The following is a 115,280-nucleotide window of genomic DNA, read 5'->3' on the forward strand; positions in this document are numbered from 1 at the left end:
AACAAGAGATGCATACGTTGTATTACTTAAGAGTGTTGGATAAGCTAAATGGCGGGAGCCTTATTGACTGGAGCCCTTTTGTCGGGAGCCTATATAACGGGAGCCTTTATGACGGGGTACATATGTCGCTGGCCCTTTTGACCGGGTAAATTTGACGGGACTCTTATGTCGGGGCCGATTTGTTGGGGTCTTTTTGACGGGGCCGTTTTGTCATTGGCCGTTTTGACGCCGCACGACAGTGAACGCGTCCAGCGCTGGTGAACAGCTGATTCAGATTGTGTTTACGTCCGTTGTAAACCACCGTGGCGGCGGACGTAGGTATCACGTGATTTAGGTCACGTGTTTGCAAGGACTCTATTGTTTTCTTTTTGGATCTAGTTCCGGTATCGGATTATTTAAGCAAAGTAAACAACGATCCTAGCTGTTCGATTATTCAGCGGGATATCGTAGGTACGGCCAAGTTTAAAATGTCTGTACTTCCGCTTCGCCACTACGAGCTAATTGTAGTGGCCGTAGTGGCGAAACGGAAGACACTGCTGTTTAAAGTTACTTTCTGGCCTATATGTAAGTATATTATTTACTATTAGTAATATTTAGCCATTGATTTTGGCTTATTATTCAGTTATCTATAATATTTGACACAACGGTAATCTATCGTTTTAGGTACGCAAAATCGCCCGCGACTAGATCTAGTAATGTGAAAAACAGGTGACTCTAACTAAACTTTAAAAGTATTTTAATCATTAGGCCTATCATATTTTGAGGAGGATTTATCTTATGTTTTGAATAATACAAACTTTTTTCCTTTCTTTATTATATTTATGTACCTGTTTTTAAACATTGGAATTAAAACTTTTCAGTAATTAATGAAGACTAGCAATGTTTCCAACAGATGCAATCATGCTCATTTTAGTTTTACTATACTAATACTATAACTATAGCAGCCATCTTATTAAGTTTTTTTTGTAAACTTTTCTATTAAAGCCTGAACAATGAGGTAACTTTTTTGGACATTACTACCTGCGGGCGATTTTACGTACCTAAAACGATAGATTACCGACACAAATATATAACACAATAGTAATATACTTTTTATTAAAGCCTTAACAATGAGGCAACTTTTTCGCACATTACTAATACTTGTCTAGTCTCGGCTGATTTTACGTAGATCTACCTAATCTACCAATAATTTTATAATTTATATATTAGTATGTGCTAACGCAGGCAAACACAACTAACTGCATACACTATATAAAGCCCAAGCCTGCCGTAGGCTAGGCGGAGCAAATATTTATGCACAAGCATTCTTTATGTAGGACATTAAACTTTTCATCATAGTGAAAACTGTTTGCATGGTCGAAATGGTTGTGCATCAGGCAGATTGTTTTAATGGAATGGATTACAATATCAATAGCATAGGGTGTAGCATAGCCTTAAGTAGCTTAAGATATTAGAAAAAAAACTAAGATTTTAAACTTCATTATTGAATTTATTGTTCAAGACTTCAAGATGACTTAAACGATTAAAAACTACAATTATTTAGGCATACCTTTAATTTGATACCAATTTTATTTAGCCTATCAAATTTAATCTGTAGCCTAGAAAATGATTTGTGAAAAAAGCGCGTTTGTTTTTAAATGGCTACGATGATATGACTGATTTTCAGTGATACAGTGGGTTAGTATTTTTAAGGAGTGTTGTTGTGGTTTTTATAAGTTTTGTTTTTACCCTGCAATGTTTTTAAAACATTGATGACATAAGCTTAGTAGAAAGCAAGTCATAATTTTCTATAGTCAATGGCCTATAACTATATCAGACATGCCTACCGTCCTGCCAAAATCGGAACCGTCCCGCTTTTTCACCTAAAAAAGTAATTTGTTCCGTTATACCGATTTTGACTCAGTTTTTTCCAATTTTTTGAAAAAAAAATTAATAAAGAAAGGTAATAAAGTGAATTGAAAAAAGGGCAGGGAAAAGCGATTACCTCCCTTTGGCATATGTTTCTGTTTCCTAGTTTACTTACACTATTTACAAGTATCATCTAATTCTAGATCTAGCTAGTAGTATATCTACTACTACTAGATCTAGAATTGTAACTAGATCTACTAGTAGATACTGAAATAGTGAACACTGATCTATCTTCTAAGTTGTAACTTAAGTAGTAGGCACTATTATGAAGTAACTAGGTCTTTTACTAGGTAGATGAAAGGGTCTTTGCTCTTTACTTATTATATTACATAAGATGAAGCCTTCAGCATTTGTTATTCATATCGCCTAGAGCATAGCAAGGCATAACTAATCAAATCAATAATGTTATATCAAAGCTATGTTTTTTTTATGGGGGGGGGGGGGGGGGTGTGGCTCAGGCTACTGGTTAACTTTTTAAAAAATGTAAGCTGACATTAAGCAGTATTTAAATGTAGCCTAGAGACTAGTTATATATAACTAGAAGCCTACTAATGTCATTAGGGAAATTTTTATTTTTGACTTAGTAAAGTAGCGTCCGCGCGCATGTTCCTCTTTTTAGGCATGATTGTTCCTACTTTTGGCTGACAGGGGTAGGCATGTCTGCTATATGGTACATAACAAATTGATATGCAATACTTGTGTTGGAGGGAATACCTTCCAACATTAGAATTAAGAAAGAAGTATAAAAAATACTACATTAATAATGTTCACATTTCAGATTGAATCTTGACCCAGAATGGATACTAGTGGGAGTATTTGTGGTAAACTTAGCTTTTCAGAACTTCAGTCTACTGGACATAGAAGACTTCTTGAAGAAGATGAATTACCTGTTAAAAAAAAACTCAAGACAAGATTGGTTGATCTGTTTAACAGAGTTTCAATATGTATGGCATCAGGTGCTGAAGATCACATGAAGGTTTACTTGCGCATCAAACCATTGTGTAAAAATGAAGATGGTAATCAGGTAATCTCACATATTTTTATGGCCACTGAGTAAAAAAAAGCTTATTTTATCAAGCTTTAATTGAAAAAGACTAACCCATTTCGCTTGCCTTTATTTTTGGTTGCCCTTTAGTTCCATTAAAATAAATCCTGTTTTATTATCATAAACTATTATGTTGTTTGACATCACTAGGTTTAATACCTAGCATATTTTACTGTCTGTGTCATTTCACATATTTATAACCAGCTTGCTGGACATTCTTTGTTTACCAGGAGGGCTTTCCTTCATGCATACCATGCTTTTTTTTTTAATTAACTTAATCGCTTCATAATTGTAATGTTTTTTTTTTTTTTTTTTTAAATTTAGCAATGCTTTGAGGTGGTAGAAACTGAGAATACAATTGTTGCAACAGCACCAGAAATAAGTCATTCTTACAAGAGCATGAAAAGGGGAGTTGGAAAATCATCACATAAATTTACGTTTTCAAGAATATTTAATGAAGCCACCACACAGGGTGCTTTTTTTAATGAAACTATGCTTGACATGACAAAGGATTTTATTAGTGGACAGAACTCTCTTGTCTTTACTTATGGGGTTACATCCTCTGGTAAAACATACACTATTCAAGGTATTTATAAATTTGATATAATATTTGTTTCACCAAGTTATTTTTTAAGATTAAATAAATAATTATCAAAAAACATAGCTACAATAACTGATTGCATATGTATACAGTTTTGCTCAATTACATTTTTGTTTGAAGGTAAACCTCAAGATGCTGGCATTCTTCCCAGGTGTTTGGATGTCATATTTAATTCTATAAATGGAAAACAGATTCCTAGCTTGACATTGAAACCACAGATGTTTACAGATGTTGTACGTTTATCAGCTGAAGAGGTTTTGGTTGAAAAAAGAATAAAAGAAAAAACAATGAGAATGAGTGTTGATGATGTAAGCAAACAAATTTTATCACACTTTAAATTTGCTGTTACTAAGTTTGTACTAATGTCATGTCAACGGCTCAATCAGATATGAACATAACGAAATTTTGGTTTATAAATAAAATTCTTATAGGATCCAACAGTAATGACATTGCTTGGAGATGAAATGGAATCTGTCTTATCAGATAATGGCACAGCAAGTAAGTTGTCTAAAGTAATTAACTTTAAAAAATTCATGATTGTAAGAGTTAATTCATTTTTTTCTAGTTGGTTTTTATGAAAGGGGGGGGGGGGGGGGGGGAAATCAAAGAAGATGAGTTACCAGCTTTTTCACAAAGATGAAAGTTTTACACTTCAGTATTCCCGCTATCTTCATTCAATTACGTTTAATTACACAGATGACACTATAATATTGAGCAACTACTCCTCAGTAAACTAAATGATTTTCAAAACTTCGTCCAAGCTCAGGACTAGAAAAAAAGCACATAAAAATGTGCCATAATAATACATGTGATATAAAGTAAAAGGTTTTTAAGAAACTCACATTGTTACATTTGAAATTTTGTTAATGGGATATTCAAGAGCAGGGGTCTCCAAACTACGACCCGCGGGCCGGATGTGGCCCGCAGATCTTCTCATCCGGCCCGCGGAGATCTTTTTGTCAATGAAAAAAAAAGTTTGTTGGAGGTGGATGAAATGGCGTGACGTTTAAAAAAGGCGATGTTCACCTCCATTCCCTATTTTGCACAAAACCACCCCACTGAAATAATGTCATGGAGTTTAGTTCGAAACCCTCAAATCAAATTGAAAATGTGCCATTGGGTGCAAATGTAGCATTGCCATTCGTGTTGCAGACATTGGTGAAAACGTTGTGAATCAAATAGCGAAAAATGCAAGCAAGTTTCGCCATTTTTCAATTGCAACTGATGAGTCACTGGACAGCTGTTCCACCTCTCAACTGCTTGTGTTCATTAGAGGTGTGGATGAAAACAAGAACACAAGAGATGGTTTCCCTACATAACATGTATGGTACTGTTACCGGAGAGGATATATTCAATGAGTTAAAAATAAAACATTTGCTGATTATAACTTGAACTGGACTAACCTCAGTTACCTGACTGTTGATGGGGAAAAGTACTTGGTTGTATTCTTCACCAGCAAGCTTTGTGTACTAAATATGTGGACATTAGCAGTATACTAAATCCCTTGGTGAAGATGGTGAATTTAATAAGGTCACATGGGCTCATCCATAGATATTTCAGAGACATGTTGAAAGATACAAACAGAATCGCAAGAATTATCAGACTACCCAGCAGTAAGATGGCTAAGTTGTGTGAAAGTTTTGAGCAGAGTATTGAAATGTGTATATATATATATATATATATATATATATATAAAATATATATATAAAATATATATATAACATATATATAAAATATATATAAATATATATAAAATATATATAAAATTTTGTTGGGGGGGTAGACGGTAGAGGTTCTTCGGGGGGGGGGGGGGGGGGCGCCACCCCGAAAAGATGCCTAGATGAAACTCTGGCCCGCGAACTGATATTTGATAGTTAATGCTGCCCTCGGGCTGAAAAGTTTGGAGACCCCTGTTCAAGAGGCTAAGTGAACTTATTGCATCATCATCACTCCTTTGTGGCCCCTGGGGAGCAAAGGGCTGCAACCACACATCTCCAGCGGACTTGGTTTTGGGCTGCTCCTCTAATCTGTGCCCATGAGAGCCCAGCTGTTTTCGTCTCCTCCTCAACCGTTCTCTTCCATGTTTTCCTTGGCCGGCCCACCCTCCTTTTCTCCTGGGGATTCCAGTCCAATGCATGTTTTCTTAACATCCCCATTTACGGGCCTTAATATCTTTCTCTATCGGCTGTTGTTTTAAAATTTGCCACAGGTCTTTGTTTGATATTTTGTCTGGCCATCTTATTTTGAGTATATGTCGTAAGCATTTGTTTATGAACGCCTGTAGCCTATCAGTATTTGTCTTCGTAACCCTCCAGGTCTCCGAGCCATAGAGTAGCACTACCTTAACATTCATGTTGAAAATCCCAATTTTGCTCCGGAGTGACAGGGCCGTGGACCTCCACATAGGGCGCAGTGAGTTGAAGGCACATCTGGCCTTGTTGATACGGCATTTTATGTCCTCGTCTGCTCCCCCGTCCTTATTGATCACGCTTCCCAGATATGTGAATGTGTTTGTTTCTCGTAAATCTTCTCCATTTAGCTGTATGGGCAGGTCCTGGCTGTTATTGATTCTGATGACCTCTGTTTTGTTTTTATTGATTTTTAGTCCAATTTTGGAGGCTTCTTCAGACAGCCGATTCAGTTTGGCTTGCGTGTGTTGATGCTTATGAGATAGTAGGCAGATGTCATCGGCAAAATCAAGATCCTCCAATCTTTTTGTAAAACTCCACTGGATTCCTGTGTAATTTTTTGTGGCCCTCAGCATGATCCAGTCAATTACCATCAAGAATATCATTGGCGATAGCATACATCCCTGTCTTACTCCCGTGGTCACCGTGAATGGTTTTGTTAGCTTTCCCTTGTGTATTACCTGACTGGTGGAGTCTTCATATAGTTTCTGTGTAATAGATATAAATTTTTTTGGGTATTCCATAATGGCTCATTAACTTCCAGATAGCATCTCTATTCACACTGTCAAATGCCTTTTCAAAGTCGACAAAAGTCATGTATAACGGGGATTGCCACTCAAGGGACTGTTCGATAATGATGTGCAGCGTGGCAATGTGGTCAGTACATGACCTGTCCTGACGAAAACCAGCCTGTTATTGTCTCAGCTTTTTGTCCAAGGCATCTCTAAGTCTCTCTAGGATGATTCTTGTCAGAACCTTACTTGGAACTGAAAGAAGCATTATCCCTCTCCAGTTGTTGCATTGTGTCAGGTCTCCCTTCTTTGGCAGTTTATTCAGGTATCCCAGTTTCCAGTCAGATGGGATTATCTCTTCTTCCCAAATATGCTTAAGTAGAGGATGTAGTATGTCTGCTGATATGGCTGGGTCTGCCTTGAGTGCCTCTGGTGGGATGCCGTCCGGGCCAGCTGCTTTGCCATTTTTCATGTTTTTTATTGCTCTTATTGTTTCTAACTTTGTGGGTGGATCTGTAGGTGATTTGCAGGTGGTATATCAGGGATGTTTGATGAGAGAGGATGGTTTAAAATCTCATCAAAGTTCATCTCTCTGTTCTGTGTCACTTGTTAAGATATTTCCTACTTTATCCTTTACTGGTTTGTTGGGATTAATGTTCTTGCCTGATAGTGTCCTGGTTACTTCATAGGGCCTCTTCATTTTTCCTTGTCGTGCCACAGTTTCTGCCTCCTCTATCATCTCCTGTATGAACCGTCTTTTGTCTTCTTTTGCACTTTTCCTGACCATGCGATTTACTTCACAATAATGTGTTCTGAGGTTTATTATTCTTTTTCATTCTTACATTTATTAATCTTCTGCTTTATTTCTTTTCTATCTTCAATTTTGGCCCATGTCTCTTGTTGTGAACTATTCTTTTTGCTCATTTTTTCTTCTCCCCAATATGTCAGTGAATGTTGATTTCCATAATTCCTGTATTCCTTGCCATTTTTGCTCTACTGTTTCCTCTGCCAGGCTGGAGAGTGTTTCATACCTATTTTTTACTGCGCAGTTAAAGTCTTCCTTTATTTTTGGACACCTAAGATATGTTGTATTGAATTTAAAGTGTGTTTTATCAGCTCGATCCCTGTAGGATTTTAGTTTTAATTTTAGTATTGCAACCACGAGTTGGTGGTCTGAGGCTGCATCTGCACCTCGTTTCACCCTAACATCTATTAAACTTCTTCTCCACTTTCTGGAAAGTTGATGTGATCAATTTGGTTTTTTGTTTTGTCATCGGGTGACGTCCAGGTGGTCATATGTATATCTTTATGAGCGAAAATTGTCCCCCCCTATAATTAGATCATTAAATGCGCAGAAATCAGCAAAGAGTTCCCCGTTTTCATTTATTATGCCTATTCCATTTTTCCCCATTGTGAGCTCCCGTTCTTTATTTTCTGTTCCAACTTTGGCATTCATGTCTCCCATTACTATCTTTATATCTCTTTTTGGTGATTTGTCGATTTGAGCCTGCAGGGCGCTGTAGAAGTCCTCTTTCTCTTCATCTGTTGCAGCATTTGTGGGTGCATAGCACTGGATTAAAGTTGTTTTCCTTCCCTTGGCATTGAAATGAGCTGCTATGAGTCATGGCGAGACTGGTTCCCATGCAATCAAAGCAATTGTTGCTTCTGGAGACATCATTATGGCTACACCTTGCGTGTGTTCATGATCTTCGTCCTTGTGACCTGAGTAGATGACAGTCTCTCCCGATACCAACCTAGTTTGGCCACTGCCGTTCCATCGTGTCTCACTTAATCCTAGGACCTTTAATTTATACCTCCTCATTTCCTTGGCGACCTGGGCTGAGTGCTGCTTTCATATAGGGTTCTGATATTCCAGGTCCCCAATCTGGTTTTGGTCTTGGGCGTTAGGAGATTTGTCAGCAAACTAGCTTCCGTTAGGCTTTCACTAGTAGGCATCATGGGCTCTTCTAGAGAGGATCCCCTTGACCAAGTTGGTGCTGGATTTGTGTACTTGCAGTTTCTGTAGCGGTATATTTTTTTTACGAGATAAGGTTGTTAGCCTTATGTTTCAACCCCCAATCTGGAGGACCAGGGTGTTAGCTTTGGTCTGATCCCTACCCGCGCAGACCTTCCCAGCTTGGTTGAACCTACCAGGAGTTTACACTCCCGCTGGTATAGCTTTGGGGGTGGTCAAGGATACACAAGCTGCCAAGACACGACAAGGCTCTAACACCGGATGCCAGGAACTTATTGCATACCTATGTGCAATTATTATTATCCTTTTTACATTCAATTTTGTGTTTATGCCCATAGAACAAATCATTTTATTATTTAAAGCCATACATGTTTCATCTAATTTAGGTACTAGTGGTTGTGCAGAGGATTTATTAAATGAAGTTAAAGATAGAGCCCGTGAGGAACTCAAAGTTGATGTAGAAGACCAAGGAAAGATAAGGTTTGGTGTCTGGGTAAGCTTTGCTGAAATCTACAATGAACAAATCTTTGATCTCCTAGAGCCTATGCCTATTAAAAAAAATGCAAGACGCCCAGTGTTGAAGATATGTGATGATAGGAATGGAAATCCTTATGTAAAAGGTACTTAAAAGTTACTTTTAGATTTTGAATTCTTTAGTTTTCATAATTAACATTCCATTTTTAAAAATTGTTTGATGACTTTCAAGCATTTTATAATCCCTTGCTTGATACATTTGAATGAAACTGAAATTTTTATTATGAAATTGACAAGTACATTATTGTTGCATTTTTAATCAGGCTTGAAAGAAATACATGTAGAAACAGCTGATGAAGCTTATAAGCTGTTAACTATAGGTCAGCGAAATTTACAGACAGCTTGCACACGTTTGAACCACTGTTCCTCTCGCAGGTAATTTTACTGTTAAAAATTAGAAAATATCTACCTTAATTATTTTTCTAATTTATACTAATACTACTTTTGAAAAATGGGCTGTCAAATGTAGTTTTATTATAATCTTTATTATTTTTATGTAGCAAAATTTTGTACACACATGAACTGGAGATTTTAAATTTTAATTTCAGCCATTGCATATTTAACATTAAGATAGTCAGAGTTGCAGACAAAGATGACCCTCACATTGCACGAGTAAGCATGTAAGTATGTTATATAATTCTCATAAGTCTAAAGTCCACTGCTGGTTCTATTGTTGTTAAAAATAGCTTGTATTAAAATATTTGTTTTGCTTAGCTAAGAAATTATTTATGTTCAGCATAACAAAACCTTCACTTTAAATGTTTCATGTTTATGATGACAGGCTATCGTTATGTGACCTTGCTGGATCAGAAAGATACTCCAAAACACAAGCAACTGGTGATCGCCTGAAAGAAGCAGGTAACATCAATTCTTCTCTGATGACACTTGGACGATGCATTGAAACGTTGCGACATAACCAGCTTCACAAGTAAGTTCAATTTCTAGTCAGTACAACATTACCTAAAGTTTTTTTGTTTTATAATTCATTACAAGTAAAGTTAAAATGTTGAAGTACATGGTTTTGCTTTTAATTTTAAGTAAAAATAGTTAAACATGCACTATTTACGGAGTCTGCCCCTAAACCATTTGTATCTTGAATCTGTATAAACTATTTTTTTTTTGGCCTTGTCTTTTCCCAGAGATCAGCAAAAATTAGTCCCATTTCGTGACAGTAAACTGACTCGTCTTTTACAAAACTTCTTTAATGGCAGTGGGCGAGCAGCCATGATAGTTAATGTCAGTCAATGTGCTACAATGTTTGATGACACACTTCATGTTTTCAAGTTTTCTGCCATAGCTAAACAAGTAAAATATATAGAAAAACCTCCAGAAAAACCCAAAAAGACTTTGCCCCCAAGGGAATCAATTCAATGGGAGACACAAGGTATTGAAAGTGTTTAGGTGTTTGTTAAATATCATAAAGTGTTTGTTGAAAATGATACTTGTTTATTAAAATTATTCTATTACCTTGTCATATACTCATTTTAAAAAAAAAAGTAAATAGCAGAATCTTTAAAGATAGGATAAACAATTGGCATGATGCGTAGTTTAAAAAATATATAAAAATTTTAAAATATGCAGAAGCTGCCTTAAGAGCTGCACAAAATGATCCTCTTCCAGAGGATGATGATGAGGAAGATGAATTGAATGATGAGGAAGAGGAGAGCTCTGAAAATTTCAAGAACATGAAAGAAATTAGAGGATACATTAAAGTAAGTTATATTTTTCGTTCAGATTTATATTGTTTACTAATAATAATAATTTCTTGTTTAATTTTAGTTATAGTAATAAAAGACAGTTCCTGTAAAAATCAAGTGTATATCCTTTAGTAGTTCACAACAGATGTATGTTGTATCTCTGTATTGTACTTTTTAATGTTACAGAACCTTGAGAGGAGAAATGAAAAACTTGTGGAAATGTTGGAAGAAGAGATGAATGCTGCTAGCAGTAATGAAAATAGAGTTAAAAAGGAAGTTACGCAAGCTATGATGAAGCAAGTGATGAATATTGAAGAAACATATAGGTAAAAAGATTTTTAAAATTTGTTTTAAATTTAATTTTTTAAATCTATTCTTTAGAATATGGGTGATGCTGCCAAAAAAGGCTAAAAAGTAGCTTTATATTGACAAAATTAATGTGTATAAAATAAAATAGCTTGACATGTTTATGTGATGGTAGTAAAAAAGTAATAGTATAATCAGTCACTGTATTATAGAAGAAAAACTGTTATTTGAAATTGGAGATGTAAACATGTGCCAAATACAACAGAAGTCTAGAATTCACATCACTCAAGATAATGAAATAACACAAAATCCTTAATTTAGCTATCTGTGTTTTGAATTTGAATCTGTTCAGGTTTTTGATGTTTGAAAAAATCTAAATAAAGATGTTTTTTGACAAAATTAAATGCTTTTAGGTTTAAACCTTTAAAAAAAATATTATAAAACAGTCAACTTTTTTGTGTTTACAATGCTAATCTGCATTTAAAGGTTTAAGTTTTTTAATTTAGCTATAAATACGGTTTATTAATATTATTTACTACATGTATAGATTTCATTTTTTTAATTGTCACTAAAGCGCTTTGCTAAAAGAGACAAGGGAAGAAGGCCAGGAATTGGCAGATGAACGGGTTAAAGGAATAATGGAAGTCTATGAACAACGCCTTCAAAGAATTCAAAAGAAAGTTGATGAGGATGATGAATGGGTTTCCAGCTTATTATATCACCAAGAACAAGTTAAAGTTCAGGTATAGGTTACATACTTTAAAAAATTAACTTGTTCATAGTGTTAAATCCAGTATTTTTTCCCTTTTATTATGTTAAACAATTTTAGTGTGTATTTGGGAGATATTCAATAAACAAGTGAAGTTTATTTTATAGGAAAGAGATCTCCAGATTACTGAGCTTAAAAATTTGGTTGCACAGCTTAAATCTCAAGTAGAATCCAAAAAATTGGTAAGTATGTTGATTACTTTTTACATTTTAGTAAATTTATTCCTACAAATTTATAGTAGCTTCCCACAGATTTTCTAGTAATTTACTTTTCAGGAACATCTCTGATTTGAGCTTTAGATTTTCCCCCATTGTATGGCTTAAGTACTGGAAGATAACAAACATATCTAATATTTTTTACATTGTCTAAAAATTTTGTAGCTTTAGTTAGCAACCTTTAAGCATATTTTATTTTCTGATTTTTATGATGTTCATAGAGTGCAGATGATTCAGTGGATATTGGAAACTCTGCTGTTATTGAAACACTTACTCAAAAATTACAGTCAGTTTCAAATCTTTCTAAAGAAAAGGTAATCTATTAAGTTTAAAAATGTTGATTATTCTAAATACTCTTACTTATTTAAAAGCTTGTAAAAGAAAATTAAGCAAACGGAAGTTTTAATGTAATTATCCTTACCCCAGAGACAAATTTCAATAGTTGTAAATCAGCGGAAATCTGATATTTCCGCTGTTAGAGCTGCAACTTTTTTTTTATATTTTCATTTTCTCCTACTTTTTTTGGCTATTTTTTTGTTTTGCTGGTTTTTTTAATTTGGGGAACAAACAGAGATGACAACCGACATGCATTCCACACGATCCTATAAAAATTGGCCTACCAATACTAGACCTATATCAAGAATTTGTTAATTACTTTGTATACCATTTAAACGGACAATTGAATATGCAAATTTCTTTTCAATTTGGTGATAACGCTAGGTCTAACAGCAGGTCTACCCGATAAAACTAAATCTAGCTCAAGATTCAGCCCACGTAAAAAGAATTTTTACATTTTTTTTTAATTCACAAGGCTATTTTTAACTTTCAGAATAATTTATAATTTCTTTTCTAGGATGCAAAGATAGACGAGTTGGAATCCCTTTTAACTGAAGCTGGGGAAGTTTACAATAAGCATATGGTTGACATAAAAGAACTGAAAGAAACTATATGTCAACAGAATAAAAAGTTAGAAAACCAAGTACGTATTGTTTTTCTTTTGCAAAATATTAAACGTTGAGTCATTTTTATTTTATATATATATTAAACATATAGGAGTTATGTTTGGTTGATTCATAGCAGTTTAATAAAAAAAACATTTATCATTTGTTTTTCAAAAACATCGTTCTAACAGAAACATTTCTCTAATTATATCTACAGTTAACCTCTGTAGCGGAACTTAATAAAAAGCTGGTTGACATAACAGAACAAAAAGATTCTGAAATGAAGGCTTTGGAAGAAGACACCACAAAGAAACTAAAAAGTAAAGACAAAACTATATCAGCACTTGAAGAAGAGTGCAAGGAACTTCATGGTATTTATGCTACTTACTTATATTTATAACTTCTCATTAACCTCCCCTTAACTTTCCTTAGACTTTCCAAATACTTTTTAAAGAGGTAAATGAAGTTATTATTATAGGCTAATTTATTAAACTTCAGCCAACTGTTTTTATTAGTTTGATTGTCACCAACACCTTTATATCCAAACATTTATTTCAGATGAAATTGAAAGACTTCAAGATCAAATGAGTCAGTTAGATGAGCAGAGTAGATACAGAAATGAATTTGAAACTTCATCAGTACCAGAAAAACTGAATAACTCATCAAAAAGTGTTGATAAAATAGTTACTAGCATCACTAAGGGATTAGATGCTACTTATGTAGAAACAGATTCAAAAAACACATCATTGGAGGTCTCTCCAGCATTTAATCACAGCATAGGAAAGGAGTCTCTAGATTTAGCCAAGGGTGAAGATAGTATGATTATATCTTTGCAAATACAAAATGAACAGATGCAAGCAGACATCTCTGAATTAAAAGTTAAGTTAAATCAGTCCTTGGTTGAAATTGCAGAAGCAAATGAAATGATAAAGAATTTACAAAATGACAATGAAGAAATAAATGAAAAGTATAAAATTTCTGAAATGTCTGTGAAATCACTGCAAGAGGAAAATAAAGCTTTATCAGAAAAAGTGAACTCTTTGCATCAGGCTAATGAGGAATTACTTGTAAAAGTTAAACAACCAACAAATTCCTTTTCTGTGAGTATTACTGAAATGGTGAGGAAAATAGAGAACAATCTATCTGCCAGTGAGCACCATACTGAGGCAGAAGAAAAATCCGAAGATTTGAACATCAAAGATCAGTTGTCAGAAATGTCAGTGTATAAAGAACAATTTTCCAATATGGAACAAGCTTACAAGGAAACCAAAGAAAAATTGCAAGTGCTAGAAGAATTAAAAGTTAAGCTTGAAACAGAGTTAGCTGGCCTTAAAGTAACTCTGTCTACTAAAGAAGACAACCTGAAAAATGTATATGAAGAATACAACAAAAAGCTTGAGTCTCTTCAGGCAGAGTTCACCAGCGAAGAAGATGTTAAAACAGAAACCATTGCAGTGTTAAAAAAGCAGTTGGAAGATGTAAAACAGGAGTTGGATCTTAAAAAAAAAGAGGTAAGTTGTTTGTTAGTTGTGTACACTAAATAGATTGTTTGGATGGGATAGTCTAGTTTAAATTATTTTGCTTTGCAATACTAAGTTGCACTGGTAAACTTTAATTTCCTTTGTGTTCATTTACAGATATAAGGTGCCTGATTCTCAGATTATATCTAAAAATCTGTTTAAAATGATGAATAGATGAACCAAGAATAATTCTGTTGAATAACTGAGATAAACAATTGTAGATCTTAAATTGTTTCCGATATAACTTGTGTTAATAAATTAAGCTGAAGTATTTAATTTAATTTCCTATTTGTTGAATTAGTATGAGAAGCTTGAGTGTCAAAGACAAGAAGATGGTGCTGAAGTTTCACAAAAACTGTTGGTTTTGGAGCGGGAAAAGAAAGCAGCTGAAAGAAGGGCAATTGAGGCTAAAGAGAGAGAAGAAGAGTGGCAAATGAAATGTCAAGGGCTGGAAAAAATTAAACAGGTAGAGGAAAACATTTATATCCTATCAAAACCTCTAGCTTCAATTAACTTACTAGTAAGTTGCATTAGATACAAAAGCTATATCTCTTTATTAACATCTGGTAAATATTAAAAGGACATCTTTAATATTCTCCCAAGTAGGGCAAGGCTCAAACAATTTTATTATTTTTCATTTTAAACAATTCAGTGCTTTTTTGTATTGGTATGTTGTGGTCTAGAAGTAACCTTGGCTTAAACGTAATAATCATTACATATTGATACTAAATCTAAGCATAGATCTTACACTTAGGCATGGCATTAGACTCACATTTGACTTAAGTCCTGTAAATACTAAATTTAGACTCAGTTACTGCTCCACACAGATTTACTACACCTGGATGGTAAACTCAATCATACAGACCTTTTTTAGTCTCAACTGACAGTTTAGACCTCATGCCTAGACTGCTTACATATTTATATACCATGTCTAGCATTTAGTATGTAATTTTACAGAAAACATATGCAATTCATACAATCTGTGGTCATGTGTAGAAATACCTTGATTGGTATAGTCTTATTACAGGTCATGTTTAAACTGTCCATTTTAGAAAGATTTCTAGGAAAGATCTTTCAAAATGAAAGAAATATAACATCTTGCTAATTCTACACTACTGATTTCTGTTTTGGGTATTATTAGAAAAGTTAATAAGAACATATTTCACATAAGTTTCTTATATCTTTCATTGTGTACATAGCCTAGATTATCTTTAAATTGTTAATTTTGAAACATTTGAAAAGTGAGTAAAATAATTTGAGATTCATATATCAACCACTTAAAAAATTTGGAAAACCCCATTTAGCAATTGAATACTCTAAAATTTAATGCTGTCTCATTAGTTGCTTTTTACTATGAAAATATAGTGCTTTTTTTTTCTAATGCCATATTAACATAAAATAAAATGTTTATTCATATACATTTAGTCTACACCATACTTTATTATAAATATTTCCCACATTTATTTATGTTTGATGTACAGGATAATTTCTAAATGCATCATTATTTGGTGATTTGGCTTGGACTTTGAAAAACCAAATTTTAATACGAAGAAATAACTAGGTAGTTTTTATTTTCCTCCTGTGCTTTTAGCTAGAACAAAAGTTGCATGAGCAACTTAGGACTACAGTAAACACCTTGAGAAAACAGTCTGAGCAAATGAATGAGCAAAAAGAAGAATTATCTGCAAAACAAGAGGAGCTGAATCAACTTAATGAGAAGCTTGATTTTCTAAAATCATGTGTGAGATTATCTTTCTTTGCACATAGCTGAGCTATTGAGGAGTTAAATACTATAGTGGTTAAAGTGTCAGTTAGAAACCACTAGTTTACCATCAGCTGAAAGAAGCATTTAATTCACTTAAAATACTCTAAATCTAAATTAAAAATAGTTATAACAAAATGTAATTATTAGATTTATAATTTATTTAGTCTATTGTACCTATTTTGCGTTAGAGAATTTTGTGTGTATTTTTCGTTTTATAATTTTTGTCCATGTATATATCATAGTTTAATAGTTCCTTGCATAATTAACATTACTAAATGAAAAAACAAACATTATTTTAAAAATATGCAACATCAAATAACAAGATACCTCTCACAATTATAGTGAGATTTTTCTATTTTGAAATATTTTACTGCAATGTTGAAAAATAAACACCAAAAAATGAAAATGAAAAGTTGTTAGAATATTTTTATGCTGCTTTATGAGGTTTTATAAAAAAAATTACTTTATTTTCATTTATGTTACTAAATTATGAACATTTTTGTTTAGAAAGTTTCAATGCAAAAAAGAGTAGATGATCTGCAACAAGAAATAAATGCAGAAAAGGAAGAAAAGAAACGTCTAGAAAAGGGTATGCTTTAGATGTTTCCTAGATGTCAAATTTGTATTAGTTTATTGAATTCAAGGAGATCATAACTAATTAAATTTTAAAATTCTTTCTTTTGTTATGAACATCACTGGCTCAGTAGGCATCTCCCATTAGCCAGGCAGGCCTGATAAGGCAAACTCTGACTAACTGGCTTAGATATCTGTTTTATAACCGTGTATCGCCACTTGAGTCCTATACCCCTGAATGCAAGGTAAACTTGGAGCCCACCATCCAGTACCCTGCTCGAAAGTAGGGGTAGTTCATACCTAAAAAGTTTTGAACCAGAACTGCCTTCCACCTCAGGTACATTGTACCGCCTAGTAAAAATAAAAAAGGCAGTCAAGAAGGAGAAAGAATATTCTAAATGAACTAATTTTTCTTATTTTTTGTCACATTTTGAAACATTTCTTAGAAATTTCATGGTTTAAAAATAAATCTTATCTGCCTGATGAAAAAGTATTTCCTTGTATTAATTTCAGTGTTGGAAGAGTGAACAAAATAACAATTTGTGTCAATATTTTTACACAGATTTTCTGGAACAAACTGCTCAACTTGATCTTATAAAAAGTAGTTTTAAGGAAGCCGAAGAAATGATGGATCAGCAGGAAAAGATAATTAACAGACAAGATGATGATCTACTTCATATGAAAAATGGTATAATAAAATTATAATAAACCCTTTTTACGAATTTTTCCTTTTTATTCCGTTTCCTCACAATTTTCCATCAAACATGGGTAATGCTTACAATAAAAAGCTAAATATTTGATCTTTTAATCTCAGCACTGGGCAGAATGTTTTTTTTTTGCTACATGAACAATGAACCCTACTTTTGCTTTTTAAATAGGGGCTGTAATAAAACATGAATAATTTTTTTTTTCACAGAAATGAGAATGGTTGTAAAACAGAAAGAAGAATTAGATGCAATTGTGAGCTCAAATAATCTTGAAATTTGTAATTTAAATAATCAGGTAAATATAATATATCATAATCATTTTATTTCTCTCCTAGGATTTTAATTAAAATGGAAAATTTAAAAAGGCTGATAAAAATGAAATCTACTTGTCTGCCCCTATAAATTTATAATTCTTTTCAGATATCAAAACTTAAAGAAGAAGTTAGTAGACTTCAGATACTTGAAAACAGAGCAAAAGAAGTGGAGCAGAGAGAAAAAATTACTGAGAATCAAATGCAAAAAACTAGTTGTGAGAAAAAATCATTAGAAGACAAGCTGGAAAAGTTGGAGAAAGAAAAACTCTCCTACGAAGAAACAATAGAAAATTACCTAAAGATGAGCAAGGCGTTAAAAAAAGACTTAGGTGAATGTGAAGAAAAATTACATGATGCTGAAAAACAGAAACGAACATTAGAGAAAAATCTTTTAAAAATGACAGAAGAACAAAAGTCTCTAAAAGAAACAATTGACTTAGTCCACAAAGAAAAAAGTTTATTACAGGAACAGATTCATCACTTTGAGACACAAGTAAAAGATTTGACAGATGTAAGTATTTATATGCTTATGAAATCTTATCTGTATTTGTATTGTTTATAAATGTACTTGTACATAGAAAGCACTGGTCTTTATTTATCAATGGTAATCTATAGATAAATAAATAGAATTGGACATTTTTTATGTTCAAGCAAATTTCTTTATAATTACTTTAGTTTTTTCTTTTAATTTTACTTTAACTTATTTTTTTCAGTCCAAGATAGAAAATGAAAATTTCCATAAAAACAACCAAAATAAGATTTCTGAACAGTTGGAGCTTCATAATAAACAACTTCAACAGGAGATTGAATCACTGAAACTAGATATTCAAAGTAAGACATTGTTTTGTGCATATGTACCATGTATTTTATATATTACTCCTTTGAAAATTGGTTTACTGTACCTGTCTTAAGTAGCCTACTTAAAGAATACAAAGATAATGCAAATATAATTGCTTGTATTTGATGTGATATTTTAAAAGAAATTAATTTTAAATAGATCTGCTAGTTTTTTACTTTCTCCAACAGATATCTGCATTTAATAGCATTTAATAGTATGGAGGTAAAAAAATACTTTTCATAAACAAATTGTGTACATTGTTTCTTATCTACCTCTCCAGGCAAACAAAAACAGTTTGATGCCCTTCAGGAATCTTTAAATGAAACTGTAGAGAATAAAAAGGTTTGCAATTTAATAGGTCTTTTATATATTAATTTTATTAACAATTAATTTTAAATATGTTTTTATTAGTTTTTTTTTAAATTCTGTAATGTTTAACAAGGTAAGTGACCATAAACATTAAAAAACATTTCTTAAGATACAAAATTAAAGACAACAGTTGATTAATTAAAATATGTTTGTTTTAGACTGTTGAAAAGGAACTACAGAAACAAGAAAGTATAAATAAAAGAAACAGAGAAGAAATGGAGGTAAAACAAAATTATTCCTTAGTTTTTAACAATTAGCCCAACATTGGAAATGTAATATCAAAGTTTTAGGTTGTCATGCAGTACTATTTGTTTCCTGAATTCAGAACTGGAAGAAAGAAAAAGATACTTGTGTGAGACAGCTAGAGAACCTGATCAGCAAAAGACATGAAGAAAATAGTTTTCTTGCTCATGAGGTATTGTACAATATCACTACTATTACTTAAGCGATTGAAGGGGGACTTCTATATTCTGACTACTTGGTGCCGATCTGGAGCTTTTTCTTCATACCTGGACTATCAATAATAATTTTTTCATCTTTTAGTTAAGTCTAGCTTTTTGATCTATTCACTGTTACTCTGTTACTGAGCTACATAAGTTCACTCATAGGCGTTGTGAAAATTGCAAAATGTTCAGAAGAAAAATGTTTTTTTGCCAGTTCCATTAATGCTTAATTAAAGTAGGTAGTCCAAACTGAAATTAACTATTGATTGCAGACTTCTGGAGTGAGTATGTCATGAAAGAACTTTTAATTGTAAGCTCTATGCCACAAATTTTATAAAAATCTATATATATAATTCTCTTCTTCGAGCCGTTAGAAAACAAGCTGCAAACGCTCTCCCTACCTCCCCACCCCTACATGGTTTTAGTGAGCTGTGTTCACTCTAAATGTTTACAAGCAGAGCCAACGATTTTAAACGTAGGGGGGGGGGGGAGGAGGGGGGAAGGAAGGAAGGGGGGGGGGGTTATGGTCCTTAACGAGCTACTTATAGTGTTTTAAAGAAATATTTTCAGTGTCAGCGTTGGTACTGTCGAATTCACAAATTATGAATTATTGAAAATTAGAAACAACTAAATAGCGGCGTATGTTATGCCGCGGGCCGGCTCGTATCTTAATAAATAAAAAAGTTATGCGATTTTTAAAAAAGCAAAATTTGGTAAAAAACTGATTTTTAAAAAGTGCCATATTTGAGAACCCATATTTTCTAAACTAAATAACATAGAAGTGTAGAAATTGGTAAAGTTACTGCAAAGTTTGTAATATATATGCCCAATTTTTTTCAGTTATCTAAAATGAGTCTTTCTAAGGTAAAAAATAATTGAAAATGACAAAAATGCGTTTTGGTCACTTTTATTTTCATAATTTTTTTTTTTTTTTTGCTTTGGACATAGAATAACTCTAAAACTATTTTGTTGGTAACATTAACAGGAATAATGTGTTCATTATTTTAAAAAATCACATGAGTTAAAATATTATTTTTAAAAAGTGCCACAGTTATCTAGAGCATGAGAAACAGAATCCAAATTTAGTGGAGTAATGTAATCTAATCTAATAAAGACGTGATGCCTACAAGTAATGCAGCAGTTGCTGCTACATTCAAACCTATTGGGTTGATAACTGCTTTGGGGGAACAGTTTTTAAAACGATAACTCCACATCTTTGTATGTCTTGTTTCCCCCAACCTTGATCTTGTGGAGCATCAAGAGTAAGTGATATGTTTTGGGAACTGTAGTTGGGGGGGGGGGGGGGCTTGGCCTTCTTCCCTTCCCTTGTAAGGAAAGTTCTGGATAGGCCACCATAAATGTCTCCAGCTATGGAATAAATAATTGATTTAGTGATTAATAAAATATAATTAGATTTACTACTAGCCTATTGTGTAGGCCTACTATTTATCCTGTGACTGTAGCTGGAAACATGAAAAAGCCTGAAAACACCTTTTTGTTTAAAGAAATTTATACTTGATAGTATATTTTGAACATTAATGAAATATTCGTTGTTTGTGCCACAATGGTTGAGATATCCAATGATGAAGATGCCATACTGTGGTTCTCAACATCATATAGGACAACTTAACTGTCCTTCAGTGTTACTATATGCATATAAAATAAATAAATAATGAGAAATACTACTAGATTCTAGTACTACTTACACTTACAACTATTATAACACTAGATAAATGGCCCGTTGAGGAAGGGTACAACGGGCGCTAGGCTGATAGTGCTGTCTCTTTTCTCTAAACTAAAACCATCCCACCCCCCCCCACACACCCCCACCCCCCCCCACCCCACACACACCACCCCCACCCCCCACCCCCACACACACCTCCACCCCCCACACACCACCCACCCCCACCCCCACCCCCACCACCCCCCACCCCCCACACACCTCCCCCCACCCACCCCCACCCACCCACCCCCACCCCCCAAAAAAACATGTCTACCGTCCCATTCAACGAAATATAATTATATACTTTTTCCAGTGTCCGCCCCCTTCCCGAAAATTCTACCCCCGCCCCCGAAAACCTCAAGTACCCCCTGCCCCTCTCCGGGGAGGAAAAAGTCTGAAAGAAACACTGGTGTCGCGCTTAGCCACTACGCGAAGAATTGCATTAAAGAAATTGCGAGAAAACCACTTTTTAGATTAGACACATTAATTAGGTGGTAATTTTATTATAGAGTATCGATGAGGAAACCACCCCACCCCACCCCCCCCACACACACACCTCCACACACCACCCACCCCCACCCCCACACACACCACCCCCACCCCCACCCCCCACACACCACCCGCCACCCCCCCCCCCCACACACCACCCCCCACCCCCCCCCCCCACCTCCCCCCCCCCCCGCCACCCCCCACCTCCCACCCCCCACCCCCCACTCCCAAAAAAATCATGTCTACCGTCCCATTCAACGAAATATAATTATATACTTTTTCCAGTGTCCGCCCCCTCCCAGAAAATTCTACCCCCGCCCCCGAAAATTTCAAGTACCCCCACCCCTCTCCGGGGAGGAAAAAGTCTGAAAGAAACACTGAAACCAACCCACCCCCCACACACCACCCCCCACCACCCCCCCCACACACCACCCCCCACCCCCCCCCCCCACACACACCACCCCCCACCCCCCCCACCCCCCCACACACCACCACCCCCCCCCCCACCCCTCCACCACCCCCACCCCCAAAAAAAACATGTCTACCGTCCCATTCAACGAAATATAATTATATACTTTTTCCAGTGTCCGCCCCCTCCCAGAAAATTCTACCCCCGCCCCCGAAAATTTCAAGTACCCCCACCCCTCTCCGGGGAGGAAAAAGTCTGAAAGAAACACTGAAACCAACCCACCCCCCCACACACCACCCCCCCCCCCACCCCCACACACCACCCCCCCCCCCCCACACACACACACACCCCACCCCTCCACCCCCCCCCCCCCCCCCCAAAAAAAAACATGTCTACCGTCCCATTGCAAGAAAACCACTTTTTAGATTAGACACATTAATTAGGCGGTAATTTTATTATAGAGTATCGATGAAGAAATTTCTTTTGAGTTGGGGAGGGGGGGGGGGGGCTCAGACGTTCTTACGCGGGGGGTGGGGCTTCGCCCCTACCCGAAGAATTGTATGCAAGAAACTCTTCACGCAAACCATTTAGATTAGACAACATTTCCTTTTTTTCAATGTTTACGCGAGAATCAATGACGTCATTACATTACTGTGTGCACTCTCTGGTTTGAGATTATGTTCTACTCTACGCTAAATGTGTCGACGTCATATTTCGTTTTTCGAATTACTGTGCATGTTTTTAAATTGCTTGTGTTTTCTCTAGAGCGTTCTTGTCAGACAGAGCGTTCTTGTCAGATACACAGACAGCGAAACTATTATTATAGATTTAAAACTAAGTCACAACATGTACAATCTTATTAAATTGCACCACCGTCTAAAAATTGATCTGGTACATTTTATTAAGGAGACTGGCGCAGACCATTTCACATTATTCAGCAGGGGAATCAGAATCAAAGTGCACAACAGAAAAATAAAAATTAATCACATTAGTCCTTAAAATTTAGTGTCTTTTGTTTTAAATAAATTGTTAAAAATGTATAGTTATTACAATTATAAGTTTCTTTTGTGTTTCAATAATATTTTATAAGTATTTAACCTTCGTTCCCTGTAAATAATTGAGTTCGTCCACATAGTAACCAAGAATGTCTGGTGGCCATTTTGAATTTGTCGATTCATAATTTTGACGCGATAGTCCAGATAAGCTGTAGTAATACGACCCTATCATTAATCCCACTCGATAGATTTTAAAGAATTAGTAAACACTAGCATCTAATAGTTAAGTGCATCCATATTTTAAGTCCCTAGAATGTCCTGAATTAAATAGCTTCACGTTTAAACACACCATGTGTACAAGCGTAGTTCACGCGCTAAAACCGTGGACTAGTAGGGTTCAAATTTACATTAATAACGTGTGCTAATTAAACCAAACTGACATTCAAACTTAAAATTCATTTATTAAAATGGAAATGAAACTTTAAAAATGATACTTACAACTTGTTTGAAGGCTCTAGCAAGGGTAAAATCCGTTTAGCATCATCGGTCGTCAACCTTTAAAACCGTTCGGCGAGCAACTGACTCGGGGCTGAAAGTTGACTCGAGGGTTATATGCTTATTGAGGGTACGGCTTCGCGACCGTAAATCAGAAAGACTTGAATTTACAACACAAAGTAGTTATAAAAGTGAACTTTACATCGGTGTAAAGATTGAAACAGAATTAGTTTGTTTTCGTGTATATATCGTCATTTAAAGTTTAAAAACTGATTTTTTAAAATGAAATAAGCAAGTTATTTTTTCAATTTATACATCAAACGATGGACTAGAATTCGCTCTTTAAAATGACATTAAGATTATGCTTCTACGATGATTCGTCGCGAAGCCGCAACCAAATGAAACAGTGTGGGGTCGATCGGTACACGCAAAACGGTGAAATTTGTTGACGTAACTGATACTTTTCAAACAAATATAAAACACATTCAAACATGTGTTACAGATATAAAAATACCAGATTACGACAGATAAAGGCTTAAACTTTATTGACATATAATTTTTATTCTTATAGGACAACTAGAAGTATTGAAATTTTATTTTTGAAAACCGCAAAAACTGACCCTAAAACGCACTTTTTCGCCAGTTTGGACTACCTAATTAAAGTTAAATAGTCTTTTAAGTACAAATCGACAACTATAACTATAGACAAAACATTGCTACATCCTACTGTATTATTAACAGACTATAAATAATCGTTACTATTAAATCTGCAGTGATTAATACATCTATATATATACTTTGTATCTTTGGGGGGGGGGGGGTGACACCACAAAGTGCCGCACCATTGACACCCGACCTAGCGACGCCACTGTGTTCACTATTATACTTGAATAACTAAAGGAATTAGATTTAGGCAGGAAGAGAAGTTTGCTTTTCATAAAGACTTCAAAATATCAAGTATCTGCCACTTGTATTTCTGTAATATAGCATTTTATCAGTATTTATTTCTTGACATTCTTGTGTTTCACAGATTGAACAGTTGAAAAAAGACAATTCTGATTTAGCCAAAAATATGAATACAGCTATTAGCATGAAAGATTCATTGATAGCAGATTTGAAAAAAGCGAACAATACTCTTTCAATACAGTTGGCACATTCACAGGTAAGTGTCTGATGAGGCCGCCATTTTTACCTTCAAGGACGAGTAAAACTTCTTTGCTGTTTGTCTTAAGAAATTTTTATAGTGTTATTTTTTAATTTTTTGTGATTAATAAAAATTATTTAGTCGTATAAAGTACAGCATTTATTCCTAACACTTTAAAAATTGAACTCATCTTGTGGTCAATTTTCAGGGTACCTGTCCTCCTCCTAAAATGACATCCCCAGACAATTCTTATTTTAAAAATAATGAACTCATCGAGGATTTAGACACAACTGGTCATTTGGAGATTGATGCAACACCACCAACAGCTGCTAAGAAAGGGCGTAAGAAACAGTTGTTGAGTGAGGTTAGTACTGTATTTAAACTTGTTTTATCTTTTTATAATTTGCAGTTGATTAGGTTTTATTTTTCTGCTCCTTAATAAATATCACCTTAAATATGCCAGTTTCCACATGCTTTGATAAATCTACACTAAACTTTGTTTTGTCCATGTTTATCTTGTACATTGTGTATTGTACAGAGAGACATGACTTTTTTATGGTTAACATGGGTATTCAACTGTTGTTAGCAATAGTCTGTCACTGCTGATAATTATCACAAAGGAAAAAACATTTTCAGGTATTCCTCACACCTGTGTTCAAGTCACTTAAAACAATAGAGGCAAGTTATTTTCAAAAATATTTAAGTATTGATACTTAAACTGTTAATATTTTTTCATTTTGACTTTTTAATAAACAGTAATTCTCCAGATTCAAATTTTTTTTTTAGAAAAAAATAAAGTTAAAAAAACTTTATAAAATAATTAAATAATTCTTTACAACAGGAGCAAAATGAGAGTTCTCCAAGCAAATCAAGTTCCAGTAGAAGCAGTCAACATTCATCATCAGAACAAACAGCAGAGGCTTCCAGTATAACACCAATTACCAGATCTGGTATGTTGTTTGCTCATTTATCTAATCAGGCTATGTTCTTTGGTCCCTCTCAATTTTTATTGTAATTTTTTTAATATATATTTCCCAACTACTCCATAATATAACGCCAAGTCTATTTAAAGAGTACTGATAAAAAAAAACTAGTTAGCAAAAAAATAATTTATTAAATATATTACACATTTTTACTTAGTACACATTTTACCCCTAGTTATTTTAATCAATGAACTACATTCTTTAAAAATGAACATAGCTTCAAGAAAACATCCTAGTTTGTGTTAATTTTTTTTTCAGCAAAAAGACAAAAAGAAAACAAAAAGAAAAAAATGCAAGAGCCATTTAATTTGGCATCTTATGTTGTAAGTATAACATTTTGTTTTGATTTTGCACCAGATCTTTGTTTTAAATATATTTTCTATAATTTTTATTTATGTAAATGTAATTCATAATTTATTTGAATCAATATATCTTGCAGGCTGCGGATGAATCACAAAATGAAAATGTTAATCCATACAGCACCAGGAGGTCCTCAAGACTTAAAACAAAAAAATAAAAATAGTAAGCTGTGAAAAGTTGTATATAAAATACCCTCTTGTTTCCTTTGCCATTCAATTGTTGTACATAATTTAAGATGATCTTGTACCTTACATGCTGCTTTTTAACATGTAATTTTTATTTACTTGTATTAATAGGTAAATATTTTACTGTATATAGTGGATAGACTTGTTGATTTGATATTACATTATTTGATAAGATGCTGCTGTTCATCAATCTAGAATTTTCTTATTTAAGTTTATAACATGACAACCATTATGTACATTAGTTACAATTTGTATATATTGAAAAAAATGTGTGAAAAAGGTGATTATGTGTTGTATCAAATATTTTTATGAACATTTTTATGAAGTTTCAATATACAATATTTTAAAATGAAAGCTACCCTTGCTTCCTGACAAATAAAAAACACATCATTGCCTACATTTTAAAAAATGTCTTCACTGCACCATGATTCATTGTATTTGTCTAAATTGTGTTCTTTTGTTGAACATTTTTATAGATGAGGATAATATGCAATAATTTAAAATAAAAGTTATTGCCACAATAAAATTGATTCATATTGAAACTTGCCATAGTGTTTGTTTTGATTTGAAATGTACATTATTACAACCTAGGTACATATGTGGACATCCTGGTCATCTGTTTGGTTTACATCTTCATATGGCACTTGACATGTAGTGAGGTTGTGACTTGTAGCATACAAACTCAAGTCAAATATCCTGTTAAAAATACACGTCTTTTTTTAGTCTTAAATATTTTTATAAATTTATAGCTTTAATGAAGAGATACTATAGTCAATTAAATAGCATTGCATTCCCCTACCTGTATTCTATTGCAAATTGAGAAACTGATCCCTCGAATAATTCTTTTCCCTGAATATCTCCAATGGTTATAGTATGAGGCTTTTTTTCAGGTGTACTGAACCAACTATACCATTTTGTGTATGTTGTCTTCATTTCTTGATTCCATGCATTGACTATCACACTTAGAAAGAAGAATGTATGTATCACCTTTTTGTGCAACTAAATTTTAGTATAAGATAATTAGCATGTTTAGTTTGCACTAAAAATCCGTTAAAGATATTAATGGGTGGGAGAAGTGAAGTAAACAGATGAGCAACTGCGTTCCTTATATTTGGATTATATTCAGTGAATGTGACTACTATTGCTATTATTTATTTCCCTCTGCTTTTGAGTGTATGGGTAGTGACTTAAAACATAACATTCAATAGATTAATTTTGAAAGCAATATTCACCAGTCATTAATACATTTTTTTAGTAATTATCCTGTCAAAAGGCGAATAGATGAACACAAAAGAGTTTTTTTAAGAATTACCTTGAACCATCGTCAATTAAGGTGACGGTAGAAAACGGGGCCTTAAATTTTTCAGGATTCAGTATTACATTTTTGATGACATCTTCGCCCATAGAGCTCATCTCAATACTATCATTTTTTAAGACAATTATATTGTTGAATTCCTGAAAATTGTATTGGTAAAATCGAGTCTTTAGTATGTTAATTTAATAGTGCTTAAAGACGTGCATTACTATTTGAAAAAGAAGAGTTCTTTTCAAGAACTACTTGCCTCTTCCTTCGAATAGCTTAATACTAATCCATGGGCATTTCTTGACACAAGTATTGCTAGTCTGTTTGCATTGTCTAAGGTGCCTACAGTTAGTGGCTTACTGCCTGTTGTCCATTGCCAACATGAGAACCTCAGCTAGCAATAAACATTGAGAAATGCATTTCTTAAACACAAAAATATAGCAGAAGTTATATAATTTAAAATATAAACTTAAAAATATGCTTTAAGTGGATTCTAAAACAGTTAAAACTCACATTAACAAAGCCTGAATCTTGACAATAGCCATAGTAAGAATTGTAGACATCATTAGCTTCTGTGAGCTGAACCTCTTTGTTATTTATACTTAAGTTTTCAATACAGCCAATTAGTGGTCTGAAATCAGAAAACATTTACATTGAACTTTTATTTATGTCTTGATTTTTAAAAAAAATGTGTAGAGGATGTGTGTTTGCCAGTTGCAAAATATTTTATAGTTTCAACATGCTAATGTCAGTGTTAGCAAATCTTGAATTACATTTGAAAGCATTTAAAATTGGCTGAGCGTTAGAGCACACATCTATGAACCCGAAGACAAAAGTTAAAATTTAAACACAATTTTAAGAAAGTAAGAGTTGCTGGGCCTTAAGCTAAAGACACAATCTATGCCATGGACTAATAAACATGAACTCTACTTTATCTGTCCATGGAGTACCATCTTAAAAGTCAAATCTGTCCATGGAGTACCATCTTAAAAGTCAATCAAAAGGCAATAGAGAATGCCAGGTTCATTATTGATTGCACCTAGTTTAAATGAATTTAAAGACATACCTATATTGAGATCTGATAAAAACTTTTTGGGGTGATAATAAGGCTCCAAGTATTATTCCTTCATGTACTTGTAATTCTCTAAACATAGTTTGACTAGATTTTCCAGAAGTGAATACTTTATTATTTCCCTGTATCTCTGCATATATTCTTTTGTCCTTGAACTCAATCTGAAATAAATTTTTGTGTGAGTTTTAACAATTCTTTTAAACAATTTCTCTTTAAAATGGAGATAAATTTAAGGCAGTGGCGTAGCGAGGTCTGGTGTCACCCGGTGTGGCACTTAATGGTGTCACCCCCCCCCCTCAGATAAAAAATTATATATATATATATATATATATATATATATATATATATATATATATATATATATATATATATATATATATACCTATACTAGCATACTGCCTAGCTTCGCTTAGGTTTTCGAAAAAACTTTTGAGAATTAGAATGATTAACTAATTGGTGATTGGCTGTTATGTGGAGTGCTTAGGGCCTAAGTTTAAACAGTCAGAGTAATTTTATGTCATGCTAGCATTGGTAGAGTAGTCGCAAAGTTATTACTCGCAAGGTTATTAGAACTGCAAAGGCTTCCTTAAAAGTATAAATCAAAACAAATATTATATTAAATTCACTTTCGCAATTAATTTGTACAATTTCAGTACAATATATAAGATAATTTATAACGAAATATTTATTTAAACGAATGTTATACTTTGTGATTTTTGTTTTTCTTTTAAATAGTAAAAAAATGATCTAAAAACTATTACTTTAAACAGTTACCTCCCCTGTACATATACCAAGTGACATAGTCTTTGTATATTTTTTTTACAAACAATTGTTTATATAAGAAAATACTTCATCTGGACAAATGTAACAACTTTACATATAAGTAAGTATGTATTTCATTTTTTTACCCCCCCCCCCCCCCCCACATACATGAATCAACACATAAATTATTACGATTCTCAACCAAACTGTTTACCTCATGCATATTTTGCACCATTGAATTAATGTAAATTCCCCCCACATACTCACGCCCTCTCCCCACCCCCAAGACAATTGCTTTAAACTGTACTCAGATATAATACTAACGATTTTTTTTATCTATAGTCGGTTATAAATACAGCTTGATGTAGCATGTTTTCTCTATCATTATCAGGTTTACATCGTGGTGTCACCCCCCCCCCTCCACCGTTGTCAGGATTTGTCAAATTGGCTCTCAAAAGACTATTTAACTAATTAATCACTTAATTAAGTGGAATTATCATTTTTCTCTATATATTTTGCTATTTTTTGCCTTGGGGTCACCCCCCTAAATGGTGTCACCCGGTGGGGTCCACCCCCACCCCCCTCGTTACGCCACTTATTTATTAAGTCAGATTTTTATTAACAAAAAGTAACAGTATAGTTATAAAGAGTTGGTGTGATATTCAATTGTACTAAAAATATTTAAAAATTATTAGGGCCTATAAAACATGAACTTTAATTTGTTTTAAACTATAAAGTTAAGATTTATATACCAGGTTCAGAAACACTGATTCAAAACACATACCTTCAGGAAATGAAAATGCCCATTGTTAAATGAATTATTTACAGTTTGTAGCACAACAGTTTCTGAATCCCAATAATTTTCTATTTTCAAAAATCCATTTGTAAGTACCACACTCAAGGATATATTCTAGGATATGATATGCATAATTTATGTATGTATGTATGTATGTATATATATATATATATATATATATATATATATATATATATATATATATATATATACCTAAAACAACTTTAAAAAAAAATAAAAAAGTATAATACATAGTATTTGATAAAATAATATATATATACATATTTACTACCAACATTTGTTAAGATTTTGTTAAGCATTGTTCAGAAGATATTAATAAAAATACTGCTTACCATGCGTCTATCAACAACAGATAACAAAAAGGCATAAATTTGCCAAGTCTTAAATTTGATACTAATAGATTGAAAATTTTCTGGCACTACTCTGTAAATGTTGTAGCTATCTCCCCCAAAAACTGTAGAAATACTTTTATTATCTGCAATTCTAAAAAATACATTGGATAATTTTTTTTGTTATAAGAATAAAAGGCTAACAGACTTTTAAAAAATCTTTAAAAAAAAAACTATCAATACAAATTGATTGATTAACATAAAATTGCTGACAATTACTTGTACAGTTATTTCATACAAATCCTACCTTTGTTCAGTACAAGCACTTGGTAATTTACTATTAGCATCTTTTCTATACAAGTAAACTAGTTCTCCATCCACCAACAGATCGCCTAAGCATCCATGCCACATGTCAACATTCCACTAAGAATAAACAGTACACAAACAACAGTATATTAGCATATCTATAAATATCTCTCCATCCATATATATATATATATATATATATATATATATATATATATATATATATATATATATATATATATATATATATATATATATATATACATATATATATATATACACATATATATATATATATATATATATACATATATATATATATATATATATATATATATATATATATATATATATATATATATATATATATATATATATATATATATATATATATATATATATATATATATATATATATATATATATATAAACTTGTCAAACAAGGAAGTGTATTCTTAGTTAGGCTAATACATTTTTGTGGTCCCTGCATAAAAGGATTGTTTGTTCAGAACGACTATCAGTCCACTTTATTTGCTTAGAACTCCTCAAGTACTTATTGTATATTTGTTTTTTCAGTGATATGTAAACTCAACTAATGGAACCAAACTCAACCGTCCGACCAATTACTGTTGGCCCATGTGAACCTACCTTAAGTGTTGATGGCACTCCTCCAACATGAACTGCTGTAAGCTGGAAGGGATGGCTCATGCTAGAGAAGGAAGCTTGTTCATGTTTAGAAATACCATCTTGTCCAATTAAAGTTACGTTCACTGTTGCTCCTGTCCTTAATTATCATTTTACAATTGACATAAGTTAGTTGCTTTTACTTTTATTCTATAGAAATTTAAAAAATTAAACCCATCAATGCTCCTGATAAACTCAACCTGTTTTAATATCTGCTATTTTGCCAAACTTTAGTTGATTATTTTGAGATGCATTTGTACTAAATTATATCATAAATAATATTGTTTGTGTGTTGTAAGCTATTTTTTAAACTTGAATCGATTTTTTTTTAACTAGGATATTCTATTTTTTCAATTATTTAGAATGATCAAACAAAATAAATTAATCCAGAAGTAAAAAGACAACACATTTTAACATTAAACTTAGTAAAAAACTTACAGCTTAAATTTTATGGTATACCATTGATGTTTTGTCAAGGGTGGAAATCCAAAAACTTCACTTGAATACGAAGTAGTAATTTTTATTTTCCCATTATCCAGTGTAAGACCGTAGAACTCCTGTAATTAAATTGAAGTTTGTTAGACGATGAACTCAGAAGAGATAAAAAAAATATCATCAATATTAAAACAAACTTACTGAGTTATAACCTGATATTGTCACAACTGCACCATCTAAAGTTGTTGGTTTTATGCATATACTAATTGTTGTAACCAGAGAAGTTACATTTCTATTTCTTTGCTGTACAGGAACAGATATGTAGCTATTTTGTGTGTTTGAAATAAAAATCTGAAAGCAGATAATCATTTTTGTTACAATGTATTAAGTTTTCATAATCTGAAATAAATAAAAAAACAGAGAAAAAGCTTATGAACTAGATCTATTTTTAAAAAAAAAAAAGATTCTTTTGAAAAATTGTAATATACAAATAGCTTTTTTAACAATTTAAATTTTTTTTTTTTAAATTATTCAAGCTCATAATTTTAAAACCTAATTACCAAAATTATAACAAAATTCACAAAAAGTATTTGAAATTAAACTTACATAAAGTGTATTAAAGTACTACATACCCTGAGAGAAGTAAGCATGTGATTGGCTCTATTTAATTTTGAACGAAGCATTGTAATGTTTTTTCTCATGCTGTTTAAATTTAATCCAAGTTCCCTAATCTTTTCACAAGTTTCTAAACTTTTCGACTTCAGTAAAATTATGTCATCTTTAATGGAACCTTGTTATATTTTTTAAAAAGGAAAACATGGATTTAAAATCAATTAAATAAAATTCTTGACTAGATTCTAGTTAATGGCTAAATTATATGTTTTTAATCGTTCTATAATATTTGTTCATTAAAAAAATGTGAAAAGCCAGAAACAAAACAAAAATTTTAAAAGTATAATTAATGATGATGAAGTGAAATAACTGGAATTATCCTGTCTTAATTTTCAGAAGTTTGTACTTTAAATATATCAGGTGTCATTAATATCGCCCAAATAATGTTAAATAAAAAATAAAGTATTGAGCTATGAATGAAATTAGTAAATGCCACTAACCTCTACTGCCATCATCTAAATAGCAAAGTTGAACTTGTTATTTACCATTAATCTGAAAACCAGACTGTTCTTCTTGTACCACTTCAATCTTTTTTTCAGTATTAGAACTATTTTCACTTATATCCTTCTTAGCTAATCTGAGTTTGGTCTTTGCATGTTCCAAAATGTCACTGTAGTTATACTTGGTTATGTTTATAATTTTGTTTGATACCTTTAAAATTTAAAGATCAGATATTTTGCATTTTGTCTATAAAATAATGATAATTAATAATTACTTAAATATAGTTTGGTCTTAAATTGACAATGAATAAATTTACCAGTTTAATTCTTTTATGAATTTCATCTATTTCTTTGACTTGCTCTGTAGTATGTTTCAAGAAGTTTTCTTGCAGTGCTGTATGTTTCACTATAGAGATGATTTTTTGCTTGCTCACAGTTAAATTTTGGTGTAGTACTTTATGGAAAAAACAATGTCATTTTGTTAAAACTCTAACATAGACTACTAGACAATACTAAAAATGTATTTAGTTTTTTGTTTGCAATCTATGTAGTAAATATGAAACTATATTTTGAATTTTTTTTTTATTCAATATAGAAAAACTTAAGCTGACTAAATGTGCTCAGAATTTTCTAAATGAACCACAAATTTTGTGCCATAATTAAATTTACAAAACTGTAATATAAATACATTCATAAATCAGTGCTTAGGATTTTTTTTTCTCAAAAAATATTTCATTTCAAGTGATTAATGAAATCTCACCAGCAGTTAATCTCAATAAATATTCTCCACTGTTATTTATTCTTTCATTTTCTTTGGAAAACTTAGGAATATATTCAAGAAGATCATTTTGTAGTAGTTGTATTTGGCTCACATTAACAACTTTTTTATAATCCGGTAAATCACCAAAGGTAAAATCTTCATTGACCTGACCCAAATCTGGTTTTTGAGAGCCCTCATGTGTGTCATAGCTACTACTTTCCTGGGTACATTCATCTTCTTCATCTGATTCATCCAGTCCAGATCCTTCATAAATTATTAGGCATTTCCTGTCTGTTTTTCTTTTAATAGTTGCTCTGATTAAGTCCAGAAATGAATCAATGTCCTAATTTATTTAAAAAAAAAAAGAATCAAATTAAAGTAAAGTTTTTAAATTTTTGTACTAGGCTTATAAGGTTTAATTATGTAAAGGTTCATTAAGGTTTAATTATGTAAATTTATAAATAGTTTTGAATAAAAAACAATGGCATCAGTTAATTAATTAAATAGACAGCAATTATTTTAAAACTACAACTAACATTTAAAAAGGAATGTAGGACAAAATGAATAATTTTTTCATAGCAAACCTTTATTACTCTTTTAAGATCCATGACATAAGAGCTCATGACAAATGTTGAGTCTTTTTTGTTCAAAGTTGCCAATCTGTTATTTGCATGCTGAATTGGACCAGCCAAAGAGCTGAAAAACGGCAAAAGAAACCCAAGCTAACTTAACACTACCTGTGTCCGTTTTTTTTAAAAATTATTAAATGTTGATTTTTATTAATAAAATTCTAACATTAAACACTGAATAATTGGAGAAGTGGTAGAAAAAGGTAGAAATCAATATTTTCTTACAGTGGTGTATTTTGATTGTATTTTAATCAATTATTTAGAATTTTGTGACTACAAAAAAATTAAACATTTAGTGTGAAACAAATAATATAGCAATAGCTTGTACCACATGTTTGCCATCATATGAAATATTGCAGAAAAGAAAGCCATTAACAACATTAACATTAGATAAACTTGAATATAGTTTTAATCATTTAACATTTTGTTCTCCGACTGATCTATTTTAAATACTGGCAAGCATCTTGAAATATTCAAAATGCAATACTGAAATTAAATTAACAAGTGGGTTACTTTAGTCAAAAAAGGAACTAAGTTTACTTTTGCAATTTATTTGAATCCTCATTTAAGTGAGAGACATGTGATTTAACTTGTTTTGTGAGGGTTGTTTCTGTTCTTGGTAAATTTCCAGATTTCTTCTCTTTCTTCCAATTGTTTTCAGTTTCCTGTTATTGAAATACGAGGAAAGTTATTTTAATCTTAGCTGTATATTAGAACCATTATACTTTATTATAAAGCCTTAATGACTGAATGAACACACTATTGAAACCATTTCACTTTATTATAAAGCCTTAATGACTAAATGAATATACTATTGGAACCATTTCACTTTATTATAAAGCCTTAATTACTGAATGAAAATTCACAGTAGGAATGAATTATATTTTTTTAACATTTCTGTGAGTAATGTTGATATTATTATTAGAAACAACCCTGTGCTAAATGATCAGGTGGTAGCTTGTGATCTCTGTTGGGAAATCAGAGAACTCCAAAATGTAGATAGAAACTATGTAATTCAGTTTAACAATTTTCAATGATTCAAAAACCCTTAAAATAAAAGATCCCTCCTAACTTATCAAGTGACTACTATTGCAGATAATCTATAAAACTTACTAGCAACTCCAATTATTTAATTTTAGAAAGTTAGATCTAACATACATGAGGGTACAAATAAACTTCATTGCCCCAACTTGTCATTAATTTTGTTTTATTAACTATCTAAATTGTGCCTGGCAGGAGAATTTTGTCATAGTTTCAATGCACAATTATGTTAGTAGGTGCATGACTTACCAGAAACAACTTCTGGCCATTGTCAATTATTTCTAGAGAGTTCTTTAAACTAGTTTTGGCCTCGTGAAGAAGAGCTCTAGTGTGGTTTAAATACCTCTGTAGAATAAAAAAAACTATATTACACGTTGAATGAACAAAAATTCTGTTTTAACTTTTAACTTATATAATTTATTTTATGGCAAAACTGAATAAAAATAAGGGTAAGTTTGTTTGTTCAAATGAAATTGGTTCTATAAAAATAGAGACATGTTTAGGTGTAGTTGTTCCTGTAACATCAATAATAATTAAGGAGTTTAATCATTATAAAAATCAAATGCTTTGTTAGATAAAAAACACCATTTTACCTGTTTTAAGTGTAGAAGTTTAATAGTGGGTGATCTCCTACGAAGTTTGTTTATAGTAAATATTGCAGAGTTAAGATTGTTGTAAAAATCCTTAATGATTTCTGCGTCATGGGTATTCTTGAATAACTGATTAACTTGTTTGTAACGAGCTTCTCCATTTTTGACATTCCTGCAAAAAAGATCAGTATTTGTGGAGCTATTTAAACTGTGTTAAACTATTTTCCTTCTTTAATCTTAGAGCCTGTTCCCTTTTTTCCCTAATTATTCAAGTAACATGACTGTACCACACTGATTAATTAAATAAATAAACATCATCACAAAGAGATTAGCATAAAAATTTTAAAAAAATAATTTAAAATATATTCTAGATCTACATAGATAGTCAATTAAAAAAATTCTAATTGGAAAGAAAACTTATTTTTAAATACTCACGTTTTCTTGGTAAGTATAACAGTCAATTTTAACAAAAATTCATATTAAAAAGAAAGCAAAACATATTAGACTACTAATCACTCACGTTTTCATGGCAAGTATGACTTTCATGTTTTCTTGTACTTTGTTCTGTTCCTGATGAACAAGCTCAATGTTCCCTGAAAATTCTCTCCCTTTAGCAGCATCCAACACAGTTGATGGTTTTGATGTCTGTTTTGTGTGAGCTCTAATGTAAAGATTCCGACTAAAATTTGCAGTCTTTAAAACTGTATCTGCAGAAACAATACAGCAAATTCTTCTCTCAATTAACAATGGCTCTTCAAATTCTTTTTTTCAACAGTTATTTATTATATAGGCTGAAAGTGAAATAATTAAAACTTGCTTATTAACAACTACAAATTATGTAACTAATATGTACTTACTATAACCAATATTACTTGCTTGATTAAGTTTTATGATTGAATCTCTTAGTTTAGAATACTGCCTAGACCAGATTCCACGTGATTCTCTGTAGATGTGATCCATCTGTTGATGACATTAATTACATATTTATTTAAATAATCTTGTGTGTATTTTATAACATGGGTAGAGAGAGGTATAGAGGAACGTCATGTAAGCTAATACTGCTTTTGTTTATCTTAAATCTTATTTTCAAAAGTTGGATGAATTAGTTGACACAGCTGGCTTAGTTTTTAAAACAAAAATGTGTGTATAATCATGAACTCGATTGCCTCCTTGTAATTTTTTATCTGCTACATCAACATAGTCTAATATATAAAATACAAAATATTCAAAATAAGGCCATGCAAGTTGAATGGGTTTGTTTTGGTTAATTATAGATAATAATTTAATGAATAAGGGATTTGTTACTACTGATTGTAAATTTGTAAATATTCATGAAGACATTTTTTTTTCAAACAATTCATTTACTCAACATTTTTTTAAGTGAAGCAGTGTGCCTCTAGTTTTTATGTAATTTGAATATATATATATATATATATATATATATATATATATATATATATATATATATATATATATATATATATATATATATATATATATAAAATTTACAAAATCCCATTCAAAAACGTCAGGTCAAAAGTTGATAAGTAAACGGATTGACTATGTGAAACTTTAAGCCATTCTGGCAAATTGGAAAGAATTGTTCAGGGGAGGTAATCCCAAGTTAAAACAAAACAGTAATATCAATAAAAAAATGATTAGGTGAATTGAATCCTACGCTGGCTGGATAATGTCATTTCCAAAAACTAGACTTTTATTAAATGAAATAAGAAATATCCCGCGTTTAGTTGTATGTTTTTTTAAGAGTGCGCGTTTTGTTAAGGAAATGGATTAAAAAAAAAGCATAATAACCGATCTAGTGAAGTTATGTCCGTGTGTGTATCTTCAGGCTTCAGTTTTGTTCAGCTCATCAATTCAGTCACACGAACAGTTTATATGCTTTATTTAGTTTTAGGGCTACTTTTTACTTACATGTCTCAGTGAGTTCCATAGCATCTGTATTAACGTGTCGATATGTTGAAGCAATTCGTCGCGAAGGAGGGCAAAGTCCTTCGCGTTTTCCTGCCAAAATGGACCACATTTAATTAACTTCAGAGTTTATTAACAAAGTCGTAAAAAGTAAACAGTTTATACCCTTTCGGACCAAACGGCCAATAGGGCAGCTAAAATAAGTTCAACTGTTTCATTGACCTCGGCAAATAAAGGGCTAGAATGTTCAGTTCCATGCCCAGACATGTACCCAGTAGCCTGCTATCATTATTCATGTAGACCACTAGTAGAACATATAGGGACACAGCCACACCTCTCCATCGTACTCGGTTTTAGACCTGCTGGGTCCATGACATTCCAGGTGATTGGTCTTCATCGACAACTGATCTATTACGCTATTGTTTTCGGTGGGTCTAGGATATTAACCCACATCATTTTCACCCTCCCCCCCCCTCTCGGATCCCTTATCGCCCTCCCTCCCGTGAGATTACGCGTTTGACTGACACATATCCCCATTCAGCTCGCTCTTCCCAATCATATCCTTAACTTCAGAGTTTCTTCCAGGCATCTCTTGGAGGTATGCCCCCCCCCCCCGAAGAACGTCTCTCCCCCCACCCCCAACGAAATGGTATAATTTATATAGAAAAAAGTCTGGACTGGAAGAAACACTACTTAACCTCCATTGTTTAGTGGTTTACCCTAGATTTGTCCAATCAATCCCCAATTGTATTACTTGGCCATATATTTTCACCGTTGTTTGGTGTCAGTAATTTTCTTAAGCCGCCTGCTGTTCAATACACAAGGCAGGCACCTGTTTGCGAGGACAGGCACCTGTTTGCAAGGACAGGCACCTGTATGCGAGGACAGGCACCTGTTTGCGAGGGCAGGCACCTGTTTGCGAGGACAGGCACCTGTTTGCGAGGACAGGCACCTGTTTGCGAGGACAGGCACCTGTTTGCGAGGGCAGGTATTCTTCATTGTAATAGCAAGCCTGGCGTTTCCAGAAACACATGTAGTAGTTTTTTAAATATTTTTTACATAACTTGCCGAGGTATTGTATAGCAATTTTATTACATAACTTGCCTAGACATTCTAAAGCCATAAAATCACTGCACTGTCGATTTTGGAGTAAAATGTAAAGAAAAACACGTGTAACAAAATATGTACAGTTTGTAAATGTTTTAAATAATAAAAAGTAATGTTAGGGTTAGTGTTAGGTTATGTTTTGGTGAAGTGTTCTTGTTAACCTAGGGTTCAGGTTTAGGGTTGACCAAAATGTCTACACGTGTCAAGACTCACCCGACTGTGTTCCCGCGCAGCCTGCTCGAGCATCTCCCAAATCCACTCTTCCCCACGTATAACACCTCCATCTTGGACATCCGTTGCTGTGGTTACAGAATGATTTGTAAATGATGCAAATGGATATATATATATATATATATATATATATATATATATATATATATATATATATATATATATGTAACGCATATGTTTGTCGTTGGTCTTCGATGGATTTAAGTGTTAGACAATTATCGTGCGCATTTGTCTAAATTTATGAGTTAAAAAATTACTATTGAAAGTGTTGGGAAATAATTTTCATTTTTCAAATTATAGTAATAATTGTCGGCATGTTCATTAAACACAAGTTTTAAAAAAATATCATCTTTTACAAAAATTCTAATTATGTCTATATTTAGTCCTATAGCACTTACTTCCCTTTGATAAATTAGGAAAACTCAATTACTTCCCTTTATAAAACCATTGCATTAGTGGAAAAGAATTTACTTTTTATTACTTTGTTTTGGTGTTGGGAAAAAAAAATAATTACATAATTCGCGGGGATTGATCAAGTGCAAATGTTGTATGTATTTTACGGATAAGCTTGGAGTATTAAAATTGTTCATTAAATTGAAACAGGCGCGTTCGTTTAAGTGAGTGCAAAAGACTATGAATAAGTTGGGGTACTATTGTCGTTTATTAAGCTAAAACAGGCGATTCCGTTGGGTTTGCGTTAGTGGTTGCGGTTTGATTTGGTTCGTTTTTGTTCTTTCTTTTTTCGTTTTTGTTTGTTTTTTTCTTTGGGTTTGTACTTATGTTTTTGGTTGGTTTTGCGTTTGGATTTGGTTTGTTTTCGTTTGCTTTTTCGTTTTTTTTGTGTGTTGTTATTGGTTAGTATTGGTGTTTGTGGTTGTGGTTGGGTTTGTTGTTAGGTTTTTGTTTTCGTTTGCTTTTTTGTTTGTTTTTTCTTTGTGTTTGTATTGGTGTTTGTGGTTGTGGTTGGGTTTGTTGTTAGGTTTTTGTTTTCGTTTGTATTTGTAATTGTGTTAGCGTTATGTTTGCGTTTTGTTGTTTTGGTTTTGGTTGGTTATGGCTTGGGTGGGCAATGCCGGGTTTATGATGATTACTAAACACACAGGTGATGGTCTTTAACAGAAAGGTTTTTCACAGAAGCCAGAGCAGGGCCTGGCCGGGACGGCTAGTATATATATATATATATAAGGCGCGTCAGATCTACCTATATAGGAGGGCCTCCACAAAATGGCTCCTGTTAATATGGCTGGAATTCCGACAATCGGCTACCGAAAAGTTTCGCGACAAAAACCGGCTACCTATCAGCCAATCTAGCCTTAAACAGTCTTGATTAGGAGCATCGTAGTTACGTGCCGTACACGTAGGTATGTGTTAAAGTATCGTAGTTGCGTGCCGTACACGTAGGTATGAGTTAAAGTATCGTAGTTGCGTGCCGTACACGTAGGTATGAATTAAAGTATCGTAGTTGCGTGCCGTACACGTAGGTATGAATTAAAGTATCGTAGTTGCGTGCCGTACACGTAGGTATGAATTAAAGTATCGTAGTTGCGTGCCGTACACGTAGGTATGAATTAAAGTATCGTAGTTGCGTGCCGTACACGTAGGTATGAATTAAAGTATCGTAGTTGCGTGCCGTACACGTAGGTATGAATTAAAGTATCGTAGTTGCGTGCCGTACACGTAGGTATGAATTAAAGTATAGTAGTTGCGTGCCGTACACGTAGGTATGAATTAAAGTATCGTAGTTGCGTGCCGTACACGTAGGTATGAATTAAAGTATCGTAGTTGCGTGCCGTACACGTAGGTATGAGTTAAAGTATCGTAGTTGCGTGCCGTACACGTAGGTATGAATTAAAGTATCGTAGTTGCGTGCCGTACACGTAGGTATGAGTTAAAGTATCGTAGTTGCGTGCCGTACAAGTAGGTATGAATTAAAGTATCGTAGTTGCGTGCCGTACACGTAGGTATGAATTAAAGTATCGTAGTTGCGTGCCGTACACGTAGGTATGAATTAAAGTATCGTAGTTGCGTGCCGTACACGTAGGTATGAGTTAAAGTATCGTAGTTGCGTGCCGTACACGTAGGGATGAGTTAAAGTATCGTAGTTGCGTGCCGTACACGTAGGTATGAGTTAACGGTATGAGGGTCTGAGGGAAAGTCAACTAAATTCTGCTGCTGTTGCTACTGTTCATTGATAACCTAAATGACGTAGGCCTACTGTTTAAGTCAAAGTCGCTCAGCGCTTGTCTTAATCAAATGTAACTAAAATGATGGTTAATAGAAGGTCTCTACACATGTCATTTAAATTATGGTTTATAGAAGATGCGTCTAAATGTCAATAAAATGATGGTTTATAGAACGTGTATGGTTAATAGAAGGTGTGTCCAAATGTAAAAAAAAATTATGGTTTATAGAACGTGTATAAAAATGTCACTGCAATGATGGTTAATAGAAGGTGCGTACAAATGTCACTAAAATGATGGTTTATAGAAGGTGTGCACAGAGGCGTAGCGACCCTTCCCGGCGCCCGGGGACAAACTTTCAATTTGGTGCCCCCTCGGGAGCAAATTTTCAATTTGCAACCCCCCCCCCCTCAAACTTTCGATTTGCACCCCTCCTCAAACTATTTATAATGCAAAAATACAGCTAAAATGACATTTTAATTTGTTTTTACAACCCATTTTGGCGCCCCCTAAGGTCGGCGCCCGGGGACATATGTACCCCCCTGCCCCCCCCCCCATCGCTACGCCTCTGGGTGTGTACAAATGTCACTAAAATGATGGTTTATAGAAGGTGTATACACATGTCACAAAAATGATGATTAATAGAAAAGTGGCACAAACACCGCACACTTTTATTTTACGGTGTTATACATGCTCTATGCTACGAAGGTATTTACAATTAGTGTTGGGGTGGGGCGGCGGTGGTTGCCTTTGATAGATTTAGTGGGGCTTAAGTGGGCGGGTGATTTAAAAAAAAAATCACTTCCGCTTTCATGATGTGGGAGTCGTATGACAGGGAGAGACGTGGGGTCTAGGATAATATAGTGTGGGGGTGGGGGAGGGGGCAGCAACAAGACAGTTTAAATTATTATAATGGAAGCATCGTGAGATTTTATATTTTTAAACAAAACGTGAGAACTAATTATAGTGCCAGACATTAGCTAAATGTTAGCTAAGCTTGTTTTATTTTTTTACGCCGACAAAAAAACAGCGAACAGTTGTTTCACACATGCCTAATGCCAAAATGGGTTAAATGATATGAATACTGCGTATTAAAATGTCAAGGCATTTTATTTATTAAGCAAAAAAAAAAACAGCTCGTATCATACTACAAGCTGACACCCCCAATTTGGGCTTCATCGGCCTACCATGAGCCGAATCACACGATCAGTCCGACAAATCTGATTGGCTAAAGAGAACATGCCATATACATGTTTATATTTATTTTCTAGGCTAGTCGGTGGCGGCAGTTAAAAAAAAAAGTTTTAACGGTTTAAAACACGTGATCTCGCAGAATGCGGTGGTACCACCTCAAGTAGGGATATTTTAAGCTCGAAACTTGGGTCAAAATCACACGCCATATGTCACAAGTTCCCAAGACAGGGGTCCCAGTTTAAAATTATAGACAGACTCATATTCGAATATTAACGGTTTTTATATGGTCTAATACACTATCAATACAATATTAAAAAAAAAATTCATTTAGATAGAAATGCATTGTTGGTTGTTTCCTTGTTGAGTGGGGGAGAGGGGGGTAGGGGCGAGGCCACATCAGTTTCTTCCAGACTTTTTTTCTCCGGGGGTGGGGGGCATTGTAATTTTTGGAGGGGGTGGGGGGTTGGCGGACTAAAATTTCCGTGGGGGGGGGGGGGGGGGGGGGGCGGACACTGTTAAAAGTATATATTTTCTATATAAATACCATTTCGTATCTTCCATCCCCATCCCCATCTGTCAAGCGGTGACCTTGAGTACAAGCAACAGCTTAAAGTTTCTATGAAAATATTTTTATATCTCTTTCAAAGTGCATGATAATTGTCGTCATATTGATTTTAAATGTATTGATACACACGAAAAAAGGGAGTGGGGAATGGTTTGGTGTTTAGTGGTAAAAACACATTGCAAAATTGTTAACATAAACAGGTCAATAATGAACACGGACAATTAAGCCGAGTTACCCCATCCCCAACGCCATTTACTATCGCAGACCCTACCCGAAAAGTTCTACCCCACCCATCCCCTCTACCCAATTTTTAAAAAAACCATGTGAAAACAATTTTAACATTTTAAATCAATCTGACCTTAGAAAAAATAATGTCACATTGTTCCCCCCCCCCCCTTTCTCCGCATCACACATCATCAAAGTCCAAACCCGCACCGCTCCAGTGTGAGTGCCGGACACATTTAGACTAGGCTTATCTCTCACTTGATGGGGATTATAATGGACCTTCTATATACGAAGTCACATTACGAGATGGTTTAGGAGGGGGTAAATAGTTTTATAAGGCGTGACGTCGTTTATTAGGTGAAGCAAAATATCACAGGTAAAATGTTTGGAGTGTGTTTAAGACTGACATGTTCTGACTGGTATTTAGCTTTGCGGATTTATGCGGTGGAGGGAGGGTGTGATCTAGAACTATCAGCCTTGTAAATTAAAATATAACAACATAGTGATGTATGTCACAACATAGAAAGAACTGTCACATTTGAACATGTGGTTTAGGAATAGTGTAGTTAGCGGTATGGAACGGCGTCAGTAGCTTAGGGGGGGGGGGGGGGCGCCAAAATGGGTTGGAAAAATAAATTGAAAGGCTGAGGAGGGTGCAAATCGAAAGTTTGAGGGGGGGGGGGGTGCAAATCAAAATATTGAGAGGGGTGGGGTGCAAATCGAAACGTTTGTCCCCGGGCGCCGGGAAGGGTCGCTACGCCTCTGAACGGCGTGGTTGAGTGGTGGAGCGCTCAAGTTCAGATCTGGTCCAGACTTGAGTTCGCAGGACGTCCTTAAGTTCGCCCAGCTCTAATATGTACCTGGCTCACGTTAGGGAAAACAAAGGCGGCTGGGCATGGTGCTGACCACAAATTGAAACAGATTTATTTTGCTTCATCTGTCCCGTGTGGACATGAACGAGTAAAGTTGATGATGATGATGAAACACGTCACAGAAGATATGCCGATGACAAGAAACATACTTTATTTGCTGTGAGGATTAATAGGGGAACTTTACTTAGGAGTCATCCATAAATGACGTCACGCTTTTTGGACGATTTTTACCTCTCCCCTCCCCTCCCCTCCGTCTCACATCGTCACAAAAAGCCAGACCCCCCCCCTCTAAAATGACGTCACACATCAGCCTACAACCCCCCTTCAATTTGTTGTTGAATTTTTTTTAAACAACGATATTTTTCCAAAATCTTGTCTGAACTCTGACAAAATAGTTTTTTCATCAATTCCTATTACAATTTATTAAAAGTTTTCTAAAACACGAAATAACGGCTAAAATTCGTTTTCTAACAACACACACCGTCACAAAATTACGGACCCCCTCCCCGCTACGAGTGTGACGTCATTTATGGACGACCCCTTAACCGGAGTTTCTTCCAGGCATCTCTTCGGGGGGGGGAGGGCTTTGCCCCCCCCGAAAAATTTTTACCGCCCCCCCCCCCGAACGAAATGAATTTTATATAATTTATATAGAAAATATATACTTTTAACAGTGTCCGCCCCCCCCCCCCCCCCCGAAGAAAGTCTACCGCCCCCCCCCCCGAAAATTTCAAGTGCCCCCCCCCCCCGGAGAAAAAAGTCTGGAAGAAACACTGCGACAATTTGATGATCGCTAAAAAGTTCGCACATCAAAATGTAATAGCACAACAACAAGAGGCCACGGAAACACGGTTAATGACTTGGTTTTGTATTTTGTTTAAGCACTGTCACACTTAGAAAAAATCTGGTACTAAAATTCGGTTTCACATTAAAATTAAAAAAAAATGGGATCATGGCCTTTATTTATCTGACCTCGTCTCCAAACAAACTTTAAACTTACAAGGCCTTTTGTAAATACAGTTTAATTTGTCGCTTACACTAGCTTGTGGAAACTAAAAAAAAATCCTAGACCTTGGCCATTAAGTTTAACCTCTGAACTTTGAAATATAACCCCTGAACTCCGCCAACACGCTTTGAAAAACCCACTATAACATTAACAACAACCTGTTTTAAGCTTCTATTTAATTAAAGTAAAGGAATTTTAATTTAAATTGGTGCTAAAACGAAATAGACACTTTTGATAGCACAAAATAATTATTTCGGTGTTAATTTCCAGTTTTGTTAAATCGACAGTCTAATGTAATGGAAATCAAATAGCCAAACAGGCATATTTTTTTTATAGGCCCTTGCTTTAAAAAATAATGTGCTCAAAAATATATTGGAAATCAAATAGCTAAATAGACATTTTAAAGACCCTGCTTTACAAAGTAGTGTGTTCAAATACTGACCTTTAGAACGTGTAGATTTCGCCTCCCCGTGTCTGTTCGTCTTTGTTTGTAACGCCGAATGATCGGTGATAACCTCCCTTGAACCATGCTGAAATTCGCTTTTATTTGTATTTTTCAATTTTGCCGACAGTGCCACATCGTAGAATAAGATGAGGACGGAACAAGTGAAACAAATAGATGTCCATGTCATTATGACACGAGATGCTAGTGACGTGTCAGGCCCAGTTTAAACACGAGCGTGTCACACAAAACCTCTAAGCCGTGTTGTTGTGTGTGGAAACAGAAATATTTGATCAGTGTCGCCTTGACTGGTCCCTCGTTACACTCTCCCTCTCTGCAAATCTTAGCCCCTTCCCTGCCGCGTGCAGGGGATTGAAAGGCCAACCTGCGCAGGACAACACGATCTTTGTAATGTTATGTCAGCAGCTTTATTAAAATAAAGGGAAGTAAGTTGTGTACTCTGAGATTTCCCCCGGGCAAAAGTATTATATAATTATTTTACGCAATTTATTTATTTGTCAGAGGTCGTTAAATGTGTATACATGACATTTAATTTGTTAGTTTTGTGCAATGAACGTTAGACTTTTGCTGTCTGATATGTGTCACACGGCGAGGTGCTGGTGTATGTGTCAGACAGGCAACATAACGTCCGATAACACAAATTCAAACATCACAACATCAGACATCATAACATCAGACATCACAACATCAGACAACACAGCATTGAACATCACAACATCAGACATCACAACATCACAACATCAGACATCAAAACATCAGACATCACAACATCAGACATCACAACATCAGACATCACAACATTGAACATCACAACATCAGACAACACAACATCAGACATCACAACATCAGACATCACAACATCAGACAACACAACATCAGACATCACAACATCAGACAACACAACATCAGACATCACAACATCAGACAGCACAACATTGAACATCACAACATCAGACAACACAACATTGAACATCACAACATCAGACAACACAACATCAGACATCACAACATCAGACAGCACAACATTGAACATCACAACATCAGACATCACAACACCAGACAGCACAACATCAGACAGCACAACATTGAACATCACAACATCACAACATCACAACATCAGACATCACAACATCACAACATCACAACATCACAACATCACAACATCACAACATCACAACATCACAACATTGAACATCACAACATCAGACATCACAACATCAGACATCACAACATCAGACATCACAACATCAGACATCACAACATCACAACATCAGACAACACAACATTGAACATCACAACATCAGACAACACAACATCAGACATCACAACATCAGACAACACAACATCAGACATCACAACATCAGACAGCACAACATTGAACATCACAACATCACAACATCAGACAACACAACATCAGACATCACAACATCAGACAACACAACATTGAACATCACAACATCAGACATCACAACATCAGACATCACAACATCAGACATCACAACATCAGACATCACAACATCAGACAACACAACATTGAACATCACAACATCAGACAACACAACATCAGACATCACAACATCAGACATCACAACATCAGACATCACAACATCACAACATCAGACAACACAACATTGAACATCACAACATCAGACAACACAACATCAGACATCACAACATCAGACAACACAACATTGAACATCACAACATCAGACAACACAACATCAGACATCACAACATCAGACATCACAACATCAGACATCACAACATTGAACATCACAACATCAAACATCACAACATCAGACATCACAACATCAGACATCACAACATCAGACAACACAACATTGAACATCACAACATCAGACAGCACAACATCAGACAACACAACATCAGACAGCACAACATCAGACATCACAACATCAGACAGCACAACATTGAACATCACAACATCAGACAACACAACATCAGACATCACAACATCAGACATCACAACATCAGACATCACAACATCAGACAACACAACATTGAACATCACAACATCAGACAACACAACATCAGACATCACAACATCAGACATCACAACATCAGACATCACAACATCACAACATCAGACAACACAACATTGAACATCACAACATCAGACAACACAACATCAGACATCACAACATCAGACAGCACAACATTGAACATCACAACATCACAACATCAGACAACACAACATCAGACATCACAACATCAGACATCACAACATCACAACATCAGAATCAGAAACCACAACATCAGACATCACAGCATGAGACAACACACAATCTGACAGTACAACATCTGGCATTTTAACATCAGAAAACAGAAAAACACATTTGAGACATTAAAAAACACAAATATAAGTTAAACATATTTGAGTAATCTTTTCTCTTATTTAAGTCTCGCTCTTATATTACTACACTTAAACAACATATTTTAAATGTCTGGCACTAACATACCCTTACTTTTTGTTCGACACTTATACATCCTTACTTTGTATTTGACACTAATACATCCTTACTTTATATTGATCAATAACTTATCCTAACTTTATATGAAAGAAAAAAAAAACTTCTCCTACCTCCTAGTTCTTTCTAATCAGATATTCGTACAAAAAATAGTGTAATTAGAACAAGTAATTCTACGCATGATTGCCCAAGTTTATGTTATAGGATGTTACACTTTACTTCATTGACGTTTGTAAGGTGGAGATTATTGCACACAAAAAAGGACAAAATCCGATCGTAATCTATGCACTAAGTTGACTACACCCTGAATTTATACTTTGGGAACCTTTGTGGGCTAATCTTATAGAGATTGTATCTAAAATATTGGGTTTAAAGCAATAGATAAGGCTATCAGCTTAATCTTTTCATGAATAAAGAAAAGAAAGCGACACGGATTAACTCCCTTAGAAAACGAAAACCGAAAACGAGTAAATCAACATGGCTGCAACTTCCTGTGCCCTGAATGGCCAGGAGCTCTGGCAATTTATTTTCTCGTCTGGTGAACTCGACGCGAAGATTAAGGAACAATAACACAGTTTGGGACTTTCTCTTTATGGGCCGTGTGTCTGCGACATCAAAACCTTTTCGGCCGTATGTCGAAACTATTTTACGACATCTTTAAGATAAATATGATATTTTATGAGGGATTGATTATAAACTTCAATAACCATGGAAACAGAGCGATGGTAAAGACCACTAATTTCAATGAACTGAAAATCTCCATTTTTTTTTGAGCCAACATTTTAGTATCCAAAAATGGCGACCTAAAGTAAAAAGGAGAAAAAAAAACATCTTATGGCGATATTTATTTTATTAGTTGATCTTTTATTTAGTTGATTTTTATGAGGAGATCTGTTATTATATTAGATCTGTTATTATTTTAGATATATTATTATATTATTTGATCTGTTATTATAGTAGTTGATCTGTTATTATATTAGTTGATCTGTTATTATATTAGTTCATCAGTTATTATAATAACAGATCTAAGTGGAAACACAATAACACGAGTGAACGTAGCGGGCTATGAAGTCTGACAAACTATAGCCAGCCACAAAATAGTCGCCGATGAGTCTAACTCACGTCATTTATTTTAAACTTGACATGAAAAACAAAATGACAACACCGCGGTTGTTTCCCCTACGTGTGTATAGGTTATCGCCCCTTGCATTCGGTAATTGCTGTCAAGTCCGTGTTTGCTACACGTCTCTCAGCACGTCAGATGTCGCCAGGAGCAGCGTGTGAACCGCAATCTGTGTCACATGACGTTACTTCCGTGCTGATCTAAGCTGTGTGTTGCATGATGATTGCTGCACCAGTTCGAAGCGTCCTTGCACTCCCCCCCTAAACTCACACCGCTTTTTCTTAAGATATCCTTTTACGACGACACGCTATTTCACCCCCCCCCCCTTCGCCGTTACTGATCGTAACAAAAAGCCTGACCTTTCCCCCTAAAATCACACCTTAGTCTACTATTACCCTCAAAACTGCATTTTATTTTAGCTCGGTCAACATTGGTTATATTACCGGTTGCAAATAATTATTTTTTTAAAATCTTTTTTTTCGAAAAAAACAAAAACAAAACAACAACAACAACGCAAAAAACGGCTACACTCTATGTAAGGTATCCATCAGAGCTGGGCAGCCTCACTAAAGTCATATTGACTCGAGCCCAGTAACATGAGACATTCGGAGCTCCGGTGGGAATGAAAACAAAACAATTTTCACATGGTAGACTAACAAAAAATAACATCAGTAGGTCTAACCAAGCAGTTTAAAAATTGGGGTGGTGGCGGGGGGGGGGGGGGCATAATAGTGGCGAACTAGTTGCAGGGGAGTCGGGAAATGTTTGGAACACTCTAATGCGCTTAAAAGGTGCACCGTCAAAACTACCCGCGACAAAACAGTTCCGGTAAAACGGCCCCAACCAATCGGCCCCCGACAAAACAACCTAGTCAAAATAGCCTCCACAAATAGGTTCCCGCCAAATGGGCTCCCGACATAGTGGCTCTCAACATATGGGCTCCCGACAAATTAGCTCCCGACAAGTAAATCGTATGACCAGTTTTGGCCTAAACGTAAATATTTTGTCCAACCCAACAACCACATGCATTTCCTAACTTCACTACCTGAGTAAAAAAAAACGTGATCATGAACCAACAGCAATTCATTAAAAAATCAAGCTCTTAACAGCTAAGTGCAACTTATTAAAAGCTGTGTTCGTGTTTCATTAATCCCCGTGAAGATTTGATGCTTAAAAACGATGGAAATCACAACTAAATGACCCCTACATTTAAAACAAACTATTTTTAATAGATAAAAATAATGTATATATATATATATATATATATATATATATATATATATATATATATATATATATATATATATATATATATATACATCATTTTTATCTAGCGGGCTTTATATATATATATATATATATATATATATATATATAATTGTAAATATATTTATATATGTAAAGCCTGCCGAACAAGTTACACACATTGTATTATTTGAGGGTGCTGACTAAGCTAGCTCGGAAGGGTATTGATAGTAGGTCCTATTGGAAGGGGTAATATTTAAAGCGGCCGTTTCACCGTATTTACAGGGCCCTTTGGTCGGTAACCTAGTAACTCGAGTGTGACGACATCGCTACCTGTCTAATTATAATTTATATTCCATCCTTTCTTTAGGACTTAACATCTGGTTTGTAAATTAAAGGCTTTAATAATAAGCCGGTGTCTGTGTTAAGCATCTAAAAATTTGGTAAAAGGGATTAAACTGGGTAAATTATTGACATTTTGAAATGACAAGAGTTCCTTCCCTTTAAGACACTATCCAGATAGGTCTACGTGTATTATTTTTATTAACTTTTAACACACCTTTCCATAGACCCATCTCTCTGATAAATTATCACAGTTTTTTGTTAGAGTAAATCTCTGTGACCAAGACAAAAACATTATGTTCAGCTAAAAATATTTTTTACTTCTTTATTAATGGTTAGAATCAGGTAGCCTACACTTGTCCACAGAATACAAAGATAACTATCAATTATCAAGTAAATTTCATATTAAGCAAACGGATCTTTAACAGCTTTTTCTGTCCTTAGTCTTTCTTCTTCTTCTCTTCTTCGTTCTTAATTATCAGTGTTGAAGGGGATCGAGATTTATCTGCCAGTGGGTTTGAACTCGAGACTTTTGTTCAACCATGAGCTTTTTTGCCGACTCGACCACGCCTCCAACACAATTAAGCGTTACGTGTCAACTGGTTATGTGCCATTGACTCCGATTTCAGCCTGCTTTTCTTTTTGGATTTGCTTCCATAGCCTTTGTCCAACCAAGAACAAACGTCAAGGCAGCAGTTGTTTAATTTTGGAGTTGTCTCTCCTAGAAGAGTGGCTGTCCCCAGCTAACGAGCCTCATCTGCCCGAGGGTTCGAACTCGAGACTTTTCGGTTTAGCAACCATGAGCTTTACCGGTAAAACTCACGCCGACCCCCTTGTCCTTAGTAATATATCCATTTTTAAACGGTTTTGATAGCAGTGTCTAATTTTTAAATAAAAAAAAAATTGTAGTTTTTTTCCTTTTTGTAGGATTTATTCCCCAAACATTTCTGTCTCTATCACCAATTCAATAGACCAACAAGTGGAATATAATTTTAATTTCTATTCATAGTTAATTTAACAAAATATTTTGGAAGTATAGTATGACAAATTTTAATGTCATCAAAACAACTATTTACAAAACATGCTATTGCAATGTTTGAACAGCAAAAAGTATTTTAAGAATTTATATTTGGTAGCTTGTACACGGTTTGTCAAACATACATTTGAGTCATTTAATTAAGAGATTAATAAGTTAAAAAAAAACCTCAATTAAATAGAACATTTTATTCCATATGTAAAGTTTTGATCTTAAAGTTTTGTAATTCTTATATACAGTATTTATTTCTAAAATACAATATAAAAATATGTCACGCAAAGTTGTTTTGGAAAGCTATTCAGCAAAAAAAAAAAAAAAAAGATCGACATAAGTTTTGCTTGACATTTAAATAGTACAAATTTCTTTTATAAATAATAAATGTGTTCACACACCATTAAGTAGCCGGGTTTAGGGAAAATCTTTCTGCAACCTTGCTTTTTCCTTTTGCTTGTGTACAGATATCAAAATGAATCATGCATGACTATTTCAACTGCAGCTCTCTTGGTGTTAAAAGAGCACTCAACTGAGACAAATTTAACCCTTTCAACAGTTTTGTTTACCAGTGGTGCACAAGTTGCTGTGTAGCACGTGGTTTGATAATGTGAGTATTTATTTACAAATATGATCCTTTTAAAACTAAAAAATAAGATAGTGAAAGTAAAGTTATTTTTATTACATTGGTATTTTTGGCTTGTGTATAGACTTTTCAAATCTAGTTTTGTAAATAAATGTAGTTATGCCCCTTTAGATATGAGTTGTACATACTGCATTTGCATAAGGCTGAAAGGGTTAAACTACTATAAAACAAACCAAATCATAAGTTTATAAAATATATTATAAAAGAAATATTTCAAAGTTGGACGTGTCAACATGCGCAATGACATACGAAGTGACGCATTTCTTAAAAGTGAGTAACTTCATTCAGCAGTAGATGAAAGCCCATTGTCTATGAGCAGTAGGAGATGAACAGATCCATTGACAGTTACACTGCACCAGCCTACAAAAAAAAAAACAACCAATTAAAAACAAAATAAAAGCATATTAAAATTAAAAAGTCAGTATTAGGGTTATTAAGGCAACCATTTACTGCAGAATTCCTAAATAGCTTTTTGACAGAGTAAGATTTAATTAATAAGAATAACATGCTTAACTAGCTTTAATTTTCAACTAATAAATAATGGGTAAAACAATTCTAAATAGTTTTAAAATATAAAACCTAATACAAAATCAATAAATATTTAAAAAAAAAAGACCATACCTGCTGTGTTCCCCATGTTAAATAGTCTGATCTTGTGGCTGCATTGTATTCATCAATTAACTGTTGTAAGGACTCTCGAGAATTGTCAAACTCATCTAAACTGTCTTTAAAAATGGCTTCTTTCATGAACTGCTCAATAAAAGCCTTGCGATTTCTTAATTTGTCGTACTGATTTAAGATACGATCAAATAACTGTGGAAGAAATTCATCCCTGATTTAATACAAGCAATTAAGATATTACAAGAAAAAAGTTAAATTTACAATTTTTTTTCTTCTTACCTGAGAAATATTTGTGTGGTTGGCTAACATAAGTCCACTGACTCTGTGGGCTGTCTGCACATAAGGGGATTTGCGAGAAAGAGCAACCTGAATGCTAGCTGGACCCCACGGTATAAACTGGGCTAACTTGCGTTCTCTGATTCTTTGAAGACTTTTGTGTACCTGTTTCATGGTTTAAGTTTGTGGTAAAATACAGTAGTTAATTCACTAGTTAAACTTTTTTGTACCATAAAACTTTAAAAGCTACATATTAATTTTATTTATTTCTAATAAAGACCTGTGTGGGATCCACTTCTCCTTGAATGATGTTTAGAATAGAAATGTAGCAGTGGTTGTTCCCTTGCCTCTGCACTGGCGTGGATACCATCATATTCTTAGGCTGTAACAATCTTCTCATAACATCTAGAACTGTTGTTTTTCGCACATTGGCCACCTGTTCAGATGACATTTGCTTTATAAATAGCACCAACCTGCTCTTTTAAATACCATTATTATCTATTTGATTTAGAGGATTTAAAGAAAATATAACACTTCACTTTGTTATCCAAAGAAATAGTTATTTTAACGCACCTGTGAGTCAGTTGTTAAAGGTGTATATCCAGTCATCAAAAAGTGCAAACGAGGTGTAGGAATCAGGGATGCAATCAAGCCAATCAGATCATTGTTCATATAGCCTGGATATCTCAGTGTCGTCGTTGAGGTTGCCATTACAGTTGAAACCTTTTGTAAAGATGCCATAAACATTCAAACAGTTTATAGGAGACATAAAAATGTTGAAACCTTTTGTAAAGATGCCATAAACATTCAAACAGTTTATAGGAGACAAAAATGTTGAAACCTTTTGTAAAGATGCCATAAACATTCAAACAGTTTATAGGATACATAAAAATGTTGAAACCTTTTGTAAAGATGCCATAAACATTCAAACAGTTTATAGGATACATAAAAATGTTGAAACCTTTTGTAAAGATGCCATAAACATTCAAACAGTTTATAGGAGACATAAAAATGTTGAAACCTTTTGTAAAGATGCCATAAACATTCAAACAGTTTATAGGATACATAAAAATGTTGAAACCTTTTGTAAAGATGCCATAAACATTCAAACAGTTTATAGGATACATAAAAATGTTGAAACCTTTTGTAAAGATGCCATAAACATTCAAACAGTTTATAGGAGACATAAAAATGTTGAAACCTTTTGTAAAGATGCCATAAACATTCAAACAGTTTATAGGAGACATAAAAATGTTAAAACCTTTTGTAAAGATGTCATAAAATTTCAAACAGTTTATAGGAGACATAAAAGTACCATCAAACTAGAACCACTATAAAAACTGGAACTCACAAGTTGGTTGACGTGGGCAAATGTTGGGGTGTCAATGTGTAGCCTGTCAGCTGCTATTCTGTTCAATGCTGTATTGTCAAGAACAACCTAAAATAATTGGATACAAATATTTTAGAAACTTTATTCAACTTTGAACACATACTTGCGAAAGCCTGTAGTTACACGAAAGTTTTTGTCTAGGAGACTGATAAGTTAGAATATTGAAACTAATACTAAATTAATGATTTCCCTGACCATTCACTCATCAGGGATGACCATAATTTTTTACAACTTAAGAAATGCTGTTCTGAATTAGTATTAAAGCTAATCCTTACCACACAATCTGCATTTTGCGTGAGTCGTTTAAGTGTCAAAAGAGAGTTGTATGGTTGTACAACAACATCTGAGATTTCATCAACATTGGGAAAAACAGAGTATGTTTGAATCAACTTTTTTGGAAACCTGTCAAAGTAAAATATATCTCAGTAGCAAAATAGTACTCTGATCTAAATGCAGTTCTTACTATTACTGCAGTATTATCACAGAGGCTCACTGAGAAAGACAAATTACAACAGTTATTGCAGAATCAAAGATATTTAATGAAATAACCTGTCATTTAATTTTTCCAATATGTAAGAGCCCATTCCAGATCCTGTGCCACCAGCAATAGAATGACAAACAACAAAGCCCTAAAATAAATAAATTTAAAACATTTTCTCTTTGGTCACACATCAAGTATTTTTTAATTTAAGAAAAAAGTAAACTTATGGACTAAAATGTACAGCTTTACTGCATAAGATTACCAGCAAAACATACCTCTAAACTGTCACTTCCATCTGCTTCTCTGTCTATTATATCAAAAATATCATCATACAACTTTTCTGCCTGTAAAGTTAAAGATATTGAATACATTATTTTTTTTTAAATTGAAGAATAACACAAAATTATCTTTCACAAAACCAACTAGTCAACTGGAGTTGAAACAAGAAATCGAGTAAAAAAATTAATAAATAAAACTTTTAAAAACAACTTTTTTGTAATTGCACAAAAAAGAAAATAAATGATTTTCTTTAAATATATAATAATGAACTACTATTTAAATAATAAAAAAAGAAAAGCGTGGGTCGCTTATTAAAATTTTGGTAAAGGCATTAATACATAATACAGAGACCCACTCTCTTTAGTTATTTAAATAGAAGTTCATTATTATAATTTATACATTTTAAAAAAAGATATTTCTTATTTATTATAGTGTATAATCATATAAAAGCTTGTTATTAAGATGCTTCTTTTTGATGTTTAAAAATTTTAATACAATAGAATTGCATGACTAAAAACTGGTATGCTAAATGATCCACAAATGACAGTGTGCATATAATTTCGTGGAAAATGTGTACTTTTTATTGGAAACTAATTAATTCTTAAAAATTAATTAAACAACCAATTTTAAGTCAAATTTAATGTCACACTGCATTGGATTTGGACCCATGGGCCATGTTTGAAAGAAATTTGTCAGTTAGATTTAGTAGTGGTCGAAACTTTGCTTGCCAGTTTTGACCCATCGGATAAAAGCCAAAAGAACGAGAAAGCAATTTAAATAAAAGCTTGCAAAAAAGGTATGACATCAACAACTTTGGTGTTACTTAAAGTGATAAATGTTACACTTTTACCTGACAGTAACCACTAGCCCAGTTATTGCCTGCACCACCACCATGTTTGGACAAGTAAACATTTTCTGGGTTGTAAAGGTTGGCATATGGGGAATTCATGATAGTGTTGATAACACGAGGCTCCAAATCAAGTAAGACAGATCGGGGGATGTAGTGTTCATCATCAGCCTGTTAAGTTAATGCACATAGGGGTTACTAAAAAATTATAAACTTCAGTTTCATCCACACTTTAAATAATAATGTTAAAAAATACTTATATAAATATACCTGGTAAAAGAAAACATCTTTCCTATCTGTGCCTTCTGTGGCAAACTCTTCTAAAATTCCCTCTGAAATTAATAAAACCTTAAATAATAAACTTGCAGAAAATTTACCTTGATCTAAAAGATTAAACTATATTTTTTTCAAAATAGTTTGTAACTAGTGAAAAATTCTAATAAATTATAAATCATATAGGCCTAAATGGTAAGTAAATCTAAAAAACATTAATAAGCTGTATATTGATCAATTCCTTTTAAAGTTGATAAACCAACCTGGACTTATCCCATGTTCTGCACAAAGTTGTTTCCAAAACTCCATACCAACTAAAAATAGAAGAGAAACATTTAGCCTAGATTATTTATTAATTTTTAAATTAAAAGAAACATTAGCCTACTGTTTTATTTAAATCTAATTCTCATTAATTTTTTTTTAGCTAGGGCTTATATACTAACTAGTAACGCTTATTATAGTAAGATATTATTCCCAGGAGAAGACTTATTTCTATCAATAATAGACCAATGCTTATTGAGTTAAAGACAATCTATAGGTCCTTTAATGCCCATCTACTTTCATAGGCAAAAATATTTATAGAATTTTGAACAAATTTGACTGATTTTAATTTTTATATGGGCCTATGTAAATATAGTGTCAACATGGCAGAATGGGGCGTACGGCCTGCCTGGGATACAAAGGGTCGACTCGAAATATCATCCTGTTTATTTAAATAATAAATTTAATGCAACAAGGCTGACGGTTGGTTGAGGCCACGCCTGGTGCTAGTTCTGCCAGGGATACAATTACAAAGGGTCAATTCTAAATATCATCCTAAAAATATAAAAAAAAAACACTTCAAAAGATTATTAATATTAGAATCTAATTCTAATATTAGTCAGGAATGGCCTCTTATTTTTTACTTCTAATCTAATACTACTAGATCTAGAATCTAGTTCAAGCCTAGCCGACCAGCCCAATTGCATTTTTAAAAATTGTTTTACCTAGACTACTCTTAGACTCTGCTAACTACTACAGTAGTAGTACAGTAGGTACTACTAGACTACAGTACTAGTACTACTAGTAACTAGTAGCTACATAAATTAACTCTATCGTTTTAGGTGCGTAAAATCAGCCGAGGCTAGTAATGTGCGAACCAGTTGCCTCATTGTTAAGGCTTTAATAGAAGTATATTCAAGTATAAGTATATTGTGATATATTTGTGTCAAATATTATAAATAACCGAATAGGCTAAACCAAAATCCATGGCTAAATATATATATAGCCTATATATATTATCTATATATATATAATTCTCTTCTGGGAGACGCTAGAAAACAAGCTGTAAATGCTAGAAAACAAGCTGTAAACGCGCTCCATACCATCCCCACCCCTACGTGGTCTTAGTGAGCTGTGGTTCACGCTATGTTTACCTTCGTGGAGTCGGGTTTAGTGACGGCTATTAGGGGCAGATAATTTAGTTTGAAACGATTTTAAAAGGAGGGGGAGGGGAGGGGGTTATGGTCCTTAACGAGCTACTTATAGTGTTTTAAAGAAATATTTTCAGTCTCAGCGTTGGTACTGTCAAATTCACAAGGCCGGCTCGTATATATATATATTCAGATGGCTGCTGTTTATAAACTTTATATAGATCTAGTAATAGATAGAGGCCTACGACAAATCTTGCTCGCAAACACTGCTGTTTAAAGTTAATTTCTGGCCTATATAGTGTGTATATATATATTATATATATATATATATAATTATAATATATAATAGTGGCTTCCCCTGAATCTCCCACTATAATTTTACCAAAAAAAACATAAGCAAGATGACTACTAAAGTAAATGAGCTTGGTTGCATCTGATGAAAACATCGCTGGTCTTTATTTATTACTATTTGGCCTACTGAACAGTTTTAAAATACGGTAATCTATCGTTTTGGGTACGTAAAATCGCCCGTGGCTATTAATGTACGAAAAAGTTACCTCATTGTCAAGGCTTTAGTAGAAGTATATTGTGATATATTTGTGTCAAATATTATAGATAAATGAATAATAAACCTAAATCAATGGCTAAATATATCAATATATGCCAGAAATTAACTTTAAACAGCAGTGTTTGCGAGCAAGATTTGCTATATAAACAGCAGCCATTTGTAAAATAGAGTGACTTCCGCCTGTCTCGCGCTATATCCGCTATAAAAAAAAACTTAAACAAGATGGCTGCTATAGTAAATGAGCATGGTTGCATCTGTTGGAAACATCGCTAGTCTTCATTTATTACTGAAAAGTTTTAATTCAATTGTTTAAAAACAGGTACATAAATGAAAGAAGGAAACATTTTTGTATTTTTCAAAACATAAATCCTCCTCAAAATGTGAAATAATTATTAAAATTTAAGGAGTCACCTGTTTTTCACATTACTAGTCGCGGGCGATTTTACGTACCCAAAACGATAGATTACCTAAAATACAATTGTTTAAAAACAGGTAGATCAGCTAAATGAAACTTTGAAACATTTTTTTAAATTTTAAAATGTGAAATCAGAAATAATTACTACAATTTAAGAAGTCACATTTTTTTTCACATTACTACAGTATTGAAATATTTGATTAAATTAATATTACTCTGGTTTCCACATTGTCCTAGTTGAAGTGTAATAATTTCCCTAGGCATTTTTGATCATAAATAAAGCGTCTATGGAGATTTTGGCTCCCAACAAAATTTTGTACTGAAATCAAATCGGCCAGTGAGTTGTAGCACCAAAAGTTGCAGTACTCTATCAATAGCTAAAATTGCCACATTGGAATATAGGCATCTATTTACAATGTTTAGGCGTCTTCAAAAATAAATAACACCCACCCCCACTCCAAAATAGCAAACCTTCATCCCCCCATGCTTAGCATAAGAAAATGCCAACATATATTCTGGAAATTCAAGAGTGTGGACTTATATAGACGTAACAATTTATTCGATTATATTTGTGAGTAGAATTGTTTTGTGAAGGATTGTTTTATTTATACGATTGAATGTCCACTAAACATTTGGTATTTATTTCGAAATCTTTGTACATATTAATTTATTTGTGGGTTATAGCCTATTAAGATATAAAATCTAAAATAAAATATCCCTATATTAATATTCTTAACCTAATAGGCTTTACATGATACCCTCCCCATTGCATAATTATAATTAATAACCTAATTAGAAAAACCCATAACGAGCTGATTTTGCTTTATATATATGTATCGAATTTTGGTTTTGAAGTCGAATAATGTTAAAAATGTAGTAGTTGGAATAAGTGTATTTAAAATATAAAATATTTTAAACTCTAGTGTAAAATAAAAGCTTTTCTCTGCAAGTTTTCAAGTTATACTTTTTTTTTCGGTTTGCTTCTCTTTCACTCATTTTGATAAATATTAATCTGACTAGCTGTTACCCATAATTCCACACTATACAGAATAATGTAAACAATAATAAACCTGTAGACCTTATAAAATTTATAAATTAGTTAAAATTAGTTGTGCTAAATTTAACATAATCATCAATCATATAATTTTTCAACTTGATAGAGAACAAGACAGTATTTTTGTTTATAACATAGAAAGATTCTAGATGAATAAAGTTTTTATATTTTTTAGAAACCATGACAGATGTATTTGATCTTGGTGGTGGGGGAGATGTCAAGAAACTTGAAAAGGACCTGACTTCTTTTCTTGGACCCTACGAACCAATTATCATGAAAGCTCAGAGTTTACTTGTATGGGAATATCCATGGCGAAGTGCACTTTTATTCATTGCTATTCATGTAGTGTTCTGGTGGGTTTTTGAATAGATACGATTTATTTATTATTTTGAAGGTAGCTTTTTTTGGTAATCTATCGTTTTGGGTACGTAAAAGTAAAATCGCCCGCGGCTATTTATGTACGAAAACGTTACCTCATTGTCAAGGCTTTAATAGAAGTATATTGTCATACTTTTGTGTCAAATATTATAGATAAATGAATAATAAACCTAAATCAATGGCTAAATATATCGATATAGGCCAGAAATTAACTTTAAACAGCAGTGTCTGAGAGCAAGATTTGCTATATAAACAGCAGCCATTTGTAAAATAGAGTGGCTTCCCCCTGAATCTGGCGCTAAAAGCTTATAAAAATAAAACTTAGACAAGATGGCTGCTATTGCTATAGTAAATGAGCATGGTTGCATCTGTTGGAAACATCGCTAGTCTTCATTTATTACGGAAAAGTTTTAATTCAATTGTTTAAAAACAGGTACATAAATGAATCAAGGAAACATTTTTGAATTTTTTAATACATAAATTCTCCTCAAAATGTGAAATAATTATTAAAATTTAAGGAGTCACCTGTTTTTCACATAACAAATCGCGGGCGATTTTACGTACCCAAAACGATAGATTACCCTTTTTTTTAGCTAGTTAGTACCCAGTCTGAGTAGGAGTACTACTATACTTAAATACTTATTACTTAGTACTAGTTAGTTAGCAGTAGTAGTTAGTCAATGGTTGTAGGATTAAGAGCCCATTACTATCTAGATCTAGTATAAAAATATAGTTTTATTAGGCCTACTAAGTTTTGCAATTTTGTCTATGTCTGTGAATACGATAACTTGAGTACGATAACTTGAGTACGGTTACTGCTAGGTTGATGAAATTTCATATATATTATATAGGCCCTAAGTATTATATCAAATTTGTAGTTCTTTATCACCTTTTCAGCGATTTCCGGTATTCTACTTTTGATATTTCATTTCAAAAGCCTATAACTAGAGTACTGTTTCAGATAGTTAGACGAAATTTCACATATAAGTTAAAGATCTCATTTTCTGCCTTCTATCAAATTTTGAGTAATTTCTGTTTACCCGAAGTGGTACTTTACGCTATTTTCGATTTTAAAGAGCCCGCATTTTTGAGAATGTTAATGGGAGATCACTCTCGCATTATTAATATGATGATTTAAAAATTTAAAATGTAGGCTGTTAGGCCAAGTTTAATGTGTAAAAAAAAGTAGGCCTACTTTATTTCTTGTAGTGAAGCCTATTTTAGTAATTTATTTTATTTTAGGTATTAACTTTAATTTTAGACTTTTAAAATAATAAAAATCTACATAAGTCTACTACATTATCTACTTAAGCTAAATTATAAAATATTAGCCTAATAATTATTTTGTATCTAGTCTAGTGACACAATTTATTTAAAGGCTTTACTCATTTACTGCTTTACTTTTAGTCACTGAATAGTCATTTTTAAAAATTAGTATTTCTTTCATTTGTCGTTTGACTCAAAAGTCAACTGGGATGACCAAACCAGGCTGAAGTACTAGCAGAAAAAAAGGGGGAGGGAAAGTAATAAGGCTCTTTTTTGAAAATGTCTTGGTAATTGTTTACACCATGTGGTGATCAACTAAAATGCGGAGAAAAAACACTCATGGCACTAGAATACTATGAAAAATAGGAAATGGGCAAGCTTTTTTTTTGTTATTATGATTTTTTTGTTCTTTTTAAAATTAGGGGTTGTCATACTAAATTTGATAGTATAATGTTTCTTAAATAATAACTATTAGGGTAGTTGTTATACCTGTGTCAGATAATGCTACAACAAATAAGGGAATCTTCTTAAATAAAGGATTGTTAGGTTATTAGTAGTAAACTAAATACTAATAATTTAACTTCCTAATGTCAACACTAACCCTATCTCTAACCCAAACCTACCATTCTCACTGACCCTAATACTAATGCTTAACCTGATATCACAATACTACATGCAACCTAACATCTATTTTTGAAGAGTTTATTTTTGGATGACAGTAACACCACTACTTTCATTTTTTTGCATTGCCATCCATCTATTACTTGCTAATTCAAGACAAAATTAAAAATTTTTGGCCTAAATTTTACAAATTTTCATGGCACTAGAATACTATGAAAAATAGAAAATGGGCAAGCTTTTTTTTGTTTGTTATTGTTATGATTTTTTTGTTCTTTTTAAAAAAATTTAATAATTTTTTCCCCCAGGCTTATTAGCACCACTTCATCAAAGTTTATCTTTTTGTTGAGTGTGGCAGTAATGTGTATAGTCTTCATTGATACTTGGAAAAATAAAATATGGCCTGAAATTAGAGGTATTACAATAAGTTCTTTTATGTGTGATAATTTAGTCACTTCTCTAATGCCTTACATTGTTTTGTAATAGATTGCACACATATTTAAAAAAATATTGCACAATTGTAGCATTTTAAAACATTTTTGATACTGTTTTCAGTTCCTCCTACAGAACCAGAGGACAGAGATGGGTAAGTGGACATGATTAAGCAGACTTTGTACTGTAGATTAATGGAAGGGGACAGCAAACTTGAATTGTATGTTGCCTTCAGTAGTTATTGATAAAAATAAATGTTATAATACAGTCAGATTAAAAAAAAAAATCAACCTTCTGTAATTAAAAGCTATTAAAAATATATAAAAAATGCTATTGTTCTATTTTAAGTTGGACTCCAGTTCATCCACGATTGCTGAGTGTGCCTGAACTAAGTACTCATTTAAGTCAAACAATTGACTTCATTTTAAGAGCATCAAGGTCTGTCCGTGAATATAGAATCTCTCATCCTCTTGTGGTAGGTACCTGGTCAAGGTCATTATTTGGTTGGAAAATGTTTCTTGCAAATTATCATGTTAATTACTAAGCTAACGTTTACCATTTTTCTCCACCAGTTTTGCTTGGGGAACACAGCCCTATTCACTGTCACAGCTCTCATTGGCTACTATGTCTCAGGGTTCATGCTACTTTACATTTCAAGTAAGAATAAATGTATTTTACCACTTGCTTCAGATTTTATTTTAAAAAAAAACAGCTCTTGAAAATAATGTTGGAATTTGCATAACAATGTAGCTAAGAATTGAAAAGCTTAAAGATAAAAGTGCTCAAGTGAAAATTTAGTGAAATGAAACTTAACAATGGTCATTATTCCTATAGTTTGACTTTATGCTGATGTATTTTTTCCCTTGTTAAAACAATCATAGTAAAATAAAAACATATTTTAAATTCAGTATGAATTAGTAAACTCTGTGATCTCAAAATGTTTTTTTAGAGACTAAATACTTTTAGCACTTAAGTCTTCAATGGTTCCATTTCCTTTTTAGAAAGTTTTGACACAGGCATTTATTCTATTTTTCTCTTTTACAATTTCTAGACTTACTATCTTTATTTGTATCTTTGGATCTTATTATAAAAGTGGGTGTGTTTTGTAGCCGTATGGCAACTAACCTACAAAAGTATTATTTTACAACAAATTCTTTTATAAAGGACTGACCTATGGACTATAGGTAGTATTAATGCAGAGGAGAAAAAAAAAGCATGTAATAAAGACTTACTGTTTGTCCCTGGCTAGGTTATAGTATTTAAAAAACAACTAAGTTGCTATGTTAACATTTTTTCACAAATTTGTCCTCAGTACTGAGTTTAATGTTATGGCCTTCTGTGTTGTACCATTCCTTACTAAGAAAAATTTATGTCAAGCTGGAGCCTTGCTTCATGCTCTTAGAATACCATTTGAGAAATGCCTGTAAATCTGTAACAAGTAAGTGGTGTTTTTTTTTTAACTACAAGGTTATGCTTTAGCAAAAATTAGGATATTTTACAACCTTTAGCTCAGCATATATTAAAATTAATTACTTTTCTGAATTAAGATTAATATTTATATTCAACACAATTACAGACAACTGATATTTTAAGGCCTATCTTTCTGCAGCATTAGGTGGACGAATAAATACTTCAAGACTTTACACATCAGCCAGTGACAAGGGTACCTGTGTAGAGGTAGATGAGGATGACTTTTTACCACAGGTGATACTCAAAACAATTCCAAGACAATGACTTTTTACTCTAAAACATTGAATATTTTAGGAATAGTGCTCATAGTTCAGAATTAAATGCAAAATAAAATACCAGACTATTTTTGAATTGGTGAGATTTTCGATATTTTAGATTTGAAAGATTTTGCATTTGTTGATAACATTTCAATAATTGACAGGCTGATCCAGACATTGCAGCAGCTTTAGCTAAAGCCATCACAGACAGTGAAGATGAAGCTGGAACCTCTTCAATACCTACCCCAGGACTCTCAAAAAATCCATCCTTTAGTGACACTGAAAATGGTAAACTTGACAGTCATTATATGGGAGAAGGTTCACTCATGTATGACTCATGTGTACACATATATATTGCAGCAGGATTGTTGTTCTGTAACTTTGTATCATAAGTAGTCTGTTTGTTATTGTGCGGCAGACATTATATGATAGGTAGCAGCTTTACATTTAGGAAACAGATTTAGTGTTATCGGTAGTACAGGGTTCCCGCGGCCTCCTGAAATTCCAGGATGTCCTGGAATTCTCCTGGAATTTCAAAAAACCAGAAAAGTCCTGGAATTCTCCTGGAATTTTAACATTTCTCCTGGAATTTTAACATTTCTCCTGGAATTTTACTCGCATCGATAATGTTAGGGAATATTTTTTTCGCGCGTTAGATTTCTAGGTAATCAGATCTGACCGCCCCAGTAAAAATGTTCTGCCTTTTCAATTCTTCGCATTACAAGTCACACATTTTAAAATATAGACCTAAAGCTGTCTTTAACATGTGGGTTTGGTTTAATTTGTTTCTCACGTCTTTCTATGTGCGGCTCTGTTTAATAGGCGTGACTTTTTTTTTTAATGGGAAATTTCGAGTAGGCCTAGGCCAAAATCTAGTTTTTGCGCAGCTAATTTGAATCTACAGTCCGATAGGCTCTAGATCTACTTTCTATTTTTACATGCGAGTTGTAATACTACCACCCTCCCATCCCGCATCTCAGTTTCTTTCCCACGACAGGGTGGGGGAAGGAGGACCGCTGGTTGGGTACATGAAGTGAACTCTGTGTGACCCGCTAGTGATGTCATCAGCAGTATACTACAGGCCAACTGTAAGCTTAGATGAACTCAAAAAACTGACCCCGCGCGACGGTGTCTAGCTGGAGGAAAAAATACGCTACCGGCAATAAAAAAAACTATCTGAAATTCTATTTTTGGCTGAAATATTTTAAATTTTTCAAGAATTAGGGGTCGTCCATAAATGACGTCACACTCGTAGGGGGAGGGGGGTCCGTAATTTTGTGACGGTGTGTGATGCGGGGGGGGGGGTTCAGATGGTGGGACGTCACACTTTTGCATCATAAAAAGCAATGTTAGAAAACGAATTTTAGCCGTTATTTCGCGTTTTAGAAAACTGTTTTAATAAATTGTAATAGGAATTGATCAAAATACTCTATGTTGACGCCGTTCTGACAAGATTTTAGAAAATATCGATGTTTTAAGAAAAAATCAACATCAATTTTGAGAGGGGATGTAGGCTGAGGTGTGACGTCATTTTAGGGGTGGGGGGTCTGGCTTTTTGTGACGAAGTGGGCAGGAGGGGGGGGGGGGGGTAAAAATCGTCAAAAAAGCAAAGTTTCCAAAATACAGTTTATTTTTAGTAGGACAAATGTAAGCTACTCAGGTTGGTCTACTTGTTCATAAAATGATAAAAAGTTAAAATTACAGTTAGGCTATTTACTGTTGAAGACTCCCATTTAAATCACAATGCCATGTCCATTTTTTAAAGACAAGACATGGTTTCAGCTGTTCTGTTTGTTTACAATTGACATTGTTAGTACGGATGATGACATTGGTGAGGGGTTAAGTCACTTGACACTGGGATATAGCTATGATTGCTAGGCTCAATATGTTTCTCAGTAGCAAACATCTAAATTAATTTATAATTATTTTACTAAGTGAATTTACTCACACTATTTCAGTTATCATTGAATTGAAAACAAAAGTGCAAACATAATTGATTAACATTTTAAATTAGTTTATTGCTGAAATTGTTTTCTAATATTTTTAAAGTTGTGAAATTTTACTTTTTTTTGGGGGGTGGGTGGGTGGGATAATAAAGAAGAACTGTTCAGTGTTATTTAGTTGTTTAAGAAGTGTCACATTTATATATTTAACTACTCATTGGCATAAGTGGGGGGGGGGGGGGGGGGGGGCTGATGAAAAGGGATAAAAATTTTGTTTACAAAAAGCTCATTTTATGCTGAAGTATTGAATCATACACAGTCAAAGTTAAAAAAAAGAAACTGCTACAAGACTACACACTGATTCAAATTTTCTCTACCTCAGTTGTGTAGTACAAAGATAAAAATTGTTACAGGATAGTGACTGGTAAAAAGTGCCACCACATTTTCCAAAGGGGGGGGAGAGGAGATAGCAATTTTATGAATAACAATTTATAAATGGGAGGGGTGGGGTGCAAAATTGAATCTACTTTAACTAAACTAAATGGTTTAGAAACAGATACTTTTAAAAATTACAAATGCTATGCTTTATAGCATTTTATAAAGACCACTTCCTAATTAAGGAATGTCAAACTCCCTTCCATTCAGCGCGGGGTTGAGTCGTTGCTTTTTAATAGGTTAAATTATGTCCTGGAATTTTGGTTTTTCTCCTGGAAAACTCCTGGAATTCTCCTGGAATTTCAAGTTCACTTTGGTGTAGGAACCCTGGTAGTAGGATTGCTGCGTGTAGCATTGAACCATAGGTAGTGGCTTTGGCTAGTGTGTTGTAGGTATTATAATTAATTACATTTAAAAAAATTTCTGTCATCTGCCATAATCATCATTTTTCCATTTTGTTCTTTGCAGAACATAGGGCCTCTGTCAAAGCATTCCGTTCCCCATGATCTCCTGCCACTCTTTTCAGCTGTACCCAATTTCTTCCTATCCTTTTGGCCGGCTCCAGCATGCTATATTGCCATATCTTTCTATGTTGACTCCTGTCTTGCTTGTTTCCTGTCCACACAGATCTCCATAGTTTTGTGTTCTCTACCTTGTCTTGCCATTTTGTTTTAAATACACTCCTTAAGCACCTACTTATAAAAGTCTGGATTCTTTTTGTTGTTGGCTTTGATGTTTCCCATGCCCCGGATCTGTAGAGCAGGGCTGCTTTTACTTATTTTAATTTTTTTTAGAGATGTTTGGTGATTTCCAGACTATTCTAAGATTGGTTAATGCCTGTTGGGCTAGGTTTATTCTGCATTTGATGTTCTCTTCTGTTCCTCTTGACACATTGACAGCACTTCAGAGATCTATAAAGCTGTCTACTAGATCAATATTTTGGCTTTCTTATTTTACATCTCCCTCTTGTTTTATGATTACTTTTTTTTTATATTTTTGTGCTCTGCCTTGATGCCACACATTTACTATTTCATTCTCAGAGCATGTTGGGATCACAGTAGGATGAATTTTTGCATCTTTTCTTTAAACTATCAGCTTTAAGGATAACTAATGACAGTTAGGACTGTGTTGATAAATCAAGTCTAACTATATTTTATTTCTATCTAGAAACTCAAGAAATAGACTTTGAGCCTGACATCAACCAGATGCCATCCTTTGATGATCTTGACAACACGGATGATGAGATGGAGTTCCCCTCCTTGACGACTGAAAGCAGTGCTCACCACTCAAGCCGCCTCAGTGCCCTTCAGTTTGCTGCTGCTCATTTTGGAGATTCAGAGTCTGAGGATGAGCAGATTCCTGCTAAAGAGCTTGACTTTCTTGATGCTCCCAGCAGCAGCAGTGCCGCTAGCACCTCCTCGTCCCAGTCAGCTTTGTCTTCAATAGCTGGGGCGCTGGTTGCTCGGACTATATCCACCATGATGGAATCAGCTATGCAAGGCTTGACCTCTCTCAGCCAGGGCCAGACAGCCTCATCATCAAGTTTAATTTCACGAAACGGATCAAAGATAACCTACACGCGAACTGAAGAAGGGGAGAGCATTGACTTCCAAAATCCTGAACCCCCAATATATGAGTCAGATGAAGAAGATGTTGATGATGATGACGGCAGAGAACAAATAGCTGAAATTGAAAAAGATTTTGATTTCTTAACAGATATGGATCCAGACACTGAAGATAATTAATACTTGGTGGTTTTTTGCTTATAATGATGGATTTCTTAAATATAGTAAAAAAACCTGTTGTTATAAACTGCAGCAACTCTTACCAATGTACATCAGAGGTTTTTCAATTAGCCGTAGAGTAACTTTACAGGTCTTTTTAAAAATATCACCTTCTTATACATTTTAAGTGAAAAGCTGTGAGAATTCTTGATATAATTTAAATAACATTAATGGGTCATAAGAAAATTGGGAAACTCCTGATGTAGATGTAAAGAAAATTAATGTTGGATTGGAAGCAGTTCATCATATTTTTTACCTACAGCAAGTTTTAGTTAGAATGTAGCTGACCTAATTATAGTTTTATTGAGTCTTTTATTTTTGTTTGCTATATAGTTTTAAGTACATCCTTGGGCTAAAATTAGTGGTGACTCAAAAGTGTGAGCAAAGACTTTGTTTAGCCGTAGCACATTAAAAAAACAAATCTCGCCTTATGCTAGTCTTGCATTATCAAACATGATACATTATTTACTCATTATTTTTTGCTGAACTCATAACAGGATGGTCTACTTTTATTAAACCTGCCAGATATTTTAGACTAAGTCGATCCAACTTATTACCTGCCCTTCTTGAATCTTAGAATTTATATAGGCCTTTGACGATGTGTTGGCCACGCGTTTTCTTATTATATCTCCATAGAAATAGACCACAACATGTGTACTGTAGAAGGCTGTTCCATAAGTAAACTAATTTGGTCATTATTTTAAACAGCGATGTCAGTTAAATTAATTTTGCTTGTGATTCTAAAGTAAGGTAATTTTAATTTTTGAAAAAATTAAATCTCCCTGTGATTAAGGTGCATTTTAATTTATTAAAGTTCATAGTATATAACATCCACCATCAAACTTTACATCTAACAGTGAAAACAAAAGTAACATACATCAGTTTGTGGATTTAATTTTTAAAGAATTTAATTTATATGGAATCAAAACATGCAATTATTTCTTTCATTATTTTGTGCTATACTATCTATGCATTGTGGTTGAACGTGTTTTAAATCAGCTGTATAGTTTGTTTCTTATTGTAATTGTATGTTTTTGTATTTTGTGAAAACAATTTTTTTTTTAAATTAGGCAAAACATTTTTTAGAACCTGTGTTATTTATGGACATTTTTCAGAACATCTTATTATGTTTTGATGAGTGTCTAAAAGTTTTTTAAAAATTTGGACTTTGTAAAATGTCCACTTAGACCTTTGAAAATATCCAGCTGATTTTCTTTTAACCTTTAAAGCGCGCCAAACCACGATTGTGGCTTTGCTGTTACACAACTTATAATGTGTAAGGCCGCGTGGCGCGTGCTTTAATTGTTAAGGTAGGCATTTTTAACACATGTGAAATAATTTTAATGCGATTTTGTTATAAAAAGGTGAAAATTTTAATGAAAGTTTTTTATTTAGAAAATTGAAACTGATCTGGTAATAAAAATGTGTGCTTTACAATACTTCAACATTAATTTAAACATTCTTTTATCCTGATACATTTATTTACAAAATGTTCCTTACTCAGTTGTAATTATAGTAAAATATGTATATAATATGATGGTTCAGGACACAAAAAGGTAATGTATTTTTAAAAAAATTACTTTAATGTTTTAAAGTTAAAAATTTTTTTTCCCCTAGCCTTAGGCAGCTTGACTTTCTGTTAGAAAAAAAAATGTCATTACTCCTGCATCTAAGTGTTTTATTTTCATCCTATCATCCTTATTGTGACTTCTGAGACCACTTGGTTTCTCTAAATGTTTCACTGTGTGCCATTTTCAGCCCAGTTTTAAAGTTTGAAATGCAATACTTCACCCCATATTTAATTTCCTTATGCTTGCTTTGTGGCTTCCTATTAGATGTATATGTGCCTCATTTAAAAAAAGAATTAAATAGTTATGTGCTGTTAAATTTAGTTGGTAGTGGTGTTGTTCATCTAGTAAACTGGGTTTTTAAGTGTTATTTCTGTTGTTTACTATTGAGAAAAACCTCTCCACATAATTGCTGCAGTAGCAATTTTAAGGCTGTGTTGTACCGGTTTAGTGCTTTTGTACTGATTAAAACTGTGATTAAAAATACCATAGCTGTTTTTTATATCAAATGTTTTTTTTTTATTATTATGAACGTTTAACAATATTTTCTTGTTATACTTTTAATTTCAGTTTTCTTTCTAGTTTTTGTAATAGTTAACTAATATTTGAGATCACACCTAATTCAAACATCCCTTATGTGCTAAACTGTACTTTTTCTTCTTTCTACCTGAATCTGAAATATAATCTGTTCCACTTGAAACGATGTTAAAAAAGTTCTTTAAGGTTTTCAGATTACAACCACTGGCTAACATTCCAAGAATCTGACATACCAAGTGACTTTGGTGCTAGTTTGCTGTTTCACAACCAGAGGCATCATCTCATGGTGATCTAGAGACTAGACCAAACCTGCTCTTTTAACTTGTAGGTCTGTGTGATTTTTTAATGGTTTGCTTACACTTATAGATTTCTTTCTAATGTTTAGATGTGTAGGGTCGAATGGAGTTGAGAAATATCTGTATTTGTATTTCTGAGTGGTGTGATACCATGTTGTACAGTAGAGATGCTATCTTTTTCCTTAGGTTTTGGCATGCTACTGTGAAGGGTTCAAATTTTTCTGTGTGGATTATGTCCCTTAGTATCCAGCCCTGACTTAATATGTTAGTCAGGGGGGGGGTCAGCATTGTGCTTGTTACATATACCATTTTCTTTAGCCCTAGAAATGAGTTTGCTTTTTTAACTTCTAAATTATGTCTCAGTGGTCTTTTTTTTTTACTTTACATAAACGGTTTATTTAAGCACTTCATTTTTTTTCTACATTAAAAATACTTAAGTGAGTTAAAACAAATTTTGTATCACTTTATAATTGTAAAAAAATAAAACAAAAGAATAAGTTTTTAAATGCCTAAATTAATCAAGTAGTCCTATGTGACAATACTGATTTTTAAAATACTTTTAAGCAGGATTGTATATTTTATTTAAACTTTCTTTACTTTAATTAACAAGTTGTCATATTTAAACTTGACTTTTTTTAAGGCTCCGTAAATTATAAATTACGTAATATTATTTATTGAATAGAAGGCTTGTGACAGCGCGAGTTGATTGGGTGAAAACAAATAGTCTTGTATTTTTTTTGTTGGGGTTGAATTATTGTACAATAAAAGTTCATAGTATAAAAATTAAAGTGTCCAGATTTGTTTGTTTTACATCTTAAGTTTAGTTTAGCTTTCATTTTATAAACAAGGAAATGGCAACAGATGAGGCTTGTTGTTAATATATTGACTCCTGTCATTGACTGCTACTTGTTAACTCTAGGTGCCTACCACATGACTTTCTAGTTGCTCTAAAATTATGTTTACATTATGACTGTCTGCTGGATCTAAAAATATGTTTACATTGGTTTACTTAATTAAAGATCAGATGGCAAGGTGAGGGTGTGACAGTGGAGGTGGGGGGGGGGGGGTATAATAGAGGGCAATGATGTTGATATTGGTGTAGTGTTTCAGTTTGGAAAATGATAATAAAGTGAATGAACAGTTAGATTATTTTTTTCTTTTACCATATTGGGAAAATTTTTGTGGACTCCTGTCAGTGTCAAGCACAAAATTAATTTTATTCTTTTTTACTAGTCTGCATTGTATTCGTATGTTGGTGGTGAGCTATATGTTGATTTTTAGTATTTGCTTAGTCAGGCATGACTTTAAAAAAAAATTATAGAACTTGTAGCAATACACTAGTTTAAAAACACGCTGGCTGCTTGCTAAGTAAAGGAATTTTTTAAATGTTTGGTAGTCAATACGTCATCTGACTTTAGTTGAGTTCAAACATTCTTGTCTAAATTAGCTTTTGCCCAGCTGTTGCACACAAGTTTTCAACATGATTCACTCGACCAGCAGTTGTCTGAATTTTTTATATGTTAATTTATACCTGCCAACAAATGGTGGCCAGGATTAGGCTTTATACTAAAATATGTGTATGTTGAATGCAAAAATTGTGTTTAAAGAACAAAAACATTGTGTACACAGTAACTTTAACATACAACAAGAACGTAAATTTTGTGTTAGACATCTTGTCATTTTTACTTTTCTCCCAATCTGATATAGGCTATGCTAGCCTGTGGGTTGTGACATTCAGTCTGATTAAGTTCTAGCACGCTGTCTCTCATTGATTAGTTTGTCAACACGCGGAAAACTTTTTATTTACTTACAACGTGGGCAATTATAAAACTTTTTGAAAGAAGAACTTGTCTATGTTGACTAATTGTTTTTATTATCGTCTTATGTGTGCAGCCAGCCATCACATACACCCAACAAGCATAGACCCAGTAAGCACATACATACCCAGGCAGCCCATACACGCATACATCCAGCTAGCACATACACTCAGCCATACACCCAGCTAGCACATACACTCAACCATACACACAGCTAGCACATACACTCAGCCATACACCCAGCTAGCACATACACTCAGCCAGCACATACACTCAGCCATACACCCAGCTAGCACATACACTCAGCCATACACCCAGCTAGCACATACACTCAGCCATACACCCAGCTAGCACATACACTCAGCCATACACCCAGCTAGCACATACACTCAGCCATACATCCAGCTAGCACATACACTCAACCATACACCCAGCTATACACCCAGCTAGCACATGCACCCAGCCATACACCCAGCTAGCACATACACTCAACCATACACCCAGCTAGCACATACACTCAACCATACACCCAGCTAGCACATACACTCAACCATACACCCAGCTATACACCCAGCTAGCACATGCACCCAGCCATACACCCAAATAGCACATACACTCAGCCATACACCCAGCTAGCACATACACTCAGCCATACATCCAGCTAGCACATACACTCAACCATACACCCAGCTAACACATACACTCAGCCATACACCCAGCTAGCACATACACTCAGCCATACACCCAGCTAGCACATACACTCAACCATACACCCAGCTAGCACATACACTCAGCCATACACCCAGCTAACACATACACTCAGCCATACACCCAGCTAACACATGAACCCACACAGCACATACACCCAGCTAGCACATACACTCAGCCATACACCCAGCTAGCACATACACTCAGCCATACACCCAGCTAGCACATACACTCTGCCATACACCCAGCTAGCACATACACTCAGCCATACACCCAGCTATACACCGAGCTAGCACATACACTCAGCCATACACCCAGCTAGCACATACACTCAGCCATACACCCAGCTATACACCGAGCTAGCACATACACTCAGCCATACACCCAGCCATACACCCAGCTAGCACATACACTCAGCCATACACCCAGCTAACACATACACTCAGCCATACACCCAGCTAACACATACACCCAGCCATACACCCAGCTAGCACATACACTCAGCCATACACCCAGCTAACACATACACTCAGCCATACACCCAGCTAACACATACACTCAGCCATACACCCAGCTAACACATGAACCCACACAGCACATACACCCAGCTAGCGCTTAAACCCTGCCATACACTCACCAGCACATACGCCCAGCCATACTAGCGTAGCATATAAACATCACCAAGACATAATCCATAACTAAGCGTCAACAACTGTCAAGACTATGGGATGGCGACCATTAGAACAATTCACTTTGCCATTTAATATTTATCGCCGTAATAATGCGAATGGAAACTATTGATTGACCTGAGTGTTCTACCCTTTGTTGTAAACTAGTGCCGTTGTTTATTTTAAATTAAAGCTCAAACTATTAGGGTAGATGGGGGGAGGGGGGGCGGCGGGGAAAGAATTGAAAGCCTTCTAATCCTACTGTGCATCTGATCACTTTGCTAATCGAAGACTGCAAATGTATTGACAAACGCACTCCAATTATCTATATATATAATTCTCTTCTGGGAGACGATAGAAAACAAGCTGTAAACGCGCTCCCTACCATCCCCACCCCTACATGGTCTTAGTGAGCTGTGGTTCACGCTATGTTTACCTTCGTGGAGTCGGGTTTAGTGACGGCTATTATGGGCAGCTAATTTAGTTTGAAACGATTTTAAACGTTGGGGGGGGGGGGGGGGGGGGGGAAGAAGGAAGGGGGGGGGGGGTATGGTCCTTAACGAACGAGCTACTTATAGTGTTTTAAAGAAATATTTTCAGTGTCAGCGTTGGTACTGTCGAATTCACAAATTATGAATTACTGAAAAGTAGAAAAAAGAAACAACTAAATAGCGGCGTATGTTATGCCGCGGGCCGGCTCGTATAATATAATAGGTCTAGTCGAGATTGTTCTGAATACACAATTAAAAAAAAAAAAGCCAAATCAAGTACAGACACATACATATATGGGAGGAGGGGGGGGGCAGAATTTACAGCTTGCTCCCTGTGCTACACGTTGCCTCTACACCTCTACAATCACCCCCACCCGCCCCCGTCCCACCCCCTTGTGTTATTTACCAATGGCACAGCCCCTAGAACAGGGCTGTCAGGTCCACTTGCACGCGCACGCACGTGTGAGTAATAAACAAACAATGTATTGCTTTATTAATCCACATCTAATAATTAGATGGTTAATTGTTTGTTGCCTGTGGATAACAGATTACCCTAGGCTTTATATTGAAAACAACGAAATATGAGGGTTTTAAGTAGCGACATTTTTACAGGTAACAAAAGTATAAACACATTGATTCAATGTACAACACAGGAATGTGATAAGCATTAAGTAACATTGTGTGTGTGTGTGTGTGTGTGTGTGTAGAAGGGCCTCGCGAGTTAACTGCTACCCTTATGTTGCTACTGGATCTAACAATGTTGGCCTATCGTGTGTGAGACTAACTGGCAACATCTGCTTTATTTTGTTCTAGAATCATAATCCTCGCTTTTGGTGTAAACATACTGTAAGGCTTTGCATTGGCGATGAACTATGTAGAGTTGAAAATATTCAGCTTCCATAAGACCTAAAAGCAAATGGGATAAAATAGGGATAGCCATGGGTACTTAGGTATTTACTTAGGTCTTATCTGTAGACTTAGGCCTTTGGTAGTTTTTTGTCTTGTGTGTAGACTTTGGTATAGGCCTAGGCAGTGGCGTAGCGAGGTCGGGTGTCACCCGGTGCGGCACTTAATGGTGTCACCCCCCCCCAGAGGCGTAGCGACCCTTCCCGGGGACAAACTTTCAAATTTTCGATTTGCACCCCCCTCAAATTTTCGATTTGCACCCCCTCAACTTTCGATTTGCACCCCCCTCGAACTTTCGATTTGCACCCCCTCAAGTTTTTCTCTATATATTTTGCTATTTTTTGCCTTGGTGTCACCCCCCTAAAAAGTGTCACCCGGTGTGGTCCGCACCCCCCCCCCTCGCTACGCCTCTGGGCCTAGGCATAGTTTCTTTTCAATTATGTTATAGACTAGTAGTTTATTTGTGCGTTATATAGTCTTGTTTAAAGCTTATTTCACCTACCCTGGCATTAGCCAGTTCACATTAGCCAGTTTGGGGAGGGAGACAAAAAGATAGACTGAAGGAAGTGAATATCGAACGGAGGAGGATTGATGTCAGATGTTCATTCAACAAGAACTAGAGTGCTGCAGTTTTGCGAGCCAACGAGATACACCGTGTCTCCTTCGAAGAGATGCCTGATAAAACGTCAAGGAAATAAAACGTCAACAAGATTATCTACCTTGAATAGATAATGCCTGAAAGTTCCCCGAGCATCACTTGCAGCGCATGATGCAAGTTTTTATTTTATTCAATGCTTTATCAAATGCTTGGAACATTATTTTCCAATTATCTAGCCACAAATACCATGCTCCGATTTGTTAACTAGATCTAGTGGTGAATCCATATTTCGACTCATGTTTTAGAGGCAGGCTACATGGGTAAAAAATAAACTCGTTTTCGATCGTTATTTATACTCTCATGCTATTTGAATGGTAAAGTTTCTTGTTGGCATAATTTCAATAAGTTCAATTGCTATGTCTGAAAAAGCAAAAAGCTGACGTGTATTGAGGTCATTAATAACAGATGGCTTGCCTTTAGAGCCGATCCCATTCCCCCCCTCCTCTCCCCCCCCCCAAAAAAAAAACACATATCTCCTCAAATAGTCTAAAATTTTCCCCCCAAAATAATCATATCAAATAACAATAGAGCATTAATAGAGCAATTTGCCGCACTTTCTTATCGCCCACCCCACGACAGCCCGAACCACCTATCCCCCATGAGCGTGATATCATTTATGAACGACCCCCCCCCCCCCAACCCATTAAAACAAGAGTCGTTTTAAAAATAACTACTTTCTCTAACATTTAATATATTTGCACATCTTGACATAAAATAATTAAAATCATGCATTATATAGGCTACTGTGTATTCCATCTTACATGAATTTTTAGAATATATTTGATGACATTTAAACTTTGACAGCAGTAAATAATTTTTAACATACTTTTAAGTATCACGAGGCTTATTTACTGTATTATTGTAGGTACTATTTTGTTTAGTATTTCTTTTAGTAGTCTATTGAGGGTTGTTTCAAAACAACTCATACAGTTAGGATGAGAGTGGTAGAAAACCAAAGCATAAAGTTATCGTGTACTATGGCCGATTGTTAAATCATTGATACCGAATCACGTTAATTAAAAAAATAGTCTTACAATGATAACAAATTTCCAAAATTTATAAGGTTGTTTTTAATGTATGTTTCTAAAGTAGATACAAAAATCTTGTATTTCAATTTAAAAATTATACGTTGGCGTGAATCTAAGACCACTGTCAAACACACGAGTTCAGACTTGCCAAAAGTATATGAATGTCATCAATTATTTAGACATCCACAATCTTAGGAGCTCTTCAAAGTCGATCAAGCCGTCCCCGTTGACGTCCGCCTCTTTAATGAGATCATCCAATTCCTCATCTGTAATGCTCAAGCCTTGTTCTTTGACCAAGTTTATTATTTCAGTTTTATCCAGCTTGCCACTGCCGTCTTTATCGATGGATTTAAATAAAGTTTGCAGTTCTGCCCTCCTGTATTGCATAAAATATCAAATGTGTTAACAATACAGAATCTGAAAAAATCGCAGCCATATATTTTCGTTAACAAGTGATTGTTAATTCGAACTATAATTATCGTGTACTTGGAGGAAAGTTTTAAGAAAAGGGTTTAACTTGTGTATGATTTAGGACTTAGCCTAGGACCTTATCAAAATGGTTTTCTAAAGTTTGCTTACGTCACTTCCTTTGGATCTTTAGCAAACAGGGCAGTGCTGAACTCGTTCCAGTCCACTAACTTGTCGTTGTTTGCATCGACTTCAAAAAACATTTCCTTCAAATAGAAAGTTGTTACAATTACTGACACGACAGGAAAAGATTAATTGCAAACTCGTGAGTTTGAATTAGAGTCAGTAATAGGACCTGCGTATTTCAACTTGTAATAGAATTATGACATCTTGTATTTAAATTTGTGACAGAAGTATGACCTCGTGTATTTGTATATTTAACAGAAGTATGATCTTATTTGTTTGAACTTCTGACTTAAGTACGACCCCATGAGTCCAATTTTTTCCAGTGTTTTTTAGACATGTATCTCCGGGGCGGGGCGGGGGGGGGGGGGGGGGGGGGTGCACTTGAAACTATATATATTCTATTTCGTTCAGGGGGCCATTCGACGTGCTTTGGGTGGTGGGGGTGGCAGCGCAGAAGAAACTGAAAGAAACTCTCCTTCCTTCTCCCAGTAAAACTTCAAAGTTAATTTGAAGCTCTTATTTTTTAAAATGTAATTTAAATGCGCGCGCGCCCGTGTGTGTGTGGGGGGGGGGGGGCGTGCGCGTGTGTCCTTGAGGCTTCCCACTAAACAGAGGCATCTTTTTTTGTTTCAATGTTACACTACCAATATTCTTCCAACCTCTTCTTTTAGTACTCGGTTGTTTTCAGAGATGAAATCTTACAAATAGTTTTTGTAAGTAAAATCGACTTTACCCACTAGATAACTGCATCGTTTAGGTTGCTGCAGTGTTTATTTCAATCAATGATTCATCATGCGCCGGCAGACGACAGCACACTAGGGCGACAGTTGTTTATGTCTATGTGTACGATCGACGCACAACAGAGTAGGGGCGGGAGGGGGGGGGGTGGAGAGTTTCTAGAACATATCTGGCTTTTAATGAGCTGGTGCAATCTAAGACTGTGACATTTTATCACAAGCAGCTTTAGAAAGTCATACTGGTGAAAAAACACGTTATGCTGAGTTATAATTATGGTGTGTTCATGGGGTGGGGTAGAACTTCGTGGAATCATTTGATGGGGGGTGCTTGGCTTTATGCTGCGAAGTTCCACAATAAAGGAGGGGGTGGTTAGTAATAACGTAAGAGAGTAAAATTGGCTAAAATTTCTTGACGTTATATATTGCCTTAAACAAACAAAAAAGGTATAGACCAATAACATCTTCATTGTCCCCTATATACTTACATTTTTACATATTGAATGACATTACAAAACATGATATAAAAATTTGCGACGAAAAAAAAAAGTCTTACAGCAATTTCTTGATCGGTGCCCTGGAAGTTGGGACAAGCACTTCGGATAACTCGTGCCAGCTGGCCCACTGTTATAGGGTTACCCCCGTTGGCCTGGTCGAAGAACACTTTACATTTCTCCTCAAAACTTTTCGTCGTCTGAGACATGTTGTTGCTGGTGGTGTGTATGTCCGCTCGGTACTAGAGTCGGCTGAGGACTGTGCGAGATCGGAGAGCGAGGCTGTGGGGATGTAGGCGGCAGCTGGCTAATTCAGGCGTTGTCGCGGCTTCACGCTTGAAATGGATTGACACGCTGGAGAGGTAGCAAAGTCTCTCCCACCCTCTCTCTCTCTCTTTTCTTCTCTCCTAGCAACAGCTGGACTCACGAGTCGGCAATTTTAAAATAAATGAAATAATAAATTAAATTAGTCGTCGGTTTAAATCCGAAACAGGATTAGGACGAGCAGTAGTAAGCTTATAAAGACAAAAAGAGCATACTATGGCAAACTGAATGTGAATTACATGGAGGCAGTGGCGTAGCGAGGTCGGGTGTCACCCGGTGCGACACTTAAAGGTGTCAATCCCCCCCCCCCCCTCCAAAGGCGTAGCGACTCTTCCAGGAGACAAACTTTCAATTTTCGATTTGCACCCCCCCTCTCGAACTTTCGATTTGCACCCCCCCCCCACGAACTTTCGATTTGCACCCCCCTCGAACTTTCGATTTGCACCCCCCCTAAAATTTTTCTCAATATATTTTACTATTTTTTTTGCCTTGGTGTCACCCACCTAAATGGTGTCACCCGGTGCGGTCCGCACCCCCGCCCCCTCGCTACGCCTCTGCATGGAGGGAATACAGCATGTCTCTGTGACGAAGTGAACATATACTGACAGATAATAGCAGGGCAAGTTTTAAAGAAGATTCCAGTTTTCTCCAACTGATCTCCACTGTGTTTTATGATTGGTTTCAGGTCTGGTTACAAAAACAGTTTCCCACTTTTCCTAACAGGGTATGCTACTTGAGTTTGTCTCTACCTCTTTATCCATTAAGGTAATACGCGCAACAAGGGTCGGTAAAACAAAAACAAAAACCTTGTAAACACAATTTCAGTTCTGGACGTTGTGTATTGACGTCCATTCGAACAACGAATTCAGCTGGAGGCTTTCTTAAATAATGAACATGAACACGACAACACAAACAAAGACTCTCATTAGCATCTTTGTGAAGACGAACAAAACACATACGCTCTGGTGATTTCTTAACAAAGAAATAATGCGATCCACGATCTCTTTGTTCCATACAAAATTACCACTAGTATTCACGTCTTACAACGATTGGTAGAGACATGCATGAATGCTAGCTTAAATAAAACACGAGTACGGGTTTGCCATACACTCATGACGCTTTCTTATAGGGGATCAAACAAAATAATTAGCACAGTAACAACTAGCTAGAGTTCTATCACAGACGTGATATTACGACTTTTTTGTGCATCCGGATTAGTTTTTACAAGGCGGGCAGAGGGCGTTATTTGCTGCCTTTTGGTAGTGTAATTTACTGTGTCAAAAGTGGAAGGATGGGATTAATCAAATGCACAGCAGCACACAAATAGGGGAATACCCATTGCTTGAATGTCATGCCTCTAATTAATCTTTACTTGCTCAAATAAGGTCTAAAACGCGGCGACCATATATGTAAAGCAGGCGTATCACAAAGGCTTGGCTTGATACAGCATTTGACGAGATGGAATCAATCCAACTGGCCAATACGATTATCTCAGTCCAATTTAAGCTTTGCTTGGTATATAACTATTGTAACATTTGACTAGATGGAATCAAACCAACTGGCCAACACGTTTACGACTGCATGACCCCGTGTAGTCCACACAGTACACGATGACGTCAGCACAAAGACCCTGAGTGATCCACACATGACTGCAGCTGTTAGCTCAACGGCTGGCCAGGTTCAAGGTGACATGACTGTTCGATGAAAGTCACGTGAGCGGCAGACGGCAATCACTGAAGCGCATCAGCTGGTTATTGAAATAACCTGACAGTCTGAAGTAGCAAGCTATGAACCACCTATTACAAAACGCCCATACCCCTGGCTACAAGGCTTTAAAGTGCCTTTATAAAATATGCCACTTAGAACCTTGTAATCCTAAGGTGATGATGAAGTTCCTGGCCTAATTACAATAAAAACTGAAAATAAAACAACTTTTATAATTAATAATTATAATTAGCTAGTAATTGAAAAGCACATAAGAGGAAAAAAAATGAGTAAACTAAAAACTTTAACGTTTTTAGGCCTATTTTAAGAAAATTGGTTCCGTTTCTTATTGTTTTGTTATTAGGATTTTTAGACGCCTTTTATTTTGTACTGATTACGCTACACAACCATAGAGTAAAAAAGAAAACAATTATTTTAAAAATTGATGTATAGGCACTAGGCCTATTTTATCTGCCCTTTGTCTAGCTGGGGTGTCTTCAACATTAGCCTGATCGAGTCATAGCTACTGTCTAGTTATCTCCCCTTTTTAATTAATACTAATAGATATGGTAATGTTTGAAACCATTTTTAATGACTAACTTAATATTTAATTATATTAAAAAAATCATTTTAGCGTAGTTATTGAAGATGCTCTGCAAAATTAGAAAAAATCACTCCAAAATTGGTCGAAATTGATTTTCAAGATATTGGACCATAAGCACACTGTGTAACGTAAACAAATTAGTTGGAAAAACAGCAGAATATTATAGTCTTGAAACATTCTTCAGTGCATATACTACATTACACAAACAATACACCATGTTATAGAAGAGAGACCAGTATTTCTGGAAAGATGGTACAAATCAAAAGCCAAGTTTATGGGATGTAAGTTTATTGCATGGGCCATGACTGTGCTGAGGTACACACATAGAACATACAGAAGATCGTGTGCATACAGCAAACATTACGTACTGACTAATGTGCAACACTACATGTTTTAGTTTCAACACTCCACACAGGTTCCTAGTTATTTTTCATCCATGCCTTATTTTTTTTTTTTAAAATAGTTTCATATTTTTTGTATAAATATTTTAATATTTTGTTTTTGTATACTTGGCTTATTACAAGCAAAAAACTGGTACACTGTTTAAAAAAAAATTGTTTTGATTAACTTTTAACAATAAACATAGCATTAGAGAATTTTTTTTAGTTATATTCAATTTTTAAAAAAGTTCATTCTAAAAATAGAAACAGTATGTGAGTTAACATGAGTCTTTCACTGAGGCCTCAAAACTTGTACAAATAAATCAGACGCATGTAAAATGTAGTTTGATGTAACAATATCTAGCTCTATAGGTTACATTTGTACTCTCCAGTTTAGAAAAGCTGCAACAGAAGATCCTTACAATGTAGACATTAAAGGATGACTAGCCATCCCACCCGCTGTATGTAGGAGATTACAATGACAGTTCTATAAATACATTAAGTTGGATTCCATGCAGTGAAGTAGCTCTAATGAAAGGTTTAAGGTCATGTTTGATAATACAGGTTAAGGTCATATTAGCTTGCAATAGGGTGTAAAGAAATGTTTTACCGATATGTCATTAAAGTTAAATAAAGATTTCAGATTCTATAATACACTTTTAAAATATACAAGTATTCATCTCCCGCCTGCTGAGAAAAACCTAACCAAACTTAAATTTTAACCTGGACATAAATGCACCTGTGCTTGTTCTGTTATTTCATAAAATCAGCCCACTCCCCTGCTAATTAATTATAGTCAAAGGACAAGCTAGTATGAAATCTAGCTGATAAACGTGTTGTACAAGTCACCTCACTGATTTTGAGTTCAAATCATAGTGACATTAAAGATTAAAAAAAATTGCATCACTTTATAGCCAGGCAATTAAAAACCTACTAATAATTAATCCACTGAAATAAGTTTAACAACTTATTAAAAACTGTAAATTAAGGAAAGATAACTCACACAGAAATGGTTCATAAGGTGAGACAGAAAGAAAACACACCTCTTTAAATGTGCACTCAAGGGAAATAACATGTCAGGAGTTCATGTCAGTAATGAAAATAAAAATGATGCTTGTACAACTAAATAAAGCAATAATCTTTTTCTAGCGTGTAAAAAATTCAATAAAAAATCACACAAAAAATACTAAGACAAAATTAACTCAGCACAAAAAATAATAGAATTCAATAATAATATCATTGTTTCATACAAATTAAAAAATAAAAATCACTGTAAATTAATGGTAAAAAATATCACAGCAGTTACAAACAACCTACAAAACTAATCATACAGAAAAGTGTATCAAAAGCAATCTCTTTGGCAATTGGAGGATTATGATGGAAACATCTTGATTAATAGACAATCAACAATTAAACTGCTTTGTTAATCACATTTTGACAGGTAATTGATTCAATTAATTATAATTATGTTTATTAGATTTAAAAATCAGGGCTTATTTATCACCATGGATTAAAATACAAAGCAAGATATGAGTACTAAGTATTTTAATATGTATTAGTCTTCTGAGTTATGCAATATAACACAATACAAAATAGTATTGATATAAATATTGGCAGTGTATAAACAAAACAGTTTACATGAAAAGCATTAAACATTAACATTGGATATACAAAAGGTTGAGACTCAGGGCATTAATTGAAATAAAAACCACACACACTAGTTTTCCACTAAGTTGGCCACAGATTTATTTTTTTTAAATTGGTGTGCTTTTGTCTAGCCATTAAAGTAAACAAAAAAAACATTTTTAATGGAAATATTTTGTTGGCCAATAGCCACATTTTTTTCATGGGTTTGTTGACATTTGTAACCTGAAGAGTTCATTACCTGGAACCCCATAAATTGTCTGCTTACATACACACAGCATATATATATATATATATATATATATATATATATATATATATATATATATATATATAATTAAATTTTAAGATCGTGATGTTTTCAACAACACTGTTTTTACTAACATTTGCAGAGAATTAAAAATAGTCTTTAAATTACAATATTTAAATGGCTACTAAATATTATATTTAGTATAATGATGAACAATTGTAATAAAACACTACACAATATTATAAGCCTTTAGAAATTGTATTTTGGTTAGCAAAGTATGAAGAGGTTAAACTTAATCTCTACTATGAAACATGATGATATGAGCTTTCAATGTGGAAGTTAACTTATTCAGCAGTGATGATCTGTGAATGTTTCATATTCATCCTAAATAAAGTTGTTTCAAGTAAAATAGGTCTGAATCTTGAATCACTTTTAATTTTTTTCCCAAATAAACTTGCCTAAAGTAAAACCTGGGTTAGAATGTTTAATCACATTTAAAATATGTCCCAAATTTTATAAATTCAAATCTAGGTCAGAAACAGTGGATAAAGACCATATGACAACCTTTACCTGAGAGTCTAAATACTGCTCACGAATGGAAAAACTCCATTTTGATGGATGAACATTGATATGTCCCATCAAAGATTAACATTTGATTATTCAGAATGACTAGCACACCCATCTAAAACTATGTTTACCTATGTTGTATGACTAGAGACATTGCCCTATAAGCTTGTCAATCTTAATGATACACCCAATTCCTTTTGTAGTTGATACAAAAACTTCTAATCTAGAATGTGAAGTACTTCAAGTGAAAGCAAATTAGGCTACACCAAAATAGTATAAATAATCAGCGCATGTCTCCATTTAATTGCTTAAAAAAAAAGAATTAGCAAAATAAAATTGTAAGGTTAGTTTTTTTTGTTCCTTTTCTTTTTAATATTACACATTTTTAACTACAAAAATAAGTAAGAATAAAGATTTAATTTTTTAATTGTTAAGAAACAGTGACTGGCACTTAAGGTGAACATTACACTTTGCCAATAAGAAAATAAATATTAAAATCTCTAGTATTAAATATAGGTTTTTCAATCAAAATTATTTTTTTAAAGATATGATTGTTAGAATTAAAATTATTGCCGGAATACAAGAATCAGTGGATAACTTTGATATATTTAATACACTAATATGAATTCTACTTGTGTTTTCATCACATTCAGTATATATAAATTTATTAATACCCGACATTGCATTAAAATTATTTGGCACATTACACTCTTAAACAGACTAGCATCATATATCACATTCTTGTCATGAAACACAGCAACAATAACAGTGAGAAGTTAACAATCAAGTGCCATTTGCCAAAAGAAGCAGTAGACCAGATTTTTCTATAGTAAATACATTTTTTACATGCCATATTTATAATTATCCTAAAAATTATAAAATGATTAAAAATATATAATTTATTTATAACTGCATTTGATATTCATGCTATAGATGAGATCACAGTTTAGTTAGATCCAAACAAATATTCTAGTACATTGCTACACATATCAGACACAAAATACAGCTTAAATTATATCATATGATTTAAAGTGTAATAATTTTAAGACGACTAACATGAAATACTATTTTAAATTTTATACTCTATTCTTTTAAAAATGTATATATATATATATATATATATATATATATATATATATATATATATATATATATATATATATATATATCTAAAATAATTTTTATTTTGATGAGGAGAATTGTACGACTCAGCATAAATGTGGAAGACCATCATAAAGATAACTCTTCCCAGCAAATCTTAAAAAGTTATCTATACTAAATAATGAGATGTAACTTTTATGATGACATTTGCAACAAAGGGCAGTTAGAGGTGAAGAGCTCATGTCTAAATTAGGAAAGAAACAAGGTTGTGTAGTAAGAGAGGATTTTCCACCCAGAAATATACAACAGTATGTTTTTTGGGCACATATAAATGGTCACAATGTTGAATGTAATGAACGTCCCAGTGATGGTCATAAATACTACACCACTATGTCAAGGAGAAACATATTCATTTGTCTAAGAGGAGTTTCACATTTGAGAAACTAAATTACTGGTGCCACATAAATTAACAGTGAGAAAATAAAGGTTTCACATTATCTCTTAAGTAATAAAATGAGTCAAAGAATTATTTTATAACTATCTGAATGATCAGTAAAAAATTAAAAAATCTTTTGAAAAAAATTGAAGTGAAACCCATAATGTAGACCAATTGATCTCCTCCTCCCCCTTATTTGCTTGAAACGAAATTTTGAGGTACAATGTTCTACAGTAATAGATTGTACGTCTGCTGAGGTAATAATTTACTGAACGTTTACCTAACAGAGAGTTGTCGTACTAAATTATTTAAATACAAATATTTTAAACAAATACTAAATATCATGATGGCCAGTTTTTAAACAACCACCAATATCTTTTCAATTGTTAGAAAAATACCTCTTTAACATGCTGTTAATTACAGTCACCAATATGTATACAATTAGCTTATTAATTAATACTTAAAATTTACAAGTGAATCTTAACAAAGCAATACAGTATTTCAAGGCTCAAATGAAACAATTTTGGTTAATAAAACAACAGGTACAGATAAAAATGTAAAAAAAGCAGATTGATGTTTAATCATCACTAGAACTTCTGGAAAAACAAGCAGGAAACTTCCATGGTTTAGAGCCCCCGATAGCTCTCAGAGCCAGCCATTCTTGCATGTTGGGCACAGAGCATGCAGCGCTCTCTTCTTCCTGAGCTGAGAGATGGCTAGACTTTGAAGTTTTGTGAGTCCCATTGCCTACAGCTGATAGACTGGACTGGGTAGTGGAGAAAGTTTTAGAGTCAGACACTGGCTCTGGAGAGAGGGCTGAGGAAGCTGAATCACACACTGAAAACCAAAGTGATAATATGAGCATTTCATTATCAATCACACACTGAAAACCAAAGTGATAATTTGAGCATTTTATTATCAATCACACACTGAAAACCAAAGTGATAATATGAGCATTTCATTATCAATCACACACTGAAAACCAAAGTGATAATATGAGCATTTCATTATCAATCACACACTGAAAACCAAAGTGATAATATGAGCATTTCATTATCAATCACACACTGAAAACCAAAGTGATAATATGAGCATTTCATTATCAATCACACACTGAAAACCAAAGTGATAATATGAGCATTTCATTATCAATCACACACTGAAAACCAAAGTGATAATATGAGCATTTCATTATCAATCACACACTGAAAACCAAAGTGATAATATGAGCATTTCATTATCAATCACACACTGAAAACCAAAGTGATAATATGAGCATTTCATTATCAATCACACACTGAAAACCAAAGTGGTAATATGAGCATTTCATTATTAATCACACACTGAAAACCAAAGTGATAATATGAGCATTTCATTATCAAACACAAAGATTATGATAAATATATCGGTACAATGACTTGAATCATATAGTAGAAATTTGTCAAAGCTGATGTAAAGTTTTAGTTTACAAAACCCATTACCCAAGATAGATACACTAGAATCAATAAAAAAATCAACTTTGTACTTACTGATATTATCCATTAATCTGTTACTAGATTGTTTTTGGCTTGGTTGTCGTTTAAGAAGCACAACAATACCTTGCATCTGATGAAATATAGCTAGTTCTGTTATACTTTGTCTCACTTCTTCATTTGTTAACAGCTGGCTAAGTTGAGATTTCACATAGTCAAAGTCTATGCCTAGCTGAACAGCACCCCATAAACTGAAGAGTAAACAGCATATTTATTTATTATCAAATGCAAAATTACCAGTTTCTTTAAATCTTTTAAAAATAAGATTTAAAAAAAATATTTTGCTAAATTTGTATGCTATTTAGAATTTATTTATCAATTAACAACACTGCTTAGCTAAAACAATTAGTATGGGTATAATAAATGTATCCAACTGTGTAAACCCTAAAGTTGAACTCCAATAGTTAAAAGCCAAAACTTAAATAATGAATACTTGAGACTTTTGTGTTCAGGACAAATGTCACACAAACATTAAAATTTGAAACAACTGACATGACAAGTATTTACACATTTTATACGTACGACATGTATATGCAGTAATGTTTAAATATGGGTGATCAAAATTACAGTAAAAAAGTTTGTCATTCACTAACCTAAATCTTATTTTCTCCTTTAAAATTAAGCTAATCCAGGCATTGCAAAAAGCAACGGTAACCAGTGATATGACTCCAATTTGTGACGTTGTTGAAAGATTTGACATTCCATGTACAACTGAAGCTAGCAAAAGTTCAACACCATCCACAGCATAGCGGCTTGGTTCAGCTATTTCCTCTGTAAGAAAAATAAAATTTAGTAATATTTCAAGCAGTTATCAATATGAAAATAAATTATTTAAAAAATCTTGTTATTTTCACTATCAATTTTAGTACCAGGTAACAGTTTTCGTTTCCACATGCGCGCAGGCAGTATGTTTTCTTGAAAGAATCTTGATGCATGTTCATTGTATTTGTCTAGAAATATTTTCATGGCAGTGCCACTGAGTGTCTAAAAACAAAACAAAGTATAACATAAGATTAATGTTCACAACAATTTTTCCATACTGCCACTGAGTGTGTAAAATCAAAACAAAGTATAACATATAAAATAAAGGTTCCTGCTAATTTGTAAACCATTAATTAACATGTAAGTAAAAAATAACTTCAAAATATCTGGCAGGCTAAGATTAACAAAGAGACTAGCCTGTATCTGGCCATTAACAACATCAATTTGCTGATTCAGAACACCAAGTTGGCACTGAGACAAAATATCAGAAACTTTGATCACACCATGTTCTTCTGTTAGGTTTAAACTTTGCAGCAAGTAGGACACACTTTTTGTCGAATCTACAAGCATCTGTAATTTGACTCCATTGTTAATAACAAATATTTATATAAATATATCTATTCACTAACATTGGTTGAAATAAATAGCTTAATATCTCATTTTATTGAGAAAAGTCCTGCTAACGCTAATTCAAATCTAATGTAATGCAGTAATAAAACATCTAAATTCTCCTAGATATGGATTAACCCACCAGGTACCAAAAAGATGTAAACATACTCTACCTTAAGATCACAGTGTGTAAGCAAAAGAAACTGATTAACATTCCAAGAAGACAGCAGCTGCTGTACTTTAGAACTACACCAAGACATGGCCAATTTGCAGGTTGTCAGTATGCGCCAAGTCACACCAGCACACACACCAAGATCAATATCAGCATGCTGAATGACATTTTCAGAATCTGACAATAAATAAGTTACTTTATTTACGCACATAAAACTGAATTGATATTGATGTATTATGGCTAATTTTAAATTAATTTTTTTGTATTAAATAATGAAAAACAAAATAAAATATGATGTGACTAAAATGTACAGTATTTAAAAATTGTAACAGTAATGTTAAAAAAAAGTAAACCTCGATTTTTTGGGAAGCACTGATTTATCTCTTTTAAAATGCTCATTAGGGGCTTGTACATATCTCTCAAAAACTTGCCAGTGCGTGTACAATAAAGGTCACCATTTATCAAACATGGCTGACATTTATCTGTCATTTCTGAGGCCAGACATGCATTCATCACTGTAAAAGGATCAATGATAAAAGTCAGTATGTGTTTCAATTAGTATGCCTACAAGTACTTGCATCTGCTCAGTAATTAATATGAATTACAATTAAAATCATTAGCAAATGAATAGAAGCTAATAATAAATGAAAACAAAAAATATAAATAACAAAGCAGAAAAATTTAAAACAAAAAAAAAAATTAAAAATTCTTTACTTAAAAGTATAAAAAATACTGACAAAATATACTTGGTTTGTATCTAGTTTCAAGGTAATTGTTTTTCAAACAATTTTATCAGAAAAATTTAAATCACCTTTAATTTTAAACTTGGGAAAAAAAACTTACTTTCATCCCAGGCCCCAAAAGAAGACAGAGCATGTAGTCTAAAAACAACCCCCAGCAAGGGTTGAACAGAGGTAGGAGGAAATATATCTGAAAAATATAATGAAATATAGAAAAGAAATAGTTGCATGTTTAGTATTTTTACCTTATTATTATTTGTAAGATAAATTAAGTACAGAAAAAATAGCTAAATAAAATAATATCAAATAATTTACTATCAGTAAAGGTAATGTTTTTGCCCCAACTTATTTTACAAAAATAGTGTTAATATTTTAAGTGAATTTTACCTTTGAAACAAAGAAGTTCTATCATATTCCGCAGTATAGCATTTATTGTGTCATTGTAGAGAAGCAGCGACCCTATTTCAGAATACAGAAGGCAATTACGTCCCCTCCAAGTTGGTTCATCAAGAAACAGGTCAAGGTTTCTCCCAAGGTGAGTCCACATAGAATCCATGTAATGGGTGACTACTGCACTTCGTATAGTGTTATCTGCATTATCTCCCCATGAAACAGTTTTTCTCTGTGAATCTGTCCGGTTTACAACAGGGGTGTCATTTTGAAACTGCACCCTTGGTGGCCTTCCAACAACAGGACTCAACGGGGATTTCATTTCTACCTGTTTATTTGCATGACGAGCTCTGTGGGGTTTGTGGGGCTCATTCTTCCTTAGCAAGGAAGTTGAATTGCAAACAATAAGTAAAAAATTCTCAGCAAACTCTTGCTCCTTCTGGGAGAAGTGTATCAGTGGCGACACAAGGTTTGATAGGTCTGGCGCTCGCAGTGTTCCAACTTGTAGAAATGTTGCATTGAGACTGGTACTGCTTCCTGTAAATGTGTGGTAGTCCGATGTATCACTACGCATCATCATAGAATGGGGCTGATTTTGATAAGGTACATAATCATCCCATTCAAACGCTGGTAAATTTCCCGCATGAAGAATACGAAGAAAATGCTCATTTTGAGTAAAGAACTCATGAGTTAGCCTGGCAGCATATTTTGATCTCTCATTAGCAAGAATATTCAATACTTTAGTAAAGGGAATAGTCCTAAGAGGCTTTGTTAAAGCAGAGTTCACAACAGATGTGTTTGTTTTGATTTGAGCTGAAAACAAATGGTTACCAAAAGTCAGGGATTTATCCACTTGAAAATGAAGCTTAAGACCATTGATTATGATGTTGAAATCTTCTAGTCCCCTAGTGATGTTCCACATGATCTCTGGAGTCAGAGTCTCCATATTACCATGGGCAAACACCTCAAAACCTATATGTATAAGTTGATCCAAATTACAGACAGCTTTTAGTACAGTAGTTGTAAGAACCTGCATAATCTGTTGAAGCTGCAAACACAGCTGTCCTAATCTAGGCTGTAACCAGTGATTTGTGTTGAGTCTTTGCTTGATACTATTCCAATGAGCCACATGGAGGCGCAGGTCCTCACACAATGCATTTAAACAATAGAGCTTTGTAACTGGGGTTTCTTGAGTACAGCCATGTCTTAGAGAGTAAGCTGTGCGACATTCCATTTGGATCAGACTTTCCAACTCTTCAACAAAAGTCTAGAAAAAGAAATATGCAGTTCATACAGTTATATGTCAACTAGCCCCTTAATGATATAAAAATAAAGTTTAAACTTAAAATATATAAAAACTGATTCTTACCTGAGCTGATTTGACCCTTATCAAACAATCTTTTAATATTTCTAATTGTGCCCTCTCTTCCATTAGCCTCCTTAAATTTGAATATTGTTTCCCAAGCGGAACTCCCCTGTTCACAAAAAAAAAATAATTAAAAGATTAATTTTAGTACAGAAACAAATTTTTAAAAGTATATACCAGCTTTTAATGCTGCACAAACAAAATATAAAAGTATTTAGATTTTTAACAGGTTAAAACAACAGATAAATGATACTTGTTTGCATTATCAGATTTATTGTAAAAAAAAAAACAACACTTTTAAAATACAGTGCTCTAAAACTATAGATTCAATGTGTATTTCTAAATCTTATAATTTTTTTTTCTTACTACCTAGGGCAATGGCTGAAATAGCCACCATCCATGTCTGGGATACGTTTACAAGCATGGTATCCAGGCTGAAGTATATTAAATACTTTCCGTAAAAATTTACTCGCATCTTCTGCATCAGCTGAATCAAATGTTGTTTCAAATGTAGAAGACTGATCCCCATCAGTCTCCATAAAACCAAATGCCTAAAATAATAAGATTTAATTCAAAATATTTAACACCAATTTTTGTTTATTTTTAAAAAGATATCAATACGTTTTTTATTTAATATAAATGGTAACTTAATTTAACTGTACCTGAACTGGAACATCTGGGGGTTCATCCTCATCCACAGGTGTATGTTTCCCCAGCATATGTATGGGGGGCAGGCGAGACTTAAGGGCACCTCGCCCTCTACCTAATCCATGACTCATTTTCAGCAGAATTACTAGAATCAGCCACACATGAATTCCACTGACATCAGAGGTGCTTCACGGTTTCAAAATATTTTTGTTAGTTAACCAGCCATACATTTTGTGAATTATTGATTGTGAATTTGAATGGATTCTGTAATTATTAAACAATATTAAATATGGTTCATATATTTTTAAAAAAGGTAAATTTTTAAAATTTACATTACACAAAAGTAAATCTTCCATATGGATTAAAATATTACTCAAAGTAAGTGTTCCTTATTTGACATAATCAAACCAAATAGCAAAACCCAATACACACTGTAAGTTAAGGTATCTTAATGTAATTAGCTATACAAATTGTACTATTATAAAGCTTACGTCTTAAGATATAACCTTATCCCTAACCCTAACTTTTTTTCTCCTGAAGCTAACCACTTTGACCACCTGTAATGTTGTTACATCAGTGAGAAGCTGAACATCGTGTGCAAGACGATAAAATAAAAAAATAATATGAAAATAATATGACTGGTTAGTGTATGAATAGACTCTCTCTAAAAAGTGGTAATAGTAGGCCTATGCCTAATCCAGTCGGTGAGATTAATGTGGTGTGTACCTGGTTACCAACAAAACTTTTGGCCTAATTAAATTAATTAGGCCCTGGGCCTAAGCCATAACTCTTATGGCATCTTACGCTTTGTATATTTCTTTTACTTACTAGCCTAATTAACTTACTTACAATCAAATTTTTAAGCATAATCATGATTTAATAATCAATTACTAATTAGCATAGACCTTAAATTAGCCTACAGTGACAGTAATTTCATTAAAAAAGGATTTCTTATACTTTTTTTATGTTAGTTAACTAAAAACACACAGATCTATGACTTGCTAATGTTAATCATAATGCTAAACCTATCCCTTAAAGTAAAATAACCCTATCTTTACTATGTTATGTATGTAGCTAGGCCCTAGGAATACCGTACGACTAACCCTAATTTCTAACCATAAAACTAGACGAGATTACAATACTCATCCATACTACTATTTTCAGACATCATTATACAATTATACATCCTAATCATCTACAATTCTAAATCTAAATATCATCCCTAAATTTAACTAAATGAAGTAAAACAAACATCATTAGTTTGATTCATTGGGCCTATTTTTATTATTATTTATATTTATTATTTAATATAGAATAGGCTTATTTTTTAGATTCTAATATTTAAACATGTTTTGAACGAATTGGTTAATTTTTTTACTAGAATACCAGTCAATAGATCTAGATTTTAAATCAAGATCAATCTACTCACAGTAACACGAACTTAAGAGTCTTAACTCAGTGAAAGTCTCCTCATCACATCACTCACACTCATCACAGTGCAGCTGCAGCAGCACTACTCCCACTCATTCTGATATTCTGACTCATAAATGAACCACATTTTTAATGTGCATTATAATGCATTGTTAAAACTACGGATTCGCATTTACGACAGAAATTCCAACCTGAAATGGTGTCCCAAAACAGCACAATTTAGCTCTCATTTAAATACATAATACTAATAGATATTTATAGCATTCTTACCCTTTTATTTGCTTCGTAGGAAGCCATGTTGCCAAAATAATGAAGGTCACGTGATTTAAAAGAAAAGTTGATCTATCTCTACGGTTCCGTTTTTGTGTGCATATCAGTTCTATTCACGCTACTCTCAGTCTTGGAATTTTTTACTTTGAAAACATTCGTTTGATATTGAAGTAAATTAAAATTTCATAATGTAGATCTATATCAGTGGCGTAGCGAGGTCGGGTGTCACCCGGTGCGGCACTTAATGGTGTCACCCCCCCCCAGAGGCGTTGCGACCCTTCCCCGGGGACAAACTTTCAAGTTTTCGATTTGCACCCCCCCCTTCAAACTTTCGATTTGCACCCCCCCCTCAAGTTTTCGATTTGCACGCCCCCTCAAGTTTTCGATTTGCATCCCCCCCCTCAAACTTTCGATTTGCACCCCCGACACTCAAGTTTTTCTCTATATATTTTGCTATTTTTTGCCTTGGTGTCACCCCCCCCTAAATGGTGTCACCCGGTGCGGCCCGCACCCCCCGCCCCCCCCCCCCTCGCTACGCCCCTGATCTATATAAAGTATGTTTCACCATGTATTTTATATAAATATATTTATTCCGCTGTTGATTATTTGATTTTATACTATAATTATTAAAATAAATATACACATGTTAGAACTATTTCAGTATTGTAATAAGATTATTACAATGTATTATACTTAAAAGCGCACAACCAGAGTTTCTTCCAGGCATCTCTACCGCCCCCCCCCCCCGAACGAAATGAAATTTATATAATTTATATAGAAAATACTTTTAACAGTGTCCGCCCCCCCCCCCCCCCGAAGAAAGTCTAACCCCCCCCCCCCCCAATTTCAAGTACCCCCCCCCCCCAGAGAAAAAAGTCTGGAAGAAACACTGCGCACAATTGTGCTATAGTATTATTAGCATTCTTAATTACATAATTTAAGAAACGCTATTGAACTTAATCATGCAAATTGCTATACACCAGGGGTCGGCAACCTGCGGCTGGCGAGCCGCATGCGGCTCTTTTGGTGTCCAGTTGCGGCTTTTCAGCTCCATGCACAAATATTAATAATTATTTTATTTTCAAAATTCATAAAATATTAGTCTGCAGCGCTCGGTAATAAACATAAGAATATAACATAAGATATAAACAATAAACATTCACTATTATATTAGAATATTTAGTTAGTCCCTATCTAAATGTACTTCCTATTACATTGTCCATTCCGAATAGAAACATTCAACTTCATAGTGGATATCACAAAGAAACTAAACCAGCTAAGCGTAAAACTGAAAGGAAAACCCAGCCTATGTCTTGCTTGAAGAAGTTTGTTTCGAAAAAAAAAATACTTTTTTTGTTGAATACTTGGTGAGCGGTAAATTACTTAATTACAAAAAAAAAATCTGAAAAAAAAAATCGTTATAAAGCGAATGCTACTATTCAATCACTTCAGCATTAATATAAACGAAATGAAAGATGTTTTCACTGAGAGATTTGAGCTATACAAAACAAATGCAAGTAGTCTGGCTTACATAGTAGATCCTCTCAACACAAATTCAAATGAGATTATATATATATATATATATATATATATATATATATATATATATATATATATATATATATATATATATATATATATAATCCTAAACAAATAAACTATTACATAAAACTGTTAGTGGCTCTTTAAAAACCGGGTAATGTTGTACATTGTTACTTTTGGCTCTTTCGGCTCAAAAGGTTGCCGACCCCTGCTATACACTATAAATTGCAACAGGAAAAGAAAAACAACTAGAAATTCTGTATGTTTGTATGTAAAATGTTTGTCGTAGATTCCAAAGGAATATAAAAAAAAAAAAAAACGAAAAAAAAAAAACCGATACTTCAATGGATTCAAGTGTTAGATCATTAAAGTGCCCATGGTCTAAATTTATGAGTTAAAAAATTAATATTGAAAGTCTTTAAAAACAATTTTCATTTTATATACTTAGAAAAATTAAAAAAAAAGTGTATCAACGTTTATAAAATTTCTAAAATTGTGCTGAAATGTATTTGCATTTTGTTCTTTAGCTCCCATTACGTCCCTTGATTCGGAAAACACGATGACTTCCCTTTAAAAAACCATTAAATTGGGCGGGGGGGTGGGGGAGAAAGAATTTACTTTTTATTACTTTTTTTGGTGTTGGCAAAACAATAATTACATAATTAGCGGGGATTGATTAAGTGCAATGTTATTGGTATTTTTAATACTGCCTTTTATTTATTCCATACACTGAACGTACTGTTTTCTTCTGATTATTTTTAATCAATAACAGTTAATAAGCCAGGTCCTGCATGTCCTAAATGTTTATTTCTTTCCGTTTACGGATAAGCTTGGAGTATTATAATTGTTCACTAAATTGAAACAGGCGCGTACGCCGGCGCCCCAGCAGGGTTTGATTTGGCGCCCTGGGATAACCTGTGAGTGCTATGGTGCATAATTTCACTTTAAACAGTGCGATAGACTATGGATAAGAAAGGTTATTATAGACTTTAAGTGAATCGAATCCGTGCGTCCTCTGGCGCCCAGATAGGGTGCTATTTGGGTGTTCGATTTGGCGCCTACGTTCGTTTAAGTGAGTGCAAAAGACTATGAATAGGTACTATAGTCGTTTATTAAGCTGAAACAGGCGATTCCGCCAGCGCCCCAGCATGGTGCGATTTGGCGCCCCGGGCTAGGCTGTGAGTACTTTGCGTTTATGTTCGCGTTAGTGTTTTATTTGTGTTTAGGTTGGGTTTGCGTTAGTGGTTGCGTTTGCGTTCGTTTTTGTTCTTTCTTTTTCGTTTTCGTTTGTGTTTTTTTCTTTGGCTTTGTGTTTGTGTTTGTGGTTGGTTTTGTGTTTTCGTTTGTGTTTGTGGTTGGGTTTGGGTTTGAGTTTGTGTTATCGCTTGTATTTTTGTTTGCGTTCATGTTATGTTTTTTTTTGTGTTTTGGTTTTGATTGGCTGTAGTTTGGGTGGGCAATGCTGGGTATATGCTGATTAATAAACACACATGTCATGTTCCTTTACAGATAGGTTTCAGAAATCTCTTTTATAGACACCTGCACCAAACTACAAGAAGATATACAATTTTATATAATACTAGCCTTCCCGGTTTGTGTTGTGTTGTGTTTTGTTGTGTTTGTGTTGTGTTTGTGTTGGGTTGTGTTGTGGTTCTGTTGTGTTAATGTTTTGTTTGTGTTGTGTTTGTTTGTGTTATGTTTGCGGTTCTTTTTTGTGTGTTTTGGTTTTGGTTGATTGTGTTTAGGGTGGGCAATGCCGGGTATATGCGGACAACAATTTCCGGGGAAGGGGGGGACGGGGACGGGACACTGTCAAAAGTATATATTTCCTATATAAATTCCATTTCGTTCGGGGGGGGGGGGGGGATGGTGCCGAAGAAACACTGGTGTTGCATGTACACAACATTGTTTATGTCGGGAAAGATATATGAATTCACGTTCCCATTCAATGTATTAATTAAATTGCTGAGAAATGCGAAGCCACAAGCAGACGCGTAGCGACCCTTCTCGGCGCCCGGGGACAAACTGTCAGTCTGGCGCGCTCTCTTGATCAACCTTTCAATTTTCAATTTGCACCCCCCCTTCAAACTTTCGATTTGCACCCCCCCCCCCTCAAACTTTTGATTTGCACCCCCTCCACCCTTGTCGGGATTTGTCAAATTTGCTCTTAAAAGACTATTTAACACTCTAATTAGTCACTTAATAAGTAGAATTATCATTTTCTCTATATATTTTGCTTTTTTTTGCTTTGGTGTCACCCCCCCCCCCCTAAATGGTGTCACCCGGTGCGGTCCGCACCCTCTCCCCTCCCCCTCGCTACGCCACTGCTACTTGGTCAAAGCGAGATAATTTTAAATGAAGGCTACAGAGGTGGCCCTGTTGTTTGCCTTTGTTTAGGGCTGTCCACAATTTAGTAGAGGGTTCCATTAAGTTTCTCACAGGCGATGTCAAGTGGACATATATTCTTTTTATTTTTGAAGTTTTAAATTTTAAAAATAAATTATTTAACAAACAGCAAGTTATGGAGATTTCTGTATACATTCTCAGCTTTGAAAATACTCGAAAATGAAAGTGCGTTAACATGTCTTTATAGTTTGCTACTGTGATCAAAACAGCCTTATTAACGGGTAGAAGAGCCGACAGACGTAGGCCTATGTCCCGCATAAAATAATCAATTAATAAAATAAATTTTTTTTAAAAATGTATGAAAAAGAAGATAAATTAATTTTCTGAAAAAATAATCATGCACCTCTATTTATATAACAAAAATAAAAGCCTGGGTTACTATATTACATGCTGAGATTTTTTTAGCGCAATTTCCATTCTGGAGAATTGCGTTTATTAACCCGTCATTTCTGGATGTATGAATGTATGAATGTATGAATGTATGAATGGATGGATGGATGGATGGATGTGTGTCCGCAGCTTTAAGTCGTATCTCCTCCTCAACGAAGCAATATCGATGACTAGTTCCAAAAGCAATTATGTTAAGCAAGTTACGAGGATGAACATAGGCTATAAAAATTACGGGTTTCTTTCATGGATTTCCTGGAAAAGCCAAAAAACCTCGGAAAAAAAAAGCAGTTTTTGGCCCATATCTCGGCAACCAGACCACTTAGCGACTTGAAACATGTACCAATCGATTCCTGCCATAATTTAGAACAATATTGCCGAAGAAAGTTTTCAAAAATATCCTTTCGTTCGGTCACAAAATTTTTTTTGAATTAATTAAAATTTGGACCGAATTAGTAGGCCTTTTTTCCAACCACACCACACGCGTCATCACGTTCAATAGCGGCACCATCACGTTCTATGGCTTCGTCATCACGTTCAGTAGCTAGGCGCGCAATGGTTTTTAGTCATGTAACTCTATTGTAAATAAAACATGTAAAATACTGAAATTTTTTTAAAATAAAAAACGTTTTAATAACTAACCAATGGTTTTACTAACCCTGCTCTTGATTTACGCTACGACAGAGCTATTTTTAGATAACATAAGGAAATTGCGCTAAAATTGTCACTAGACTTTTTAATTAAATTGTTTTTACTTGTGTAGGCCCATTGCACAATAAAAATATGCCTTCAACTTATTACATGTTACAATATAGATCGAGATCTGTATAATAATAATGTTGGTGCCAAGTCAATCAATCAACATTATCCAGACTTTTTTCTCCGGGATTGGGAAAGGGGGGGGGGGAAGGGCACTGTTAAAAGTATATATTTTCTATACTTCCATTTTGTTCAGGGGGCGATAGACTTTCTTTGGGGGGGGGGGGGGGGTGGGGGAAAGGGGGGAGGGGGAAACGGGGCAGAGCCCATCCGAAGAGATGCCTAGAAGAAACTCTGATTATCAAGACAGGGTTCATTGTTATGGTACCCAACACTTGCACTTAATGGTTCGCATATAGTAACAGTTGCAGGTCAACTTGTCGTTTAATAAATTTTTTATTTAAACTACTTAAACACTCGGATCCATAGACCTAAGTTATTATAACAAATAACGTGTATTTTAAATTTTTCTGTAGCAATTGCGACACTTTTTTTGTGTGCGCCTAACATTCGGAAACCTCTATTTGCAGTCCACCTTCTCTCTCTCTCTCTCTCTCTCCCCCCCCCCCTTCCTCAGTCTGCTACATACCGACAAACGTCTTCGATGGCCGTCTTTGAATGAAGTCCCACTCTTTTTTTAAAAGGAGGGCTTGGAGACAAAACTAGACAGTGTGGAGGGGGGTGGGTGGGGGGGGGGGTTGGGTGGGGGTTAAAAAAAGCCAGATGTGTTTTTCATGGACGGCCCCCTTTTAACGACATAGCCTACCTGTCTCGATTGGGTAGAACGCAGGGTTGAACACTGGTCTAATGTTTCTATTTGAAATAAAACAACAGTTACATTTCGAAAAGGATTTTGTCAAAGTTAAGAAATGACTAAAACTTAAAACATGTTGTACTGAAAAGTATGGAAATTTGAAAACCCATCTTAAATTATCATTAAAGAATTACATGTTATTGCATTATTTACAGGTAGTCTATTTCTAAAAGGAGATAACATTAATCTTTCAAGAGCAAGGGAGGAAACGCCTACATCAGGAATGGAACCACTATACAGCCAAAAAAACAAAAAAACAAAACAAAAAAAAAAACCAGAAAAAAAAAAAACCAACCCAGATCTGCTGCAGCGGTGATGATTCTACAGTAACTACAAAACACTGTCACGCAGAAAAAACAACAACTACATTGGCTGTAGTGTGAAAGATAGGCAAACATTCAAAACACTTCCATGACTTATTTCTCTTCTATAAATAGTCTATCAGAAAGTGCACATGAAGCTCATTTAAATAGTTTTGTACTAAGCAAATTAAAAAGCGATTTCTCCTCTTAATTATTCATAAAATAGGGCATAGAAAAAAATGACAGCTTCTTCTTCTTCGTTCTTAATTTTTAGTGTTGGGAGGGATCGAGCCTTATCTGCCAGAGGGTTTGAACTCGAGACTTTTTTTTTCGAATTTATCAACCATGAGCTTTGCCGACTCGACCATGCTTCCATCACAATTAAGGATTACGTGTCAACTTGTTATGCGTCATTGAGTCCGATTTCAGCCTGCTTTTCTTTTTGGATTTGCTTCCATAGTCTTTGTCCAACCAAGAACAAACTACAAGGCAGCAGTTGTTTTATTTTGGAGTTGTCTCTCCTAGAAGAGTGGCTGTCCACAGCTAACGAGCCTCATCTGCCTGAGGGTTCGAACTCGAGACTTTTCGGTTAAGCAACCATGAGCTTTACCGACTCGACCACGCCAACTAAAAACTCTTCCGGACAGCTATCGTTGTTTATTTAGACGGATAAAAATAAAAGATATAGGCCTAATTCTAAAACTACACACTTTTTAAAATACATTGTTTTTGACAGAGTATTGACAAATACAAATTACATTACAATTACTGGAAACACTTTGTTAAATTTACGTTGTTTATTTGCAATAATACTTTTTTTTTGACAACTGAGTTCTGAATTTTTGTATTTCGAGCGCAACTACGTAACTGGTCAAAACGTCGGCCGTTCTCGTTTATGATTATGTGTATTTATTCTAACTTTTTCCCCTCTTCTGTTGACCAAACAAGTGCGTGTCCTAGGTCAGTGACCCAAAAAATGTTCTAGGTCAGTGACCAAAACAAGTGAATGTCCTACGTCAGTGACCCAACAAGTGTACTAGGTCAGTGACCCAACAAGTGAGTGTTCTAGATCAGTGACCCAACAAGTGTCCTAGGTCAGTGACCCAACACGTGTCCTAGGTCAGTGACCCAAAAAATGTTCTAGGTCAGTGACCAAAACAAGTGAGTGTCCTACGTCAGTGACCCAACGAGTGTCCTAGGTCAGTGACCCAACAAGTGAGTGTCCTAGGCCAGTGACCCAACAAGTGTCCTAGGTCAGTAACCAAATAAGTGAGTGTCCTAGGTCAGTGACCCAACAAGTGTACTAGGTCAGTGACCCCACAAATGTGTGTCCTAGGTCGGTGACCCCACAAGTGTCCTAGGTTAGTGACCCACCAAGCATCTTAAGTCAGTGACACAACAAGTGAGTGTCCTAGGTCAGTGACACCACAAATGTGTGTCCTATGTCAGTGACCCAACAAGTGAGTGTCCTAGTTCAGTGACTCTACAAGTGTCCTAGGTCAGTGACCCAACAAGTGTCCTAGGTCAGTGACCCAACAAGTATCTTAAGTCAGTGACCCTACAAGTGCGTGTCCTAGGTCAGTGACCTAACCAGTGTCCTAGATCAGTGACCCAACAAATGCCCCAGGTCAGTGCGACCACCAATGCCCCAGATATCTTTAGTTAGAAAAAATACATAGACAAAATCCAACGACACTTCCTTATTGTCATTTTGGTGAAGCCGGTCTAGCCCTTTCACCCAACACCTCTGAGTGATTTGAGTGACACAAGTCACCCCTCCCACCCAACACCCCAACGACGGCTCCAACAGTCGTTCAGCTATTGAAAGTTGTGCCTCAGACTAGAATGCACTGTCCTTTGGGATACACACGGCCCAGGATGTTTTTGTAAGTTACATTGTTTACATTGTTGCCTAATTTATGCTGGACGAATTGATTTTGTTATCATTTGAACATACTGTTACTAAAATGACTAATTTGTATTTGAACAGGCTCCTTACAATTTAAATCATATACAATGGTAATTGTTTTCGACTACCACTAGAGCCAATTATTTAAAAGTTATGTTTAATGCTTTAATTTACACCAAATGACGGGTATACTTGTAAAAAAACTAACAATATTACCTACTCATATATAACTTCATCATCACAGTTTTAACATATAACAGGCACTCATATAACACTCTAACATCCCCGTTCCACCATATAACGTGCTGATGAATCACTCCAACATCACAGTTTCACCATATATCATGCACTTATATAACACCAACATCGCGTTCTATCATATAACATGTAGGGGAACTCATACAATACTCTAACATCACAGTTCTACCATATAACATGTAGGGGAACTCATACAATACTCTAACATCACAGTTCTATCATATAACATGTAGGGGAACTCATACAATACTCTAACATCACAGTTCTACCATATAACATGTAGGGGAACTCATACAATACTCTAACATCACAGTTCTACCATATAACATGTAGGGGAACTCATACAATACTCTAACATCACAGTTCTACCATATAACATGTAGGGGAACTCATACAATACTCTAACATCACAGCTCTACCATATAACATGTAGGGGAACTCATACAATACTCTAACATCACAGTTCTATCATTTAACATGTAGGGGAACTCATACAATACTCTAACATCACAGTTCTACCATATAACATGTAGGGGAACTCATACAATACTCTAACATCACAGTTCTACCATATAACATGTAGGGGAACTCATACAATACTCCAACATCACAGTTCTACCATATAACATGTAGGGGAACTCATACAATACTCCAACATCACAGTTCTACCATATAACATGTAGGGGAACTCATACAATACTCTAACATCACAGTTCTATCATTTAACATGTAGGGGAACTCATACAATACTCTAACATCACAGTTCTACCATATAACATGTAGGGGAACTCATACAATACTCTAACATCACAGTTATATCATTTAACATGTAGGGGAACTCATACAATACTCTAACATCACAGTTCTACCATATAACATGTAGGGGAACTCATACAATACTCTAACATCACAGTTCTACCATATAACATGTAGGGGAACTCATACAATACTCTAACATCACAGTTCTACCATATAACATGTAGGGGAACTCATACAATACTCCAACATCACAGTTCTACCATATAACATGTAGGGGAACTCATACAATACTCTAACATCACAGTTCTACCATATAACATGTAGGGGAACTCATACAATACTCTAACATCACAGTTCTATAATTTAACATGTAGGGGAACTCATACAATACTCTAACATCACAGTTCTACCATATAACATGTAGGGGAACTCATACAATACTCCAACATCACAGTTCTACCATATAACATGTAGGGGAACTCATACAATACTCTAACATCACAGTTCTACCATATAACATGTAGGGGAACTCATACAATACTCTAACATCACAGTTCTACCATATAACATGTAGGGGAACTCATACAATACTCTAACATCACAGTTCTACCATATAACATGTAGGGGAACTCATACAATACTCTAACATCACAGTTCTACCATATAACATGTAGGGGAACTCATACAATACTCCAACATCACAGTTCTACCATATAACATGTAGGGGAACTCATACAATACTCCAACATCACAGTTCTACCATATAACATGTAGGGGAACTCATACAATACTCTAACATCACAGTTCTATCATTTAACATGTAGGGGAACTCATACAATACTCTAACATCACAGTTCTACCATATAACATGTAGGGGAACTCATACAATACTCTAACATCACAGTTATATCATATAACATGTAGGGGAACTCATACAATACTCTAACATCACAGTTCTACCATATAACATGTAGGGGAACTCATACAATACTCTAACATCACAGTTCTACCATATAACATGTAGGGGAACTCATACAATACTCTAACATCACAGTTCTACCATATAACATGTAGGGGAACTCATACAATACTCCAACATCACAGTTCTACCATATAACATGTAGGGGAACTCATACAATACTCTAACATCACAGTTCTACCATATAACATGTAGGGGAACTCATACAATACTCTAACATCACAGTTCTATCATTTAACATGTAGGGGAACTCATACAATACTCTAACATCACAGTTCTACCATATAACATGTAGGGGAACTCATACAATACTCCAACATCACAGTTCTATCATTTAACATGTAGGGGAACTCATACAATACTCTAACATCACAGTTCTACCATATAACATGTAGGGGAACTCATACAATACTCTAACATCACAGTTCTATCATTTAACATAAACTCATATATCACTCCAACATCACATTTCAATCATTTAACATGTACTCATATATCACTCCATGGGACGGAGTGGTCTAGCGGTAGCGAGCTGTACTGCTAACCCGTAAGTCTCGAGTTCGAATCTGGGTAAAAGTCAGTAGACCGTCCCTGAGTCCACCCAACTCTGATGGGTACCTAGCTCACGTTAGGGAAAGTAAAGGCGGCTGGGCATAGTGCTGACCACACTATCTCTTCACATGCCGAGGTCCCAGAAACAAGTGAACTCTACTTCACTTGCCCCATAGACCGTCAGGTTTGAAAGGGAAACTTTACTTTACTTTTATATAACACTCCAACATCACAGTCCTACCATATAACCATTAAACATCATACTACCATATAACCATTAAACATCATAGTTCCACCATATAACGTACTGATGTAACACTCCAACATCATAGATCCACAATATTATTTTTACACTACAACATCTCAGTAATATATTTTGATATGTAGAAAGTAAAAACCATGTATATCACAAGTAAAATACGAACTTGCAGTCTTTAAACCCTGTAATAAAATCCAAGCAAGAAATCTTTTATAACTGAGGTCACAATCGATCAAACTACGTCCAGCACTATAACACAACTTGCATGTTGAAACTGACATCAAATCAAACTACTACCAGCACTATAACACACCTTGCATGTTGAAACTGACATCAAATCAAACTACTACCAGCACTATAACACAACTTGCATGTTGAAACTGACATCAAATCAAACTACTACCAGCACTATAACACAACTTGCATGTTGAAACTGACATCAAATCAAACTACTACCAGCACTATAACACAACTTGCATGTTGAAACTGACATCAAATCAAACTACTACCAGCACTATAACACAACTTACATGTTGAAACTGACATCAAATCAAACTACCACCATCACTATAACACAACTTGCATGTTGAAACTGACATCAAATCAAACTACTACCAGCACTATAACACAACTTACATGTTGAAACTGACATCAAATCAAACTACAACCAGCACTATAACACACCTTACATGTTGAAACTGACATCAAATCAAACTACTACCAGCACTATAACACAACTTGCATGTTGAAACTGACATCAAATCAAACTACTACCAGCACTATAACACAACTTGCATGTTGAAACTGACATCAAATCAAACTACTACCAGCACTATAACACAACTTGCATGTTGAAACTGACATCAAATCCAACTACAACCAGCACTATAACACAACTTACATGTTGAAACTGACATCAAATCCAACTACCACCATCACTATAACACAACTTACATGTTGAAACTGACATCAAATCCAACTACCACCATCACTATAACCCAACTTACATGTTGAAACTGACATCAAATCCAACTACCACCATCACTATAACCCAACTTACATGTTGAAACTGACATCAAATCCAACTACCACCATCACTATAACACACCTTGCATGTTGACTGTCAAGATTTTACTTCGGCACCACAACCCATCTGACAGACCGACAACAGCACAATCCAGAAATCTGCTTTGATGGTTTCTCTGACAGAAGACTTCAAGACAAAAAATATCAGGACAAAATGTATAAGGACAAAATATATCAGGACAAATGATATCAGGACAAAATATATCAAGATAAAATATGTCAGGACAAAAAGATATCAGGACAAAATATATCAGGACAAAATATATCAGGACAAAAAGATATCAGGACAAAATATATCAGGACACAATATCTCAGGACAAAAAGATATCAGGACAAAATATATCAGGACAAAATATCTCAGGATAAAAGATATCAGGACAAAATATATCAGGACAAAATATCTCAGGATAAAATATATCAGGACAAATGATCTCAAGACAAAAAATATCAGGACAAATGCTCTAACGACAAATGATCTCAAGATAAAAGATATCAGTAGAAATATATATCATGACAAATGATATCATGGACAAATGATCTCAGACAAAATACGTTAGACAAAATATCCTCAGAGTAAACTATTTATACTATTCATGATCAAATTAGTTTTAAAATACTTAATTTAATAAGCATAACTATTGTGTAAAAATAAAAGAAAGCAAGTAAAATCCTTAATAAGACAATCACATTTTTAAATGCTGAAATTGACTAAAATATTCTCAAATACTACACGTATTTTGCAGTAATATATTTTGCCTGAGATATTTTGTCAGATTAAACTACAATGACAACCTAACAACCCAGAACTATAATGACAACCTGACAACATAACAATACAGAATCATAATGACAACCTAACAACCAAGAACTACAATGATAACCTGGCAAACTAACAATACAGAACCATAATGGCAACCTAAAATCCCAGAACTACAATGACAACCTGACAACCTAACAATACAGAACCATAATGGCAACCTAACAACCCAGAACTACAATGACAACCTGACAACCAAACAACCCAGAACTACAATGCCAACCTGACAACCTAACAATACAGAACCATAATGGCAACCTAACAACCCAGAACTACAATGACATCCTGACAACCTGGCAACCTAACAACCCAGAACTACAATGCCAATCTGACAACCTAACAATACAGAACCATAATGGCAACCTAACAACCCAGAACTACAATGACATCTCGACAACCTGGCAACCTAACAACCCAGAACTACAATGACAACCTGTCAACCTAACAATACAGAAATATAATGACAACCTAACAAACCAGAACTACAATGACAACCGTACAACCTAACAACCCAGAACTACAATGACAACCTAACAAACCAGAACTACAATGATAACCTAACAACACAGAACTACAATGACAACTTGTCAACCTAACAAACCAGAACTACAATGACAACCTAACAACCCAGAACTACAATGACAACCTGTCAACCTAACAATACAGAACCATAATGACATCCTAACAACCTAGAACTACAATGACATCCTGACAGCTTAACAACCCAGAACTACAATGATAACCTAACAACCCAGAACTACAATGCCAACCTGACAACCCAGAACTACAATGCCAACCTGACAACCTAACAACCCAGAACTACAATGATAACCTGACAACCCAGAACTACAATGATAACCTGACAACCCAGAACTACAATGATAACCTGACAACCCAGAACTACAATGTCAACCTGACAACCTAACAACCCAGAACTACAATGATAACCTGACAACCCAGAACTACGATGACAACCTGACAACCTAACAAACCAGAACTACAATGATAATCTGACAACCCAGAACTACAATGACAACCGGACAACCTAACAAACCAGAACTACAATGATAATCTGACAACCCAGAACTACAATGACAACCGGACAACCTAACAACCCAGAACTTCAATGATAACCTGACAACCCAGAACTACAATGCCAACCTGACAACCTAACAACCCAGAACTACAATGATAACCTGACAACCCAGAACTACGATGACAACCTGACAACCTAACAAACCAGAACTACAATGATAATCTGACAACCCAGAACTACAATGACAACCTAACAAACCAGAACTACAATGATAACCTGACAACCCAGAACTACGATGACAACCTGACAACCTAACAAACCAGAACTACAATGATAATCTGACAACCCAGAACTACAATGACAACCTAACAACCCAGAACTACAATGATAATCTGACAACCCAGAACTACAATGACAACCGGACAACCTAACAAACCAGAACTACAATGACAACAGGACAACCTAACAAACCAGAACTACAATGATAACCTGACAACCCAGAACTACGATGACAACCTGACAACCTAACAAACCAGAACTACAATGATAATCTGACAACCCAGAACTACAATGACAACCTAACAACCCAGAACTACAATGATAATCTGACAACCCAGAACTACAATGACAACCGGACAACCTAACAAACCAGAACTACAATGACAACCGGACAACCTAACAAACCAGAACTGCAATGATAATCTGACAACCCAGAACTACAATGACAACTTAACAAACCAGAACTACAATGACAACCTGACAACCCAGAAATCTGCCTGGGCACACGAACAACCGCACAAATGACCTTAGATGAAATGAAATCCCTATCAACCCGAACTTCGTAACACCACAAGACTTGTAAATGGTGACATTCTCAAGTAAGTTACACTTTATGATACCAACCCAACTTTACTAAATTTAGTAACAACACCAGACATGAAAATGATGAGAAGCTTAAAACAGATTTTAAAATAGATTTTAAAAGCTTATTTATTCTAAAAAAAAAACAAACCCCGGCACACTTTATATTCAAAATTTCTGTTTAGACTTCATAGTTATATATATTTTACGGTTTAGCATTGACATAAAGCCTTCCTTAAACTTGTATAGAACAGAAAGGAAGCTTGCACACTGAAGTTCACGAAGCGTTTTTTGTTTTGTTTTTACAAGCTTTTATTACAAGCTTTTATTTAACTCACTTCCTCTGTCTGTCGTCAGTCTGTCTAGACGGAAACGCAGGAGTGAAAATTCGGACAGTTCTACTTGACCGATACGATTCAAAGTTAGCACGTGGGTCAAGACATGAAGACAATGAAATCTGAAACTAAATTTGACTTAATTGGATGCCTAATTAATTTTTTATGAATTAATTAAAATTTGGACCGAATTAGTAGGCATGTCTAGCCAACCACACCACACGCGTCATCACCTTCAATAGCTGCGCCATCACGTAATGGCTGCGTTCAAAAACCATTGCGCGCCTACTGAACGTGATGTTCAGTAGGCGCGCAATGGTTTTTAGTCATGTAACTCTATTGTAAATAAAACATGTAAAGTACTGAAAAAAAAATTCATAAAAAACGTTTTAATAACAAGCTTTTATGTAATGATGCACTAAAAAGTAGAAAATAAATTATAGACTACTATTTAAATAACTATAAAGAAAAGCGTGGGTGTCTTCCTTAACATTAGTAAAGGTATCCAATAGATACTAAAGTGACCCACGCTTTTCTTTATAGTTATTTAAATAGTAGTCTATAATTTATTTTCTACTTTTTAGTGCATCATTACATAAAAGCTTGTTATTAAAACGTTTTTTATGAATTTTTTTAAACTTTACGCCCAACAGTTGGATTAGTTCAATTAGAACTATCCACGCTGAATTGGATTCATTTGTGTTACAAAACCACTTTAAAGGTACACGAAAAAAAAAGTTTTGGGCGTCCCAGCATTGCGAGGAAGGGTGATCATGATGGTTTCGCCCATGTATTAGACAAAAAAGACAACCTGAAATCTCCCCCCCCCCCTCCTCTTCACTCCCCCTACCTTAGTGATATTAAAGAATTTCCCCTCTTACAACCCCCAAAACTTAAACCACCACCTGCCATACAATCTTGGCAACCTTTACCCAACACCCCCAAACTTAAACCACCACCTGCCATACAATCTTGGCAACCTTTACCCAACACCCCCAAACTTAAACCACCACCTGCCATACAATCTTGGCAACCTTTACCCAACACCCCCAAACTTAAACCACCACCTGCCATACAATCTTGGCAACCTTTACCCAACACCCCCAAACTTAAACCACCACCTGCCATACAATCTTGGCAACCTTTACCCAACACCCCCAAACTTAAACCACCACCTGCCATACAATCTTGGCAACCTTTACTCAACACCCCCAAACAGGTGCCTACTGTCACCCCAGTCCCACTTGAAAATATCCCCCCTTCCCCACACATAAGACCACACCTAATAACCCACCCAAAATACCCCCCTCTCCAACACAGTCACGATCCAAGACACCAACCAACAGGGTAAAAACTATTTTAACAATCTATAAAGTCACTAAGTGCTCGTCATTTTCCCTTTGTTAGCTGGCTAGAAGTTGCTTAGAAAAGTGAACGACTTTAAGGTGCTGGCAGAGGGGAAGGTGGCATAGACACCTCCTGCTTTATGTCACCTTCTGACAATACACGTCTATCAGGCCGGTTGATTTAGTCGGTGCTTTCACTTAAATCACTGGAGAACAAACACAGTGAAATTTCATTGAGACGTCATTAAATTGGAATTTCAGATAGAAGAAAAACAACAGCGAGGTTTATGTTTGTTGTGGAGGGTGTTGTATAGCCTGCTTGTTATTCTTCTATACCTGCTCTATAAACAGCTCTTTAAAACTAGAAGGGAGGGGGTAGAGGTGGAGACTCACATGAAGGTTTGAGGTTAAGGGTCGTGAAGTATTGGACGGGGTGGGATGGTCGATGTTTCCCAGCCAATGTTTTTAATTTTAAAAATATTTCTTGTTGTAGATCAGGTTTCGTTTTCTCTCTTTGTCTCTGTCCCTCTCTATTATATATATATATATATATATATATATATATATATATATATATATATATATATATATATATATATATATATATATATATATATACATATATATATATATATATATATACATATATATATATATATATATATACATATATATATATATATATATATATATATATATATATATATATATATATATATATATATATATACATATATATATACATATATATATATATATATATATATATAGGGCCTATGTATATATACATATAGGTACACACACACACACACACACACACACATATATATATATATATATATATATATATATATTATATATATATATATATATATATATATATATATATATATATATATATATATATATATACGTCAATAAAACAATGACATTTCTCGTGTGGGTTTACTTAGGTAACATTTTTAATTCGTGATGTTTTTGTTGGATGTATGCATTTCGAATTAATTCATTTTTTGTGAATTGCTTGGTTGAATAGAAACATTTTACTTTAATTAATGGAGCTTAATTGTCGATATTTTTTTACAGATCTGTCTAGAGAAATATGAAGAATTTAGGAAAAATGAACCAAGATGACCACATTTTCCCGTTAATGTTAGTCAACGCTTGAGATTATTGTAGTGCTTGCCGTGCGCTTGGGCATGTACGAGGTACGGTACAGATCTCAAGAACAACTTTACTGCATGTAGCCTGTGAACAATAACTATCCTGAGAGTAGCCTGTCAAGAAGAACTATCGTGATAGTAGCCTGGTCAACAAAAACTATCATGAGTGTAGCATGTCATCAATAACTATCTTGATGTCATCAAGAACTGTCCTAAGAGTAATTTTTCTCTAAGGACTATCCTGAATGTAGTTTGTCAGCAAAAAACTATCATGAGTGTAGTTTGTCAACAAGAACTCTCATGATGTGACCAAGAACCTGTCCTAAGAGTAAATTTTTCACTAAAGACTATCCCGAGTGTGGCTACTCACTGAGACTTTTTGGACAGTTTCAAGTCAGCTTTGGTAAGTACCAGCGTTAATAACTAGCATGGGGTTGGCGTGGTCGAGTCGGTAAAGCTCATGGTTGCTTAACCGAAAAGTCTCGAGTTCGAACCCTCGGGCCACCTCTTCTAGGAGAGACAACTCCAAAATTAAAACCACTGCTGCCTTATAGTTTGTTCTTGGTTGGACAAAGGCTATGGAAGCAAATCCAAAAAGAAAAGCAGGCTGAAATCGGAGTCAATGGCCTCAATGGCGCATAACCAGTTGACACGTAACGCTTAATTGTATTGGAGGCGTGGTCGAGTCGGCAAAAAGTTCATGATTCGATCCCCTTCAACACTAATAATTAGGAACGAAGATGAAGAAGAAGAAGAATAACTAGCATCACATTCCTGGGGGTGGGGAGAGGGGGACGGAGATTGTCTGAAGAGGAAGGGAGGGGGAGGGAGAAAATTAATCAAAAGTTATACGTTCACTCGTATCTGATAGATATTGTAAATTTTTTTTATTATAACTACATTCTTAAATCTCAGACACAGACATAATCCTCACTCAATTTTTCGATTCTTTATTCAACTCAGTATCCAACAAAGACGCAAATCTAACGCGATTGTTAAAATTTGCTTTGGTTATATATATATATATATATATATATATATATATATATATATATATATATATATATATATATATATATATATATATATATATATATATATATATATAAATACATTTGTCTTGATATAATTTGTCCTGTTATCTTTTGTCCGTGTGATCATTTGTCCTTCAAAGCATTGAAATATTTTGTCCGAGATATTTTGTCTAAGATCATTTGTCCTGAGATCATTTGTCATGGAACCATATATATATATTGATTATATATATATATATATATATATATATATATATATATATATATATATATATATATATATATATATGAATATACGTATTTATATAATTATATGCCATAAATATGTATATATATATTTTATATAAATATATAATTATGTATTTGTAAATATATATATATATATATATATATATATATATACAACTATATATATATATTTATATATACATATATACACATTTATTGGCATATTATTATATAAATACGTAAGTTCATATATATATATATATATATATATATATATATATATATATATATATATATATATATATATATAATAAATACATATGTATCTCTGTGTATACACATGTGTATATGTATTTAAATATATTTTGTTTTTATGCATTTCATCTTTTTAAACTTTCGCAAATCCTGTAGTTATTTATATTTGAGAATGAGTCATGATGACATGGTAGATATCTTACACAAGTGATTTTTAAAAAAAAATGTTAAGGATAACTTTTTGTACAACTTTTTTCCCGCATAAGTTCAACTTACTTTAAATACTTCTTACATAACTTGTACACTAATATAAGAACATGATTTTCATTTAGTAAATATTTAATTAATTAATTTAATGAATTAAAATAGCCGAGTTCCATTGTTACACAACCTATCGATGGTGGAAGGAAATATTATTATTTATACTTTGACTTAATTGGCTGGAGCTGGGAAACATTGACAACGTGGAAAAAACAACATAAACGCAATGTTATTTTACTTTTTCATATGCAATTATATATTCTCATTTCCTTACTTAAACAGATGTTAAAAGGTAATTTATATACTAATAAAATAGTATAGCAAACCAACATTATTTGACCAAAGATTGAAATATAGAGTTAACAACGTTTAGAAAGATAATATCAATTTAATTATTTAGTGTATTTCCTTTTTTTTAAATTCTTTTTTTTGTGATTTAAATTTTTTAAATGATAAATGCGAAGTCCAACATTAGCTAGATTTAACTTTAGACACCAGATATAAATAAAATATTCAAGATGTGTAGCTCCGCATTTCCAATTTATAATAGAGCCAAGCATGTTCCTTTATCCTTTATGTTATTCCAATCCTTATTCATTAAGCATGATCTCGGTGAAGAGGATAGCAAACAGAATAGCTGAGCCAACAATATTAGTTCCTGTGGATTATTTAAAAATACTTTAATTATAAAGTGTTCCTAGAAATAATAAAATATGGTCAAAATTCACTCACTCATGGACATTCTAGGAAACGACTACAGGGCATTACCACGCCCTCTGTCATTTACCCCTAAGACATTCCCTCCCCCCCCGTATTACCCTTCCAAGCAATTACCCTCCTGTCAATAACCCCCGGGGGGAGTTACATCCCCCATCCCAAAATAGAATACTAACTTTAACTCAAATTATATACCTCTATATTACCTTAATCCTAAGCTCAAGAGCAATACCAAAACTTAGGCATCCAACTCAGCGCAACATTGACCAACCCTAATCCTAACCCCAAATCTAGCCCTAACCCTAGCTTTAGCCTTAGACCTAGCCCTAGCCCTAACCCCTAACCCTAACCCTAACCCTAACCCTAACCCTAACCCTAACCCTAACCTTAACCCTAACCCTAACCCTAATCCTAACCATAACCCTAACACTAAACCTAACCCTAAACCTAACCAGGGGGGGGGATGAAATTCTATTTGGCGGGGGGTAATTGACAAGGGTTATTACTATTGTCGAAGGGGGTGGGGGGGAATGTTGGGGGGGTGTAATTGAAGGGGAGTTTATGGCTTGTTTCCCTGGAAAACAACTAAAATAAGGAAGGAAGGAAGGAAGGGAAGGAAGGAGAGAAGGAAGGAAGGAAGGAAGGAAGGAAGGAAGGAAGGAAGGAAGGAAGGAAGGAAGGAAGGAAGGAAGGAAGGAAGGAAGGAAGGAAGGAAGGAAGGAAGGAAGGAAGGAAGGAAGGAAGGAAGGAAGGAAGGAAGGAAGGAAGGAAGGAAGGAAGGAAGGAAGGAAGGAAGGAGAGGAAGGAAGGAAGGAAGGAAGGAAGGAAGGAAGGAAGGAAGGAAGGAAGGAAGGAAGGAAGGAAGGAAGGAAGGAAGGAA

At 34.4% G+C, this 115,280-nt stretch overlaps 6 protein-coding genes across 8 annotated transcripts; 2 read left to right on the forward strand and 4 right to left on the reverse strand.

The window, feature by feature from the left end:
- Positions 1 to 433: 433 nt before the first annotated feature.
- Positions 434 to 26,769, forward strand: LOC131926939 (kinesin-like protein KIF20B). Of its 3 annotated transcripts, none has more exons than XM_059282543.1 (34): positions 434 to 564; positions 2,687 to 2,932; positions 3,278 to 3,539; positions 3,675 to 3,862; positions 3,986 to 4,052; positions 8,836 to 9,069; positions 9,247 to 9,358; positions 9,532 to 9,603; positions 9,765 to 9,911; positions 10,123 to 10,367; positions 10,565 to 10,695; positions 10,867 to 11,006; positions 11,561 to 11,729; positions 11,863 to 11,937; positions 12,192 to 12,284; positions 12,824 to 12,949; positions 13,129 to 13,282; positions 13,470 to 14,422; positions 14,733 to 14,897; positions 16,023 to 16,172; positions 16,704 to 16,785; positions 17,332 to 17,457; positions 17,686 to 17,771; positions 17,897 to 18,301; positions 18,504 to 18,621; positions 18,909 to 18,970; positions 19,156 to 19,218; positions 19,323 to 19,412; positions 24,582 to 24,713; positions 24,904 to 25,059; positions 25,332 to 25,373; positions 25,537 to 25,645; positions 25,937 to 26,001; positions 26,118 to 26,769. In XM_059282543.1, the coding sequence occupies exons 2-34, from the start codon at positions 2,705 to 2,707 to the stop codon at positions 26,193 to 26,195; spliced, it is 5,325 nt and encodes a 1,774-aa protein (XP_059138526.1). In that variant the 5' UTR covers positions 434 to 564; positions 2,687 to 2,704; the 3' UTR covers positions 26,196 to 26,769. The 3 variants fall into 3 exon arrangements, with proteins under 3 accessions (XP_059138526.1, XP_059138527.1, XP_059138528.1); XM_059282544.1 differs by having other exon boundaries at positions 13,129 to 13,231; XM_059282545.1 differs by lacking the exon at positions 16,023 to 16,172.
- Positions 26,744 to 48,547, reverse strand: LOC131926934 (uncharacterized). The gene is made up of 26 exons (XM_059282537.1): positions 48,438 to 48,547; positions 45,815 to 46,199; positions 39,313 to 39,398; positions 37,996 to 38,085; positions 36,921 to 37,023; positions 36,584 to 36,770; positions 36,067 to 36,235; positions 35,723 to 35,818; positions 34,973 to 35,097; positions 34,388 to 34,499; positions 33,804 to 34,146; positions 33,361 to 33,497; positions 33,089 to 33,254; positions 32,564 to 32,721; positions 32,133 to 32,282; positions 31,935 to 32,053; positions 31,461 to 31,596; positions 30,814 to 30,929; positions 30,510 to 30,660; positions 30,145 to 30,270; positions 28,593 to 28,759; positions 28,040 to 28,157; positions 27,786 to 27,920; positions 27,536 to 27,678; positions 27,023 to 27,184; positions 26,744 to 26,919 (listed from the first exon to the last, which is right to left on the reverse strand). The coding sequence occupies exons 2-26, from the start codon at positions 46,002 to 46,004 to the stop codon at positions 26,811 to 26,813; spliced, it is 3,594 nt and encodes a 1,197-aa protein (XP_059138520.1). The 5' UTR covers positions 46,005 to 46,199; positions 48,438 to 48,547; the 3' UTR covers positions 26,744 to 26,810.
- A 3,464-nt stretch (positions 48,548 to 52,011) lies between these two features.
- Positions 52,012 to 59,624, reverse strand: LOC131926942 (tubulin gamma-1 chain). Its single transcript, XM_059282553.1, has 13 exons — positions 59,485 to 59,624; positions 57,138 to 57,188; positions 56,872 to 56,933; positions 56,605 to 56,772; positions 55,751 to 55,819; positions 55,544 to 55,623; positions 55,270 to 55,396; positions 54,956 to 55,042; positions 54,178 to 54,327; positions 53,885 to 54,040; positions 53,608 to 53,769; positions 53,329 to 53,520; positions 52,012 to 53,067 (listed from the first exon to the last, which is right to left on the reverse strand). The coding sequence occupies exons 1-13, from the start codon at positions 59,531 to 59,533 to the stop codon at positions 53,053 to 53,055; spliced, it is 1,368 nt and encodes a 455-aa protein (XP_059138536.1). The 5' UTR covers positions 59,534 to 59,624; the 3' UTR covers positions 52,012 to 53,052.
- A 683-nt stretch (positions 59,625 to 60,307) lies between these two features.
- Positions 60,308 to 72,084, forward strand: LOC131926937 (reticulophagy regulator 3). Its single transcript, XM_059282540.1, has 9 exons — positions 60,308 to 60,676; positions 62,894 to 63,000; positions 63,141 to 63,171; positions 63,366 to 63,492; positions 63,590 to 63,674; positions 64,330 to 64,455; positions 64,627 to 64,721; positions 64,909 to 65,032; positions 68,290 to 72,084. The coding sequence occupies exons 1-9, from the start codon at positions 60,504 to 60,506 to the stop codon at positions 68,865 to 68,867; spliced, it is 1,446 nt and encodes a 481-aa protein (XP_059138523.1). The 5' UTR covers positions 60,308 to 60,503; the 3' UTR covers positions 68,868 to 72,084.
- Positions 72,085 to 77,607: 5,523 nt separating this feature from the next.
- On the reverse strand, positions 77,608 to 79,746 carry LOC131926932 (calmodulin). Its single transcript, XM_059282535.1, has 3 exons — positions 79,468 to 79,746; positions 78,163 to 78,257; positions 77,608 to 77,959 (listed from the first exon to the last, which is right to left on the reverse strand). The coding sequence occupies exons 1-3, from the start codon at positions 79,612 to 79,614 to the stop codon at positions 77,755 to 77,757; spliced, it is 447 nt and encodes a 148-aa protein (XP_059138518.1). The 5' UTR covers positions 79,615 to 79,746; the 3' UTR covers positions 77,608 to 77,754.
- A 6,329-nt stretch (positions 79,747 to 86,075) lies between these two features.
- LOC131926943 (uncharacterized) lies at positions 86,076 to 94,373 on the reverse strand. The gene is made up of 13 exons (XM_059282554.1): positions 94,336 to 94,373; positions 92,649 to 92,898; positions 92,356 to 92,537; positions 91,990 to 92,095; positions 90,618 to 91,887; positions 90,334 to 90,420; positions 89,844 to 90,005; positions 89,492 to 89,667; positions 89,127 to 89,279; positions 88,817 to 88,931; positions 88,541 to 88,718; positions 87,945 to 88,138; positions 86,076 to 87,252 (listed from the first exon to the last, which is right to left on the reverse strand). The coding sequence occupies exons 2-13, from the start codon at positions 92,763 to 92,765 to the stop codon at positions 86,993 to 86,995; spliced, it is 3,000 nt and encodes a 999-aa protein (XP_059138537.1). The 5' UTR covers positions 92,766 to 92,898; positions 94,336 to 94,373; the 3' UTR covers positions 86,076 to 86,992.
- Positions 94,374 to 115,280: the final 20,907 nt, after the last annotated feature.

Source organism: Physella acuta, unplaced genomic scaffold (assembly GCF_028476545.2).
Source record: "Physella acuta isolate Inbredline_101_S28 unplaced genomic scaffold, ASM2847654v3 ptg001352l, whole genome shotgun sequence".
Classification (NCBI taxonomy): Eukaryota; Metazoa; Mollusca; class Gastropoda; family Physidae; genus Physella; species Physella acuta.

Excerpts from the sequence above, each read along its gene's own strand:
- LOC131926943 (XM_059282554.1), bottom strand. The coding sequence starts at position 92,765 with ATGAGTCATGGATTAGGTAGAGGGCGAGGTGCCCTTAAGTCTCGCCTG. Across the intron at positions 89,668-89,843 it reads GTGCTTCCCAAAAAATCGAG|ATTCTGAAAATGTCATTCAG; the intron begins GTTTACTTTTTT and ends ATTTATTGTCAG. Across the intron at positions 88,719-88,816 it reads GAAACGAAAACTGTTACCTG|AGGAAATAGCTGAACCAAGC; the intron begins GTACTAAAATTG and ends TTTTTCTTACAG.
- LOC131926942 (XM_059282553.1), bottom strand. The coding sequence starts at position 59,533 with ATGCCTAGGGAAATTATTACACTTCAACTAGGACAATGTGGAAACCAG. Across the intron at positions 55,820-56,604 it reads GGGCTAGTGGTTACTGTCAG|GCAGAAAAGTTGTATGATGA; the intron begins GTAAAAGTGTAA and ends TTAACTTTACAG. Across the intron at positions 53,521-53,607 it reads ACCACACAAATATTTCTCAG|TTATTTGATCGTATCTTAAA; the intron begins GTAAGAAGAAAA and ends TTTCTTCCACAG.
- LOC131926939 (XM_059282543.1), top strand. The coding sequence starts at position 2,705 with ATGGATACTAGTGGGAGTATTTGTGGTAAACTTAGCTTTTCAGAACTT. Across the intron at positions 11,730-11,862 it reads AAGAACAAGTTAAAGTTCAG|GAAAGAGATCTCCAGATTAC; the intron begins GTATAGGTTACA and ends TTTATTTTATAG. Across the intron at positions 24,714-24,903 it reads TACAGTTGGCACATTCACAG|GGTACCTGTCCTCCTCCTAA; the intron begins GTAAGTGTCTGA and ends GTCAATTTTCAG.
- LOC131926937 (XM_059282540.1), top strand. The coding sequence starts at position 60,504 with ATGACAGATGTATTTGATCTTGGTGGTGGGGGAGATGTCAAGAAACTT. Across the intron at positions 60,677-62,893 it reads GCTATTCATGTAGTGTTCTG|GCTTATTAGCACCACTTCAT; the intron begins GTGGGTTTTTGA and ends TTTTTCCCCCAG. Across the intron at positions 64,722-64,908 it reads AGGATGACTTTTTACCACAG|GCTGATCCAGACATTGCAGC; the intron begins GTGATACTCAAA and ends AATAATTGACAG.
- LOC131926934 (XM_059282537.1), bottom strand. The coding sequence starts at position 46,004 with ATGACATGGACATCTATTTGTTTCACTTGTTCCGTCCTCATCTTATTC. Across the intron at positions 36,771-36,920 it reads AGCAAGTAATATTGGTTATA|ATACAGTTTTAAAGACTGCA; the intron begins GTAAGTACATAT and ends TTGTTTCTGCAG. Across the intron at positions 31,597-31,934 it reads TATACCATAAAATTTAAGCT|GACAGGAGCAACAGTGAACG; the intron begins GTAAGTTTTTTA and ends ATGATAATTAAG.
- LOC131926932 (XM_059282535.1), bottom strand. The coding sequence starts at position 79,614 with ATGTCTCAGACGACGAAAAGTTTTGAGGAGAAATGTAAAGTGTTCTTC. Across the intron at positions 78,258-79,467 it reads GCACCGATCAAGAAATTGCT|GAAATGTTTTTTGAAGTCGA; the intron begins GTAAGACTTTTT and ends TTCTATTTGAAG. Across the intron at positions 77,960-78,162 it reads AAAGATCCAAAGGAAGTGAC|GAGGGCAGAACTGCAAACTT; the intron begins GTAAGCAAACTT and ends TATGCAATACAG.